This window comes from Hetaerina americana, unplaced genomic scaffold (assembly GCF_022747635.1).
Source record: "Hetaerina americana unplaced genomic scaffold, ioHetAmer1.1.p SCAF_13, whole genome shotgun sequence".
In the NCBI taxonomy this organism is placed as follows: Eukaryota; Metazoa; Arthropoda; class Insecta; order Odonata; family Calopterygidae; genus Hetaerina; species Hetaerina americana.
The window spans coordinates 11905311-12049489 of NW_027286403.1; the positions used below are offsets into that span (position 1 = coordinate 11905311).

The following is a 144179-nucleotide window of genomic DNA, read 5'->3' on the forward strand; positions in this document are numbered from 1 at the left end:
GACTGCAAGCTTACGAAGTTCAGGAACGTTCGTTTCAAACTTTAATTTTTCCAACAACGGAATCGCCAGGACAGCCCATGGTATGAAAATATTTCAGGAGTAAAGGCATTTTTGTGATCTGATAAACACTATTCCCGCTGTTTTCTTGTCAGGTTGGAAATGTTAAGAAAAGCCTAGTATTATACCACGAGACAAAGTTATAACTATTACTTATTTCAATGCAACAATTTCAGAGTGTAAAAATCATTCGCCTTGACTGGGATGCCAGTCAAGGCGAATGATTTTTACACTCTGAAATTGTTGCATTAAAATGCCCATTAGCGGATGACTCCGTTAAAAGTTACTGTTGCGGTATCTCCCGCAGTTTCTTTGGAATTACTTATTTCCTCAATACTGCAAAATAGAGGATGATAAAAAGTGGGCTTGGTAGGCGGGGTGAAAAAATAAGCCTATTGGATGGTATTCAGAAATACAGAATCTAACCCCGGATATGTTTATCTCTACCGTATGCTTCTAGCTTTGCGAGTAGTTTCCTAAGAGGTACTTTGTCGAAGGCTTTCTCAAAATCTAGAAAACACGTCCCTTGGAACATTGCGCTCATCCAAAATCTTTACCGGTAGTCTTAACATAAAAATAATAATAAGTCATTTGTGACTATTTCATTTGGACAAAAGATGTTCATTAATCTGATAAACATCTCACTGTAAATGCTTGCTCCTTCCTATCCCAGAGATGCTCCATCTCATATCTAAGTTCCTGTAGTCCAAGTATTGTCATGTCCATTTCTTGATTGTCCAATCTTACATTATTTTCACCAATAGAGTTACTTTCATCATCCAAACTTTCTATGTATATTTAAAAGGAAATAAAGGCATGTGTGCAGGGCATACTAGCTTTGCAGGACCAATGGCATGTGCAGTATTCCCATCTAATACTAATTGATACACTATCAGTCAGTTTGTAGCATTTTAAACATTGTTGCCAACAATATCAAAACCTAATAGTACCCTAGGTCAACTTCATCTATTCCAAACTAGTTCCCTTTGAAAGGACTAACTGAAGCAACAGCCAGCATATTATTCCAATAATCTATGACTAGGTGTATTTGGTATAATGCACCAAGATACTATTTTCAAGATATTTTTTTTAATTTGGCAATAATGATGAACTCTTCCCAAAGTAGTAGTTTTTATGACATCCAATTAGATGGGAAGGTCATCAAAGAATGCACACCTCTGCAATATTATCTTGAGAACAGCAGTTTTAATAGCCTTCATTTTTCAGGTTCAGTTACTATATATTATAGCTCTTCCTAATATAACAATAGCATTTCTAAATAATTCTCTCATAAAAAGACAAACTTAGACTTTATACTTTCTCTTGGTAATTCATCACTCAAGTAGGAATGAAAAGTTTAATTAGGACCCAACTAGAAATGAAATCCCAAGTAAAAACTCAATATCCTTTTTTTAGGATTATTCTTGCAGGTATTTGATGTACCCAGTCCTTACACACATCAAAATGTTTGGCAGAATGGTGACCATCACCCTGCAGAAGATCCTGGAGGAATTTCTGCACACAATATGCTGGGAGAGTACCAGATCATACCACCACCTTTCAATGGTATAAAATCAACATTTTAGTCCTGCTGCTTTTCATTCTTTTTAGATTCTATCAATAATGACCTAATAAATCTTCCAAGGAAATTTCTTCCACTGAACCACTATGAATGCACTCATAAAAAAACTCTTCCTCCCTTGCTTTCCTAACCTTAAGTAGGTCTGCAGTGGTGTCTTCTGCCTGCACAGCCTTCTTGGATTTTATTTCCTTTAATACATATCCTATTTCAAAGCGAAGTATTATTGGTCCTAATTATTCTCATTGATGTAGTCTCTTTCTATATATAAATTCTCTGGTCTATTATCTTCACAATAATTCCCCTATATACTCTTCCAATCTTTCCCAGAAACTCTTCTGCTTCTATCTACATTTTACCCATGGTGTAACCAATGAAGTAAATATTATTTCCTTTTATAAATCTTGACATTTAATAAACCTTTATTTAGCTGTCTCAGTTAACTTCCAATATCCTTACTCTCTCTCTCTCCAACAGGCATCATTTGCCCTATTAGTTTTTCATTACAATTTATTGATTATCTTTGCACTTTCTTCTCCCAAATTGCGATCACTTTCTTCCATTTCCTTCTCACATCTATCTCCCTAATCATATCTTCTGTCATCCATGGCTTCCTGACCCATTTTCTATAAACCTTTACTATTGTTTCATCCAACGGTTCCCCCAGTCTGAGATGTTACAATCTTCCTTCTCTTTTTCCATTCCCTTAATATCTATCAACTAACTCCTTGTACTTCGTTAGTTTTTTCAGGGGAAGCGACAGTCAGCTAAGGTCATACCATAGGGGATGGATGGGATAAGAGGAAGGGTGGAGATAAACCTTGCATCGGCATTGGCCTACTCTTAACGATACGCACCAAGGGGGTCCACAGTTTAAAGTTCCATCTGACAGACAGCATACATAAGTGCACTCCACGAAGCACCTCAAAGAGGTGTTGGGATATCACTGAAAAATATCTGCCACCTCCAGGATTCAAACCCGGGTCCTCTGGGTGGGAAGCCAGTGCATTGGCCACAACACCAATCCCCTCCTTGTACTTATTCCCCCTTTTTGTTCCAAATTAAATATTCTACATTTCATTTCCTTACTGTCCTTTCCTTTCTCATTCTCTTAATTTGAATGTTAAAAGTTCATGAGCACTAAATCACGATTCAGATCTACACTTATTACCAGCCAACTGTGTGAGTTGATCATGCTATTCCTGTATCTATGCCAAACCACTATATAATCTGATATCTCCTGGCATTTTCAATGTGAACCTATGTTTATTGAGGAGTTTCAATCAGACCTTATATATTATTAAGCTCTTTCTCATGAAAAACTCTATTGATTTCTTACTTAATTGTCATTATTTCCTCTTAAAACACAACTCTTCTAATTCACCCCCATCTCTTCCTTTGCCTACCACCACATTCCAATTCCTTATCACTATTGTTTACTTACAAGTACATTCACGATGTCTCGCTGATGATACACGTGATCTACTTTTTTCGTTTCTATTATTGCATGACAGTGTGTACTCCTAGATGATCACTAGGGTGACTGCATCTGCACATAATTCCAATAATAATAATCTGTCATTCACAAGCTCTATGCTCTCCATTGCCTTCTCCCCAATTTAGTACAATGGGTACCACAGATTGACTCTTCTCCTATACCTTTTAAATTACTCTGTAAATATCACTCCAAAAAAACCCCACTATCCTTTCATTTTACCTCATGCAGGTCTAACACATTTCCTCTCTAGATTTCTCACTTGATAGTTTTTTTTTAACTTCCCTGTCCTTAGCATTAATCAAACATTCCAAACCCTGTTCTCACTCTGGTGGCTCTTTTCAAATCCTGTCATCCCCTTATATGTGCAAATATTTCATACAAAGCAACCTCAGAGGCCTTGCTTCTCCTACTGTGTAGACATCCCGCAAGGCGTGCCCTTTCAACCAATTATCAAAATTTTTTCAATTGCATTTTCAAAATTTTTGAATTCACAAGGCGACTTAAATGGGAGAGTTGCCAATCTTAATAAATCCCTATATAGTACAACTACATACTTCTGAATATAAAAGTATATAATACAATCCTCCGTGATTATTGAATTGAGCCAAAGACATGGTTTAGGAAAGTGTTATTTATCCAAAATCTTCCTGAGCTAGAAATGTTATGGCACACACTACTCGCCCAACCAAAAAATTATTACTCATGCCCAAATATTTAAGTATCCATCCAAGTGGCTAAATATCAATATATTTTTGAACAATGAAGAAATCATTCAATTTATCAATCTAGAATTGTAACTTGATCTTTTGAACCAAGATCCAAAACAGATAACAGAGAAGATTAGGCAAGAAAAAGGGGGACCCAAAATGGAAATTCTACTTTGCTTTGAGCTAGGGCACTATAATAAAACCAACAAGTAAATAACACTTTTGCCGATTAAAAAAGTTTCAATTTATTATTCGGGGTAAATGTTACAAAACTAAATTTTATTGAAAGCAGCAACGTCAACAGATTGAACTAAGTCTTCAAATTCTTGTATTACATCTGTCAGGAGATCAATTGATATTTTCTCATCTTCAACGACACACATTATCTGCAGCTTGTTGATGCCATAAGCCAATGGAACTAATTTAGCTGAAAACCAGTAATTAGGAAAAATTAGAAAAGAAAATCAATGAGTCCATAAACACGCGATCTTATTCTTATAAGGATATAATTCACAAATGTTTAAAAGGTAATACTCACAGGCACCCCACACAAGGCCATCTTTGACAATAGACCTAACTTGCTTTTCCATTAGCTTCATATCAGTTTCATCATCCCAAGGTTTAACATCTAATAAAACACAAGACTTGGCAATAAGGGTAGGTTTCTTCGATTTCTTGGCAGCATACTCTTTTAGTCTTTCTTCCCTAAGCTTAGCTGCCTCTGCATCCTGTGATGAACAAATCCTAAAATTTAGTAGTGTTACAAAAGCATAATTGTCCATTTACTATTCAATTCAAAGCCTGAAGTCTTTACCAAGATCATTGGATATTAACAGACATTATTCACACTATTAATTTAAGTCCAAGGTAAAAACTAAGTTAGTACCCATGGCATCTTCTCTTTGGGGTATAGAAACATTCTAAACCTCCAAGGGAAATAAATATAACAAGTTGTTTTTACCTTGACTTGTTGGGGTTAAACCACAAAATTTAAGAAATACAAGGCAAGGTTCAGGTATCTACTTCTCCATAATTCAATGCTTCGTAGCTTAGAACTGCATCATTAAATTCAGTAAATTCAAAAGGTTTAATTGTTGACTTCAACAAGGGATTTTCTAAAATCTGATTTAAAGTCAAATACAGATTGGGCATGGACTCGAATCCACACCCCCTCATACTACCAGAGACAAAAAAGCTTTTAAACCAGCATATCTCAAGCATTCAATGAGGATATTATAAACCAGTGTTGACAAAAATAACAAACGCTTTACAATGATGGCATCTTGAATTATAATTATCAATGCATTTCATACCAAACAGTCGTGAATAGGTCACGTTGAAGGGTGTGTTAGGGAATCAGTAAACGGTTAAGTACTTAAAATGATTCATTCTGTGAATATTTTGGGATAAAAATTACCTAGGCAAATATTTGAATGCCAAGCTTTGTCTTTTTTATGACTTACTTGAAGATAAAAATAAATATTATGCAAATCCTGAGGGGCATGAAGTAAGCTTAGTAATTGCTTTAGACTGAAGGGTATTTATAGTTTTGTTTTAATCTAAGTGTTTATTTAGATTATTTAAGTTTAAAATAAGACAATTTGTCACACAACACACGATGAAAGCTTTGATGAAGGAACTCCATTAGTTAATGCCTGGCTTGATAGGAATTTATTTTTCTGACCTTCTATCAGAGGATTCACAGTGGCTCCGCTGACACCCCATCTTGAGTTGTGAGGAAATAGTTAACCTAAATTTCTAAAAACCACAAAGCAATCAACCACAATGTGCTCAGTAAATTTTAATTGTTTCACAGTTTTCCAGGTATGCAATTTTTTGCACAAATGCTACCATTTCTTAAGTAAATTACGAATACGCAAATGGCAAGGTCATGGGAAAGAGGGTGAAGAAATTACCCACATAAATTCGTTTAATGGAAATGAGAACATTTTAAATTCAAATGAAATTGCCTATCAACAGTAAGTATATGAAACTGTCTTCACTAAATCACCATTTACTGCCAATAAATATAATGATGATAAAAATAAACGAACTAAAAATTAAATTGAGCACCAACTAGTTCTGCTAAGGAATTGGAAAGAAAAAACTGAAGTGATCGCGCAACTCGCAAGGCACTATATCAACACAAAAATACACTAACAGTATAATCAGTAATGTCATCGCATCCGCATAAATTTAAAATCTTCATCGCGTTTAGCAATGATTTCGAGAAGCCTTTTCGATTTGAAACTCCATCACTTCCAAAACAGCTCCTCCTTTCTTTCTTACATTGCCTTTTGAGGCCTTCTAAGAACCCTAATCTGCGGTAAGATCCTCCTATAACCTATAATAAACATTTCGGAATGAATCAATGAATTATAGACCTCAGTAGTTCATAAATAGTACTCGGGCCAACCAACGAGATCTCATAAAACACAAATAAATTGGCATAAACGTCATTTATCCATGTTTACATGAAAGATGTTACAATTCCACAAGTATTTTACGTTACTAAACATCCTGGAACAACTAGGCAACATCTAAACAAACATCACCTCAAAAGACATGCCATACATTTTAATAACCTTCCTTTGAGGGCCATTCTCCGCCCTGAATCAGTTTGCACCAAATACTCAAAAGCTTGCTTACCTCCTCCTCGTCAGATCCAAACAAATCCAAGTCATCGTCGTCATCCTTTGCAGCTGGCTTCGGAGGTTCTTGTTTGCTTGGAGTATGTTTTCCTGCTGCCTTCTTCTCCCCAGGAAAATTTTTAATTTCATTTCCGAAGGATTTGATGTGATTGTACCATCTTAATGCATGTGGAGTTGCACTAGTTGGTGGCTTACTAATGGCTTCAAAATGGCTAGTGTCGGACTGAGACGGAACATACCTAATGAAAATGGATCTTTTAAGTCATTATACAGAAAAATTCTAACGCAAATTATTAAGTACACATTATTAGTTTTCGAGCAATTGAGATCATTTGGCATTTCTTAAACTGTGGTCACTGGGCACTCAATTAAATTTTTGAACTGTTACACTTTTCAATAAACTCATCCGGTATAGTCCCCAAATGATATCCAAAATAAGTCTCGACGGAAAAATAGTTAACTTTAGATGGAAATCGGACAAAGAAAATCTTTGGAAAAAGGAAAATCTTAGCAGCTAGAAAAATGAGAATAATACAAACTGCAGAAGCGCCAATTTTTTTCAATTGAAAGAGCAATAATTTTCAATGTGTGTACATTCAAGTTTTCTAACTTATGCAGACTCGTCACAGGAGTTTAAAACCACATTATTAGAAATTCAGCAGAAATAGAGAAATATTATCTTGTATTGGCCCATACTTCAATGTCAATACAAACTTATGTATATTTTCTAACGGCATGTTAGTTCACAAAACGCAAAATCCCTCAATCCATTACTGGTTAATATTGAAACAGTTAATCAAATTCACTAATAGTCAGTATGCTATTCACTTAAAATCTGGAACACTTTGTATCATTTATTTTTAGGGTGCATATTATGCACTAGGGATATTTAACCAGTCAATAATAAATAAAAAGTATAAATATCTAGGGCATTGGAGCGGAATAAACATATAAAAATTGTTAGCAAATATATTCTTCACGTCATTAAACATATCCAGATACCAAACAATATTTATCTGCGAAATGTTCAATGGTAACGGACTGTAGATGCATACACTAATATATGCACGAGGCACATCTAGGCAAACATAATTGCCTTACAAGTTAATAGCGGCGTGTTTTACAGTCCCGGTACATCCCCCAATGCCAACTTGACATTGGCGTTCGACACGTGGGGGGAAATAAACTATAAGTTTGAATTACGACTTACCCATCCATATAGCTGTGGTCAGCCAGGTATGAATTCAAAGATTTTAAATCACCTAGAATCATGACTGAAAAATAACCTGCCAGACACTAAATTGAACAAAACTGCTGCTACTCCAGGTTCACACTAGTTACTGGGGCACCAGGAAGACCGGAAAGAGGGATGGGAAGGAAGAGTATCATATCTTGGTGTTCGTACTGCCCAGTCCATTCAATTTATTAAATTTTCCTACCATATAAACCAAAATTAATAAAAATAAGTCGAATATATAAGCTTTTTTTCTTGGGCCATTATTACTAAGATTTTTATTGCAATTTAATAGCAATGAAATAGTTTATGCTCTAGTCATAAATACGTAGAGTTAGAAGGAATTCATTCCAGCGACACAAGACGTAACAATTACAGCGCCAAACGGAGCTCTGCAAACTAGATTCAAGAACAAAAGGTGGATTTCTCAGAGTAATCACAGTGAAAACGACAGACCCGCCAGAAACTTTTTTTTCACAGTTGCGCTAACTGACGGACGAATAAATCAAACTCCAACTTGATCAATTGAGGCAATTACTTCTATTTTAAAATTTCATATTCAAGTAGATTCCATTTTTAAAATGTTATATTATCATTATAATTATATTTATTTGGGCAATTCATTAATCAATAATTGCAGCTTTTTGTAAAGAACACATGCGACTTTAGTTCATTAATTACACATCAAGGCGCTAAAACCGCCCTTTATACACGAATCGACTTATGTTATAAATGTTTTAGAAATAGTTACTTGCTGCTTCACTGGTAGCGCTAGTATCTCTCTTTATCGCTCAGCTGATTTGGTCGAGTTTATTCTCTCACTCTTTAACAGTAGGCGAAGGAGGGGAGCAGTTACGGGCGAAGTATAGGATCGTATTAGGTAAGACTAAAAATTTGTTTTTATCCTGAAATATATTCGGCTACCGCTGTTACTTGTATTTCGCTAGGAAGCAGGTATGTGAAAAAATGCATTGTCGCGTCACGGAGATGTTAATGATTACTGTGGCTGGGACATATAATTAGCGCATTACAACTTGTGGCAATGTATCATACGTAAAATTATAAGTATAGTCTGGAATTTATTAATAGGACACTTGTGTAATTTATCTTTTGAAATCCTGCTACTCAACCGGTGATTTTAATTTCAGTCTTAAGTTGCGAAATGATCTTCTATGCGTGTGTGTTAGTAGTGAACCCCGAAAGTTATTGATTGTTGTTTGTTTAATACGCAGCAGAGAATGCAAGTTACCGGTGGCCCTTTTAAACAGTTGATGTACTTTGTCCCTACTCTTATAATTGAATTTTATTAACATGATAAGATAAACTTGTCTTAACCCCTTGATATCTCAGCCAAAATGTTGAGGGTCCCTTTGGCCAGGGCCCTTTGTTCGCCCGTTGCACGGGCAAATATCCCAGTTGCAGCAAGAGGAACTGCTGGGCAAGCTCACGATAAAGTTGAAGTGTTTATTGACGACAAGAGTGTTATGGTGGAGCCTGGCACTACTGTACTTCAGGTATGCATATACTTTGGGATTGCCAAAGAGCTTATAGAGTAAGAACTTCACCTGATAAATTCATGTTATTTCAGGCAGCTGCAATGGTTGGTGTGGAAATACCAAGATTTTGTTATCATGAACGTTTAGCTGTTGCAGGAAATTGCCGTATGTGCTTAGTGGAAGTGGAAAAAGTACCCAAGGTGAGCATGTTGTATTGATTTCTTTGCCAATGAGTAGCAGTAATGCCTTTGATATCGAATAGTAAGAGTTTTAAATGAATTGGAGATCAAAGTAGGTTAACGTAAAATAAATAGTCTAGACGTTTATCGGACCAATGTCCAAATATTAGTCTTAATATATTCGAGAGGAAATACATTATTTACAATGTCTAAGATATAAATTCATTCATTCAGGGTGTTTTAGCTATTATAGGTAAGTTTTGGATGGTCCATTATGACTTCTATGTGTCGTAGTGATGTTCATATTTTATGTGCCCTACATTATTTTCTTCTTCACAACGTTGAAACTTTTACTTATCTTCAAGCCATGTAAAAAGCCTATTATCTTCCTTCATTTACCCTGCTTATCAAAAATTCTCCCATTTGACACTACCTTGAACATCCCGCTACATTGCAATATTTTCTTCGCCCACTTTTTTTGCCTTTTTTTTATTTTTTATGGAAAATATGTTGCCCTGTACATTTCGAAAAAACTATCTTGCATGCATGTATGTTAGAAATCGTGGGATAGGTTAAGGAGCACCCAAACTAATTTCTTTAGCACACCCGCCACACTTACTCTCTTCTATTAGCAAGTTTTAGCAGATGTAGTGGATTTTCTTTGAAAACTTTCCAATTCTTGAAATAACGATTTGTTCCATGGGTCCCAAGTATTTGTTGTGTATCCAAATGTGAGCTAACTAAAGTGGGGGAGCGGGATGGTGCGATGGCTAATGATGGGACGTTAAGTTGCATATCACTTTCGTTAAGAGAAGGCTAATAATGCCAACCCCAGGTTTCTCTCCACTCTTCATCTTTCCCTGTCCATTATTAATGGCATAAATGGCCTCAGCTGTTGTTTGCCTTCCCTGTATCTTCTATTACTACCCAACTAAAGCAAAGTAACACCTCTAACCCAAGGCTATCGTCATACAGTCTCTACATACCATCACTTATTCTTTTTTGGATAGAGATCAAAATATCTAAGGAAATACTCTAGTAAAATTCCTTCCGCATAAATACTGCGTATTGATCCAAAGAACTTCTTCCTTCCATTTTCTCCCAAACCTTTTAGTAATTCTATAGGGATACTGTTTATTCCTACTATGGTACAGAAATATAGATAGATATGATAGTTGAAAAATTGAAATATTTAAAGTGCATTTGCTAAGTTGGTAGTGTCACATTAGGGAGTATTTAGATCTATGATTAAGAATGTTGCGGAGTTGATAACATGAGCTTCACCATTTGAACTGGTGCCTTGTAAATGTGGGGCGACCCACTAAAGCCCTAAGTTAATTTTTAGTGGCTAGTGAATTGCTATATTTTAAAATCAAACTGAGAAGAGGGGAGAATTATATGAAAAAATGCTGTTGTTTGGAGCAAATTGTGTAACCATGAATATATCCATGAAACTGCACTGTTATCAGTCCAACCTTCTAATCTTGTGTGTTGAAGTTTTATGAAATGTACATTAACCACCATGTCACCCTCTATGTATAGAGCCTCTGCTATAGGTAATTTGCAATACAAAGGAATGTTGATAAGCTAATATCTGTCTAATCTATCATTAGTGTATAACATAATGCAAATCCTTATTTTAGATCGTCATTGATGTAACTGATGAATAAGATGGGACTGATTAAGGTTCTGTTTCTGTACCTCTGAAATTACGTCGAATGCCATTGGTAGAAAGAGAGTTTATAAAATTGAATCATGTTTTTTTATTTGGGTTGCTATTTTTGTGTGGTGTACTAAGTCAATTGTAAAAAAATTAGCAGTACTGCATCCACTTGGAAGTCTGACTTTGGATTCTTTTCATGTTTACATCTCTGACTGATTACAAAGTGAATACCCTAAGTTCAGCTCCTTGTACTAAAAGCAATGAAAACTTGAGCAGTATATTGAAAAATGTACTTATTTTTTCCCTCTTCTACTTTTATTATGATGTGAATGTATATACTCAGTTCAGTTTCACAACAAGAATGACTCTTTTGAACACCACATTGTAGCCTAAGATTATGTAGGAAGGACATGACATAACGATTTCATGCATAAGAATGTTAGAAAAGGATTTTGCAATTTTGAAAGAATATAATGGCCCATGATTTCAAATAACTGTACAATTGTACTATTTTAGTGTGTCATATTAGTTATTTTCCCTTATACTTACACTACCTTTTGGTAGTCTTATTCACTATATGATCTAATAAGAAGCAAATTTTGAAATGAATCATTTAATGCTTTCTTGTAGTCCTGGGATATTGTTGGGCTTGTTAAACTACTGTTGGTAATTTGTCATTAACAATTATCATTCATCGTATAATTTACTATAAGGAGATTTTTCCTTCACTTTGCTCCTTTATTCTTACTCATGACTATCTCACTATTTCAGTTCCTAAATGGAGTTCAGTGTCTACCCTGTAAATCCTTTGTATGAGAGCAAAAGGATGTCATATAGTTAACTCACTATCAGTAGATTCAATAAAGCTAGAGCAGACCTGAAATTCTTTTGATTGCCTTTAGTATATGCTTAGGGATGATGTAGACTTGCATTGTATTAGCTTGAAACTAGGCTAGAACTTGTCAATTATGACATGAAGGCAGTTTGAAATCCAGTGAAAAGAACCTTCAAGTATTCTGTTCAAATTTCGTGTCATACTCTTTTTAGCTAGAAAAATTAAATGATGAACCATTTTCTAAATACCGCAATTCTTGCATCCCTGCTTGAGGTGCCTTGTGGAGAGAACTTTGAGTGAGTACGACGTCTATTGGATGGGACATTAAACTGCGGACCCCTTGGCGCCTTTCATTAACAGTAAACTAATGTCAATGTGGGGTTTCTCTCCACCCTTCCTTTCCCATCCATCCTTAATGGTGCAAATGACCTAGATGTCAGTCGCCTCCCCTAAAACTGCTACTTTGTTCCATCTGGTATTAAGTTAGACTTTATATTATGCCTTCTGTTTATAACCCTCTCCAGTGAGCTTTGTTTTCAGTTTTTTTGGCTGCCAAATATCCTAAACCTTAATCAATGCAGTAACATTTGGCTTATATAGCTAACTAGAACGGCAATAACAAAAATTTTTGAAAGCATGATGCATTGTTAAAAATGAAATGGTTGTATATAGGTAACATTTTTTGTAAATTCCATTTGAGTCTTGACTGAAGAATCATTATGCAGTAGATTGCTAAATTTATGTTCCTGGTTAAATAAGTAAATCTAGGGGTCGGGGAAAATTAGTGCATTCATCTGATGATGTGGTGGAACAGTAACTTGTCTTTAGTGCCTTTATCTATTTTTTTTTTAATGTGAATATAATTTCTCAGAAATATATTTGTTAATTATGTAAAAGTAAGTAATAGAAAAACTTGCCATTATCCAAATATTCCTCACATTCATAGTTCAGAGTTTACACAATAATGTATACACTGCTATCCCTAGTTTTTTTTGGCTAAGAGTTGATTAATCTCCAACCTCTTTGGCCCAATGGGTGGCAGGCTAATTGATTAGCATAGGTCATGATCGAATCTTACCTCAATTCAATGCCTGAATTTTCGAGTGTCATTTAATGAAGGTTATGATTTGAGTCTACAATACCCCATGGTGTCTACTCTTTAACAGCAGAGCCCATTAAAAACCCAATTAATGTTCCTGCTGATATATTATTTAAGTTCTAAAAATTAATATACTGAATAATGTTATCATCACTTAGTAGCTGTCAACTAATAATGTTTTTCCCTTCAGCCTGTTGCAGCTTGTGCCATGCCTGTTATGAAAGGCTGGAGAATCAAGACAAATTCTGAAATGACACGCAAAGCTCGTGAAGGTATAATGGAGTTCCTCTTAGTGAACCATCCCCTTGATTGTCCCATTTGTGACCAAGGAGGTGAATGTGATCTTCAGGACCAAAGTATGGCCTTTGGGAGTGATCGTTCCAGGTTCACTGACATCAATTTTTCTGGAAAGAGGTTTGTCTTCATTATTAATTAATCTCTATGTTTGTGGTGCATACATTTTAAGGGCTTCTAAAAGTGTGTTAGTCTACTAGCAGAGCAATCTTGGCAATTAGCTCATACTTAAAAATTCTAAACGGCAGACTTTTTTAGCTGTTATATTACCATCACTTGCACCAGATTAATTTTCGTAGCATATATTTGGTTAAATTATTGACAGTGTGTCACATGTGTCTATACGTTCACATATGAACATCATTTTAAGAAAACAATTTTTTCCCATGGCCAAGAAACATTAGGATTAATAATTTATATTTAGAAAGCAAGCCAACATATTATAAGTAGTAAAGACCTCATATGCAGTGCTATTAAATATCACAAGAACAACATGAGTCTTTGTGAATATTAAAATGAATGACTGAAATGTATTGGCGAAGCAGGGAAGGCATGCCCTGATAATTGAAAAGTCTTTTAATCATCTTATTAATAATCAGGAGTTTTTGTAATTGTGTATGGGTATCTCTTGTCTACTGCAGGGGTTACATTCCTGAAAAGACGTATTTTTGGCAAATGGCTGAGTAAATTGGTATTCTAGGGTTAGGTACAAATCACTATGGAACAGCTTTGCTTAGCTTTATGTTTACTCTCTTTAATATTCATGTAAATTATGGCAGAAATGTCCCTCCTATTCCACAGTAATATTGCCTTTAATAGCTAACGGCCATGTTGAAAAAGATGGAGATGGTTGAAATTTTGTTAATGAAGCCAGAGAGAAAACTCTTCATTTTGATTTCAAATTGTGCAATTTCATAAAACTTAATTATTTTAAGGAACATATATACCAAGCTAGTCATTTAAACTTTCAGTTAAGATTCTAAATTCTTGAGACACCTAGGACCACTTTGTGTGCTCTTAGTAATGAGTTAGTATGAGTTTTTCCCTCGCAAATATTGAGGAGATTTGGCAAAACATTATAATATGCATTTAATGTCTTTGGATGTGGTCTACTCTTAGGTCCACCCCCTTGCAGCCAGAATGTTCTTCTCTCTCTTAATAGCCAATGTACTTCTCTTAAGTAATTGTCCACAAACATGAAATTGGTCTATTATGAATGCTGGAGAAATACTTGAGGACATCCATTGATTAACCATAAAATTTGCACTCAGGGTGTTCTGTTGTTAATTGAAAACTATGATCAATTTTATTTATTGTGACCAACTGGGCATTATACATTGAAAATGTTTATGTGTTTACTGTAGATTATAAATGTTTCCCACATTTTTAAGGGCTGTGGAAGACAAGGATATTGGTCCATTGATCAAGACTATAATGACGAGATGCATTCACTGCACAAGGTGTATTCGTTTTGCATCTGAAGTAGCTGGCATAGATGATCTGGGAACCACTGGCCGTGGAAATGATATGCAGGTAATTAATAATTAAAATTTTGTCTGTAAGAAAATTAAATGATTTGTTTGCAGACCCCATGTGATTAGTTGATTAATATATATTCCAGATTTCTCATTATGCTTTCGCCTCATCCTAAAAACCTTTTTTAATCTAACATGATCCATCTCTTATAAAAGAACTTTGAACTAATAGATGAATGCAAATAAAAGTTATGGTTACACACTCAAGGCATGCTACTACCTCCTCTTTTAACTCTAGGATTTAAGTGTAAGGATAACCAAGGCAACCAAGAAAGTATTCCAAATTCCTTCTCCCATTTTCTTTGATCCTAAGAAAAAGTAAAATGTGGCATATGCAAAAATAATATTCTAATTACAATTAGCAGCCTTCAAACATAATTCCTACTTTATGCCATTAATGAAGAATATGAGTAATGTCAGATTCTCCAGGAATAAATCTTGTAACTTCATGTCCTATTTTATTGCTCCCTCCCTAGGTTGAGTATATTTTTTTACTAAAGAAACTTTGATTTTAAACTTTTTAAATCTGAATAATATATTTCTTTGGTTCATCTTCAGGTAGGAACATATGTAGAAAAGATGTTTCTATCAGAATTATCTGGGAACATCATTGATTTGTGTCCAGTTGGTGCTCTGACTTCCAAGCCATATGCTTTCACTGCACGTCCTTGGGAAACACGCAGGACTGATAGCGTAGATGTTCTTGATGCTGTGGGAAGCAACATTGTGGTCACCACTCGTACTGGAGAAGTCCTTCGCATTCTTCCTAGGTTAAATGAGGTAACTATTATGTTTGTGAAAAATGTCAACCCAGGTCTCATATTTAGAAATTATGAAGCAGCTACTGGTGTATTTATGTACAACTTATCATGAGCAAGAAACCCTTTGATAATGTATGCTCCAAACAGAATGGGTATACCTGTAAATGTTTTTAAAATAGGTAATAATTGTAAAAAAAAGTTGATTTTTCATGCATGAAATATTTATTTTAGAGTTGAATTTCACTTGTAGGAATGCGCTAGGAAATAGAAATCTTTATAAATGGACACAATAGTTTTTGCTGCTTAAATTTGTCTGGTACATTTATTAACATCCTTGAGCAATTGTTGAGTTTTAAATTACCTTTTCCAATTGATGTCTCGCATCTTATAAGTTCAAATGCAAATGTTTACCTTGTTAATGGTCAGCACCGAGCAAGTTACAGTAGATATCATTACGTAAATAATGTTAACCAACATGAAATTACAAGAAGTAAAATATTTTAGTGTGTTTGGACAAGAAGTGTCTCATGAGTTTTAGCTTTTTATATTCCAGCTTAATTAATTTTTCAATAAAAGGTGGATACATTATCTTTGAGAACTTTGAAAAGAGTGGAGGTGACTGGCGTAAAACATTCTACTCTCCATTCTTTCTTTACTATACTCCTTTCAAAATGTCTTCGAGTTCGGAGAGAAGTGGAGTACTTTCTCCCACATGATTCGCTGGGAAACAGTAGTACTCATACTAATGCAAGGCTAGATCTCTTTGGGCTCTCTTTTTTTTAGATATCCATCCAGTGCACTCTGCCCCCCTCGAGTGCCGTGTTGCCAAGTGTCACAATGCTTCTAGTGTACTATATATTAAGTGATTTGATAGTTTTAATTGTTATTCATGGGAAATTTTTGCAGGACGTGAATGAGGAGTGGCTCTCCGATAAGTCACGATTCGCCTGTGACGGGCTCAAGAGGCAAAGGTTAATAGCACCCCATTTGAAGAATTCCAAAGGAGAGTTGGTGCCAGTGGAATGGGAGGATGCCCTTGTGACTGTTGCAAAGGCGATCAAAAGTACACCAGGTGACAAAGTAGCAGCAATAGCTGGTGGCCTCGTTGATGCTGAGGTGAGGCAAGATGATGTGAACTTGAAAATGTTCCTCTTTTTGTACTTAAAGAAAGATATATGAATTAGTAAGTTGAACAGGTGTTGAAAAGATTAATTAAAGAATTCAAATCATCCAGGGATAGGATGCACATGATTAACAATGTTGTCCAATATGTTTGTACAGCCAAATTGTTTAATTTTTTAGTTTAAATTTAGATATAAAAATCAAAATGTCATTTGTAAGAGTTATATTCCTACACAAGCTTATTATAAAGGACAGTATACTCTATGAGTACAGCCACAGCTGTATGAATTCATCGCTGACAGAAGGGTGCTATACTTGCCTGCTAATGCAGAGGTCATGGGATCCATTCCTGTCTAGATGGATTTTCCTTCACATGGGTGTTGGGGAATTGTGATTGTTCTCCTTGTTTTCTTATGTTCATAATTGGTAAGAAGGCCAAAATTTTGCTGTTTTCAGAAAGTACTAAATAAAATGTGGGCATGATCCTGTGTAAAATCCTAATACCATAAAGTAAGAAAACATTCTGAAAAGGATTAGCTGTTGTTGGGAATGTTATTTTGTAGTTGGATGGCTCTAGTTAGGGTTATTTATTTATTGTTTTCAATTAGTTAAATATTGCTAAGAAAAATTGTTGGATTGTGAAGTAATTTATCTCTCTTGCCTTCCAGCAATTTTGATGATTTTCTTCTAATATTATTTAGTCAGATGTCAAAATGCTTGGTCAAGCATAGTGAACTTTGGTATCCTTTTTTTAATCCATTGATTTTATTTTTGTTTTCTCTGTTGTGGATTTGAGGTTGAATTTTCTCTTAATTCCTACAAATGAAATATCGTGGGTATTAAATTCTTATATAAACTTGCGTATCACTTAAGTAGAAATAGTTTATTATCTTGTCATCAACATGGGTTCATCAAACCGTGCTCATCCACCATTCAAGCCTCTTTTTAGGCCATAAGCCTCATTTTGATCTCTTCTGATAATTAGGAGGCCGTTGATCTAACTGAAACCTTTGATTCAATAGATAATGGCATTCTCATTAAAAAGTTGCTGTGTTATGGAATAAGAGGGGTACCGAGGCTATGGTTTCAGTCATGTTAAAAAGATCGTGAGGATAAAATCATTATAACAGGCAGTGCTTTTGAATCCATTACCAAAGGCGTCCAAATCCATAAGAGTGCATCAAGACTCCATCCCTGGTCCATTACTTTTTAAAATTTGTATTAATGACCTACCCTCAGTGTTGATGAAAGCATATACAATTAAAGCAATTTTTATATGCTGATTATACCAATATATTAGTTTTCACAACCTTCATGAATGAATTAACTTTGAAGAACATGAGGATTGCAGATGGTGGTACACTGGTAAAACAGAAATTTTATGAAACTGAACGATGAAGAGTCCCAGACTATACATTTTTCTCTCAACTAATCCAAACCTAGTCCCCGAGTAACAGTGAATAGTCAAAATGTAGAATATATTGTAACCACAAAATTTCATGGCATCCATTTGGATTCAAATTCGACAAACTGCCTTTAAGGAATATCAAGTTCAGTTTGTTTCCTCCTGAAAGCTTTGGTGAGTGAGCCAAGATATGCGATTAATACTTTACTATGGGCTTATCTACTTCCATATTACATATGGTATCATTTTTAAAGCTCATATCCTCCCTCCCGACTCATATTTAAAATGCTAAAGAAGGCTATTCGCATCTAAGCCACCAATTTCATCTGCCCATCCAATCTTTCAAGATCTTGTGCTCCTACCACTTCCATCCATATATATTCCTTTCCTAGTAACGTATATGAAACAACTTTTGTCAGACTTCCATGCAAAACTTACGACCATAGTTACCATACCGAAATCAAGTTAAAACTGCATATCATATATAATCGAACCAAAGTTTTAAGCCTATGACAAAAGTCAAAGAGACTAAACCAATGTAATAAATTACCACAGCAATACAAAAACCTAATTTGGTTTAAAAGACAAAACAAGTCTTGACTGAGAAAAATTATTGCACTACGTCTGAATTTATCAATGGCCAAATGTGACATGTATTTGTTTTTTAAATATAACCTATGTAGATACGACCTGTGTGTATGTAAATATGAAAAAATGTGTTTTTTCTCTGTGTATGAACGCCTCCCTGAAATCCTTCTGAATTCCTATTTTTTTAAGAAGGATTCTATGCTGCTGTTGTACCCCAATCGTTGGGCAAATAACATCATTATTATTACTTAAGTCTCTAAACTTGTTGCATTTATGTTACAGGCTCTAATATCCTTGAAGGACATGCTGAACAGAGTTGGTTCTGAATCTTTATGCACTGAAGAGGTATTTCCAATGGATGGTTCTGGCACCGACCTCAGATCCAGCTATCTCTTAAACAGCAAAATTGCAGGTATTGTATTATATCATAGACTTGTATGATGTCTTATTATACTTATTCAATGTGTTATATACATCATTCCAGCGAAGAGGATTTTTTTCTGTACTTAGGGCTGTGACTACGGTAATTTTCTGATGATGGCCTAGTGCAATTAATTAGAATCATGATTGATCTGGACTGTCATCAGATATCATCCGATGCAATCAAGCATCTGAAACTGTACATGTATCATGGCACTATTTTGGGCTTGTTCAAACCCCTTTAATCTAGCCAGAAGGTGCCTTGCCATGGGTTCTTTTTCTACCAAATTCAATGCAATTTTCTCCAATGCTTCATATTTTTGGCCTATTAGTTCCACATGCAAGGTGATAATATTATGTAGAATCAAAGGAGAGGTTCAAATATGAAAGTTGAAGATTTTTGATAGGTACAGCAGAAATATGGTTAAATGAGAAGCACGGATCTACTTCTTATTAAAATTCTCTTATAGCTACAAAATATTAATAACTGAGCAAAGCAGGTGAAACTGGCTTTCTTTGCAATTGAATATTGGTGGGGAATGCTAGAAAGCCACAATAGCTTACTTGTAGGCTTTACTTTTAATATTTGTTGGTGCTAAACATAGTTTCATTGTGAGTGTTCTCACAAAAATGTCAAAATTTATTTATGAATTTTGTGAGTATTCTAGTCAGATTATGCATGTAAGAATATGATATCACCTTTAAGATTTAACTTGTACATAATTGGCAGGCAGCATTTTGGCAACTACAATTCAAAGAATTCGGTCGTGTTATGGTGTGTGAATATTTATGGAAATTGGCTTTGTAAAAATGTTCCTCTTCACAGGTGTTGAAGAAGCAGATTTTATGCTTATCATTGGATCAAACCCTCGTTATGAAGCTCCTCTGTTCAACTCAAGAATTAGAAAGGCTTATCTACATAATGAACTGGAAGTGACATTGGTTGGTCCAAAACTAGACCTAACTTATTCATATGAGGTGAGTATTGCTTTTCAAACTTTGGCAGGAAAAATGATTATTTTTGTTTATTTTATATATTAGTGTGGTGATCCCCTTTGAGTCTTAGTACAGCTGAGCACTGATTATGTGGTACCCTATTATCCATTTGGCAATTTGTCTCCTGGTTGGGTCAAGCATTTTGGTTAATACATTCACATTATTTATCATTTTCAAATACTTATTTTGGAGTGAAGAACAGAAATTGGTGGCAACTTTTGTTGAAAAAAATAAATTAAGGTTATATTAAAATTTTATGCCATGTATCGTCTATATTATCCAGGAGAAATACTCAAAAGTTATGTGTATAACTTTTGGGACTCAGTAGTCCATTGGGTACAGTGCTGAGCTGCTGACCAGAGGGTCTGGGTTCGATTATGGGTGATACCACTGGGCACCCAAGCTTTATGATATTTCAGTTACTGGATCTTCTTGGAAAACTCAAGGCAGCACAGGTTAAGGAACTAGTCCCCTTACCCTGATGTGTGAATTTCACATACCAAATGACTTGGTAGTAAATGGTTGTTACTATCACATATCAAACCAATCTTGGGGTCAATAACCGTGATTATGTGCATAAGAAGGAAAAAATACATTTTTAACTCTAAAACATGTACACATATAAATTTGGTCGCTATATTAATTCCTGGAGGTATATGGTAGTCTAATGGGTAAAGCTTTGGACTACTGACCAGGCCAGGTTTCAATTCCCTGGGATGCCTCTGGGCACCCTCAGCTTCATTCAAGCCATGTGATTTTTTGGGTACCAGATCTTTCTTGGAAATTGTAGGTAGCCCTGGGAGAGAAACTGGCCCCCAACCCAGATAATTGGATTTCACACATCTTGGGGCTTAGTACTAATGCGCGCAGTACCATATTTTTTGTGTCATTAAAAAATTTTTCATTGTCTTGTAGCATATTGGTGACCAGCCTGATGTTCTTAAGCAATTGGCCGAGGGTAAACATCCAGTTGCAAAGAAATTAGCATCTGCTAAGAAACCAATGGTTGTCCTTGGTTCCGGGATGCTTCAACGAGCTGATGGCCCATACATACTTTCCCTTGTGCAGCGGATTGCTAAGTCAGCCTCTGGGGTAAGGATCACTCTTTCAGGATTTGAAAATGATGTCATTTTTGTTTAAGCATTTATTTTCAAACTTGTGGATGAATATGAAATTAATCCCCTAGGTGACACAATAATATTGGTAGTATCATTCAGAACTGATTTACATCCTTCAGCCATTGTGGCTGTAGGTCTTGAAACACATAATTTTCAGATTAAACATATTTCAATCAAAAGATAATTGAAGAGATTCCATGAGGTTTATTGCACTGCCCTGCACTTACTTTGTTTCCCTTGTTAATTATTAATGGGCCTGTACAGGTTTTTGTTTACAATTACAACACAACCGCAATTTTTAGTTTACAATACAAAAAGCCAAGAGGATATCAGCTTCATAGCTACTGCTCTGATTTCACATGCAGTGGGAAACTGTAATTTTTGTTTCTTATTGGTGGCCATATTGTTTCCATAATACTTTATATGTCTCTGTTTCGATTAATGCTCTCATTTTTCAATATTTAATGAGCTCAATAGTTCGGCACCCTTTATCAGATGCTATAATGATAGATGGTGCATGTGACAAATCTGAATGTGTAACAGAAGCCACCTTTAATGCTAGTCAGGAAATTTGTAATATTCCTTAAAGAACCCATCTCACTCTTTCCTCGTATAATTTACAGTATTTGGAGGTAATTGTGATATTAAATAAGGTAATGAATTTTACATTCTTAGGCACCAGCTGACTGGAAGGTATTAAATGTTTTACATCGGGTAGCTTCTCAAGTCGCTGCACTGGATTTGGGCTACAAGGCAGGTGTGGCTGCTATTCGAGACAATCCTCCCAAGCTATTATTTCTTTTGGGAGCAGATGAAAATGTTATAACAAGAGATGACCTACCCAAGGATTGCTTTGTTGTCTACCAAGGTAATAATTTGCATGATGACTGTGTTTCATGTTGATGTAATTCTCTTTTGTTATGGTGATGCATGAAATGGACTCTATAACATTGGTGCAGCATTTAAGAATCTGTATTTGGTTTGTGGATGACATGTTTGTAAATAATCTCACTCTGACACTCAGGCTCGACTTTGGTAACCAGGACTCGACCCTATTAGTACATAGGGTGTGTGGACAAGAACTGGCTTGGACCCAATGTTATCAGGGGGGTCGTAGCAAAAAGATTTTTGTGACTTCTACTAAAGTTTTACGCATTTGATTATTCTTTATTTTGAGTAAAAACATATTAATAGATGAAAGTCTTATTGTACACAAGTCAATTATTTATTTAAAAAGAGATTAGAATTTGATATATTGAGGGTGACACTGGACTGAGTTTTTCTATGGTCTAGTGAGTAAGTATTTCATTTTCATCCATAATATGGTAGTTAGAAATTTTTCCGCCCAGCATCTGTGCCCTTGCCTGAAGGAAGATTGAAATATTACCTTTCAACATCTCACAACATCTGTTATTTAAATCAGTAAAAGAGAAAACAAAGAATTAGTGAACCAATGCTCCTTGGGTTTAGTGGCTACCTGTATTTTCCCAAATTGCAGTTATGCAAAGTAAGTTTTATGATACCTGCTTTGAAACAATGTCTGTGAAACCATATTTCAAATATTTCTCTCTTACCATTCAGTGTGCCACTGGCAAGGTCAAAATGTACACAACAACCAGGCTCAATGTCGGTCTCAAAATTCATAATCTTTTGGTTAGCAAGTGTGTTTCCTGCTTAATGAACCTTGTTAACTTGATCAATTCTGGAAATCTATAGATGCTGGGCTTGATACTGACAATGGGTATTTTATTCAAGGTCAATTTACAAACTGATATTATACTAATGAAGTCCTAAGGCCAGTAGCTAAAGTTATTGTGAACAGGGTATTTCATCTTCATCATCATCTTAATTAAAGTCCATATTGTATGTAATAATGATAATTTTTTATGTACTCTCTTGGCAAGCTCACTCAACACGCAGGAATGTTCACCCCTGCTTGAATTTCTAAGTTAATATCCTCAGTTTACCCTCTTCTTGATATTACCCTCTCATTTTACCTTCTTATAACTTCAAAAAGTTCTTGAACAGACCTCTGGGGAAACTTCTCCTTTAGCCAATCCCACCATAGTAAATTTTATTAACGTTCTTAATCATGAAGGAAATAATAGTCCAGTGAATGTAGTGCTGGACTACTGACTCTAGGGTCGGTAATGTAGTCTTCAATGTTTTATGGGGTGGCATATGCAATTTTGTTTCCCTATTGAATCATTGGAATTGAACATTTCTTCACTCTAGGTCATCATGGAGATGCTGGTGCAGCAATGGCTGATGCTGTTTTTCCAGGAGCTGCTTATACAGAGAAGCAAGCAACATATGTAAATACCGAAGGTCGTGCACAACAAACGTTAACTGCAATTACCCCTCCTGGGATGGCTCGCGTTGATTGGAAGATTATTCGAGCTCTATCAGAGGTAAGATATTTCATGTGGTTACTAGCCTCATATTTTGTATTCTCCAAATCTGTTTTAAATTTTGAAAATTGTGTTCACTGGAAAAGTAAACTTCGTATTTTTTCATAAAACTTCATTGCGCTACTGCTGGCAGTGTAATAAAGTTTGTGTGGAAAAAAAATACCAAGTTTACTTATTCAGTGATGATGATGTTTTCATGAGTACATCCTGAAACCATTGAATTCATCATGAAAATTGTGTGATTGATTTTAAAATATTTTTATATGAATATGGCATATGTAAATACATTCATTCAATAGGTCAATATGTGCTTTGAGAAAATCAAGAGTTCAAGTGTTTGGTAATATTCATGAGTTATTTTCTCATTCAATGCATTTGCGAAGCACAATGGTAAATCCAGAAATGTTCCTAAACGAGGGTCCATTTTCCCAAGACGTTTAATTAACAACTGAAACTTTTGAATTATATTATCAAAATGAATGAGTTATTCAATTTTTTGTTTAACTTGCTTAACCTCTTCACTAATGTATGCAGTTCCTTCAAAATGATAGGTCTCTAACTCAAGGGCACAGCTGTGAGTGGTAGGCCAGCATGGCTGCCCAGCTAAAGGAAAATCTTTCATCAGTTTATCAAATGATAATAACAAACTCTTTTATTGTTACATTTTAATTCTTGAAGATGCATGTACAAACTTATTGAGGGCAGAGTCAGAAGAGGGTATATAGGAATGCCTCCCCTAATCATCCTCATGTCTGTGCCATTGGTGCAGCATTGAGTAATTCATCTAAATGAACTCACAAAGTGTTTCATACTGTATGAAGAAATAGGGCTCTGATTTCATTCATTTCTTTTGAAAGGGTATATACTCTTACTGGGAATACCTAGTACGCCATGATCTCAGAGTTATCACTCAAAAGACCCTTTTGTGTATTACTTATAGGTAATTGGCCATAGACTCCCATATGATACTTTGCAAGAAGTAAGACAGAGGCTGGAAGAGGTGTCGCCCAACCTCACGAGGTACGGGGAGGTAGAAGATGCTAACTACTTCAATGAAGCAAGTGAACTTTTCAAGGTAAGGATTTTAATGCATAAGTGGAATAGTGATGATTCAAAATGGAAGTTTCCTAGTATATTTTATTCTCCTGCCTTTTATTAAACTTTTAAAAATTACTTATCCATAAAATATTTCACATTACCTAAAATAGAGGAAGTTGAAGTCATTGTTGGTAATCAAAGACACTGGAAGTGCTACCACAGCAACTTTGATGGAGCCTCTCATTGGCAAGCATGCAGATTTAAGACATTAATGTAAAATCCAAGTGTTAGATAATGGCATGTAGGTAATTGAGACTCAATTGCACATATGTGTATTACCCATCGTGTCGTACGTTAATATACCCTATGTTATTGTGTATCTGAAATGGTCAGGGTCTAAACTGGAAGAGTTTAATAATATTTTTGGTGTTTTTTCTCAATTGAAAGAGAAATTTATTTTTAGTTTTGGAAGTGAGATAAAAAAAGGCAAAGGGGCATTATTTTTGCAAAGCAATGCTTCTTTGCATTAATATATTGCGTAGACTTTCAAATTGGTAAACAATACCTAAATTACCTTATTTTTTGCCGAGTGTGTTCTTTAATTATGAAATATTACATGCTACAGCAGTTGATGAAGCTAATGGGCGAGTAATTTTGAACTGTTACTGCTTTTCCTTCTTAAGAATCCTTATTTTAAAAGTATAAATGATATTATATCAAAATATATTCCACAGATCTTCCACTTTAAAAGTAGCTTGTGTCATAAATTTTGCCCTGACCATGGTAAAGAGAGATAATGAGTGCGGTAAACTTTTCAAATATAAACATATGTCTACATTCAGGAAAAGAGATAGGTAACACTCAGTGATCATCCTGTCTCTACCATTATTTATTCCTTCATTCCTGTGGAAAAAGATTTCACTGACCTCCATCAAGGGTTTTTAATATGCTTTTTAAGGCTTTTTTCTATTCGAAAAGTGACTATGAAGCATGTTATGCCAGAAGTCTTGCCATGTTACAGTTGTTATAGTAGATGTTTAGTAATCAATTATTAGAAAAATTTTATAGCTTTATCAATAGAAATATGGTTTTTGCTTTTGATTAAATTGATTGCTGCACAAGATGTAACCATTTTATTGGCATAGGTCACTTATATTTTAAATGAGACAATGTTGTTCCATGAGTAGATGAGAATTTTTCTGTGAATTTGTTTCTTTTCAGACAGTGGAAGGAAACCTTAGTTCATCACCAGTTGATGTAAAATACAAGGGCTTAGAAGATTTCTTCATGACTGATACTATAAGTAGAGCCTCTCCAACCATGGCTAAATGTGTCCAAGCAGTGAAGAAGCAGAAGGAATCTCCGTATTAATGGCCATTCAGTGATCATGCTGATCTGTACAGTGTAGAAAATATTACTTTTTAAGTAAAGAAAGATATGTGAAATCAATTGCCGTACTGGGTTTGATTTAGTCCCCATATGTATTTTTTTCCTTCAATTATAGACATATAATGTCCATCTGAACAATCTCTTTGATTTCAATTTTCATGCTGGTATTTTTTATTCATAAAAAGCTAATTCCAATTTATTGTAACTTAAATAAATTTTTAAAAAAGTGTTATTCTTCTAATGGTACCTATCAAAACTTCTTTTGGTCCATAGAGCAATAATGAATTTTCAGTATTATTGCAGGTCAAAGTAAACATGAAATGAGAACTGCAATAAAGATTTTTAGTTATATTTGTTTTTGATTATTATTTTATTATCAATCATCCCCTTTCTGAGAAGTGAATATGAATATATATGGAATATTTATACATATATGGTGTGTGCATTTTCTCCCTTGCAATTTGCACCTGAAATTTCTAATTTGACAGTGGAAGTGTATTATTTATTACTCTCTGTAATTAGAATGTTGAGCTGTAAAATGCCAGACTTAATCAATAATAGATCCGTTGTACTTGTGTTGTATGTAATGCTATTTAAATGAGACTACAGTAAATATGTAATGCATATAAATATAAATTAATGTATTTATATTTATGAGTATCGCAAGTATAATCTAAATGGTATTCCATTATATTCACCTTAAGTATATACTTGTGGGAATTAGAAGATCCTTTTTCAATGAACATCCAAAGCTAATGGTTAGGTATGTGGGTGTACACTATGTACATACAGGAATAAAGGAGAACTTGCTTCCTTGAATTTTTTTTAAATCCTATCTGTGGGTTCATATAGCAGCAATCCGAATCCACTCATAAAATTTAAAGCATTAGAAGCAAAACTGAAACAGTTGATCTCCTTAGTAACGTATGAACTCATATATACAGGAAAGTAGCGGAACATAACGACAGAGAGCCCTTGCTAATATAGACTGTTTGAGGTGGCGATTATGTGTGTTAGGTGACCTCTGGTTTTTTTTGGGTATGGTGACCTCGTGGAGCATTACTCCCTCTATTCTTGCACACCCTTAATTTTCAATGACTCCATATGATTTTTTTAAGCCCCAAACAGTGAGAAAGTCCCATTTAATATGAAATCAATGTGTTTAAATAAAATATTGTATTTCCTGGCCCATAAGACTCTTCCTCATTTTTCAGGTTAGAATTTACAAAAAATATTTTGATGAGACAATAGAATCAAAGTATTTTGGTGTCAACACTCAATACTAAGAAAATTTAGTTGTTACATTAAAAGAATAAGCAGCTACACATAGGTCGATGTTTACTCATCGTAGAATCCCAGGAATACATCAATGGACTAAAATGCCCTTAAGCTGCCTTGTTTCCATTTTCTGAAGCATAATTCATGATTTCAAGTTTAAATGCAATACTGAATGACTGTCTTTTCTCTTAAGATCCCATGCGGTTATTATCATTTTAACTTCTTATGTGATGCTTAGCTTCAGTATTGTTTTGATATAATTGAAATTCATATTAAAAGCCACCATTTTCTATGCCTTTACAGCACTCATATTATGTAAGGTAGCCTCAAAGAGTTTAGTGGGAGAGAAGCAATGTATTAGCAGAGTGGTGACATCCTTGTTAGCCCCATAATATTAAGTTAAATGGTAGCACCACATGTGAGATGAAACTAAATGCACTATACTGTATAAATTAATAATTCATTGGGAATTTTTTTAAAGATGATCTTTATGCAAAATATTAAAACTTGGTTGCTTACTAATGAATCAAAACAGTGAGATCGAAATTTGTGATAAAGGTAAACATTTTCTTTGCTTGATGCGGGAAAAAATACTTAATAATTTGCCGGTGAATCAGCTTGCACTGCAAAGTCGAAGTCGTACCTGTATACCCCAGCCCATTAGATGCAGGTTGATCTTAGAGCACACTTTGAAGTAAAAAAAGTGTGTCTTGTCGGCCGGAAAATAGGATATGAAGATTATCTCCACGGATTGTCTGAAGTATTTCATTGGTAGCTTTGAACAAAATAATGGTAATACATTTTTCATTTTATTATCCCATTTATTTAATCTATTCCATTATTAAGATAACTAATTGATCAATTAAATAACTAGAGCTTGGTAAGAAAATTGATAGTTTTCTATTTTAATTGCAAGTCATAATTGCCTAACACTTGTCCAGCACTTTTCTAGCAGGCGGAAATGTTATCATCTGCTATCTGAATATATGCTCACATCAATTGTCTATGATGCTATAATATTTAAGAATATTGCAGCTGACATTCTTTGATGTTGCAATTTGGTTACTGGCCCTTGAATTACATTAAATTTTAGTTAAGTTTCTACAAGTTTACCTGCAGTTGACCAATGAATATCACCATTACATTTGTTTGTATTTTACATGATGATATCATTTAGATGGAAATGATTAATTTGTGAGTCTCACTTGTTTCTGGTGCTTTTGATGAGTGCTTTTATTTCTTTCTGAAATGGCCAGAATATTTCATAACTTACTAAATTATTACATATGTACCCAGTTTACGGTAGTAGTCTTATGAATTTTTCAAATTCTTGTAGCAGGCCTATTTCATCTATCATAGATATGATATTGCTGCAAATCATAGTTCATCATTCCTCGTAAATGTTCTGTAAATGGTTCAACAGCATTGCTATCAGCATTCTTGATGCACCTTTATCATAAATGTTAAGCCTTCTCCTAAACTGCCATAGCTAACCACTATTTGCAGTGAAGTCCACTGCATGAAAGTATTTGGCATGTTTTTATGTCATATCCACTCATTTCTACTCCACATGATCATTTAGCACATCAACTGTTCAATGTTAAATGTTTCATTTGGTGGTAAAGTCAAAAGTTGCTTCCATTTTTGTGCCTGAATACGTCATATTTATTAATTACCCAGGATATGGAGAGTCACAAAATAGCAATCAAAGGCTCACCCACCTATTTCAAATGCATGTGTTGCATCTGCAAAATGAGAGATGCTTAAATGAACAGTTGAATAATGTTTTATGACACGATAGTTTATTCATAATTTTAGATGTACAGCTGGAGTATTGAAGCTTCATTGTAAAATGCAGGGTGCGGCAGCATAATTTGCTGTTTTTTATTCAAATCAGGAAGTCAAGCTGTCGTACTCGTTATAAGTATTGGCAACCACATTTTTATGAACTTCCAAGTAAAATGTTTGTTTTTCCATGGAGTGCAGCAGTGGTGCCTCTTGTGACCCCTTAATTTGTCACCTGCAGCCCAGATTAGCAAGGGTTTACTATACATGAAGAACCAACAAAAGTATTTTGTCTAATTGACCACATTAGGAGGGTGGTCCCAGAAGTACCCGACCCAACAAAGAAAACAAAAATTTTGGGAAAAAATGTATTTTTCAACATAATCTCCTTTCAGCTCCATACACCTTTCCCAGCGATGTTCAATAATTTCGATATCGTATTTATAATAACTGTCTTGCTCCTCAAAATAGCCATTAACTGCCGACATCACTTCATGGTTGGAAAATCTTTTACCACCGAGCCATTTTTACAAGTTTGCAAACAGAAAATAATCCAAGGGGGCTAAATCTGGTGAATAGGGTGCATGAGGTAGCAATTCAAACTTTAATTCATTATTTTGGCCATTGCAATAATGGATTTGTGAGCTGGTGCATTGTCTTGATGAAACAACACTTTCTTCTTAACCAAATGTGGCCGCTTTTGCTTGCTTTCTTTGCTAAAAGGTTGCAATAAGTTTGCATAATAGTTGCTAAAGATAGTTTTTCCTTTTTCAAGATAGTCAATGACATTATCCCACGCACATCCCAAAAAATCGATGCCATGCCCTTGCCTACAGATGAAACGGTTCTTCGCCTTTTTTGGAGCTGGTTCTCCCTTTCGAATCGATTGTTTTGATTGTTCTTTTGCCTCGGGTGTGAAGTAATGGACCCATGTTTCATCCATGGTTATGAAACGGTGCAAAAGTTCTGCTTTGTTGCTGTGAAACTTTGCTAAACACTGAATTGAAACATCTTCACGACACTGGTTTTGCTCGAGTGTAAGCAAACAAGGCACCTATCTTGCACACAGCTTTCTTATGTCCAAATTTTCAGTTAATATGCGGTGTACCGCACTTTTTGAAATACCTTTTATGTCTGCTAGCTCATGCAATTTCAGTGGATGATCATCCAGTACCAATTTGTGGATTTTTTTCTGGATTGTTTCTGGAGTCGTCACCTCATTTGGTCGACCAATTCAATGCTTGCCTTGACAGCTCATATGGCCTTGTTTAAACTCTGCTAACCAATATTTTACTGTTGTAAACAAAGGAGCAGACTCACCCAGAGTAGAATCCAGTTCAGGTTTTATAAGGGTTGGGCTGAGGCTTTTCAAATAAAAGTGTTGTATCAGATTTCGATTACCAATTTTCTCCATTTTCACAAATGCACTGAAAACGTTCACTATTGAAGGCTGCTAAACAAATACTAAAAAATTAGCATTTTTAAACTTGAAATATATGCTTTATAGATTGCATGCTTACTAATACAGTGATTTATTTCAAACAACTACTGCCATCTCTAGGTCAGGCCTTCATAGATTTCACTGTTCTCAATGGCCACATAAGATTTACCAAAATGTTCGGTCAGTTTATCCATCACTTACATGAATGACCTTCCCCTAGCTGGTTCCCACCCTATGGGTCTCATTTCCTGGAAGTAATTCCTTATCCCAACACCTACAAATATGTTCATGGTCATGAGTCTGTCTCTACACAACCCATGTAATCCTCTTCTGTGATATAAAGCTCTTTTTATTCCTTTCAAGCCTGGATTTTACACAATTCATCATTGATATTGTTCCATCCGTCGTTGGAGATTCCTGCCCATCTGTTGTGAGAAACACTTTTTGTCCCTGACCATGCCTCCCTTTCTAATGAATGCTGTATCTTAAGTCTATTCTAAATTGTTAAGAGGATGTGGCGACATGGGCAACAGAATATCAGAGGGTTGATATGATGTTATATTAACATATAAATTGAGGAAAAATATCACATAAAGTGGTCCGAGCTACAAACACTGGTTTGATTTCAACTTATACTGAACCACATTACATTAATGAAAGTGATTTGGTTCGAAATGAACAGCGTAATTTAAGGTAGGGTTCAGTATAGATTGAATTTAACTGACTAGGAGATTTAACTATTTCAGATTCTTGGTCGAAGCCATAAATATTATAAGAAAGTAATATAATAAAATATTTAAAACTATCAAGAGTGAATTATGAAATCCAGCTACAATAAAAGTGTACAACTATTGGTAATTGATGAAAATTAATAAAATCTGAATAATAATAGTAATATATTAAAGTAAATAAAATGCATTAATATGAAGTTTGCTTTCACAAGTAATTAGAGATAACAGAAGCTATCAAGAAATTTTAGATCTAGATTTCATCTGCATTAGCATCTAGGAATAGTGTTGATTGATACATTCACTGCTGTGGGGTTTCATCCTATCTTACTGACAGTCTGGTATGAAAAAGCTGGACAAAAGTTTTAAGGGAAGGCACTTTGAGTTATGAAGTGTGGCATTCTTCCATTTATAGACTTAATTGGTACTTACAACATTGCTTTAATTTTAATAATGCCATCAATGTAAACATTGTGATGTTACCACATATTGAAATCCAGTTTATACAGCTATATTTTAAGGCAAAAAAACATCTATAAGGAAAAAGCTGGCACTAATAATTTCTTTGTCAACTGTTAATTAAGTGAAATGGACTCTTGATTGCTATTGTTTTTGAATGTGGCTGGTCACATATTTTTCCTTTGATTTCTGTTCAACGACCATGAGAAATAGTCATAGCCTTATTTTTAAATTAGACATCATGGATATTGCATCATTGCAGTGATCTAGACTGCTTTGGCTGAAATAATTCTTAAATACATAATATTTTTATGCATAATTATAAAAATATTTTACTTGAGAAAGTTGGTCAACATTATTTTGATGAAGTTTTCTTAAGTCTTCCACCTGGTCATGGATTCCATATTGGCCGATGTGTGCCACTCTGCATATGGCTGTCTAATATACATGAGCCAACGGGTCAGGTGACTCGTGAATAGTCCGTGGTGGAGGAGCCTCCCAGTTGGTCACCTTGGCATTGTTCCTTCCTTTTCTAACCTTCATCAGCACCAGTTTCCATGCATTGCTGAGGGAATAGCTGGAGTCCCTGTTGAAATTACGTATCACCATTCTTATTTCAATTGCTTCTTTAACTATTTGGTCCCAGTAACCACCAGCACGGGCAAGTAACTTCGTCCCATCGAATTTAATGGAATGATCCATCTCAGTGCTGTGTTCAGCGATGGCTGATTTCTCCGACTGACCCAGCCATAGGTGTCTTTGGTGTTCCTGGTGTGGTGGTGGCTCTTTCCATTAAGGTACAGACCAGTGTGCATTGGCTTCCGATACACCCCATATCCAAGTGTGCCATTACTCTTCCGATGAATCAGGATATCGAAAAAAGGGAGTTTAGCATCAATTTCTAATTCCATTGTGAAGGAGATATTGCGGTGCTGGTAGTTCACGTGCAACAGGAATACATGTAGTGCATCCTTCCCATATGGCCAAACCACAGAAGTGTCCTCAGGTACGCACAACACAGGAAGAAAAAGAGACGCCAATAGCCAGAGCCTACTAGGTGTATGTCTCCTCGATTTCTGGGAAAATATCCACGATGCTGGCGAGGCAGTCCTCAAACTGCCAGTAAAAATTAGAAATTGTCTTGTCAGAGCCAAGGACCCAATTGCCATAAAGACCCCAGGCATTTACCAAGTCCTGTGTGCCTGCGGAGACATCTACATTGGAGAGACGGAGCCAGAAGGGGCTGACCATTGAGACCAGGCTAAAGGAACACCAAAGACACCTATGGCTGGGTCAGTCGGAGAAATCAGCCATCGCTGAACACAGCACTGAGATGGATCATTCCATTAAATTCGATGGGACGAAGTTACTTGCCCGTGCTGGTGGTTACTGGGACCAAATAATTAAAGAAGCAAGTGAAATAAGAATGGTGATACGTAATTTCAACAGGGACTCCGGCTATTCCCTCAGCAATGCATGGAAACTGGTGCTGATGAAGGTTAGAAAAGGAAGGAACACAACACAACGCCAAGGTGGCCAACTGGGAGGCTTCTCCACCACGGACTATTCACAAGTCACCTGACCCGTGAGCTCATGTATATTAGACAGCCATATGCAGAGTGGCACTCATCTGCCCTGAGGACGACGCACAAGTGGAACATTGAAACGTCGATCAATATGGAATCCCTGACCCGGTGGAAGACCTGAGAAAACTTAATCAAGCAAATATGCCAGGAAAACACCAGATCTTACTTGGTCAACATTGATTCAAAATAATAATAATTACAGTTGTCAAAATGGTCAGGAGATACAGTACTTGTAAAAAATTGTTCATTTATATTGACTCAAAAAAGATTTTTAAAAAATCAGTGTGCATGTCTAGCAGGTGTCCTGCCTGACATTGGGGGAGACAAGGCTTCCATCATGCAAATTCCTGGTAAAGCAGAATCAATTGTAGAAGCAAAAAAGAAGGCCTAGAAGAGAACAGCAACAATTGGAATAGGGACTTGGAATGTTACGACAAGGAAATGAGATGATTCAAAGTACGAGATAGAAAGAGGAAATACAGATGTCTAAGTGCATTGTGAGATGAGGTGGAAGAATAGGTGCAGTGATAGTTATCAGGTAATACACAGAAGGAAAAAAGAGAGCCAACAAGGGACAGCAGTAGTATGGGACAAAAAATGGTGAAGAGGTTTCCAAGGAATAGAGGAGAACAACATAAATATTAAAATTAAAGGGTATAAAGCATAGCAGGTAAAATATTTTACCTATCAAGAAGTATTTCGGAAAATGCTAGTCAAAGTAGAATGGACACAAGAATAAGGCAAAGAAGCTTTACGAGAGAAAGAAGTCAATGGCTGGGACATTGAATAAGGATGTAAAGAAAAGGTTAGCAAAAACATTGATATGGATTGCAGTTTTGTATTGAACAGAAGCTTGGCCATTGAGGCAAGGTGATAGGCATAGATTTGGAGGCTTTTATGATGGGAAGAATGGAAAAGGTAAAATGCACAGAAAGGAAAAAAAGTACTAGGATTGGTAGGGGAGGAGGGTTGTTAGAAGAAATCCAAAGGAGGCAAGACAAGTGGACGCAGAGTATCTTTATTGTTTATGGAATTTAGAAGACTGTGATAGAAGGGAGAATGCTAAGCAAGTGACTAGAGGGAGAGAACAGGCCGTAGTTATTTGCAATTAATAGGGTTTAATTTAGTGCCAACTTCTTGTATCATTCAAGGTGCTGGGTAGCATACTACGACGCGAAGTTTAGAAATGTTATGGTGGTTAGTCTGTGCGGTCATCACAAACAACCTTAAAATATAACTACCAAGAATAATAATATTTCATGGCTCATCATATAAAATTTTCCTTTGGGAAATCATATTTAAGGAGCAATTATATTTAATATTATCTATTTTTTCCCATCCAGCAACCCATTCTCCACCCTGGAATGCATACATACCTTATGGATAAGTGATGAACTTTATGTTGTATTCTTAATCAATCATTTGTTATTTTATTTCCCATGCAGTCAAATTCATTCACTTCTTAGATTATATCATTCCCCACTTGTTTTATTATCACTGCAAGCTAAAATCAAGGTCTTTTATTTTCCTTCATATTGTAGTCTTCCTCCTTTACTTTTTAATGGTACTAGTAACCCACCATAGTTTTTGTTAGCTTTCAGCAATCACAGCTGTCATCTAACCTATGCATAATTTTCCCTCTCTTCCTCCACGAGGTTTTTATCCCAATTCACACTATTTCTCTAACTCTATCAATAGCCTTGTGGGCACCTAAACTGAACAAGTGTAATGCAATGATACAACTTGTCACTCCATTTTTTAATACAGAGGTTCTTCCCACTGAACTGCTACCATGAATTTACCAAAGTATCATGTGTGTAAAACTTTTTCCTCTTCCATTACTCTCTATAACAGAGTCCAACATGGTACTTGATAAATAGATGTTCTCGTGTCATCGTCCACTAGTACTTTTCTAATCTGAACTAGTTCTATTAGTTCTCAAATCTCATCCTCATTTACAAATAAATCCGTTTTATTTACCTTAATACATACTACACAATAAGATATTCAAAAACTATTGCAACAGCAGTAAGTTCCCAAGACCTCTCTCCACTCCTTGTACAAGGCATATCAAGTCGATATATTTATATTTCATTTTCTATTTATGACCTCTAGGTTTCTAGATTGTGAAACTTGAAATTATGTATTGTGGAAATGGGCAAAGGAGTATAAATAAATCTAAAAGTATTCATAAGTAGTTCTTGTAGATCCATTTTGCCTCTTTTTTGATTTATTATTTCATTTATCAATTAATTTCTTTGGTTATCTATCCCTTTTAATTTTATTGCATTTATTTTCAACATCTGACCTTTTATCACCAGTTATTATCTCCGAGATTGAATTTCATACATGTACACCTAATGACTTAATTCATCTTTTAGTTTTGCCAATAACAGACCCAAAGCATAAAATTACTCTGTTATCATTACAATAGGTATAAAAAAATGTTTGCCTACGAAACTTAGATAAGAACATTTCTGCACAGAATTTTAGAGGATTTTTCTCTGGCAAGATGAAAATAAAATAATATGAAATGAAAATATAATATTCCTTTGAATAGTATGACTACAACAGCAAAATAGTTCAACAGAATAACATTCAAATAAAAATGCTCATGCAATACTATCCTTTTTCTGTACATTAACACTATACAAATTTTTAACAAAAGGAACACAACATATGTTACAAGGATGGTAGACAAAAGTGATGCTGTTTCCACTTTTGCAATACAATAAACAAAACTGACCTCTCAATTTTTTGTACATCTCATTTCAGGGTGAGTATTAAACGGCAGTGGTAAATTTGCATGTCCACCATACAAACAAACTCCACTAGATACAACCCAACTCCACTAATTACATTTATCCCTCTTGCAAATGTTTACACTCTGTTCCACATCCCTTGAGATAACTCAACGTTAATCTTGAATCATTTTCACTGACTATCAAGCCACCATTACTGCAATAAAAGTTTGGCCATCTGATTGGGTAAACATATTACCATTCAAATATAACCTCAACAGCAATTTTTTTGAGCCAAGGCAAAACTGCTGATTCAGGAGTTAAAAAATGAAAATTAATACTCTCATATATAAAATTGGTCTCATTGTAGAAATAAAGGCACTGCAACCCTGAATAATCTGGCACAAAGAAACTTCTGGGTTTTTTAACACAATTGTGTTGGAAAAATGCTATTCAGATGGTTTAAAATGTATATTAACTCAAAACATAAGTGGTAAACATTCAATAAAATCATAAAAGCAAAGTCACACTATTATAATAAGAGAGCAGCAGACTCTCAAACTACAGAAGTGGAACAGAGTGTAAAAAATAGGAAACAATTTGCACATGCCTTTTGTGCTTCTTCAGCAGAAATTGGTAACAATTTTTTGCAATTACATTTTGCATCAAATGAGACAATACTTACACACTATCAACAACAATTTATAAGTCTGAACAAAAGGTAAAATTCTTTAAAAATTATCAAAAGCAACTATCCTGTACAATGTTCTTTTGCAACTGCAAATAAAAATTCATTTGATCTCTTTTCTTAAAATATCACTCTACAGAAACAACATAACATTTGGGCCATATTTGCCAATGCAAAAAGAGGAGAGGCATAAGCATGAATGACTCAAGGGAACCTGATACTCAATAAACCCGCTTCAATAACCTGAAAAGCCACAAGTATTTACCAAAAAAGCTATACATGAACAAATAATTGATTCTAAAAAACCCAATGGTCAGCTATATGCAATAAAAAGCATTACCATCACTTATTAATAACCCAAAATAAACAAGAATGAAAACAGAGTAGTCTAATAAAAATATAATTTCTTGAGTATTAAATCCATTTTCATTTTCTTATCATTTATGGAATTTTCAAAAAACAATTCACATTAAGTAAAAAAATAATGCACAGAAAAATATATGAATATTCACTTACAGAAAATTTGAGGTAATCTATTGCATCATGTAAAAAAAGCCCTAGCATAGCGAATAACATAAAATAAGATTCAGGGACTTAAGGACGTTTACAAAGCTTGGCATGCCCAGAATAAAAAATAAACCTAAAAAGCAAGTGAATGACAACTGGTTGAGATGCATGATTGAGATACACGATGAAGCACCCACTTATCAAGGCAAAAAAAATAAGTGATAGCAATGAAATTTCTATGCTAAATGGTAATTTTATATTATGTTAAGTATTGTCACAACCCCTAAATTTTCCTACATGAAAATATTTTCAGCACCTATGATTCTCAGCATGCTCAGAAGCCACTTCCTTTCCCAGATGTGTCTCCTAAGATGCTATAACGATACCAAGAGTTCATTTGCTCTAAGAATATGAAGGTGAGGACAGTGTGAGGCCCTAATCTGGCATAATAAGGTGTAAATCCTTTCCAAAGAGCAAAGAACCCTTCTCTTCTAACCACTTTGATGAGTACATCACCAGCCCCAGTATATTCTGGTTTCCCATCAATCATTTTCATGTTCTGTACTCTGTTGAGAAAAATGTGAAATACGAAGTTTTACTCACAACAAAATATAAGTTTGTTTTAATTTTTACACAAAATATATAATCCATTAAATTGTAATTACCTAGTTTTTGCTATATCAACAGGCATGGATGCAGCTGTTGTTACCAGTCCTGATATCATACTTGCCACAAAATGACACATAACATTATTTTCAAAGTAACCTGTAATATTAAATGAGTTTTATTTCATTCTGTATAAGGGATTACATAAATATATAATACAAAACAGTTTTTCTTTATACTCTCAATTTAGGAAAACAAAATAAACTTAAACTACCAATTTTATAGAACATTATGCAAAATTACTTTCAAATATGAAATGTATAAGCTATGTATGTGTGTATGTTTGTGAGAGATAAATATACATATACATATACTACCTTGATCAAAAAGTTCCCGGAATAACCACCGTGTGGCGCTCCCATCGTTCCTATTTGAGTTCTGTTTTTTTGTTAAATTGGTACATCTGTTGTTGATATTCCCTTTAAATCTTAGTGTCATAACTTGACATTTGCAAAAGTTACGGTCGGTTTTCGGTATGTCCATCAGTGCTTCCTGCGATTTTTCCATTACTTCCTCTCGGCTGCTAAAACGCGTTCCCCGTAATGGTTTTTTTAACTCGATTGAACAGAAAGAAGTCACAGGGAGCCAAATCAGGTGAATTCGGTGGCTGTTGGATGGTATTTGTTGCATTTTTCGTCAAAAAATTACGAATAATGATAGCACTGTGCGACGGTGCGTTATCATGGTGCAAAATCCACGAGTTTTCTGCCCACATTTCTGGTCTCTTTCGGCAAATTGCTTCACGCAAACGTCTCATAACGCCCAAATAATACTCTTTGTTTACTGTCTGGCCTTCTGGCAAAAATTCATGATGCACTACACCGTTGTAATCCATGAAAACCGTCAGCATTGCCTTCTTTTTTGACTGAAAACGACGTGGTTTTTTTGGTCTCGGCTCATTTGGTGAACGCCATTCACTTGCCTGATGTCTGGATTGCGTGTCGTACTCATAAACCCACGTCTCGTCTCCAGTAATGATCCTTTTGATGAATGTGGGATCGGATTCAGCCTCGCAAATCATGTCTTTTGCGACGCCAACACGGTCTCTTTTTTGCATGAAATTGAGGTCTTTTGGCACCAACTTTGCTGCTACACGACGGAAACCCAAATCATTAACCACAATGTCTTGGGCGGATCCATAGGCAATGTTCAAGTCCTCCGCTATTTCTCTGATGGTTAATTTGCGGTTATTGACTAACATTTCTTTTACTTTATCAATTTTTTCACCGACTTTCGATGTCGATGGTCTGCCACTGCGTTCATCATCTTCGATTGACTCACGACCACTTCTGAACCGCTCGTGCCACTGGTAAACGACCGTTCTTTTTATAGAATCGTTGCCGAAACACTTTTCCAACATTTCCAACGTCCGTGCGCCACTAAATCCATTTTTTACGCAAAATTTAATACAAGTTCGTTGTTGCAAATTTAAATCCATTTCTGCAATTGTAAAAAATCGCCAACACACACAGAGATAGATGTACTCTTGGCTACGTAACTTTTGCAAATGTCAAGTTATGACACTAAGATTTAAAGGGAATATCAACAACAGATGTACCAATTTAACAAAAAAAAACAGAACTCAAATCGGAACGATGGGAGCGCCACACGGTGGTTATTCCGGGAACTTTTTGTTCAAGGTAGTAAATATATATATATATATATATATATATATATATATATATATATACACACACACACATATATACACACATATATATATAAAGTATATTGCTGTACTTTCTTTTCCATTTTGATCTTGGTGAATACATGTGTAGTCCTTACACGCGTAGTGTTGCTTCTGGGGCATTAACCTTAAATAGATAAATAAAATATAAATGTATCAACTCAGTAGGCCAAACCTGATTCTAGTAAAAGTTCCTTCGCTTGTGAATAAGATGCTAGTTGCGCTGCATTAACAACCATGGCACGCCCCATGGTTGGCACGGCCCCTCTCCATAATGTAAATATGCCTTCCTCTCTGGCAATCCTAACCAAGGCATTTCCAACATGCTTGTACCCCCTCCTTTCGTTGAGAGGCAACCGACCATCAGCTGTCATTCGTATTAAGGCAACCTATTAAATTGGATATAAATGTAATTTTAATTTCATAATCTAATTATGGTTTGAAATTTTCCTGTAAAACTTAGTCAGTTTTTATAATACCTCCTGAGAAATTTAATATAGAAAATCTGCAAAGTAAATATGAACTAACTACACATACAATGAATCTGAACATCCAACTAGACAATTTACAATGTCCAAAGAGAGCATTAACTAAACCAAACCTGAATTTGTTCATGAATTGCATACATTGGTTGAGATACACTGAGTGGTAGTGAAAGAGGGGCAGATGGCCCCAAATGTTGAGTGTAAAGGGGCACCTAAGGGTCACATTAGGAAGCAAGCAAGGCATTAAGAACATTTAAGGTCAAAATTGACCATTAATTTTCGTTTTTTACACATTTTCTGGTTTGTAAAACGCTCTTTCCACCCAACAATTTACTTTCATAAATCCCGAACTAAGCATAAAATTAGCATTTGCCCCCCTGGCACCTCTTTTAAGTTTCACTACTATACCTATGCATATGTGATCTTCAACCATTGTTGCCCTTACGTTTGTACTCTTCTGATATTCCCAGACTTCTGCCACTCCATGTACATCCATGAACTGATTAAGACAAACTGAACTAACCCCTGACATGACTAGAAGTAAAACTAACAGCAAATATTTAACTCTCAAAGCATACAAACATTTCTCTACAACTATATTTAATTTTGCCATAAAAAGTTCTCTGGCTGTTATGCATATTTAAGATAAAAAAGTTCAATCAAGGTGTTTGATACTCACTAGCACTTTTTTATCATATCATGCTACCCCTCCCTCAGAAAAGGAGTGAAAACAATGTTCTTTTCATGGGAAATTTAACATACTAGTAACACAGTTGTTTATCCATAATATTTACTGTGCTTAAGCTAGGGTTACTGTAGCTAGAATTATAAGAAAAAAATCCATATTATTAACTTAAAGAGAACAAGTGTATTGGCAAGTGAGTGCAAGAAAGATGTAGCTGGGATAAGTAAATGTGCTTCTTTTTTAAAGCTAACCTTGAAAGATTGATGAAGGTTTTAGGAGGAAGAATTTGGTATCAGGCATGAAACTTCATCAACATGAGTGGAAAATGCATTCAAAAGTTTTACCTCATACTCACCAAAGTCTTAAGTGAGAATATCAGGAATACTCATTTCACAGAATGAACCCTAACACATGTAAATGCAAATTATAAATTTACTTGAACACCATTGAAACCATGTAAAGGATACAAGTGAGAGAGAGAAAGGAAATGAAATCAAAATTCTCTAGTCTAGTTAAAATCTTGACATAGGAAGTTTACCCTGAGACTCTTTAATTTCAATGAAACTTTCAGGAGATGGCAAGAAAAAATGCAACCATAATTTAAAATTGTTTTTTGATAAAGCAATCTATTGCTCGGTTATATATGATGGCAGAAATTTCTTGAGTTACACCAATACTTGGGCCACACTGTCAGTCCTTTCATACCAAATACAATTAGTGTCTATCTAATAGACCGATCAATTAAATGGGAATGAAATCTCAAAATATTAATTTGAAAACTTGACTTTTTGAAAAATGTTAATGGCTTTTTAGCAGTGTGGCCAACCACTAATTTATCTTTGCAATAGAACAACAATCAAGACTTTCCCTGCCAGGGATAAAAATGAGGGAGACTAACAAGTAAAATCCAATTGGGCATGCATAATTACCATGCTTAAGATATAATCTAAACATGCTAATTCAATATAGAGTAATGATATGATTTAATGAGCACAGTATCACTGTTGTAAACAATCACAGAAAATGGGATTCATACAGGAAATCATGCTTTTGTTATAATTTAATTAAATATTCTCCATATATGATGCTTTCCTCATGTGTTCTTGTGGCATTTCTTTAAGTATCATAAGTTGATAAGTCAACACTCTTAAAACAACATACCCAGTAAGGAGTTTGTCCTAGTGATCAGGTATTATCAATTACAGTTACACCAGAGGTCAGCATATTATAATGTTGATGTGTATCTTGATGTGTTATTTTCTTTTTACAGTTTTCCTCTAGTTAACAAGTTTCTTTACAGCATTAAATACATTTTTCTTTAAATGATTCAATAAATGTTCATATCTTTCTCCACATTCCTATGGAATGCAATACTTGATTCAGTTATCTCCAGTATTTATGGATGCCATTGGTTCTTCAATTACCACATCATCTAAAAAAATTCAAACTGACACTTCATTAGTACATAACTATGGTCACCGTACTAAACCTTTGCTTCATAAATATGTACTCAATGTGGCAATCTTTTGCACTGAGACATCTTCCATGTATAGCTACCTGACAAATGGGTTTGAAGCAGTGAACGTTTTACAACCAATTCTATTGTTCACAAAACTCTGATAACCCTTTTCTTTCATTTTACTTCTGAAGTCATTACCTTCCTACTTTTTTCCTTCGTATCATTCTCCAGCAAAACATTCCAGCCTTCTGAGATTATTTAATGTTCCTCTCCCTTTAATTTAAAAAAAATTACTTTTCCAATTTCATCATAAACATCTACCATGTCATTATCATTTTACTCTGTTTTTAGAGTTAGTTTTAAGCCACTATTGTTTCTTTGGGTTCTATCGCCATTTATCATCACAACGTTTTCCAAGTAGGAAGCTAATTAAACTCTTAGTATGACTTTCTGCAGAATTATGTATCCTTTATTTTAAGAGGTGTTTCATGAATAGTCCTTTGGCTGGGCAAAGTTTCATTTTGAGTGCAGTTCCAAAGATGATGTGATATATGTACTACCAGTAAATTCCCAAATGGTTTTAATTCCTTGAGTAATTAAAGCATTCAAGAAGATAAGACACTCAAATACTATTATTTCAATGATTATTAAATGATGATTGTCACCTTATTGCTAGAAATATTAACCTAATTTCCAAAATAACGAATCTTTATTACCCCCAAGATTTCACACTTTTCGATGACGTACCACAGGTTTCAAGGATTGTGATAAACACTCACTAATATATATCCCTGATATTAAATGATTGAGGTAAGTTCAATAATCCATGTAAAAAATTGAAATTTGCAAATTACTCAAATTCTTATATGTGTAACAAAGTTAATAGCAAGAATTATCCTTTCTATCCACTTTCATAACTTAGAAGCAGGCAATTATTACAAGCTTCTTGAAAAAACATTTGTTTATGATTAGTGTTGGGCATACATTTCAAATTTAACTTAACCCCTTTTTCTCTGTAGAAAGAAAATGATTTGCAAAGGAGAAAATTATAGGACTTTTATAAAAATTAAACAAATGAGAGTGAGGCATAATAGTCAGCTTTACTTCTGTACTTTATTAATGCAAAAGGGTAAGACCAACAAAATCATATGAACTTCAAAAAGCATTATTCTTTAAGAGGTTTCCAATTCTTTAATGTTAAATAACACACAACATGAACTCACCTGCTTTATATTCACTACCCTTCACTTGATTTTCGAATTCAGTAATATGGTCACTATACAATGACTCTCCTTACCCCCATCCACACTATAAATTACATACTCTACACATATACATTATTGCCTCATTAATCCTAGCTGTGTCTCATCAAGGAGCTAAACCTGGCAAATAGAGGGCATGAGGTAGGTAGCAATAAATACGGCCGCTTTTGCTTGATTTCTTCGCTCAAATGTTGCAATAAGTTTGCATAATAGTCGCCAAAGATAGTTTTTCCTTTATCAAGATAGTCAATGACATTATCCCACGCGCATCCCAAAAAATCGATGCCATGCCCTTGCCTGCAGATGAAATGGTTCTTCGCCTTTTTTGGAGCTGGTTCTCCCTTTCGAATCGATTGTTTTGATTGTTCTTTTGCCTCGGGTGTGAAGTAATGGACCCATGTTTCATCCATGGTTATGAAACGGTGCAAAAATTCTGCTTTGTTGCTGTGAAACTTTGCTAAACACTGAATTGAAACATCTTCACGACACTGGTTTTGCTCGAGTGTAAGCAAACAAGGCACCTATCTTGCACACAGCTTTCTTATGTCCAAATTTTCAGTTAATATGCGGTGTACCGCACTTTTTGAAATGCCTTCTATGTCTGCTAGCTCATGCAATTTCAGTCTATGATCATCCAGTTCCAATTTGTGGATTTTTTTCACTGTTTCTAGATTCGTCACCTCATTTGGTCGACCAATTCAATGCTTGCCTTGACAGCTCGTATGGCCTTGTTTAAACTCTGCTACCCAATAATTTACTGCTGTAAACAAAGGAGCAGACTCACCCGGAGAAGAATCCAGTTCAGCTTTTATAAGGGTTGGGCTGAGGCCTTTTAAATAAAAGTGTTGTATCAGATATCGATGACCAATTTTCTCAATTTTCATAAATTCACCAAAACCGTTCACTATTGAAGGCTGCCAAACAAATACTTAACAACATAGAGTCTTCAAACTTGAAACATATGCTTTCTAGATTGCATAATTTAAAATACAGAGATATTTTTTGAACAACTACCGCCATCTCTAGGTCAGGTCAGGTACTTATGGGCCTTCCCATGTATCCACTTCCTTTTGCCACTTCTCTCCTGATGTTCCTTAACTTCCCTGTCCTTCACACCATCGTAACATTACATGAACCTATTCTAACAATGGCAATCCTCTTAAGTCTTATAGTAGTAGTTATATTTAGGGTACGTTGACAGCCAAGGTCCTTTGGCAACTTTAAGTCTTCTTTTCCACTGCTGTCAACCTGATTAAGAAAGGGTTTTGGGTGATGATGACTGCATAGACCTTGCCTTCCCCACTGGCAGGCTAGATAACTGGCATGGTCACCCAAGGCTCTAAGTTACCAGGATTCATTCTCCATTTAATACCATCCATATCTTTGTTGTAAGAAAACTCAATGAGGTGGTTTCCCATTGCTTTCCTTAATATGTTTTTAAAATGACACCAAACTTTAAGTCACTCCATTTGGATCAGATGCTTTGCAATGAGGAACAGAAATTGCATGGATTACATTTCACCTGGCTCTTACCCTACAACCTATCTGGCATAGATGGCCTTTACAAGAGCAATCATTTTTGCCCCTACCAGTACAGCTCTAGGGGTCATTAGAATTCACAACAGTCTTCCCACATATCAAGGCGAAAGTCCATGAGAAAAAGAAAAGAAATATTGTGATTCAATACCCATTAGAAAGTTGTTATATGCACAAAAGGAATGGATTGTTTTAAACCTGTGACATATATGGCAAGGACAAATGCTCCTTCTAAGAGATTTCCATAGTTATACAGCAAATGAATGAAATATAAACATGAATTGATCCATTGTAATTCAAGGTTCATCCCATGATATTACCTCTCATCTGCTGCTTTTCATATTTATCTGCACTGCCACCACTCAGACCATAGTTTTACCACTCATCTCAATAAAGGTTCCTGCACCATCAAAGTTCACAATGAAAAAAATTCCTCTATTTACTGAAAATATAGAAATGAAACTAATTTTATAAGCCCTAAGGATGGGTGTGGGAGGATAGAGAGTGATCAAAAAATAATTACGAGACAAAACTTTTTAAAAGGGAAAAGGTTCATTTTGTTTTTGATTGAATAAACCTTGTAGGTTTTTAATAATTAAGAAAAGTAGAAGTATTAAATTAACATTTGGTTCAGGTACTACTGCTTACAGCTCAGACACAATGATAGCATTACTTGGAGTAACATATGTATTTGATTTTCTTGCTTTACAGGAGAGGAAGAAATATGAAGAGCTAACAGTTGTGGGTCTTGAACATTCCTTCATCCTCCTACTCCCATATTACATTCCTGTTTTTGAAATGGAAATTCTGCTGGTACTGCGCTAACCACAATTGTTTTCATCCAAGATATCAAGTTTAAAAAAATATTCTTAGTAAAGTAATTGAATAAAAGCTCATCTGAATATTAATAAAATCATCCATAAAATCTAAAGCAGCAATTAGGACTATACAAATCCATTTTTTTAGTTTTTCAACCTGAAACTCCCAATTAAGCTCTAAGAGGCCAGAAAATACACTCCTGAAAGCATATAAAAAACTAAATAGGAGCCCATTTAAGATCAGTTATACAAACGAGTTTTTTCTAACTATGGGAACATCCTGTTAACTTATATGATTGAATTTTAACTTGGAATTGCCTGCATGTACACAGAAACATAACCAATTCAAGAATATTTTAAAATGACATAACATGTATTCACTAATGGTCTTGAATCTAATATTGCACCCGAGTCATTTTTATTATAATGATTGATAAATGTTCATGAATATACTTTCTCATTCTCTAAACTACCATCTGGATTGACAACTATGATAGGAGAACACTCCTATTCACTAGCAATGATTAACACTGGCTGAAAAATAAGCAGCAGTAAAGGAAAGGAAGGCCAATCAAACGAAATGACCTCAAGATATAACCTACAATTAAACTTTCATTTTTATAAAAACAGCCACATATAATAGACAAAGCATTCACCGAAAAATTCTTATGAAGCAGAAAAATGGAAGTGGAAAAGCATGAATTTACCTTAGTTTTAGGAACTTTAATTAATTTAACAGTGAAGGAGCTTACAGGAAGAATTGAGAAAGCAAAAATTAGGGATTGTATTTAGCAGAAAGATCACAATACTGTAGCAAAACTTGCCTCTCTTCTTGATAATATGTGCCTGGTTGCTACTAATAGTGTGAAGGCATGGTGAGAAGAACTGATTGTGGTGGCACTTCAAGCATTCTTGACTGGACGACATGATGCAAAATGGTGGAATAGAAGCCCACACAGCCAATGGGAGGAAGAAATGAGCAAGATTGTAGGGATGAAGTAGAAGAGAATGGTCCTGGAGAATGCTACTTCATAGAGAGGACTCTAATTAAAATGGACAGAAATATTCTGACGAAAATTACAATTCTCATTTAAAAAACAAGGAACAGCCAAATTCAAAGTTCCTCTTTATGCCCGTAACTATTAAGCATAACATATGTTTTTCATTTCTTAGTCAAAGATTCTTTATGCAAAGATATGCTCAAAATAAATTTCTCTCTACATAAAATTCAATCTAGCGCAAAGCATATATTTGGTTAGGTTAGACAAACCATACATTATTTTGAAATTTTGTAAAATGATGGTTTCAACAATTGTTAATGTTAATATACTTAAAAGTTACCATTAGTTTTGCCAAGCACCATTTCAAGACAAGACATTTAAAGTAGGGAAAGAAAATTAAGAATTCCTAATTCATACATTTTCCTCTCCCTTGGATTTACTATGTCAACTTTACCTTGTCAAAATTTATTCCTAATCATCTATCAGAAGTCTAAAGGCATACATTTCACATTTGTATTTTTATTCTGAAAAGAAGACCCAGTAGAAGTACTTCAAATTAGTTAAAATTCCATTATGAACAGATCTCTGAATATCCCAATGTGGAATCTAACATCATATACCTCCAACAAGGGAAAATACAGAAGAACTAATAATTTTTCACCAGTTGTACTTCACACTGAAGTAATATATTTCATTCCAGGGATAAGGTTTGAAATTATTACTCTCTGAAAAAAAACTGCATGAATTTAAAAGTCTGCATATAATACGAATACATCGACAAATGACTGAGATTATGCTTAAGGAACTACTATTAAGTAAGACTCATAAAATATACTTGCATGAGCGTAGGCTTTATAATAAACAAAAATAACACTTTTCCAATAGAAGCTGATTTAATCCACAACCGGTTTAAATGTACTATATCATTTTAGGTGCAAACTGCAGTCAAATGCAGTCTTATAAACATTTTTTTCATCAGGGAGGGAAATATGTGACAGGAGGAGGGAGGGGAAAGTGGCTTGGATGGAAGAAGGGAAGATAAGGAAAGGGTATGCAGATAATAGTGAAATACAACATAAAATACAATGCTAAACACAGTTAAAACATAAGAGAGTCTGGATCCCACTTCAGTGGTTAAGCAGTCATCTCAGTCTACCTCCCCACTCTACCAGTATGTGCTAAGTGTAGTAAACCTTTTCTCTCCCCACCACCCCTTGAGATCTTAATTCCCTGAGCCTGGTGACCACCATCTATCCCTGCTCTTCAGTTGCCATTTACTGCTGCGGATATTGTGCACTGAAATGACTGCTTGGTCACCAAAATGAAATCCAAACCTTCTCTTTTGTTTAACAGTCTTTAACGTTGTATTTCAGTGTATTTTATGTAGCATTTTGCTATCCTCGGCTAACCCTTTCCTTACCTTCCCTTCTTCCATTCAAACCACATTTCCCTCCTCTTCCTCCCAGGTTGAAAAAATGTATGTAAGGTGGCACTTGACTATATTTTCCATCTGAAGAGGATGCAGTACATCAAAACCAATTACGAATGAAATCAATGGCTAGCGGAAAAGAGCATTCATTATTATGTTTGAATTCCACCATATCACGCCTGAAACTATGCAATTTGTTCAGTGTAGGCTTTTTACAACAGTGTTCGACTATGAGGTAGCTTTATAGGTTCATTACCCAGTGAGCAGTTTGTGGTTCAACATTTCTCTCATTCTGTGTGCGCGCATTTTTGGACTCTAACTTCACTCATGAAGATGTTTACTGCAACACAAAATGAATGCAGAGCCTAAATGTGCTCCATATAGAACTAACCTTGAAAGCTACATCAGAATTATGCTAGTAATGTCAAATGATACTTTCAACAATTAGTTTTTAATTACGAAGAGCTTATTTTGCAAAGAAATTCTTGTTTTTCAATTGCTTAATTGACTGATTTCAAATATTTCTTCTTTATGAGGAACTAGTATCCTTGTGATTAAAATTTGATTAGATAGCTATCACAGAAGTTGCCTTTAATACAGGTCAAACATTAATGATTCCCAACTCAATTAAATAATTGTATCCAACTTCCTGTTCATCACCTCTGCTGGTGTTCCAACAAAAGCCCCAGTCATTCCTGCTGCCATGCCCATTATGGCCTTCATGAAGAATCCCGGGGGAGCTCCATCCTTCCTGCACATTTGAAACAGAGAACTGTAAGTGCTTATGACTACAGTGATAGGGCCAATTAATTTAGCTTTTTCACATAATTACTTACTAAGTCATTTCAACAATTAAAGTCATAACCTTTAACTACTTCTGAAATTAACACACCCAGGAAATGTCTCAAATAACCAAGTATATATTCCAAGTCTAGTAGTAGTATATGTAGCTTGACGTAGAAGACCAGCTGAAAGTCCATTGTAGAGGGCAAAAACACCTTCCTTCTGTATGATTCCTCTTAGAGCATGGAAGCTTGTTTTGTATTCTTTGACTTTGCCTCCTTCTCCACTCAACTGCATTCGATTTTTAATTAGGTCTAAAGGCTGAACAAAACATGTAGCTGCCATCCTGTAATTTTGGTAGAGAAACTCATTAAATTGTCAGTTCTCAAATTTTTGGTAAGAAATTAAAATTAATGATGTTTACGGTAAGCCCAATCACACTGTCATCTATCATTTTCCTGAAATTACGTATCATTTTTTAAGAATTAGCCCAGCTCTGGAAAAACCATGGCCCATTTCACAGCACTGAGAGTCATCAACATACCTGTAGAACACAGTTGAATTCAAATACCCAACTGTGAATTTTAAGTTCTAAAGAATATCAGAGCGTTGGTTACAACAGGTCACCATGTCATATGTGACCAAAATATACTGCATCAGGTTATTATATTCAATGAGAACAGTCAGCTGAGGTAGCAACAAAATGAATCACAAAAGCTATACCCAATTGAAATGAAAGCCCTGAGAATATTACTGGTAAAAATTATGAGTTGTATCAGGTGATATAGGGATACGTTCAGGACCCTAAAAAGCCTGAAGGATCACCTGCCATATTTGCATGGATAAGAATTCCTTAGACATATTCACCCTATGAATTTACGCAACAAAATTATGGATATCTTGGGCAATAATGCCTTCACAAGAAGACTGAAGGCAAAAAAATCATACCTTCAAATATTATATTAAAGAAGAATGCTATGCAACTAAAGATCACCACTGTGAATAGTCAATATGACATGTAGGATCATTATTAAAAGGTCAAAAGATGAAATTAACAATGCTTTTCTTACAGATTTACCAAGTAGAATAATAAATCTGTAAAGAGAAATATGCATTTCCCATTTCTTTACACGTTCCCAATTAAGTGAAATACATGCACTGTTTTCCATTCATTAACTCAGAAACCATCTGTGCCACTGGTATCGGCAATTGAAAAATATTATAAATGCACTGAAAACATATTGGACTAATGTGAAAACGTAATGGACTAAATAATTGGACATACAGAAGTGTGGGTACAAGTACAAAATTTCACCAGCTTCACATTTTGTCAAAAACAAAATTTGTGGCTAACCTAAATGGATAAAATCATTCACAGAATTGAGCACATGTAGTAAAAAAATAAAATCTTAAAACATTCATTTTAAAAAGTTGATTAAATTTTAAATAAACAAGAAAAAAACATGCAGGCTGAGTTAAATAAAAGCCTATGCCCTAAGTAATCTAATACTCTGAGCCCAAGTTCTTGTCATTAGAACATGGAGAGGGACGAAAAATGTGTAATGAAATGAGGGAGTTGAGCAAAAAAAATTTTATCGAGTGCTGTCAAATAATTTTCCTGTATTCAAAAGTACTTCGAAAGTGGGTGAAATTGATCATCTGGGGCAAAGCTGATTAAAAAGACTTTTGAAAATTACTAATGGCTTTCCATACTAAAAAGACTTTGTAATTGTCCATCGATTTTTATTGTAAGGTACAACACGTTTCGCCGACTTTTTTCCATTGCCAGGCCAGTTTCTTGGAAAGTCTTCGGGCTAGTTTTTCTGAGAAACTGTCCCGGAAATGGTTAAACTAATCCTTTAATGAACGTGATCGCCTTCACCCCTCTCAGCCCCTTCTTTCCCTCCCTGCCCCCATTCTGTCCTGAGCATTTATATTCTTGCACTGTTTGCTAAAAAAATTTGCACCTGATGATGCAACAAGTCAGTGAAACACCTTGTACCTTAAAATAAAAATCTGTGGATAAGTACAAAGTCTTTTTAGTATGGATAGTAAATACTTAGTGAAGCCTGAAACAGTACATTATTAATGGCTAATTCATCAATCACATTGAATTGGTGCAGTTTTGAGAATGTGCTCATTGTAGTCTTCTATGAATGTCATAAACATTAACTCAAGTAACAAACCACTAAAAAAATGGGGTACCCCTAAAAATCTCTCCCATACTAAGCTTGACATTGTGGTAAATGTAATCACGCCTCCCCTCACACTTTTCTCGAAAAAAATGAGAGGACTCGATTCATGTAAATGAAGCATGTCTAATGTGCAAACTGTAAGTAAAATGTAATTACGACTCAGTTTAGGTAACAATAATTCAAATATTTTGTGTTTTCAACAAACATATTTGAAATGTACGTTCCTTATCCTTGAAGAAACCTTAAGTTATTGATAATCAAAGAAGGTGTAGGCTAGCAATGACTTATTAAGTTTCCTATGCTGAGATTTACACTTGGCTGCAATACAGCAAGGTGAAATCAGTTTGTTATATCAATATATAAGAACCTAGTGGCCATCAGAAGACAATACTAATGAATTCTTCCTACTATTATACAAGTGCTATCTGTACAAATGAGGATTCTGAATGCAGAAAAATAACCTGCAATGGTTTTGATTCAAAGAGGGGGCAGTAGAAACTAGCTAGAATAATCTGCCTCCCATACATCCACAAATAACCATGCCAGTAGCCTTATTCCTATATAGAAATTCAGTGTTATTTAGAGTAAATGTGATTTGCTCACAGACTGAAAGCCAGCTGAAATAGGAGATGGACCCAATGAGTAGGGAAGGGAAGTTGTGATGGTGCATTTACACTTAAAATATTTCCTTCCACTCAATGACACAAACTTTTGCCTTGTCTGTTTTGAATGAGTTAAATGGTTCCAGAGGAGGCTGACATTAAGACTTCTTGCAACTTTTGTGACTACAGCAGACTAAGGTCGCTGACTAGCCATTCCGCTGTCACATTGGAGAAGACCTCAACTAGTTAGTTGATTGGACTTCTTCTAAGTTTACCAAAAGTTGAATGGTAACTTTTGAACTGAACATTGCATACATGCACTCTTTAAAATGCAATGCACATTTACTAAAATAAGCATCCCATTAATCAATTTTTAATTTCACAACAACAGCTTCACAGTGAAATCAATAATATTACTGAAACTGCAGAAATTTTCCCGGCTATCTATATTCCTATTCCCATATTTCATACAGCCATGATGAATCTCCTAATTCACATCATTTTTCAGATACATCATGTCTATAACAAGACAAAAACTATTCACATTTTCAGAAACATCTTTGAGCATTTTCTCAGTGTTGGTGTTGCTAAGGAGGGTTATTCAAGAGTATGGAGATAGTTGTAATCACATCTTGACATTCAATGCTATGCTCTTAGGATACACTAATGGTAATTTTGAATCCCCTGGTGTGTCCCTAATATTAAGTATACTTTGCACACAGGATTACTGATAGTGATTGGTTGCAGAGGGTGTTTCTGAGACACTTACTTCAAGATGTCTCATGGAATGCCCTCGATACTATGGCTTCAGATGACAACTCCATTTCAAATTAACTGTATTTTCTGTGATTTCCCAGTAAGCTGTGAGAACTTTTGCAGTTCCTTTAAGTCGTTATTTAAGTTTGTGTCATATGTGGGCCATAATATTTGATTTTATCATTACCACACTGAAATCCTACCTCAGCATTTCAGATTGTATGTACCCCTCCAGTCTACTCCAGAATTAAGTATTTTCACCTAGTTCCTATTTTCCTTAACAACCTATTATATTTCTCTTTATCAGAGTTGCTCCAATTCTTGTTAGATGCCATTAAATTAAAAACCATTTGCCCAAAATATGATACAATACAAATTAGAGGACAAATTTTCCTCAGCATTAGGCAATTTTCTTAGCTAATAAAAGAGGGTCATGTTAGGTGATGGAATGAGCTTGTTGGCTATAATGGGTTTTAGGAAGGTGCGAAATCAAAGCGATAGGAGTTTTAATCATGTTGCTGTTTTGTGTTGAAACCATTTTTGAAATCCACATGACAATTAATCCTTAAACAGCATTGCAGCACTTTGAATGATAATTGGGTATTTGGATCTCCGGCAATGAGTTATTTGATAAATTTCTAATAAAATTTTCCCAGTAAATTTCATCCTTATATTCCCTTTTTACAAACTCTAGTGCTGTATCTGATTTTTTCGGGCTGTGTATGCATTGTTCTTCGCCTGTCCATAGTGGTTACTGTGCATCTCCTTTTGCTTTAAATCACGTACACTGGCTGCATGAATATTTTGTTCCTCTCATTCTACAATTGGATTACATCGAAACGATGTTCTCTAGAAATCTTTGTTCTCAGCTACACAAACATTTCTTGCGAGCAGCCACAAACGAGGTAATACCTCGGAAAATAAAAAAATCATTACTAATATTAATACAACCAAACTTAAATTTCCCCAACTCATTGTTAAACGATACAGCAATTGCCACAACTATCGCTAATTCGTACCGCACGCTGCACTCAGAGCCAGAATGGACCGCACAAATAAGGTTCAATTCTCTGGGATAAAGTTACATCAACTCATTAAATCCTTCACTACCACAATTTTACCATCGAGGCCATGAAATGTTAGAGATCATTTATGACCGAATGGAACAATATAAAAGTCATTAAAAGGAGCTCGTTACAATTAGTATGACTATTTCAATTCCTTAAAAAAATGACCTTTTGGAGAGACAAAAAATAAAATAAATTATTCTATGAAGTGCGCACCACAGGTCACGAGAAATAGGAAAGATGATTAATCTCAACGGCAGGGACATTGGTTTATTTTCACCTCATAATAATTTTATATGCTTAAAAAATATATCCTCTTATTTTTTTTAGTTCACTGCTCATACAATTCTTAAGAGTAAAAAAATTAATTCACCTTGGCGAATTCACACATCCCAAAAAAAAGGAAACAGCTCCCTAATAAAGAGCACATAATAGTTTATAATTAAATCTATACTTACCCAGCACTACCACCAAATAAAAACTTGATGGGTTTTGGAATGACTTTAGCATTGTCAGTCATTATGAATTAATATTTTCGTATATTGTACGTGAAGTTTCTACCTCCTTACGAAACTGACCCCTTCGCCCGCTTTGTGAAACTTCAGTCAGCTGTTATCACTTATGAGCAGTACAAACTGACAACTAAAATTATTTCACTGAAGGATTAACATAGAACAATTAACACATATTAATTTTTAAAATATTTATTTACTTTAAAAAGATCCCAATTTTATGAGAAAAATTGGTTAAAAAATATTTATCAAAGCTAAATTGAGCTTGAATGTTCTCTTCGCGACCTTCTGCAAGGTGAGTGGAAGTGAAAATATTTGTAAGAGTAATTACCCTTAATTTTCGTTTGAAAATTGAATCGCTTTTCTGTGTCCTTGTTCTGTAATTTTTACCCCTCGTGTAGTTAGTTAAATTTTCAAAGTTGTAATTCAAGTTTTCTAAGAAGTTGTTACGTCCCAATAGTTGTTAGTGAAAGTGTTTTCGTAGCGGGATCAGCGGTAGCTTTTACAGTAATATACTAATTGTATTTGTCATTTATTTATAAGGCCTCGAAATAACTTGTAATTAGAGTGTTCGAAACTTTAGGTAGCGATTATATCCCATTTCGTGTGAGTTAATGTTTTAGTTTACCGGGTTATTGTAAATAGCACTTGCGGATCAGTTTTCTTCCCAAACTTCCATGTAGTTTTAGGGCAAGTTTCTGTTGCTTTAATGTGTCAGAACGCTAAGCACCATTGCGATAAGTGATCATAATTCAACCTTGGAAGAATATTCCTTCGTGATGTGATGTGCATTTTACGGACGATCTAAGCTCATGTCGCCAGTCTTATGCTTAAGTAACAATGTAATAACTTTCGAAATTGTGTGGATTAACACTCCTACGTGAAATTGAATATGCGACGACAAATATTTTAGTATTGAATGATTAAAATATTCATTTCTTATGTAAGTCTTATATGCCAGTACCTTCAAACCATATATCAAGGTGTGCGGCTGTGCAAACATTTAATAATTATCACTGCCCGAGATGGGTAGGAACACCGGCATTAAATGTTTTAACAGGGAAAATGTAAGTTTTATTATAAATAATAGCATGAAATCATTTGACCAAAGATAATCACGGGAAAGGAAAATTAACGCTTTCTTTGATTTTCGAACTTGCAACTTCTCATACGCCGGTTACTTTTATCGGTTACGTGACTTTTTGTAGCCATTTGCCCAGTCAACCATTTCCTACTACGATACAAGGCGATAGTTAGAACCAACATTATCGAGTGTGGACGAAAGAAACTTTGGACCAGCGTGCTGTGGATTGCTTAGATGCCAAGTCCCTTCCACCGTGACAATATTCCATTCGTGCGCTTATTTTAAATGTAAATTATTATTTAAACGTAACTCTCTGTAACTCCGTAGTGCATTTGCACCAAAGATATGCCGGTGCGAGGCAATGAGCTCGCGCGCATTGCCTCGCACCGGCATTCGTCGGATGGAATATTTTTAATTGTGAGCCCATTGGCATATGCTCCTTGCATTGCAAAGGGCTGGTGCTCTATCGTTTCCCGTTTTTCTTATATAACACTTTTTAAGCCAATGATAGCCGAAAAATATCGCGCCCTTGAAAATGTTACGAATTAGAAATAATACTCTCGCAGTCAGCAATACGAGAATATTTTTTTGTAGTTCCTGCGCTCTTACGTATCTCCTAATTTGTATGTACGGCTTGTACAATTTGAATATTATTATGATGGAATATATCTACGTAATGTGTGAGTGTGTGTGTGTGTATGTGTGTGTGTGTGTATATATATATATATATATATATATATATATATATATATATATATATATATATATATATATATATATATTTATATTTATATATATATATATATATATATATATATATATATATATATATATTAACCATGATCTTATCAATCGAAAGGCCGGTTTTGGGTAATGGTAGAGGTCACCTAAAACGAAGCCCAGCTGCGTGGAATTTCGCACGATCCTTTCCCCATAAAAATAGGAATACATGAGTACGGAGAGGGCGGGGGGAAGGTGAGGTCCGCTAGTTTTGCAGATGATCAAGTAACAGAGGGACAGACAGCCAGGGGATTGCGACTCTAATAGTTATTAAGGGGCAATGCTTTTGTTAAGGAATATAGATTAACCACAAGAAGACAAAATGAATGCGATTCTCGAGACTTATTAGAGCTAAGTTAAGCATTATAGTAGGAGGGTATAAAGTAGAAGTTCATGCATTTGGGCAGTATTTTAGAAGAAGGTAAGCGTGGTAGTGGGCATACATAATTGGAGAAGAGTTACGTCAACAAAAAGGGATCCACAGAAAGTTAATTGATGACTGATACACTGGGTAAAGACGTGGAGAAACGATTGATAAAGTCAATATATTGCGTAGAGCGATATGTATTTGGAACCTGGCCATAGAAGAAAGAGGACGAACATAGATTTTAGGATTTTTGAGGTAATGGAATGGATAATAATATAGAAAATAAGTTGGACAGATTTGAATCCCGGCGATGAAACAATATGGTGGAGAAATGACGAAGAAAGGAATATATGTGGAAACGAGGAAGTTCTCGTGAATGCCTAGAATGTAATTGGCGCGACGTGCCGCCAACAACATATCTTTAGCCAACATGAATGAATAATGCATTACCCTGTACCCAAGGGTTACCAAAACGGGGGACTCATTTTTATCGTAATAAAATGGATCTCTAATGGCGTGACTTCACTTTTACTGCGTTCACGCGGACTTCTACCGAGCTCCTAATAAAATGCCAGTGCGAAGAAACCTCAGTTGAAATTGCGTTTCCGTGGGCGTTAAGGAGCAGGTTAAATTCTTGGAAGTGATTATACAATGACATATAGTTGCTTTGTAGCCCTAAATTGGCTATCCATTATAAACTCGTTCGGTTGATTCTAAATCCGATGCACTACAAATAACTTGCCCCAAGCGTGATTGGAACGAGCCATCCAAGTTGGGCCAGTTCGATATCGCCCTAAGTGATCAAGGCTATTGACTAATAAATGTTCTTGTATTTGGGGAAATACATCAGGCATTATTTAACAAGAATATCCGTAGGAGTTTGATTAATACTTAGGCTTGAAGAATATTACTTGTATTAATTAAATGAAGAATACAATGTATCTTTCCACTGTCCAGACAGTGGAAAGATACATTGTATTCTTCATTTAATTAAAATGAATTTCCACAAGGTTGAGCTGGCAACAGTTGAATTACTTGTATTACCTAAGACCGACTACTTAATAAATGATACAGGCTGGTAAGGGCAGGGAAGAAAGGGAAAGTAAATCACTTTAAAACCTTGGTTCCTACAATGGTAGTTCATGATAATCAACGCGTTAGATCCCATTCCTGTGATAATCTGAGGAGGGAAAAATATTCATTGGACTGCATTTATTGATCTTTACTTATTTATGATCAATGTTTTTTAAAGATGAGCTATGACCGCCTATCTCCATCCCTCTTCAATCTTGATGCTTAAATTTTCTTAGCAGTATTCTCATGTGAAGAAACGAAATAAATCCATGTTCGCTTTCCATATGAAACTGATGATAGTCGTGTTAAGTTAACGGGCTCATTTCGATCGGCCTGCTTAGATCTCGTGACTCCCCGAGTCAAACGATTGTTCATAATATTGGACGACGGGTAAAAAATACTCTCAGGTATGCTGTTTTCGGTGGCCTGGGAATCTTTGAAAGTAGAACGTGATTTGACCTATCTGTAGGCATAGAAAGGTTTGGAACTTGGAATCGTTAGTTTTGCGGTCATAGAAACATGAAAGAACACTATTTTATTTTCTCTCGAATGAGACGAGGATTACAAATTGTTCCAGTTTTTATTCATCATTCAGGCTTGTATTTCTTTGGAGTAAAAATGATGGATGTAAGAACATGAAATATTGATCCAGTTCCCATAATTTCAAAAAATATCGTTATTTTGGGCTCCCTTCCGGTAGTGACGAAGAATGAAATTAATTTGGATATACGCCACCCGCATTTCAGTGTGTGGGTGGCCTACCTACTCTACCGTGTCCGGAATTTAATTGTGGTACCGACAGTGTGCGCGGTCGAGTCTGTCGTCAAAAATTAGAGAAAAATAATCACAAAATGTTATAATGCCTGTAGTCTCAGCCGTATTCAAATGTGTAGCATTATATTCCGAATCGTTTGAGCAGGCGGCATAATTTTCTGCTTGAATGCATGATATACGTGTATTGATAGTAGCTTCTGTAATTTTAGAACATTACTATTCAGTCTTAACTACCGTGATAGGTTTTCATGGTCTGAAATTTCTGATGGTTGAATATTTTGACCTTTGCCTTTTGAAGGTTAGAAAGTCCCTAGGTTGTAGAAGACATTTGATCAACGGAATGTCTCATCTTTAGCGCACCCAATAAAACTGATACTCGATGCTACTTAATTGTGCGTCGGTGGTAACTAATTTTCACCAAAGCTTTTGAAGTAATTAATGCAGGGTAGCGTAAAATGTGGATCTATCAATTTTAAAATGATAAATGCAAAATTATTATTTATATCGTTTAAGTAATTTTAAACTGCGAAATCATGGTCGCTTCTTACGTGTAAAAGCGTCTATCCTTGATAAGGACATGGCCCTCGACTCTCCTGGCTGAGACAGATATTTGGCACCGGGGGACAAGGTCAAAGGGTCACCTTCGGATATCTGTGGTTCCACTCACGAGTGCGAGCATGTTAAAGGACCTATTTATACTTCGTAACATGGATAATTTTCATAGAAGAGTTCACGAAATTATATGGCTTTTATAGCCGTTTATGTAACCTGGAAGTCACATAGTTGGGTTCTTCCCGCGTTTCTATCCATAAGAATCATTTAATTGATAGTGAGTGAGGAAAAGACACTCAATAATCAGTGAAAATATGCGGCGTATTTTATCTAATGTATGTTTTAGCTTAGGTTTACGATTGCATCTGTTAAATGAAAAATTGCAAAAGTGCAGAGACCTCGTACATTAATTTTTTTGCAACTCCTTGCAGGAATTTCTCGGGAATTGTTGAAACGCTTAGGCCAGTGCCACAGAGGTTAAACAAATAATAGGATCCCAAAAAATAATTCGCGAAGGTTCTTCACGAGACTTCCAATGATGTCATCTTATTCAGGAAGAATATTTGCCTCCATGAAAATTGTTCTATCATGTACTGATATGAGCCAACATGTCGTGATTAATTCTTAATTAACCCGAAAAAATAGAACATCTAATACCCTAGCACGGTACTTCAATGCAAAATATCCTTTAAAAATTGACAAATAATTAACATTACGGAAGTTACATGGAGTGTATCATCATCCGTGGAAGCGCATCCTTTGCTATGCTATTGCTATGAGCCAATTATACATAAATGAACAGGATATTTAATGCTATTTATCTTCATGCCTCTATATCAACGTATAGAATTTTTTAAGCGCTAAAGCGGCTTTTGTATATTGGGGCACGTGAGTCGATAACCTTAGGAAACTCGTCCGCGCATGACGTCGATAGGAGGGGCGGGGGTTATGGTGACGTCTCGCCGCTAGGGGCTCCTCCTTCACTAGTATGCCCTTCAAGTGACACAGCCGAGGGACCGTCACTGCTTCGCGGGAAACCGAGCAGGGAAGACTTGTAGTGACATCAGTCCACATCTTTACTCTATAGTAAGTTTCAACTGTTTGAAGTTTTTTGGATTCCTGGCAGTTTTCATATTATTTGTTTTTATGTAGTTCGATTATAACGGAAAATTAAATAGCCGCGTTAGCGAATTTCGGTAGTTTCGTGTACATTTGAAATATGTATTCCCTGTTAACACATTTTATCATGCGGAGAGTCTAACTTTTCACGTTCGTGTAGCGTCTCCGGCGAATAATAATTATCCTACGTGAGGGAGTCATCGTACTGGTTACCGCTTGACCTTGACCGACCTTCATCTATCAGCTGTGTTATCGTACTCCAAATTAAAATTACTAAACATAAGGCCAGCATATATGGTTTTAAAATAATTTTATCACCATTTTTTTCCGCAGGAGTTAATCTGTTATCCTTAAAACCACCTAAAAACCATGTCTGGAGTCGGAATCAACGGTTTCGGCCGTATCGGTCGCCTTGTCCTCCGTGCTGCTATTAGCAAGAAATGCAAAGTAAGGTCATTTTTATTTTTATATTCGTGAAATGAGAATATCTTTTGTGTGACTCGTAATGATATACTTGAATTTCCCAGGTTTTGGCGGTGAATGATCCATTCATCACACCAGACTACATGGTGTACCTATTTACTCATGACTCGACCCATGGAAAGTTTGAAGGAGAGGTTACATATGATGATAAATCCATTACCGTCAATGGTGAGTTTCATTAAAAAAACATATCCCCTGTTAAATCGAGTAATTAATCAATTTTGTAGTTCTAGAAGGCAATGTTACACTGCGAGTAATATTAGTAGGACTTTCAATTCAAATGTTCATATACCTATCCAGCAAGGAATCTTGACTTGGTCCTTTAATGTGGATGGGTAACATGATTTATTGTTGGTCTTGCTAGGCACTCATCATCAGTGAGGCCTGTCTGTAGCCAAGACTTATTCCTTGTTCAGATGAAATAGTTCCATACTCAATATGATTTCGTAGAGCTATTTTTATTGATCAACTAAGTTTGAATACTACACAGACATCAATGAGGTAATTTAAGAATTCACTGTACCATTTATTGATTGACCTTTGAAAGGTCATACTTGCTGCCATATTTTTTCATTAGGGGTGTGGGCTCTTTGTAGTGTTGGTTTTCTAGCTGCAACTTTTTCAGGAAGAATTTTGATCTCATGGATGCATTCAGTACAATTTTCATATGCATTGTTTTTGATATTTTTCGGATTGGCCTTGTGGTTCTGTTAATTTATGGCAGTATTTCCTGTTAATTGTTAGACCTAAAATCGCCACCACTGAATCATCTCAATGTTCCTTCCATTTAATTAGCTTGCATATGGAGCTTAGGGATATTAGCATTACCTAAGTTGGGGGGGTTGTTGAATTTTGGTCAACAATAGGAATATTAAGTTCAATCTGGATTTGTTAGAAAGCATCTTACATGAATGTGTTATTGTTAATGTATTATTAACCGAATCATACTACAGTAGGTGAGGTCATGTTAGAGATGTTCAGTGTAGAACTGATAGATTTAAGATTCCATTTTTTTCCACAAAAGATAAGGGATCAGAATAAGTCTGACTGTGGTAGGGTTAAAATTATTCGGGTCGAAATTAGTTTGGTTTGTATTCACCCCCTGCTATCTCTCTTGCGGTGGCTTGCAGGGTACTAAAAAACATTGTTTATTAGGGATTGACTGATTGAAACTGATCTTAAGATTCACTCGAACTACTTGTTGTTTATCTTGATCCATAATTATTCCACAGAATGTGTTCATTATCTCGCCACTTTTTGAAGCACAGTGCATTGTGCTAGTATTTTGTGCAGCCAGTACCTACTTGAATAGGGTTTATCCATTTTGGTGAAACAAGCATAAAGTTTTATTTCTGATAATGCCCAAGCTTTTCTCTAATGAGAAGGAACTCTGGGAGTCCAGTGGCAAGCATGGAAGTTGATTGTTGAAGGGGTGCGATGGAAAATAAATTTGGGCGGTTGGAAATTTTTCGGAAAATGAACAGATTTCAAATTTCAGTTTTCACTCAAATTTAAACACACAGAAGGTAGCCTGGTATCATTTCTTCTAGCAGCCTATATGAAACTTGGTTAATTTTCCGGGATTTTAAAATGTACCGCCTAGTCAACAATATTAGCGAGATGGTATGGTGGCTTAAAATTGATCAAGGAATAAGCTCCAAAATGAAAGTGAAATACAAAGATATTGCCTCAGTTTCTTTTCATTTTTAAATTCCAATCTGCAAATGAGATTTAAATGGATAATATATGGTATAATATTTAGCATGGCTAATAATATCAGCATTATGAAAGTGGAGTCCAGGCTTTTACAAAATTTGAAAAGGGTCTGCTTTGGAAACAATTTCTGTTGGTAGTACCCTACTAGTTTACCGTAAAACTATTTTTGCTCACTCTTGAGAACAACTGCTAATATATGCCAAGCTAGCTCGAACTGTAAATTGCCATACAAAAATGATAGGTGAGACCATAAATTTCCTGTTCAGTTTTTGCTTTTCAATTATTGTCCAGTAGTTTAGTAGTAGTGAGTTTATTTCTAGTACCCGTTTGTTTCTATTACCTTAAGAGTTTATTTTCTGTAGTTGGAAATTTGAAGTAGTTTTCCTCTAGTGGACTTTTTATTTATATAAAGTATCTTATATTTACACATTATCGGTTTTATTATTTATTCCTTTGAAAGATAATTCAATGGTTTAATTTTTTTTATTTACACCAGTTTTGCAAACTCCGAAACAAGTTTTATGACTAATTTTTTTGTTATATGGAAGTCATTTTAGTGGCATTGAGGAAGCAATCCTCAAGTTTTACCTCAATGAGATTCTTAAATAGTTCACTGTTAAAAAGTGGAATTTCTTTGGTTTTGATTCATTTACAATAATTTTATTCAGGCATGGTTATCAAAGTATTCATGGAGCGTGATCCAAAGAACATTCCATGGGGCTCTGCTGGTGTCGAGTATGTGGTTGAGTCAACTGGTGTGTTCACTACCATTGAGAAGGCTTCTGTAAGTGAAATCTGTATACTTATTGATTAGATAATATGAAATCAAAGATGTTAGTCGAAGTTTTACTTGTGTAGTTGAAGATGGGTAATGTTGAATGTTCTATAAGGACTTCCATTGTTTAAATAATGTGTGCATTTGTGTGTAAGTTACACTTTAAATCCTGATTTTGGAAAAAAATTAGTGAATTAGAATCTTAATTCTTGTTGAAGGTAGTCACGTTAACCTGGTAGGTAATGCACTTCATCTGCCAACCTAATGGTTGCAATGTTGAATCATGCATTGGTGAACTCTTTATGGTTTGTCCTTGGAGAAACCCAATGATAATGCCAAAGTTGGCTACTCTGTATCTCAGTGGTGAATGGATAGCAAGGGATATGAATGGAAAAAGAATCTTTTTATTTATAGTTGTTCACTTTATAAATTAGTATATAATAGCACAGGTTGTTTTTTTAATTTAATGCTCACTGAAACCTCATGCTTGTGTTTTACAATAGTTTTTGTATGGCCACTGTAATTAATTTGTAACTGAAATTTCAGGCTAAGTTCCTAGCTAAATAATTTGAAGCTGTCTATATTTGTCAACTATTTGCAGTATTACCTGAGCGATTAAAATTTTTTTATAAAAATGTTTGAAGTTAACCCTAGTTTGGTTTGGTAAATCTCACTTGGATTGTTACTGATAATTTTGATAGTTTTCATTTATATTGTGGCATTTAAATTTTTTTCAGTGAAGCCAACCTACCTCTTTAATTTTTTAGAAAAATTGTGGGCTACAAGCAAAATGCAGCAGTTTTAGGGTATGATGAAAGTTGTGTAAATGTGGAATAACTATGAAATAAAATTTATTAAAGTCTTCTCCTTTTCTGCACTACTAGTTGTACGATTTAATTTTCAAAATACTCGCTGCTTCCAAGTTCACTATTAAAGTACTCTGGAGAGAGGGGCAGCTTTGCATTGACCACTATTACAGTAGAGTAAATACCATATTAATAGGTTAAGCAGACTCTCTCACCTGAAAGTTTTGAGCATTTTCTGGGAAAAGTAATTTTGTTGATTTTATCCTGAAGTGTTCTTGGTACCCATGCACACTCCAGAATGCATAAAACATTGCAATTGTATTAGAATTGAGTGAAAAATAATGGTAAAAATAAATTTAGCTTTCCATTAACTAATGGTAGTCGTCCAAACTAGTAGGAGTCTGTCGATGCTCTTAGCTGATCCATTTTCATCATTATTGCAATGGAGTACCCTATGGGCCACTGAACTTCTCCTGGTCTAGGAACTACTGTCTTTTGAGGAGTGAATTCTTTTTCAGAAGTGATTCAAAGGCAGGTGGGCTAGCCTGTCTGATGAGTATGACTGGTGCTCTACAGTTTTCCATTGCCGTCTTGAATTTAATCAAGCAGTATTATTCAACCTTCTAAACCAAGTCTTATGGTACTGTTACATAATTAAAATAATGCATAACTTCTTTTCCCATTTCATTGGCATTTCACATTTTATTCTATGCTGGGAATCAGTTCCTTACGTCACATGTAATACAGGCAATTGCTTAGTAATGGATTTTCTCTTTCCAAAGGAGTTTTCTAATAACTTTTCAATAACCCCTCCAACTATAAATTTTTCACCTGGGTAATATTTTTTTCTCACCATTTGAGTTGCAGGTACATAATCTCTCAAACTACTGATGCATCATTTTATTATTTTATCAGAAATAGTAAAACTTCAAAATATTATTTATATCATTTAATCTGAATTTCATTTGGAATTGTTTTTGTTTGCATGTTTGTGCGATTTTAATAGTTCATGTGAATTGGTGAGAACTTTTTAAAAGTTGGCATCGGAATAAACTTAATGGAAACTTCTTTTGACTGCAATTAAAATAGTACAAATCACACTTCTCTAAGGTGTATTGTATAACCCAGAGATATGGAGTTAGTTCTGGAACTCAAATTTAACCTGATAGGTGATTTATTTTCATTGCAAAATACAGCAAGGTATTGGCTTATAGCATTAGCTCATTAGCCAATATAGTATTCTTGTATGCAAGCAGACAACTGTTTTTGCCGGATATTTTGCATTTTAATCCTGTTTGGCACCCAAGGAATCTGTATTATTATTCTTATTTAAAACTTAGTTGCTTTCTTTTAAGATTAAAATTCCTCTCCTTGTGCTGTGAACAATTGTAATGCAGGCCTGAAGTGAGCAGGATTGAGAAATAAAATGGCAGCCCAAGGGACTGACACATTTGGGATATTTAATTCCTTGGACAAGAGTTCGGTTGCCCGTCATTTTTTGTACTCTATCTGATGTGAGGAAGTGTTGCACAAAAACTTTAGTAACTGAAATGGACCGAAATGTGCAACTTGATTAATACTGGTTTATTGTATGATAGTGAAAATAAGGAAAACTAACTTGTTAGTTTTTTGCGCAATGTTGGAAATTTTTATTTTTCAGAGAGACTTCAGATATTTTCATGGAAATTAACTGGCAAAAAAGACTTCACTATTTCATTTTTTATTGAAAATATCCAATGCAATGTCCCACTCTAGGTTGACAATAAATTTCTTAAAGCTTTATTATTAATAAGTTATCTCTCTTCCTCTCTAGGGTCATTTTCAGGGTGGTGCCAAGAAGGTGGTCATCTCTGCCCCAAGTGCTGATGCCCCCATGTTCGTGCTTGGTGTAAACCATGAAACATACCAGTCATCAATGAATGTTGTGTCTAATGCATCTTGCACCACCAACTGCCTTGCTCCTCTTGCAAAGGTTATCCATGATGTCTTTGGAATTGTGGAAGGTCTTATGACCACTGTTCATGCCATGACAGCTACCCAGAAGGTGGTTGATGGACCCTCTGGAAAGGTGAGATTCTTAAAACCCTTGTAGTACGTCCATGAAGTAAGCATGGTAGTGTCGCTTGTGACAAACTGTAATAGAATTATATCCCCTGGAAAGAAGGCTTTCAGTATCCTGATAGAATAATGGTATTTCATATTTTAGTTTCCCCTAGAGGTAGTTAAACCAATTCCAAAAGCTGGAAATTTAAAAAACAATTCTGCTTGGAGGTGCTTGCATGATGGTTTGTTTCACAAATTTACTATTCCACATCTATGGGCTCGATCCCCAAATTGGGTTGAACTGTGTTAAACAAGTTTAAAATGTTGGATGGAGAACCAATGCTGAAAGAGATCAGGATGGTGTGGTGGTTAATGTACTGGCTTCCCAATGGGAGGGCCCTGGTTTGAATTCTGATGGTGGCCAAATTTTTTTTGGGGCCCTGATCCCTACTTCGGGTGCTATGTGGAGAACAATTTAAGCGAGTACCCCATCCATCCGATACGATGTTCAATTGTGTACCCCTTGTAACATTTTATTAAGGGTAGGTTAATGTCGACTTCTGGTTTCTCTCTACCCTCCCTCCATCCAACACAAATTATGCATCCAACCTCTACCAGATTATCCACTTATCCCTTCTGGCACAGATGACCTCTGATGCTGATTGCCTCCCTTAGTAACTACTAGTATTAATGCTGAAACATGAAGCTTCCAAGCCACTTTTCTATCCATAAGTTCTAAGTTTTAAATGTGAAAATATTTTCTCAATGGCACTATAATTTTATACCACCCACTTCATTCTTTAATTTATACAAATGATTTTCTGCTGTTTGGGAAATTGGAAAATTATTTTTCAATCCAGCCACTTAAAGATAATTTTAACTCCATGAAAACATCCTTATATGACTTATAAATGTTCTTCTACAGTTGTGGCGTGATGGCCGTGGAGCAGCACAAAACATCATTCCTGCTAGCACTGGTGCTGCCAAAGCTGTAGGAAAAGTTATCCCAGCATTGAATGGAAAGTTAACAGGCATGGCTTTCCGTGTTCCAGTGCACAATGTATCAGTGGTTGACCTCACTGTCAGGTGTGTGAGCATCTCATTAAGATTATGGAATTGTGGGATGAATGTACTTCAAAATCTTGTAGTACTTGTCTTCTGATGATGTTCATGTTAAACTTTTTTCTTTCATTTTAAGGCTGGAAAAAGAAGCAACATATGATGAAATTAAGGCCAAGGTAAAGGAAGCAGCAAATGGACCTCTTCAGGGCATTTTGGCCTATTCAGAAGATGACTTAGTTTCATCTGACTTAATTGGAAACCAGCACTCATCCATATTTGATGCTAAGGCTGGAATTGCCCTCAACAGTCGCTTCGTGAAACTCATTACTTGGTAAGTGATATTGTTGGTATGATCATGATTGAAGTTATCTTTTGTCCAATGGAATTTTGCATTAATTCTAAATTTGTTTCCATTCATAGGTATGACAATGAGTATGGCTACTCCCAGCGTGTCATAGATCTTCTAGCTTACATGCAGAAGGTTGACCATGCTGCTTAAATTCAGTTCATCATTACAAACCTAATGTATTTTACGCAAAAATGGTTAAAATTATTGGAGTTGCAGTTTCTAACTTGGCATGTTTGAAAAAATCCTATTCAGCTTGTGTAACCCTACAAAATTGATGTCTTGTAGTGTAAAATGAGTAAAGATGAGTCTTTCCGTGTTAATAGTTTCTTTTATTGTTTGATATCATTACGTAAACGTAAACCCAAAATAGTGTGTTTTTAGTCACGCTCCAAACATAATAACAAGGTGGAATGATGTGGAGGTGGACATACATGGTTCTGCAGACTGGTTTGCTACATTTCCTTGTCTTGCCAACATCTATAACTTCTCCTTCATGGAAGTATTTCTTCTTAACAACAAAGTGTTATGACTTTTCAACTCTGTACTGGTCAGTGGAATACTTCTTAATATAACACTCGTTCATGCCTGTACAAAAGCTTAAATCATCTAGTTGATCATTTTCATTTACAAAAAAGTAATCTATCCATTGGTTTCAAACAAAATACATTCTGAAGGTAATGGTTTAGGATATTCCATAACTTTAAAATGTCAACTCTTTATGTATATGGCCCTTGCCCTAGATATTGGTAGAATTTTGGCTGTGTTATCCTACTTAGTGTTCTGAAAACTTCCATTACCTTGTTTACTAATGCATTTATGAATAGTTGCCAATGTTTAAAAGATCAAACGTACAAATATGGCCATAGGTATTACTGTAAGATCTAGTGTGTTCACTTTTTTGGGCAAATGGTAATTCAAGTAGCTTGGAGGGCTAAATAAATCTGCACAATTTATGAAAAGCAAAGTACCTATTTGGTCTCGTGTCTGCTCCTATATTGTAAATCTACAGAGGGCATGATTTTTTGCAGATTGTCCGTCGAAATTGTGAAAAATGGTACTTAATCAAATATTTCAATTAGTTTTTAGATATTACTGAATTAGGGATGCTCTCTGAGAAACTTGTACTATTAAAGAACATTAAAATTATGCCAATTTCTAGTGTTAATGCTATCAAAAAGTTTTCATTGAAGCTTTTTCCTATCATCCCATTGCTTGTCATGTGACTATGTCATGAGAGAGAAGTATTTTGAGGAAGGATAGTTATTCTGGCTACACTTCACTGGCTTACTGTGGCTCTTGTTCCGTTTTCGTCAGTTCCAAATATTTACCCTGCAAATAGGGTAAAAATTTGTTCGTATATATGTAAAATTAACAATGGCTTTGTTTAGTTATCTTGTCTTTTTAAAAATGTCTTGTATAATGTTCATTTAAGTCTCGACACACATTGTCTAATGCCATATAGCAGTCTATAATATAAGCATAATTAGCATAATAGAAGAACTGATGTTGCCTTTACACCAGACAGTCCAATTTTACTTCATTTATATTTCGTCCCTTCTGCTTAGTATTTATATAGTCTCTTCACTTTCATGCATTGTTTCATATATGCTCTTCTGTTCCCTAGACAAAATATTGCTTATGGTGAGAATCTCACGGGCCAAAATCACCAATCACCTGCTCTCTTTCCTGTCTCAACATAAATCGTTCAAGTCATCTATAAAACTTGTATGATTCATTAAAGTGTAGTAATGGCTAAGGTGATGCCTATTTAGCTCAAGTAACTATCAGCTTAACATAAAGGGATCTGGTTTTGAATCCCAGTTGAGGCCAATGTTTGTTTCACTGAAATTCCTGCACTTAGGTGGGCATCAGCAGGTGGCTGAGAAGTAAATGTTATCATATTTTCTGCAGTTTTTTTGTGCCTGATGAATTCCATGGGAAAAATGCAGCATCTGCCTCCCTCTCATCTGCACACTGCTGTTTTTCCCCTCGCAGGCTTCAGATTGAAAGGGATGAGGCAAGGAGTATTAGCAAAAGTATTAAGCCCCAAAAACAGCATAGCACACCTCGGCAGCCAGCATCCCATGCGCTCTGTAATTTCACTGACACAGTGTGTTGCTTCATATAGCAGTGGTCTAGGAAGGAATGTAATTCCATGACTGGTGAATGTTCAGCTGTGCTGAGCAGATACAGGAAGTTGTGCTCCAAGCATAGCATCCAAAATCTTGGATGTGCAATGTACTGTCCTATTGATCTGGAACCTTTCCCTCTTTGTTACATCTATCTATGGGTGACTCATTCTTGTTCCTGCGTACAGCAGAAAAAGATGCTCTTAAGTCATTGTGAAGATAAAAGTTTTCAAAGTTTTGTTTGCAAAGCATGCTTGATTTCCCCCCCCCCCCCCCGCTATGTGATAGTTTTGCCAGTGTTTTGCCAAAATCTTAATAGGTTAAAGTTATATTTGCAGTGGGCTTATGGATTAAATTAATTTCTGTTTGTTAATAATTTGCTTTGATCAAGCTTCTTCAGTACTGATCTGAATACTTAGTTCAATTCAGTAATTGGCAAATTTAAAGAATAAATTCTCGTTATGCTTTGCAGAAGGCCCTCAATGATTACAGTTGATTTATAATTCAAAAACAGTAATGATCATCACCCTTCATTTTCATGGCAGGTAGTCGAAAAAGACTGATTTTGATTTGGTTCCGTTTTGTTAATTTTGATGGCGTGGTGGTGCAATAAAGTGGTGCCATCTCTCACTTCATACAGACTTCTCAAACTACCCTCGTACTTGACTGCTACCAATGTATCTAAGTCACATCCTTCAGAAAATGCTCATTTGCTAACCTATCTCTCCTATTTTTGCTACAAACACACCCAAAGTACTTGCCACAATGAGGTGGCATATATGCTTTTCCTTGTATACTGAAGTTCCACTTTCATATAACGACATCAGATGGGGTAAACTTTTCTACAATGCAGTTTGCATGCAGTATTTTTCGGCTTTCAGTTATGTACCTACTCTACATGATACCAACAACCTTTTGCAGGGAAGTTGCAGTCCTTTCTCTATCTTTATCCTAATTTTTTTCACTAATATCCTACCGCTATTATTATTACTTTTACTATTTCTATTGTTTAAATTTATGCACTCACTATTTAGCAATTCTTCCCAAATCACCTTATCAAACAATGACTTTAATTTTGAATGCATTTACCCTCAATTTCATTCTCCATTCTCCTTAACTGAAGCCCTCTGGGGCTCTCCTTGTTTGCCTCAGCAATATTGTTTCATTAACACACAGGATGGTTATATTTAAAATCATTGCACTGGGTTATCCATACATATCACACAATTGAACATAAATTGAACAGTCTTGGTGATATTTTTGGCACTGTTACCATTTCAGTACTAGTATCATAGATGGTTTTTGTAGCATTCAATGAATTCACATTCGCTACGTATTCTCTCAAAACCATCCTCAATATTCTTTCTTACAGCCAATTTCATGCAGTCTCCTAATTGACATTTTCAATTTTTTCCCTCAGTTCCACAAATTTCTCAATTTGTTCCTGAAATGCAAAGGGATGGTCTTTATTTCTCCTTCCAGGTATAGGACCACATTGCGTTCTCCAAGATTTTGCCCAATGCATACTTCCATACTCTTTCAGTCCAGACTTGGCTAAACACTTTTCCCAGGATACTCAACAATTTCAATTACTCTAAATTTCATTTATTTTACTACCTTTATGTAAATTATTGTATTCTTCGCATTCATCTCCATCACCTAATGCATTTGGCTTCCTTTCCAATCCAGCGCCACTTGTCTAAATCCTCATAATTCTTCTTTTAACAGTCTCATTCACACATTTGCAGAGTTAACTGCCTTGACTTCTGATATTTTCAGGTACTTAACGACCAATCCCTCCCCAAGGACTACAATATTGACTTGGTGGAGGGGCTTGTCTGTGACCCATGGAGCTGTGCTGATAAGAGCAATGACAATTACTCCAAGTAGGGCCCATGGCATATAGGTCGAAGGGTAAGAGCCAGACCAAAGGTATTCCACATAGCATATGTTCTTCAGTGAGGTGGCTGCAAATGCATCTGACACCATTGGGGTGGCCATATGAGTGATGGTGTCATGTAAAAACATCACTGAGGAATGCAATGAGAAATCACCTCAATTACATTTACCAAGAAATAATGATGAACCTGATATCAGAAGGATTCCGGGCAACTATGAGACTAAGTCCACGGAGCCAAGTATCTTGCCTAGCAATGGAGAAGGCAAGGTCTCTGTGGTCATCATCACATGCATTCCTTGCAGATTTGGGCAGCTGACACCAGAAAAAAACGGAAGAATTCGGTATTGAGAATTGGGTCTTGCAATGCTAGGACGATGCTGCGAGCAGAGAAGTTAGAAAACATCAAACAATAGATGGAGGGAGTAAATATAAGCATTTTAAGCCTATGTGAGGTGGGATGGAAAGATAATGGGGATTATTGGAGCGATAGTCATGTTTATGCATACTGGCGGGGTGAAGATATAACATGATGTAGCCATAGTACTGAATAGCAAACTGGGGAGAAGGGTAGTGAACTTGGAATAGGTCAATGACATGATGTATTTGACGAAATAAGGGCAGACCCTGTCAATCCAGTAGTAATCCAGGAGTACACATTGACAAGCAATTATAGGGAGGAATAAGAAGGTAATGTTTAGGATTAGATAGATGAAATGATTGTAAATGGAGCTGGAAGAAAAACTTTATTGATGATTGGGGACTGGGATGCGGTAGGCGAGGGAAGAGATGGTAGAGCTCTGCCTGATGGGTGACTTTGGTCATGTGCACACTCCTCTGCAAATTGAAATTTTGTAGAAAAATAACATAAATGCTACAAGTCAGCTATTTATTCCCGCCCTTTATAACATTTTCAGGTTCACTGGCAGATCAGCCTTTTCTTTTGCAATAGTTACTGTACAATACAATTAGGAACTCAGTTGAAACTCAGGTATTCTTGAGACAAGTGTACAAAGCTTCAGTTGACATCTCATCCCCTTAAGTCATTGAAGAGAAAATGATCTTACAATGTTGCTAGTTTGTTCATACCCAGATTATAAGAGTTATGAAATTATTCTAAAAATGCCCAGGCACTATCAGAAAGCCTGTGGTAGGTGTCAATAGTGAAGGAATGATGAACATTGTCTTAAAGAAGCATTAGATGTAGTCAAGAGTAAGAAAATGACAATCCAAAGAGCAGCAGAGCAGTACCAGGTTCCAAAGAGCATGCAGGAAGTTCTCAGAAAAATATCTGAATGTCAAACTGAAATATCTGAAAAATATCCAAATGTCAAACAGTGCTTCATTATTTTACTAGGTGAAATAAGGTTAAACATGTAGAAGGGCTCTTAAAGTGCACTAAGTGTGAGTTTCCATTTAGTGTTTATGATGTGCTTGTCTCTGCATTTCCAGGTTCTCCATCCACGTCAGTTGTCTTTGGGCAATGACAGTTTTGCTGGCCACCCTGCCAGCATTTTCAGAGAGTTTTAAAGCTTCTAAAAATACCTTTGACCTGAAGACGCAGGCAGGATGGCCAGCAAAACTACAATCACCCGAAGACAACTAACGCGAATGGAAAACCCGGAAATGCAGAGACAAGCAGTTCAACGCCACAGAAACCTTCGTATGAATTTTAGTGTTCATGTTCTCCAAATTTTAGTGCAGACCTATTTAATCTGTATAAAAGAAAGTGTTAAGTCGGCTGTCAACATTAGTTCAGGTTTATTGATTCATCAGGAGGTATAAAACACTGACTCTTAGGTTTGGTGAAAATGCAAAAAGGGTTTGAGCAGCAGTGAATAGAAGTTTGGTGCAACATTATTGCTCATTAGATGGGGGTCCCCCAGAAATTTTTTTTTCAATATTTACAAAACTAATATTGTTAAAGATCCTGGAAAAACACAAGTTAGAATTAAAAGGGGAATACAGCATCCAGAAGTTGTGAAAACACTTCAAAAGTGTCAGTCTGAATTTGGGTAAGTGCAGTATTTTTGCTCCCATACAAGAAAACATCTACCCTATTTAAAGGGTTAATACATAATCGATACTCATAGTAGGTGACTTGTTTTGATTGAAAGACAGTAGTATAGCCTTTAAGGTTAAGTTTCATACTATTAGTGTAGCACCAATTGCTGAGACTTTTAAAACACTGTATCACATCAATATAGTAATTCCCAGAGTTTAAAAAAACCATTAACACAGTAATCAACCCGAAGGTCGGTTTAGTAGGTGATGGTAGAGATCACCCAGTACTAAGCCCTATATGGCGTGTGAAAATTTACACATCAGGGTAGGGGGGCCAGTTCTTTTCCCTGTGCCGGTTATGGTTTCCCAGGAAGACCTGGTACCCAAAAAATCACTTTAGCTTGGGTGGAGCTGCAGGTGCCGAGAGTGCCTTGCCCGAGATTCAAACGCGGAACCCTCAGGTCAGCAGTCCAACGCTCTACCCACTGGACTATCGCGACCCTCCCAAAGTTTATCACAATAAAAAATCAAAGGGATAACAGTATATAAGAATAGATTTTATTTGTTGGATGTATTTACTGATATAAATTTTTAACTTCATCACAACCTGCCAGCCCTAGTGGAGACATGATTATATCCTTGCCTGCCAACCCATAGATTGCTGGTATAATTACCGCAGAGATGGATTTACCTCCTCCTAGGGCTTGGGTGTTTGTACTTGACTTTACTGTTTACATGGGTTAGATGGAAGCAGGGACTAAGTCTCAATCTCACCCCAATAAAAGTCTTCAAATAAATAACCCTGACAGGTGGTTAGGTAGCTTATCAGCCCCATGAATGTTTTAAATATCCCTGTAGCTTCAATAATAACACAGTATGGTTCACTGTGTCAAAAGCCTTGAGTAAAATCTACAAAAACAAAATTAACCTGCTTGATAAATTTAACAGTTTTAGGCTTAACTTTGTGGAATTCCTTCATGATGAGGGTAAAAAATATCTGATTATGATGCGCAGCATCGAAACCATGGTCGTAGGACATTATAAGTGTGCGGAAGTGAAAAGTTTCTGTTATTTTTTACCCTCATTAACCTACTTGTTCATGTCAAGACCAAAAACTTTGATTCTGAAAGTCACTTAAGGTCGACATTCTTACTTCTATTTAATGTTTCTCATATCAAAAAGAATATCGTTTTGTGTTGAGGATAGCTTATCAACCACTATACTTTGGAATACTGTAATTAATGTGGATTGCATAGTTTGGCCAACAATTTCATATATTACCTTTTTCCACTTTTATATAAAGGGATTACAGGGCTAGTTTTCAAATTTTAGGGAAAATACCAAATAGGAAGGATTTATGTACCATATATCCAGATAATAAGAAGAAAAAAATCGTTCAACTTCATCAATTTGTGTGCAATTGTTGAATACGCCTCAATGTCCACATATCCGAAATTTCCATGGAGAACACTAACATCTATTGTCTTTTGTGTTGGCAGTGGTGTGGGGCATTTTTAGGGGAAATACAATTTAAACCAATAAATATATTTTCAAATAGCTACAATGGTATCATTATTTTTAACTTGGCAGGACCCAGATATAATTTTTATATCAGACTAGTATCATGTTCCATAAATGTAAGATATTAGGTTAACCAACCTCACGGAACTACATTTTTCAAGGAAGTATTGAGCATTTGAGAAAAGAATTTAATGATTGCCCAGTTGCAGACCAAAATGGAACATTGAATAAAAAATAATACTTATCTTTCGCTCCAAAAATATACTGAATTCACCTAATACAACATTGCTACAAGCCAAATTCAGTTTCTATGGCACACTAAATATGATGTAAAGTTTGGAAATACTAATGCTAAACTGTTAACCATCTACCTGGAATTCATTCATCAGGCTTGGTGGCACCAATTCAATCACAAGTTCTATATAAAAAACTGGGTTGAATGAAAATTCCATTTAAGTTGGAATGAGATGAATGGATAATTGATGTATGTTCAAATAAGATGAAGGGAGAAAGCACACTCAAATGATGAAGACGGTAGAAGCTTCAAAAAGATTTTTTATGATGATTAGCTGTTCATTTAAAAATGATTAAAATACTTCACTTCCACATCAAATCATTAACCTCCTATTGCTTTTTATACTAAGATTGCCAAGTTTAGGAAAATCCGGGTGGTCCCTTGGATAAATAAATCCAAATGGCCCTCCATGTTAACTTTCTTTTCACTAGTACCAATGCAAGCGTCATCAATGGCATATTAAGCACCAGGACTTAAAGTACAAAGAGAATGCCATATACTTCCAAGAACGGATAAATACATTCTAACAATGCCACTCTCTCAACGAATCAGTATTTGATAAACGGATCTTTTAGTTTTTATTTTTAAGGAATCCGTACTTGTTCAATAACTATCTATGCTCCAAGGAGGAATATATTCTTGCTATATTTCGGTATCCTTCCTCTTGGGTATAACATTCTCTGCTTTCGAAGTGGTTTCATAACTTCGTCACTGTACCACCTGGATTCTAAGTGTGCCCTACTACTGGCCATTGCCGATAGTACTTGCGACACAAGAAAAGGGTACAGGTTGAACTTAAGGCACAAATTACTAGTATTCGCAAGATGAGTGGCTTCTTCAATGAGGGGTAAAAATATGGACTATTACTTCCTCAAATAATATAAATAAAACCGTTACACTCTTAACACGGCAAGCCACTTAGGTTATATGAAACACATGGAACCGCATTCTATGGACACTAGTAGAAGGTGCTTATTATTAGCCGTCAAGACAGCCTGAATGACAGACGTCTCTTTTTCTTACCCACAAAAACTAGTTTTACTTTTGTTCATCGATTTTCATATAAAAAGAGTCACTGAAAATACTACCTATCTCCTGACAGCTCTCTTGCACTTGAGTCAAATAACTACATAACCTTAGTTAACATTTCTCTTTATGTTTTACCGAAATTACTGTGGCTAACTTAAAAAGTATTTCTTCTAATGAGATTAAACAGTTAAACTACAACGAAGTGTGGACTATTGATTACACACGAACTGTGAGTGCGCACTCTATCATTACGTTACTCAGCTACTTTCCAAAACGCTATCCCTGCCATCTTTCCCTGCCTATTTGAAATACAATACTTATTTCACCTTCGTCCGCCGTCACATTCAGTTGGAGCGGTTGGAGCATAGCTGTCGGCCGAGACTGAGGTCAACGAAGTGTTTTGTAGCTTGCCAAAACCGGCGGTTCTAGAAGAAGAATTATCACAGAAGATTGCAATGAAAGATACTTGCCGTATTTTGAGCCTAAGTAAGTCTCTTTTCCTGTGTTTTTCATTTATGCTTCCTTGAAGACTGAATTTAGATAGAATATCGTCTGCTATCGACTACCTCTAGGTAGGTCGGGTATCACGTTAAGGGTATTAATGATTTATGAGTTAAGTTGGGGAAATACATGGATCATTTTTAATTCTGAAGGGTATATGCTACTTAAAATACATTTATCGCCGTTGTCCAAGGCTGCATCCCCCTGCTATACATAAAACAAATCAGGTACTTTGTAGAAGGTACCTCCATTATTTTGGTAGTTTTTAGGCTACGCATTTGGCTGAATTCAAAATATTTTGGACTTGCCTGAGGTCGGAATACTTTGCAGAATTTTGATTTAGTTTTAGGACAAAGCTCTCTCTTCATCCCGTATTTTTTGATAACCCTGTGTTGAGAACTAACCGTGTTGCGTTGCATAGCTTGAGAGAATTACCCTTTACTTTCTATCCTCGATTCAGCAATTTTAATAAGTAAGGTAAAGCTTATTTTTGGAATTTTATTAATATTTCATTAACATAGAATGAAAATTTGTCTTGCAGAACAAATTTAGCGGGAAGAGTTGGGTACGACTTATTGAAACGGTTACTTTCAGCTATTAACTCAGTGTATTCGGCAGTTTTGGCTCAATATCATCAAAAAGAAGTTAAAGGTTGAATAATTTATTGTGTATTTACCAATATAATTTGTAAGATTAGGCGTAAATGTATAGTTTGTGATTTCACAATTCAAATATCACATCGTTATCGATTGTAGCGACAGTAGGTAAGTTCAAATAATTATGGTGGTTAATTCAAGTTGCATTGAACGTGTGCTATTACGATTTAAGGTTTTTGTTTATGTCACCATTTGAAAAAAGTTGCTCGAGTCTAGGAAATAAAGAATAGAAAAAAGGGCAAGACTATAAAGATATATGGTTGACATTGAACACTAAACTGGTATGGTGAAGTAAGGACTACATGTAAATATGCATGTTTAAGTTTTCTGCTCTCGTTTGGCAGCATAATTTCAGATTTCAGCGTTTTCTACAGTAAGTGATATTTTTATTTATCCCCTTTAACTCTCTTCTTAGTAACTGACTGCGTACATTTTTCTGTGTTATCATCGTTATCCTGAAATTATGTTAAAAAAGGATTCTTCTTGTTATTGAAGTTTTATGGGAATATTATCGTATATTGTCGATATTAGTATTCATCACCAAATCCCTAATTATCTTAATGAAGTTTGAGTTGGGAGACCGAAATGTGTTGCAGAAGCCCGCTCAGTTGTCCTGGGGGTAGTAACGCTCTCGCCGACTATCCCGGTGATCGCGGATTCGATTCCCGCTTCGAAATTTATTGATGTTTTCGTGGTGTGTTTTTTTGAGTTTCAGTGAGATGCTACCTTAGTTTTCGGGACACCTTTGTCACAGTTACTACTGCCAAATTAAAATCTTTCTTCCTCAGAAAACCGCACGGATTCGGGTCTTTCAAGATATCTTCCACTGCTATTAAAGTGGTCGGCTCGAGCCGTAGTTCAGAACACGAAACAGCTGATCATGCAAGAGGTGGCCTTCCTTATTCTCTTCCGCGATTTTGTACGCGTGGCAATAGCCGTGGTTTTTGTGCTCTTCTTTACGTTTATAGGAGTACGTGTGCAATGCTAATGTAATTTATTCGTGTGATGTATTCGAAATTAGCTGGGTTATTTTAAAAAGTCTTGGCATTAGAGGAAGGTGATTAAGTTGACGATCATTAAATATCCACTACTGTGATAGTTTTCAACGTTTCCACCATTGTAGAATTACGATAAAAAATAAGAGTTTTCAAATCACGGGTAAAAATGTCTTATAAATATCCTATTATCTGTAAATAAAATATTATTGACGTTTCCGCCATCCTCAATCCAAATAAAACAGGGGCCCTGGAAAGAGTTTTTGCACGATTCCTTAGAAAACCATCCAACCCCAAGAAATCGATCGTCGTATTGATCTGAAATGATACCACCTGGAAGCAGTAACTTTCTTTGGCTTTGGGGGAGGCGAGGTTGTCGGGGACGATGAGGTGGGGGAGAAAATGGTAAAAGATTTTGAGGCCCAGGTTGGAGAGAAACATGAGTCTAAGTTATTAATTCCTTGCTCACCCTCTCTTCAACCAGCTTCTTTTGTTCCCCCTGTTCCCTTGAATGCTTCTACTACTACATTCCTATCCCACACACTCCCCTACCATCTTCCCATCCCTGAGACCCACGTCTCCCGCGGCGTCTCCCCCACCCACCCGAAAACCAAGCGATGAGGGGGTGCGCATCCGCCCAAGAGGTTAAGCTGGCGTGACTAACTACCTCCAGATCACGACGTCACAGACCCTTTGAGGACAGTGACGCGTGTGTATATGGGAATTCATTTACGCAACAAGGGTTATCTGCCCCTCGAAAGTGCGATTTCTATAAGGGTGAGGAGCACTTAGGTCGCCACTCCTCAAACGCCTACACTGCCATCCAAAATTCCAATCCACTCACGCTAGTCCATTGCGCTGCGGATCGAAGTCTATTTACTCGAGCGAAGGAAGTTGTTTCGCTCCTCGAGTACATGGTCGAGACGTTTCGTTCAATGCTATTTTCCTCGTGTGCCCATATTTAATGAGGTAAATGGTCGCTGGCATGTAAGAGCTTCCGAAATAGATGATTACGACGTGGCATTCGACGTCGGAAAACTCCGGCACAAGAGGCTGGGAAGGTTTGTGGACTTAAAGGAGTGTAGAGTTAAGAGCTTTGCTCAGTTGATCGCTGAAACCGAAGGCACATATCCTGAAGAGTGATATGAATGTCTTTTAGTGTTGGCTTTGGCTGTTGAAAAAGTTTCGTAGCGTGTTCCGGCTGTGAGAGGGTGGTAGCATAGGTACATAACGTAGATTCGCAAACACTCAGTTCGTCAAAACTTTAATATGAAGCATGGTGTTCTCCTGATCAGAGACGTGGAGCATTGGAAAAGAGGACTAGCGAAGAATGAAAGCATTTGAAACATGGTGCTGGAGGAGAACGCTGAAGATTAAATAGACAGGCAAATTGAGGGATGAGGAAGCATAAGAAAAGGAAAGACCTAATGCAGAGATCCATGGCATAGAGGAACCAGAATGATTGGACACATCTTGAGGCACTATGACTTAACTAGAAACATTATAGGAGGGAGACGCAATGGTTTACCTGGAAACATCATAGATGGGAAAATCAAAGGGAAGATCTCGCAAGTAAATCTAACAGACAAGTACGTAGGACAAATTAAGGATGTTAAACGAAGACGTTATCAGGAGGCGAGGGAATCAGGACTAAATAGTAAAGAATATGGAGGGCTGAAGTAAACCAATCTTAAGATAGAAATACTGATATAGTGCATGTGTGTGTGTATATACACATATATGTATGTATATACACACACACACACACATATATATATATATATATATATATATATATATAATTATATATATATATATATATATAATTATATATATATATATATATATATATATATATATATATATATATATATATATATATATATCGATTATACGGAAACACTCACACGAGCAGTATAATAATGGGACGGCACAATAGAGCACAAATAAAATAGTAACATTTAAAAGGGCACTCACACGGTAAAATGTTTGAGCTTTCGGCTTTCTCAGTGGCCTTCTTCAAGTAACTCTCTTGCGTGCGCATTTCGAATTTTCGGTGGCCAGACCACCTACCTTTATGGAGACAAGAAACTGTCCGTCTCTCCCTAGAGGAAGGTGGTTTGGCCACCGAAAATTCGGAATACGTGTGGATGACGCCAATTTGTGTGTATTTCCTTGTGTTTAAAAAAACGGGGCATAATTTAAATATATATATATATATATATATATATATATATATATATATATATATATATATATATTATATATATATATATATATATATTATTATTATTAGGTAATCTACCGGTTAAGGTAGGTTTTTGGATGGACACAGCTACTAAATAAATATTTTGTGACTCCTAACAATACACATCCAGCATCCTACTCTACATCAGGTCCCTCTTCATCTTTGAGTATTCCCTTCCCCCCTTCATCCCGTCTAACATCCCTATCCTGTTCCCTCCCTTTCCTCGTTTGTGAAACATTCTACCCTCTATTACAATCTTCAACATCCCACTGCCGGTCAACACCCCCTTCATCCAATTTTCCTGCCTCCATAGGATTTCTCCCAACAAACCCCTCTCTTCGCCCACCATACCAAGTACTTCCTCATTTGTTTTCTTCTCGGTCCATTTCACCTTCTCCATTCTTTGCAACAATTTCAGAGCGTAAAAATCATTCGCCTTGACTGGGACTCGAACCCAGATCCCTCAATATCCGGTCGAGTGCTTTAGCCACTTAAGCTACCGAGGCGTCCTCTTAAACTCTGAAATTTTGGGGCTTTTAAAGGAACTAGATGTTATGACGAAATACCGTACATACAATGTCACATGCATTCGTAGTCGTGCGCGAGGCGCCACTGTCCACGAGGTTAAAGCCAACTTTAAACACTTATGGTGTTTTCCCTTTGACAAATTCCAAAGAAACTGCGGGAGATGCCGCAACAGTAACTTTTAACGGAGTCATCCGCTAATGTGCATTTCAATGCAACAATTTCAGAGCGTAAAAATCCCAGTCAAGGCGAATGATTTTTACGCTCTGAAATTGTTGCATTGAAATGCACATTAGCGGATGACTCCGTTAAAAGTTACTGTTGCGGCATCTCCCGCAGTTTCTTTGGAATTCTCCATTCTTCTCCACACCCACATTTCAAAACCCTCCAATCTACGTCTATCCTCCTGCCTCAATGACCACGTTTCCGCACCGTACATAGCTACGCTCTATATCAAAGTTTTTACGAGTCTTTTCTTAATAACCATACTCAACGTCACTGTCATCAACTCCCTCCTCCTTGTGAAAGCATCTTTGCCTGGCGCAATTCTTCTCCTTAGGTCCCTACTACTTTGATCGTGTTGGTCGAAAACACTTTCGAGATACGTAAACTGTTCTACCTGCTCCAGTTTTTGCCCTCCTATTTTAATGTTTAGCTTAGCTTTTTTCTTTCTAAAAAATCGCATAACCTTTGCGTTATTAATATTGATTCTCATCCCATACCTGTCGCACTGAATTTCCAATTCACTCAGCAATGCTTGCAACCCCTTGGCTGACTGACAAAGCTTGGTCATCAGCAAACCTAACTGATTGTGTGTGTGTGTGTATATATATATATATATATATATATATATATATATATATATATATATATATATATCTCGATGGTACAGCTGACATTTTTAACGGAAGGGACAAGTCGCGCTGCCATATGGTGAAGAAGGTGGTTCTGTTGCTGAAATACTCAGAAAGCAAAATTGCGTTTGTTTTTAGCTATCGTCACCCTCGTGTGACTACACTTGTATTCATTTTCCTGAGCATTTTCGCTACAGCCTTAATGTAACTAAATTGAAGCCCTTTTAAACAGGAACAAGTTTTTCAAAAAAATGTATCAATTTACGGGTTCTGCAAGAATATCGCAGGTATACAACAGCACAATTCAGGATGCTGATCGTCCAAAATATAGATTTTCCAGATCGTCGAGTAGTATGATGTGATTGAACGAATTGTCGGATAATCATATCTGGAGTAATAGCTTACCTTTAAGGTTTCAGAAATGAGATGTAGAGTTAAAAATCTGCAAGCCTGATACAGATGGCCCCGTGTTCGTTTTACGGGGTGCGTTCCGAAAGTAATGCAATTGAATTTCCTGCGCCGCTTCTTTTGTTCGGAGAGGGATCAAACAACTTGTAGTAGGTCGGATGGGGGGCGCTAAGCTCTGCCGCGAAACCGTCTCAGTGGTATCCAAGCTATGGAAGCGGTAGAACGCCAGTTATTGTAAACCTCTACGCGCCGACCGTGTCAAGAAAAAAATGGAATCGACGATCAAGCAAACGTTACGCGATCACTAAATTTTGTGCTATAGTGAAGAAATCTCTTCACGGGACTGACAAAATGAATTGCGAGGCTTACGGGGACTCGACCCTGTCCTACTCACAAGTTTCGAGGTGGTTAAAGGCCTTAAAGGAGGGCCGGGAAGAGGTTGACGACGAACAACGCTCTGAGCGGCTGCCAACCAGCGAAACCGACAACGTGGCTCGTGTTCGACAATTGTTGGACTCTGACCGTCGATTGAGTATCAAGATGGTTGCCAATGAATTGCACTTGTCGTCTACTGTTGTGTTTCGCATTGTTACCGAAGATTTAGCCATGAGAAAAGTGTGCGCCAAGCTCGTGCCAAAGGTGTTGTCAGATGACCAAAGGACAAACGGATTGGGTGGTCAAGTGACCTTTTGCAAGGTATTGAAAATGAGCCTGATTATTTAAACAACGTCATCACTGGTGATGAAACCTGGGTTTTTAAGTACGACCCAGAAACAAAACGCCAAAGCTCTGAGTGGCACACCGAGCATTCCCCCAAGCCCAAAAAGGCTAGAATGAGCAAATCAAAAGTGAAAACAATGCGCATTGTCTTTTTCAACAGTAAAGAAGTGGTCCATAAGGAGTTTGTTTCACAAAGGCAGACAGTTGACACGCTGCCTACTACGTGGATCTGCTGGAAAGACTCCGAAAAAGGGTCATCAAGACGAGAAAAGACATCTCCACTACCTGGCAACTCCATCACGACAACGCGCTACGAGTCCGCGAGTTCCTGGTCGAACACCAGGTGCCAACACTGCCCCGCCTCCCCTTATAGTCCTGACGTCGCCCCAGCAGACTTCCTTTTGTTCCCTCGGATTAAGATAACCCTGAAAGGAACCCGTTTTCCGTCCATAGAAGAGATCCATTCATCCGTGACGAAGGCCTTACGAGAGGTCCTCGCAGACGCCTTCCAGGGAGCGCACCGGTCATGGCAGTCTCTGGAAAAAATGTGTAGAGGTCCAATGACAGTTCTTCGAAGAATTTTAAGGGTTTATGCAAATCTGTTCAATAAATTACTTTTGGAACGTACCCTGTATGACCCTCGAAGACTAAAAACCAGCGTTTACAATTTTTCCCTTACACCAGGCTAAGAAAAGACTATCTTTTAAAATGTTACTGCCGCAATGCGCGGTTTTTTGCAATTTTTTTTAAGAGACAAGCAGTAATACGACATGTCGACAACGGTAACGCCTTCTTCGAGACCCATTACTGAAGAAAACGTTCAATACGACTCGAGCTTATGGAAAGGAAATAATGGGACTACATTTCTTGTTGGCATTATCTGAATGACTTCTAGACATTATTCATTTCAAAACTCAATTTTTTTGTTAGTCTTACAGAATCCATTTTGATGAAAGATATGTAATATTTATCGTGGACATTTATTCTGGTGATATTTTCCCAAAAATTGTCTGCAAACGTCTTTATTTGGGTATATTTGCGTGTTGTACATATTAAAAATGTAATGTGAGATAATGGTTGAAACTCCTGTTTAGCCGAAGCATTGAAGAGTAGATATTAATATTTGAGGTGGTGGTTCTTATGTTGGGTTTGGTGGTCGGGTGCAGCATGACTCGACTATATTCTATGCATAGTTGTACTCATAATTCTCTACACGTCATTGATAACGATGCCTTATCTTTGCGCTTGCTGCTTGAAAACTGTGGCCGCCTTTTGAAATTTAATTGACCATTCGGAAATTGTCATATTGTTTAGTCAACATTGAAAATTGAAACTTCAGTGTAAGCCTTCAGTGTGTCTCCTCGCCTTAAATGGATGTGGATAAATATCATTCGCTCAGGAGTCTTTATTTTTGCATATTCAGTTCTGAGGACCCCTTACGCGAAAAATTCCAAATGTAGCGCAATACTTCCAAGGGGTGTATCTTAGCCGAGGAGTTGGATAGTTTTCTACTGAAGTAATCTAGTTTTCTCGTCATCGGTCACGTTTGAACTTTTAAAATTACTTCGAAATGTCTCCATGCTCATACCGAAATTTTGTACCATGTCGTGTGTTCATAATTTTACTCGGACAGCATTGTGTGGTCGGAAAGGGTATTTTCATGTTTTATTCTCTTGGCTGACCTAACTTCGTGACTGAGATTCTCATGAGCTTCCAAGTAACGGTAATTAATGTTTTCGGCACCAGGAACGGTTTAAATACACATGCTTCCACGTATATTTTGATACATCGATATAACCCGTAATTTAATTTCAATGGCCTTTTATTATGGGTAATCTTTCTGCGGAAAACGTTAAGCTTCCCGAGAGTCCTTCGGAGTTTTGTGTGTGGCTATATTTTCAATCTTTTTCGAAGAGTTTCTTTTTCCCGGGATTTCAATGGGTGAACATTGGCCTGTGACGTATTTTGTCTCTAAAAAGCAAGTCCTTCTTTTCAGAAAATATTGCTCTAGTCGCAATATTTTAGTTCGACGAATCTGAACGCTTCTGGAATGGTAAGCGTGCTGCGAGTTTCAGTTTTCATGATGCAAAATCAATATTTGGGTCAATGGCACATATTCCCAGTGGACTCAATTTAATTCAACAATAAGAAACATTTGTATAATTTAATTATTATTTATTTTTAGCGAAGGTATTTCATGAAGAAATTGGGGAATTAATCATTTATGAATAGCTTTTTAAGCACCCAGTATGGTGAGCTACACTTTTATGCGGAAATGTGGGTTGCCTTGAAATTTATTCTAAATCCAGGACAATATGCATGGGCATTTTTTGCCAATTTTGGACCCCTTAATCCCGCAGTATAGGAATAAAATTATTGAACATCGTTTTCCTATTCTGTCCAATATTTCTTATCTTGAATTATTAATTACATCTCCTCCGTTCCCCTTTTGCCGCATCTGAAAACGCTTCTTCACGCAACGCAAAAATTGTGAAGGGGACGTAATCAACAATCACGATGTGCGTATTTTGTTGAGATGTATATCTTAAAAGATATTGCATTTTCCTCCTTCCATCTCGATTTGCTCGAATTTAACTTAAGTAATTTATTGAAGATAGTTACGCTTCAATGTAAGGGTAAAGTAGGAACTATGTTGTTCAGATGCCCTTAAAAATATAGCAATATTAGTAATTGAAACAAATACGTGAGAAGGTAATGTGTTATGCCGTATAAAATGAGTTATTTAAAATCTATCTCGTCATCGGACGTGGTATGAATATAATTTTCTACACGGTTTAAAAAACTTAGTTTCGATGTTACACAAAATTAGTCAAGATTATGTGAAAATAAATTGGTTATTATCTTAGAGTGGAGCTTGTGAGACCGAGGGAGTTCGTGGTTGTGCAATGTAAAACGAAAGAACCTGATTAAATCAAAGTACAGGTTCAGGGAGCTCGATAATGTGTTGGAATGAATGGCATTATTTATTACTTAAAGGATGCATTATGCATCAGCACGCTCGCACCTGATACGTAACTTATATTCATTAGAGAACAGATTAAATAGTTCTTTGTTGAAAAATGTTACAGCATAGTTATACGTCCATAATAGCTGTGAAGAAAAAAGCCTTAGAATTTATTTCATGATTCGAGTAAGGCAGTATACGAATATATGTTATGTCTTAAGTCGCCGGAAAACTTAAACACATCACTAACTGCTATACTTATATTTGTGTCAGGCATCTCATTGGTATTTATTTTCAGGTAAAACGTTATTTAGAAGAATATTTAAAATCTATTACTTTAGTTTCTCATGTAACTCCGAAGGGCGCATATTTAATTATCATGTTTTTCAATCATTGCTAGAGCTTAAAAGTTCAAAAAGACGAATTAAAATGTCCTATAACAATATTCTGGCCAAATAATACTTGGTATTGGCTAGAGAATACGTAGCGATGTTCGCAATTGAACAGAATCGAAATTTAATTTTTGGATTTGTGAAATTCGTGCGACAGTCTCCCGCCCTGAAATCAGGAGCCAATAAACAAGATTAAAACCGTTGACCGATGATAAGTAGAAGACCTGTAATTAAGTGGACACATCCATCCTGCTCGACCGGACGCTTTGCGACTTGATTTGCGTCATCATGACTACGTATGAAAAAAATGGGTACACACTTGCGGTTATTTCTGGAGATAAATATTCGGTCTCTTGCTATGTCTTCGCGTTTCTCAAATTTCTGTCATTTTTTTGCCAAAAATTACAATGCGGCAAAATTATTAAAACGTGAAGTCTTAGAAAAAACCATTGATTTTGAAAAATCGAAAAAACAGATATGGTTATCATTGTTTCCTTTAGTATCATGTAAATTTATGTAACATGTGCTTGACAGATACTTTTTCTATTTGTTCCCTAACCCAAAGTAAAGTGCGGGATTTTCGGCAACGGAATGCTGACATGGTGAAGAAAGTAGTCCAGCCTTTTTTGCCATTCCTTTGGTGGTGCTGCTCATACCTACGTCACGAGGACAGGGAAACGCTTTACTTTCTCTGTCGTATGGGAAGAAACGTAAATCAAATTTAATCCGCCTTTCCGATTCAAGAATCGTGAGAAAAGAACCGAGATGACTATCATGAGCGTATGCAAGGAGGTTGGGAGAGGAAATGGTTGAAATGTTCCATGATATTCATGCTCTATTGTGTAATGTAGGTGGCCAAGCAGTGGTTATCCCATCACCGTCCTGAAGTGACAATTTATCACTTTCATTGTGGATGGCCATTTTAGTGATCCACTGCGCTTGAGACTACGATACCCGATGATTTTTCGCATGGAAAAAAATAAAATAATAATAATATACCATCAGCTTCTAGTCGCTACAGAAATTGCACTGAATCGTAAAATGGTGAAACCGAGCGCTCGATGAAAGCAAAACAAAGGATATAACCAGTTGAAATAGATGAAGAAAAGACTCGTAAGCTAATTCATCATTTATTAATTTACTTCACTCAGCGAAAACATTGCACGCGAAAATATTGTCTTAGCTCGTATACAAAATTTACTGTAATCTAGAGATTTTATATATCCGAGTAAAACAAACGCAATATCTGGGAAAAGCATATTCTAGTTAGTTTCTATGTTACAATGTACTGTGTTTATTTCATTTTTGAAATGATAGGTTGTGAAAATATACGAGATGAGCTGCCAATTTCTTTTTATAATTATCAATAGATTGTTATATTTTTTCTGAAAGTTAATGGTAATTTTTACAAGCGATCTCAAAACTAACAAGCTTCATCTGTGTTCAATACATCTGGTGATTATACCTTGCACTATTTGCTTCTTCGCCTAAATTCTCTTCCTCCCTGTTATTCATTCATTGCCAGCGATTTGTCTAATTGTCTGCCGATGAGTTCACATTCAGAGAACTTGGTGGAAGGGAACATTCTTGGGACGGGGGTCTCCCTCTCTCACATAGTCTGGGAAGAGAGATTGGTCAGGATCTATTCCCCCCATAGTTCTGACTTCCTTTTAGCAGTGAACATAATATATGCATGCGTAATCCTGGCTACGAGGTCACTCGGTAGACTCGACAGATGATGACTCGTCCCCACGAGCCAGTAAAACGACTGTAGGAGGGCGGTAGGTGCTTTTTGCATGAGAAACTTGCCTGAGCGAAAAGTTCTGGGTCGTAGCCAGACGCGTAGGGCTTAATTAATGCAATGAGGGATTAATCATCTCCACAGTCTCTTGCCGTCTCTATTTGAACCAGTCGGGGTAGTTAATTTGTTGCCAGTGTACCAGTCGAAGACGTTCGGAATGCAGTATTAAAAAGTTGTCCCGTCGAGGATTCCGTCGTCATTTTGGTCTTCCTCATCCTCTGTGTGTGAGGGAGTGATGCTCAAAGGGCCGCGGCGGTGAACGTTCGGGTCGTTAGGAATTGAGATACCGGAGGAGTGGGCGGCCGTCGTGTGGGTTCGCGGTCCGAACAAGTTAAATAATAAATAGAGACGGATAACAAATACAGAAAAAAACCATTGTGGAAGTGCTAGGGAGTGGAAAGTTTGCAGAGGAAGGGTGAAGTTGGTGCAATGTACAAGAAGGCTAAAAACCTTTCCGAAAGTAAGGAGGGAAGATATGTATTAAAAGTTAGAAATAGGTCGGGTAAGATAATAATTGAAACAGAAACGATCCAAGAGAGTTGGAAGGAATATATAGAAGCACTGTATGGTAAAGAACTTAGGCCAAAAGGGTTAGACATAGAAAGAAAACATGACGTAGATGAAGATAGCTTAGGTCCAGGCATACTAGACAATGAGATAGATAGGGCATTAAGGGAGATGAAACTAAATAAGGCCGTGGGGGTGGATAACATTCCCGCGGAACTATTGAAATGTTTAGGAAAATGTGGGAGGAAGAGGCTATATGGGCTGATTCGTAGTATTTATGAGGAAGGAATCTGGCCGGAAGACTTTGTGAGATCAGTTTTAGTTCCTATTCCGAAAAGGTAAAGGCTACATCATTTGAGGACTACAGGACGATAAGTTTGATATCCCACGCAGCTAAAGTTGTTCTCAGGATCATAAACAAAAGGATTGAGAGTAGGGCAAATGATTATTCAGGGGCTGATCAAATTGGGTTTAGGAAGGGGAGAGGTACGCGTGATGCCATTGCAGTAATGAGATTATTAATCGTGAGGAATATAGAACACAACCAGGAGGTATTTTCCTGTTTCGTAGATTTCGAAAAAGCGTTTGATAGAGTGAATTGGGAAAAACTAATGAGTATATTGCAGAAAATAGGAATAGATTGGAGGGAAAGGAGGCTAATCCGCAACCTGTACATGTCTCAGACTGCTCAGGTGCGATTAGGCGATGGAGGGTTCGAATGGGCAGTGTGAGGTTGAGGTTGTAGGCAGGGTTGCCCATTATCATCGGTGCTGCTCAACGTATATGTAAAGGAAGTAATTCAAGATTATGGGAAGAACATGAGATAGTAATGAAAGTCAGAAGTGAATTCGTAAAATCAGTTATGTTTGGGAAGACCAAGCTCTAGTTTGTCAGTTATCCAAGGGGTTGCAAGCATTGCTGAGTGAATCGGCAATTCAGTGCGATGAATATGGGATAAGATTTAATATAAATAAAACAAAGGTTATGTGGTTTTCCGAAAAAGGAAAGGATAATCCTAACATTAAAATAAGAGGGAAAAAACTAGAGCAGGTGGAACATTTACGTATCTCGGAAGTGTTTTGGACCAAAACAGTCAAATTAGTAGGGACGTAAGGAGAAAAATTGTACTAGGCAAAGAGGCTTTCGAAATGAGGCGGTAATTGATGACAGGGACACGTAGTAATGATGTTAAGAAAAGCCTCATCAAAACTTTGATATGGAGCGTAGTTATTTACGGCGCCGAGACATGGTCACTGAAGCATAGTGGTAGACTTAGATTGTAGGCTCTTGAAATGTGGATGTGGGGAAGGATGGAGAAGTTTAAGTGGACAGAAAAGAAAACAAATGGGGAAGTGCTATGTGTTTCTATGGTGGGGGAGTGGTGGGAATTGTTGGGAGAAATCATAAGGAAGTGGGAACAATGGATGAAAAGCATATTGATCGGCAGAGGGATGTTGGAGACTGTGATAGAGGGAAGAACGTCAGGAAAACGAGGAAGGAGCAGGAATAGAATAGGGATGTTGGATGGAATGAAGGGTGGAAGGAAATATACGGAGATAAATGGGGACCCTGTTGTAGAGTATGATGTTGAATTGTGTGACTATCGGAGGAAAAGAGAGTGGTGAAAGTAAGAAGGGTTCTCAGTGTTTATTGTGTGGTAAACGCGGTTATGTAGTATGAGAAATGAAATTCGATTATGCCAAGATATCCCTTACTCATAGAGAGTTTGTTTAGTTGAAAGTTAGAAGAGCCAAAAGAGTGCTTTCTAATCCCTATATGTTAAGCAGTCACACATGAGTAGCTAATTCGTAAACACGGAGGCGTAATCCACCTTGAAAAAAGTACTAAATTTCATTATCATGAATTAATAGTCAGTTCGTTTTTATCAACGGCGAAATTATAACCTTTAGGTTCTTTTTCACATTCGGCTATTCGAAAACTCGGCCTCAGCCCGCGACATATGAATTAACATGCGAGAACTTTGGATACCAGGTTGATTCGGCCGTCGGACTGAGTTGCAGTTCATGCATTACCTCTGAACTGAATATAGTTGTCTGTGTCTCTGGGCAAGATCTAAGGAACCATACTTAATTTATGGAGCCATTTATAGTTTCGATTTGTAGTGATTAGTGCATGCATGTATCCTTCATTTTTAGGAATGATTTAGGTTGAAAGGTCTCTTTCGAATTAAGTTTAGCTGAAAATGATCTTAGAATTAGGAAATAAAAGGAGAGTCCGAATTAACATTTGTACAAACAGAAACCTCACGGATGTCTCCATATTTTAAATGAATTCTAGGCCAAGCTTAGGATCCCGAAAAAAATGGGCACTCTGCTTGAGGTAGAGCAAAGAAAGGTCTAAAAAGAGTTTCCATGAGAGTATTGAACATTTAGAAGGATTGGAAAAAAGGAGCTAGAGCGGGAACGGACGATTAATATTCTGAACTGATTTGAGCATTTGATAGGATCTTAACTGCCACGGAGAAGAATTACTAACAAAGTAACATTTACAATAATGTACGTATTCGGCAGGTTTCCCTATGCACAAGGAACGATCCGCACTCCGCGATGGCTGGGAGCCAACTACCACCGGCCTCCAGCCTTCCCTGAGACTCCCCTCCCTCGAAGGAGAAACAGCCGCCCGTCCGTCCGTCTTTACAGGAAAAAATAGTCTTACTACCTTTGGCACAGACCTTGTATTGGAATTGCTGAAATGTGATGAGCAATGTGCAAAGCGAACGGTAACTACGGCCGTATGAATATAATGGGAAGAGTCAACCCCTGCCGCACTCTTATAAATGGGCAAAGGATGGGTGAGGGAAATTACAGAAGATATAAGCAGTAAATCAGTAAAAATTGTAAAAATAAATCAATAACTGAAAATAAAACCAATAATAAATATAATAACAAACTAAAAACAGCCGCATCATTGGCGTGAAAAGGTGAGGTCACGCGTATGGAAACTTTGAAAAGAGAATAACTATTTATTGACACGGATAAATGAGTTTGGAGAATCTATTAACATTATTAACTTAGTATCATTTCCCGGAGCCTGTAGGTAGTCACCGGAGTTCCGAGATTCTGGAAAAGTTCTAAATATTTGTTGTGCTGGCATTCAATGGCTTGCAGCACGACTGCCTGCCAGCCATTGAATGTAGACATGCGTAGCAAATATTTTCTTTCCCTAACTGTCCCCAACTCTCGGCCCGCTTACTATAACTGGGTGATGACTTTTTGAATTGATAGTGGATACATTTACACAAAGGTAGGAATCATGGTATTGAGGGTTTGGCGGTGAATTTTAAGGGATCATCCGCGGAAAAGGTCGAGGCGGAGTCTTTAAAGGGAGCACATACTTGAACGTATATTACGGTATTGATGTTTACCCCGTCTTGGTCGTGTGGTTGTAAATCGTTCATGGGAAAAGCGGATCCCTGTGCGTTTTCGGCAATCTCTCAAATGTTGTCACCATTGCCCATCTAACTTGCTGATGTTATGCTGGGGTTTGGTTATTTTTTTCGTCAAATTGAACGCAAACTTTATTTTTACGTTCAAGTCTGAATGTTTTTCCCCTCGCCCGGCGATAAGCCTACTGGCGATGTAGCCGTGACCCGTGGAATACGTGTCCCATCGCGTGAGCTAAATACTGCAATTAGCACGCATTTTTCCTATCGCGTTTGCCAAGAGCACGAAAGGGAAAAAAGAGTTGACCAATCCATAGCATGCTGAGGGATAGGGTAATTGCTCCAAGCACGAGTGCATGACATTCACCAGTCTCAGTCATTCCAATGAAAAGGCAAGCGTGCACGGGAGGCAATGATAGAGTCTTGCGGTCGATTGGTGTCAATTTATTTACCTCTCGGTGAGCGATTCTCATCTGTAGCTCCTCAGAAAATAATGGATCAGTTTGGAATTGTCAGTGACATAATGTGGGTATCGTTAGGGAAGAACTTAAAACTCCGGGAGTCGGGTATTAGCAATGCATAATATATTTTGCTAACGTTGTGAAATTTGGAAGTGATCCTCATCAACATAAGGTGAGGATAAAGTTGACATTATCGGTGGAAGTGATATTCTCCGGCTCAACGTTGTCAAAACGCGACCTCATTTTATGGGAATGCTATGTGCTCGTATAAATTTCGCAGTAGTTGTCACTATGGTCCTTTTACTCAAGTAGCGACTAACTATGTATCTACTGTTGTTGAACATTAATATGTTAAAAATGTTGAAAAAATTAATTCGTTTTATTTTCAAACAGAATTGAAAATAGCATTCACGTGGATATAGATATCAGGAAACGGGATAGGAATACTAATAATTATTTATAATATAATAAATTTAAACGGTGAAGCAAGATAGCGCTAGGGAACAAAAACATAGAGAAACACATAAAAATAAAAATCAAGCGTATTCCGAATTTTCGGTGACCAAACCACGTTCCTCTGAGGAAAGGAGGAACTGAGGAGAAGGTTTCAAGATATAAGGACAAGGACGCCCCTGTAATCAAAGAAAACTCTAAGCAAAACGTTTACATTCGACCGAACTTGGCGCGCTTTTTTCCGCCTTGGCTCGTGCTTCAGCTTCCATTGGGAAGATTGAGCTTTAGTTTCCACGTCATAACCATAAGTCCATGATTCGTCACCAGTTATGACCCTCTGGAGAAAATTTGGGTCGTTGCGGACAAAGTCATTAGCTATATTAATGTGTTGCTGTTTTTGGTCGAAATTGAGTACCTATGGTACGAATTTCGCGGCGACCCGTGTCATTGGTAAAAATCGAATGGCATGAGCCAATCGATATGTTTAGGTCCTCGGCAGCTTCTCTAACGGTGATTCGACGATTGGCCAATCCTATTTTCTTCACTTCATCAATGTTTTCGTCTGTTTTTGACATGCTCGGGCTTCCGGCAGGCTCTTCGTCGTTCACATCTTCTCGGCCCTCTAAGAACATTTTGTACCACCGATAAATGTTGCTTCGGTCCAAGTTAGCTTCTCCATATGTCATTGTCAACATTAGGAATGCGTCCGCGCACTTAATTTCGTTTTTCACACAAAACTTGATACAGATTCTTAGATCCATTTTTTGGAACGCAAAAATCGAAGACAAGCCCAAACACATCCAAGCAAAACAGCTGTCAACTATGAAGTGCACATTCAAAATGGCCGAACTTTTCGGCATATGTGAGAGACATAATTACCAACATAACGCGACAAAAAATCGAAAATCAAATATACGTAACCCGCGAAAATTCAAAATTCGCGATACTTTTTGAACAGACCTCGTACGTTCTTCAGACCAAAATGCGCCCTCCGATAGTCAAGTCTTAACACCAACTACTTCCTAGCATTCACAACATCCGTCTGATTCTAAAGGAAAGTTACCCTATACTAAATGGTAATGATTCTACATTCCTCCACTTTCCAATATGCTCCTCCGTCCCCCTCAACCGCCTCAAAAATTTGTGTGGCATATTAAAGCCAACAAGGCCCTAAATTCGCTATGCTCCACCTCCTCCCCCGCACAAATGTTCATTGACTACCCAAGCGGGCAAGTATAAACCGTCCCGGTGAGTGAAGTCCCACCTTTACCGGTCATTGTACATAAGAAACACATGGCATTGAAGAAAGAAACATGGCTGAGGTGGAAGTGTGGTTTGCGAGAAAGTGAAACTTAAAACTAGGAATAAAATATGAATTCTTAATCTAACAAGAAAGGAAAGCCGACAGGGAACGGCTTTTTACAAAAGAAAAAAAGTACGTCACTAACAGCACTAACTGCCCACCGGCATACTCTTGAGCATAGAGCGGTACAAAAAGGAAGCGGAGGCGAGGGTCGCCCATTTCCCACAGCGGGAAATTACACTTGGGCAAGAGGAAGTGGGTGACAGCAAGACCGTGAAGCGGATAAAATGGTTCTAAAATAACTTAGAGGACGTAGGAAGAGATCCGTCCGGCCGTGGAGCGGCTTATTACTATGAAGAAAATTTAAAATTAAAAGACAGAAAAGACTCATAGGCGAGTAATATCTTTAGGCAGTGTATAAGTGTGTTTCTCTCCGGGATCATAGTCCCAGATGGTTTGTAGCAGCGGATTTCCAGACGGTGCGAGGCGGGATTTGAAAGACGCGACTTGCGAGCGAATAAACTCCGCGACGGATGGGAGTTTATGCGCCGCTCGCACGTCGGCCATCCTAGTGAAACGACTCACTTGGAGTAACGACCGGACAGCCTTGTTTTGGATGGTTTCAAGGTGACGCCAGAGCGTTTTTCGGATGGCAAACACGGGGCAAGCGTACAGAAACTGCGGGCGAATGATCGACCTGTAAAGTCGCATCCTGTCAGCGTGACCCAGAGGAGAAATCACGGAGGAAAGGCAGCCGCGACGGCTCCTTGCGACCATTGCCTTCTGACGGCAAAAGTCGAGGTGCGGCTGAAAAGTGAGCTGGTTGTCTAGAATGACACCAAGAAATCGGTGCGAAGAAGCCCTCGGTATAATGTGTTGGTGGAAGAAAAGAGGAACGTGGGGTGTGCGTTTTCGTCTGCGGGAAAAGTGAATGTGTGTTTTTTCAGGTATTCTGACCCTGCAACGCCTAAGGAGTAAATTCTGCCCTCTTTTCCGCTCCACAGTTTGTTCTCCCAAGAAAACGTCAGTGACTACTTGCGCTTCGCAAAATGTCATATACCACATCTCCTTTAGCTTCTGCCCAAATTTTTACATTGACGATATTGCTCTACTACTCTCTGTATCCGTATCAACAATCCCCGCTACTCCACAAAATCTCCGTTATTCCTCAACCATTCCATCCAAATATATATTGCTTCCGATGATTAATTATTTAATACCCACTTAACCGCACTGTTATGAAAGTCCTCTCAGAATCAACAGACAGCATTGAGATGAGAACAAGGGAGTTATCACATAATTGGCTGCAAAAAGCTTTTGAATCGTCCGTGGTAAACCAGTCACAATAGCATCCAATAGGCACAATTCCCCTCCCTTCACCTCTCTTCTTCTAACCCTATCAACCCCAGAGCAACTCCCTCTCGCCTACATTCCGAGAACATTATTCATCTTCCTTCGATGACGAAACGTGAAACTTGTATATTCATCATTTTTGAGTCAATGATGTACTATGCACTATATATATATATATATATATATATATATATATATATATATATATATATATATATACATATATATACAAATATCTGTTATCCTAGTCATTTTGTAGCAACCCTCGTGCATCCATGGTGTCTTTAACTTCCGTTTTCCAGTTTCTTGGTTGCCTAATGCCTTTCTTTTTTCCTGAACGGTTTTCCACCTCACCTCCCCTTTTTGGCTTTTTGTTACCCTGCATACTTTTTTGATGTACTTATCTTATATATCGATTTTGTTAATTGTGTGTTTTATACGAGTATTTTTTCTACTTTAATTAATTATTTTCTTATCTTTTTAATTCCATGCATACTCCTTTCTTGGTATCCAGGCGATTTTTCACCAGAAGTCCCATTTGCAGTCCATTTCCTTGTCTCTCATTCTTATTCCCGAATTTTCTGATCCAAAAGAGTAAAAAGCCATAGTTTTCTATATGCACCATTTTGTGTTATTTGTTCTTGAGTTACTCCAAAGGACAGAATTAAGCTGCGTTAATTCATTTTTGCCTTTCCCAATTTAAAAGCAAATAATCCTTGTCACTTTCCTCATCTGGAAGACTTGAAAGAAGGGCAATTATTTGTGTTATTTGCTTAAGCACCCAGATCAGATGTTTCATTAGCTTCCACTATCATATATTTCGGTCTTCCTAGTTTTCGTCTTCCTTATTGCTTCTCTCAACTTTCGTTATTATTCTATTAACACCTGGAGTATGTAGCTGGAATCATCGCCGTCAAAAGCAAAAAGGTCCTGGTCGTCAGTGTAATTTAAAGTGCATATTATTTCTTAGTTAACGGGTGATTTTATTAGGATGTTTTATAATCTAAAATCCTTTTTGGGAAAGGAGTTCAGGTAGAACTTTAATTTAATTTTTAATGAATAAGAAACCAAGAAGATGGCAGTAATGAATAGACATTTCCTCTCGAAGTGTTGCTTTGGATGCCAGTTTAGCATCGTCTCCTCAGTTAAAAGACTAAGAAAACTAAGGTTTCTCAAAAGAAAAGGGCTAGACAGTTCATAGTGCTAGATAAGGGGTATTAATTCAAGAATATTGTTCCCGAGTTAAAGAAAAACTCGTCAAAATGAATTTACGTTGGCTCGACTACCGATTAACCATATGCTATTTTATCCATTGTAACTAATGATAAATATCTTCTCGTTTGTTTGAGTTAGTCAGCTTCATTTTGTTAATTTTTTTTGAAATGTCTTATTAACTAATCGGGGACATCATAATGTTACTGCTAAAGATATGTCAGTGGAAATCTCTTTAGAAACCCCTAGTAATTGGATTTTATTTATTATAACTGTAGATGTTGTAGGTACTTTGAAAACCGAGTGAGAAGTATGAGAATGCCCAATTGCATAAATGGCAAACAAGATAATAATTACGTTACCAGGTCAGTGTTTACTTTTTATTGGCAAAACTGAGATGAAATATTTGGAGGGGTAATGCACACATCTTCATAGAAAACATGATCTAGACATTCCCCTCCGCTGTAAAGATAAGGGCAATTTTTTAGATGAACAGTTATTTTTCAAGGGATCTTCAATTTTTGGTAAACATATTTCCCGGTGGTCTGACACTCAGAATTTACTAAAAATAACGAAAGTTTGTTGAATGTGATGTCCTCTGATGTTAGGGCTATTCAAAACGCACTGCTTCGCTCGGGAGGAATTCTACCATATTCCAAATCTCGTTGTATTTGTTTTTCAGAACTTGTTTACAAATCTCTAAATTGTTTACAAACTTTAAATAAAAGAGTTTTATTTGCGAGTAGTGATTTATCATTCAAGCGGCGAATCCAAATGGAGGTTTACGATAATGACATCGGACGTTGCAAAGGGTCCGCTGAATGCACACGATGCACTGAGGCACAAAAGTGGGATTAAAGTTTGAGAGGAGCCAATCGGAATGAAAGTACAACGGGCAGATATAGGAAGAAAACAAAGAAATATATAAGCGAAAATGTTGAAAACGAAAGACGAAATCAATGATGGAAAAGAAAAACACGAAAACGTCTGTCTCGTCCTAGTCCACAAATACGAGGGTCATCCGGAAAGTAGTACCCGTTCGTGAAATAAAGACACAAAAGTAAATATTAACAAACATAAAAAATTTTATTTGAAAGAGGATACTTTAAACTACTTCTCAACATAATCTCCAAGCAAATTAAGGCATTTGTCATAACGTGTGACAAGTTTCTGTATTCCTGCTGCATAGTCCTTCGCCGCCAGCTCATTGAGATACGTGAGGGACCCATCTTGCACAAATTTTTGCATAATGCAGATGGTGTTTAACAATTTCATGAACAATTGTTCGAGAAACATTGGGAAAATGCTCACAGATGTCATCAATTGTGACGCGCCGATCGTTCCTCACGAATTCGTCAACTGAGCTCACCAGTTGGTCTGTAATGACAGACGGTGTCCCCGAACGCTCATCGTCGTGTGTGTTCCCCCTCCCCATGTTGAAGTTGCGACACCACCGCCGAACAGACGACTCGTCCATTACATTGTCTCCATACACCTCCTTTAATTGGCGATGAATATCACATGGGCGAACGTTTCTTGCATTGAGGAATTTAATCACTGCCCTCACTTCACAACTGGCGGCGTTCTCAATTTTTTTAAACATTGTAAACAATCACAGAAACAACACAGGCAATGCTAGCGTCACGCAACTTGGCTCAGAGAAGGCAGACAAGCCACTGAAGCTATCTGACCTCGTCCAGCGGCTACTCGCGTCGTCAGCACTTCATGCGGCACGAACGGGTACTACTTTCCGGATGACCCTCGTATTTTAAATGGAAGACATGGCCGTATTATCCGATGTAATGTGCAGATTACGGTTGAAGAACCTCTTTGCTCAATGTTTACGCCTGGTATCCGATAAAAGTGGCCGTAGTGAACACGGTCATTGAGAAGGGAAGGGAAAATGGGGCAAAATCCAATTCTCCAAATTAAATTTGTAGATATAGTCTTCTAAAGCCAGGAAATGTCTCGAACTAGTACATGGGTTGCGATTTTTCGAAAGATAACAAATCTACCGTTTGGAGCTGCGTTTTTTCACATAATAAGATTATGTGCACTCGTACGATAAATAATCATTGCAAAATCACTCACAGTCAATCCTACTTTTACTAAATTGAAAAAGCAAAATTTAAAGGTTTTACTCAAAAACATTCATTATTGCATAATCTAATCTAGGCATGTGTGTGCGTGTGCTAATATATGTGCAAGTATGTATTTATACGAATGAATATTTTTGCATAAAAGGTCGGTGTCCTAACACCACCAACACACGCCCTTGCGGCAGCTTTCTGGGTATTGGATAGTTGTGAGAGAGAGAAAGAGAGAGATCTCGTGGACGTGTGAAGGCGAGAAGGTGGCTTGGCCTCCCTCGCCACCGAGGATTGCACACTTCCTGGTCGGCTGAGTCATACTGTCGTTTGGATTCATTGCGCTATTGTTTGTGTCCATCATGGTTTCACGGGAAGGTAATCGGCGCGGGTCCTTTAAATAGGCGTGACGCCATCGCTTAAATGGCCGCTCCCCTTCAGTAAGTTGCCTTTGCAGCAGCCTCAGTTTGAAACACCGCATAGACTACCTTTCGTCTGGTCTCAGACCTTTGATCTATTTGGCTGGGTGATATTACTATGAGTAAACTATAATGTTAGCTATCGGTAACAATTATAGTGTTTAATATTCGAATTTAGGAGTCAATTGGAACGCTGAAGCCCTTTCCCCGCTATCAGGCTACAGACCATGGTGAAGGGTATTAAAAAATGTGTGAACTTAAATTTTCTCTTTTGGTACCAAGTATTGAAAATATAATTGCTATTTAAGCTATTGTACGGAGAATGTTAACTATGAAGAGGTCGGGAGTGAAAATGGATTGGATAAAATCCTCATAGGCGACACTCGGAGGTTATATGAGTGTTATTTGATAAGCTAGACCTTCCAAGTGATTTTAGGCAAGTAGATGATGCAATGACCAGCAGATTGGGCGCTGCAAAAAATATAACTTCACGTATCCAAAGGGAACACTGCATATGCTTGAGGCTATAAATCTGTTCAACGGTTCTCGTTTAACTATAAACGTGGTAATATTTCATTTAAAGTCTGATGACGAAGATAGCCACATCATTATTGCATGTGAAGTATCACCTCAATACATTTTCTTTAATGTTACCAACAAAAGATAAAGTCGTCTTTATTTTGGGGCGTAATTGAGAATATGGAGTCTCTTCTGCCACCTAACCCCTCGTCACATATTTACAAGATTAAACTTATTGAAAAATTTCACAAAGTTGACATAAATGGCAATAAAATTAATGCATACAATATCTTAGGAATAACATACAGGAACGTAATATATCAGTTGCCCAGTTCAATTTCCAACGATAGCACAATAGTGTATAGAGCATACAAACGCACAATAGTCGTAATGGTGTCTTTTCGAGTAAGATATTCCGGAGGTAACCAAGATACGGATCTCCGAACCGAGACCACGCGAGTAATTCGAGTGTATTAACTAATAATAATTTAAGATTGGGACCTGAAACGCTGGAATGCCTTGGATTTTGAAAATAACGAGGAGCTGAAATGGGGAATGAGGATAAATACGGACATATTGGTAATTAGTGAAGTACGATAAAAGTCCCAAACTAGTTAGGACTTTAGGAGCGGCTGGTATAGAATCTTCGGACTGTGACTGCATGTGCGTGAGCTAGAATAATGCTGCGGAAATGTCTTCGTGAGAGTGTAACATCTCAAGTGTTTACAGTGGATCGTCATGAGTGTCATAACAACGAAGCACATGGGGACCCCATAGTGGCCGAGAAGGTGATGGATGAAGGATGAGAAGTCTACGAATATATCGCGGAAGAAATAAAATATATATGAGAAGATGACAATCTGATAATCTTATGGGGTTGGAAAGCCATCACCGGAGAATGCTAATAAGGACATACTATTCCAAAATTGAATTGGAAAAATGGGTCGAAAGAGGAGAATGGCTAATGGAATTCTGCACGCAATATGAATTAGCAGTGGGAATCATCCTTTGATAGCCACTGCTAATACCACACCCCCGGGAAAGATATAGACATGGCAAATGGTAGTTGATAAAAGAAGATTCCAATCAGGCAGCGTTCTGTAGAGACAGAAAATTCGGTAACCAAGAAAAATACGAGCATAAGTACTTAGTATTTTCAACGCTACCCAGGTGACAGTTTACCCACTGGCCACAGATTTCGTAATTTTCTGTTGATCAAAAACTAACTAAAATATATGAAACTAGAAGAGGGAATGAACATTGCCATAAGAGAAACTAAGTAGACACGAAAACACGAAGAGAAATTTCTGGTTCGTAAAGGACGGAATATAACTCACATAAAAGGGAAAGAGGTGAAAGGTCTTGAGAGTTTAAGGACAACTCTTCTGTAAAATATAAGAAATGAAATTAACCTGGATGTGAGAAAAGCAAGGGAAAGTTGAATGAAGAATTATAAGGGATAAAACCTTACACTTATAAATCTGGAAGTACCTTGTGAGAAGCTATTACAACACGAGTAAAGTGAGAAATACCTCGTGGTGTGGTATGAGAGTGCTAAAATTCTGCTTGAAAATGAAAACGGAAAAATATCTGGAAAATTAAAAATTATTAAAATGAATTTCAACTTTCAAACGTTAGGCAAAGTGGTATAAAAACATTCGAATATGGAAATTACGTTGGTTAAGTCAATTTAAAGGGCACAGTGCTGGTGACATAATTCGGTTCCACAGGTAACGATCTATACTTAAAGAAGATTACCGAAATAACGACTGTCTGATTACAAGAGCTTAGTGAATATGTTTTCGGAAACAATTGAACCATGTTGACGACATTATCTGTTGAACAAGTTCTAGTGTATCAATACGAATGCATGGGAACCTTCAGCTTCATCCAATATGTGTGCTTGTTCGGGTACCAGATCATTCTGGGAAACCGCAGGTGGCGTGTGGGAAGAAACGGGCCTCACTACCCTTTTATATGAATTTCATATGCCGTGTAGGGCTTAGTATTAGCTGAGTTCTATTATCGCCTATCTAGTCAACTGGATTGAATACTATGGTTGACGGAAAGTAGTATGTATTGGAATATACTCCCCAAAAGAGGAGAGCAGGTAAAAGTGAACAGTTTCTGATCACAGATCTGACGGTGCAGCGTGCAGGGACGGTGCATCGAGGATTTTGAAAAAAATCGTACTCAGGGCAGTGACGCATGAAATAGGGCCTGTGTATCCGTTCCCTGAGAATGGCTTTATAATCTCTCGTGGGTGACCCGTTAAAAATTCAAGTTTCTCTCGGATGGGAGTAGTTATATAATAACAATTCTTAATTGGAATTTTTTCTGCTAGCCTCTCGATACGGGCATTTTTAGTTGATGGATAAGATTCAACAACTAACAATTCATTGTATTCATTCCCTGGATAGAGAGTCGTACGAGATTAGCTTTGGAGAGGAGAGAATAGGACCACCAGAATCCGGATTGAAGTATTTCAGATTTGGGGTGGAATCATTTCACTAATTGATTGAAACGAATGACGATATACTTTGCCATTATGTGTGGCCAATTAGATGAAATTGGAAATGAGTGAAAAATAAACACCCAGGAGAGATCCAAAGATTTTCATTCCTCCTTAATTTTCTTTGTGAGTCTGAAGATTTTGTTGCGAAAATCTATTTTTATTATATCATTGAAGGGAAGGGTGTATGGAGATTTTTTTTGGTGGTGCCCTGTGAATTAAAGTCAAAGCAGAAGACTGCCATTTTTTGTTGAGCGCGTATTTGGTGCACTTCCGTAGGTGCCATTTTTCTAAATTTTCGCACTTTTAGGAATACTGCTAGAGTTTTGACACTGACGGGGATAGCGACCGCGATGAGTATAATCGTCTTATATTACTTCTTTATATTTGAGTCCGTTATGTGGCGGCTTACGGTGATTCTATCCACCGAGGCGCGGTTTGTGGGTTTTCGGAGCATGTGCCATCGAGGCGAAAAAAGTGTTCTATGCGAATAGAAAATATAGCAAGACAGACCACCATGGAAAAAATACGGGAGTCATCAAGTCATCGTTTACAGATGAAGTGGATCATTTCCATGCTGAGAACTCAGCCAAGAACTTTGAGATTTTTATTTTCCGGTTCTTTTACAGATGAAAATGGAAAATCAGGGTTCAAGGGTTTTATCCAAGTTTTTTTTTCTCAACACATCGTCTATTCCGGGGTTGTATTCGCACTCGCAAACTTCTGTACAGCCGTTGAATGCGTTATGCACCGAGCTAACTGGGTCGACCAGGCTAGCTAATGCCAAAGGGCACGCGGAAGATGTCAAATGTGTGGAGATGATCGTGAAATAATTAATGCCGATTAGAGCGAAGATCAATGCTCAGAACCATGCATTGATTGATCTCTCTGGTGAGGAGGAAAACCGGGCCCACATTGCCTGCTCCACCCTGGAACGGGAAATTACCCCCAGACGGAGTGTTTCATGCCAGTCAAAATCTTATACCTTTAAAGTATCATTTTGTTAAGATTTGATGTATATTCAGGGAAAACTGTATTATTAACTGATAGTTATCGAGCCAACCGTGAAAGCGAGCTCAGTAAAACGTTCGTTCATTTGAGGATTCAGTAATTGCGAAACGGAGGAAATTTTCTAAATTTCGGGTTAATGGAAATTCCGATTCAGTGTATTTTGGGGTATTAAAAGATGTTGAAGCATTTTTTTGTGTTTCTATCAGCCAATAGGTTTCCATTGATGCAAAAAAGGAGAAATTATTTCAAGACTCATTTAATAGTATTTAAAATCTTCGGAGAATATGACGATCCCGGTGGCGGCGGGGTAACGTCCTTGTTTGCCATTTCAAGGGTCGTGGGTTCGGTTCCCGCTTCCCGCCTTGGTGGGTTTTCCTCCAACTAGAGCTTGGGTGTTTGTAAATGTGACCGTTGTTATCATTGATAATAGTTCGATGTAAAGCCCAAATTGTGCTGTTTTCGAACTAATGCTAAATAAATATGCTTGAAAGCGTTGAAATTAGGTATGTAATGAGAGTCATTATTTACGATGGCACATTTGGCCATAATAATATTCATTTACATTTTTTACCATATTCCAATTGCCAAATGCCAATTGGCTATAAAAAGGCGGCCTTGCCACTTTTCGTTTCGTTGAAGGTGAAGCCTTAAGGAATGGTAGTTTGTGATAAGGACGGTGATTTAGAAGGCCCATTTTAAAATATTAATATTTGACATGACAGGCTACGCCTAACGGAACATTAATGTGTAAGATATACAATTTAATTCAATAGATAAATAAAATATGAGAAAGAATTAACAACGACCGCGTTAACGCGGCCGTTCTTTTTCATAAATTCAGGGTGAATGAAATATGCATATAGACGACAATGTTTTAAAAATCGTCAACGGGAGGCCAAGTTTCTAAAAGAGGGCAAGCATTAATGATGAAATGAGGTTTTATCTAATTAGTTCATTAAATATGTAAACTTTGACAAAGTATTGCAGGAAGTTTATCTATTCCACTTTATGTTGCTGAAAATCTTTAGTCAGGACGAATTTTGAGGGTACCCCATTTATTTTTTCTCTAAGCACGAATAAGTCGCATGTTTTTAATTGGCAGCAGACCTACATACGTACAAATAAATCGTCTCTTTTCATTGTTTGTCACCTCACTGTCGTAATAAATATCCACAGTATCAAAAACGATTATATGAAGATAAATTAAACAATTAAAAATTAATGTTGGAATATTTCTAGTCAGCATTTGTTGCGTGAACTACTTCACGGTTATCGACCCTCTTTCGGTTGCGCCTCTAAATCCATAACGGAAAAAATTTCACTCGATCCCCTGCCTCGGAACAAAGCGTGGTAAGCTGTGCCTCATGATGAACTGTATTTTGCTCAATAGGAGAATAAAATAATAAGTATTTCGTTAAGTTTCCGTCCTAGATAATGTTAAAATGGACCACCTTTATTTCAGTTTTTGCGTGGCTTGTAAATGAGATTTAGGTTTTCATGATCCGCAGTTAAGCAAGCAGAAAAATTCTAAATTCCTTGAGTATAAAATCCCTTCCCCCATTCACGGCGATAATGATGTATCTTTTTCCTTTCGCAGTGGAAAGTGTAATTGACACAAAGTTTACGCTTTTAAAATGATTCAGCGAGAGGAATAATCTTGCACGAGCCAGAGAGGGTACCTTTATGTGAATACATTTTCTCCTACTTACCAAGGAAAAAGTTTCAAAAATGGAATGCATTACATGAGAAAGGGACTTGTTTTCCGAGTTACGGATAGCTAAAAAATATATATTCAGATATTAATTTGAAATTTTAAAATATTAAACTGTCTTTGTACCAGTAGTTGAAAATAATTTTGTGAGTCAAGAAATGATCCGTCCACAATACGAGTACTCGTACGATGCGCGAGTAGTTGCTGAAGCTAACTCGTTTGGGCTCGTATGTTTTTATTTGTCTGTGCAATTTTATTATTTTGCGAAAGGAATGCATGGCACGCAATTGACTCGTTAGCCGCAGATTCGTTTGAACTAAATTCATTAACGAGGATTGACTAGGGAAAATATCGATTAAATTTATTTCAAGATACCTTAAGTAAATTCACTACACTTATTCACTGCAATGCTTCGTATGAGCATGTTAACCATAATTTTGCCCGTTATGCGTTTTTGAAACGAGGAGACGTCGTACAAATATTCCTATCAGTGAATGCATTTCGAAAATACACCCACAAGTTTTATGCTTTATCATATTCGACCTTTTGTCCCGGAGGAATTGAAAGGAAAAGCCAATGGCCAAACGTACTGCTGTAGTTGCCACTGCTGGAGCCATGTCTTCGCACAATTTACTTTGATCATTTATGGGCCCTGTTGAAACGTCGTATCTCATCCATTTTACCTAAAGATAGGGCTGTATTTGTTTTTCTAGCGTTTATGAAAAATATTTACACAGAGTCGGGAGTTTCTCTTTCCCCATGGGGGCGCCGAGAAGTTGTCGCTCGGAGCTGGATCTCTATGGCAAGCGACATTTTTTTACCCCATTACCCACAGTCGGGGAAGCTTCAAATGAATCCCAGTGTAATCGTTTCGCTTTGTAACTGCGGTCATAACATCTTAATTTGGTGCAATTATTCCGGCATTCGTCCAACTTTGTACCCCACGTATGTCTTGAATGACATGACTGTCCAATTGCATCGGTATTTTTCTCATTCGACTAATTAATTATCTGTGAGAGCGTGCAAAGGTATTAGTTCGTTTGTTATCATCCATTCAAATTTGTACAGCTTCATGCAAAAAAAATCTGTGCCGTTCGTGGCATTGATTGTTTCGCAAGCCAGAGCGGCATGTATTGCTAATAATTTGAGAGATGTCTCGGGCTATACATCCTCCGCGTGCTGTATTCTATTTTGGAGCGCTTTTCGGTGCCTGGCACAGGGTTCCAGGTAACCGTGTCCCTTGATTGTCCCTTTGTCATCAGCTCACGCAGCTCGGCCATATTTCCTGCCTCTTCCTTTTATCCGTCCGCACTCTCAGCGTCGCAACAAAGGGCGGAATATCCATCGCCTGGGCAACAATACATTAGGACTGCATTTGTTTCTCGATGGCGAGGAAATCGCGGATCAGTTTTCGCGGTGTGACACATCGGAAATGACCTGAGAAGTGTACTGTGAACATTTTTGAATTGGATGCCCGCTTGGTCTTGTTAACTGAGCGGTTGAGAGGTTGGATAGGGAGAGGGAGAGAGAGGAATAGGGTTGGTCGACCAATGGTGGGCGGGATTCCCTGCAAGTGACAGACGCGTAACGTTACTTTCAACGTGTCAGAATGTCCACGCGGTGAAAAGATTTTCTATTCACGCTATCCAAGGGGAACGGAAATAATTGGGGCCACGGGTTCTTTTCGCGGTGCTCCAAAATGAGCCACGAGTCGCATGAGTGAGGTCGTGATCCATGATGAACTTTTTTCATTTGATTCTTATAAAGTGGATCAGGGGCTTATACCAAAAACTGGCTTTATTTTGTTGCCATGTGAAGGGCGAAACGAACAATTGGGAATACCTTAAGCGATGGATATTTGATGGCTACAGAATCGTGTCGATAGGGGAAGCGTGACAGCGTAAGAAGAAATTTATGCGCAATGTATAAAGAATTCATTCCAGGATTTTTTATAAATTATTGTTTAGCTTAGCCTTTGAACTCCCTCCCCCCCGACCACAATTTCTAACCACACCAAATTTTGGTTTTTATAGTCATTTATTCGGATGATCAATGTTTGGAAAATGTTATCCTGTCATTTGTAATTTCAATTAAAAATTAAGGTCTACATACTCTAGTAATTTATTCTCGTCCTTAGGTTATAGGATTATCTTCAAACTGCAAAAATCTTAGACGTTGAAATTGCTCCATTTTAATACATTTTTGCAAATGACTTAGTTTACGGGGCTATCGTGGCTTCTGCCGCAGTTTTTAATGAATTTATGACATTAAAGTAAGCATTGCCTTCCTAATATGTAGTTGAATCATGTACCTGAAATATTTAAGGTTGATATTTAATGGTAAAGTAACCCTGTCGTTAATCGTTGTGGAGTAACTTTTGCCAGGAATACAAAAGTTCCGTGCGTATTTTTACGCATCTGGACGTGCTTTTAAAATCCGCAGGATTAGAAAGCCCAGTCGCAATATCAATTATCCTAATGGGTTTCAGATTTGCGCTTATGAGGTATTACTTTCAGATTCCTTTCCAGGAAGTCAATCAATACACGCTTGCAAAACACAAGAACCGTTGCAGCTGTCAACCGAACTCGGAGGTCGAAGTGGACTTGAATCATGACGATTGGGCACAAACCCTTTACATTATAACTCAATTTATTTATAAAAAAATACCATTTTCATGCGAAATCTCAATTTTTTCCTTCGGTATTTTTGAGCTGTAATGTGGAAGACATTTTTTTTAAATCTGCCGTAATCCAAACGAAATGCTGGCGTGTAATATAAAACTTTTTTGTTTGTTTATTTTTTATATTAAATGCTGCCTCATCAAAAGGCAAATATTGCTAACTTCTTTTGAAAGGTGGGAATGCAGATGTGAGTGAAGTATGATATGCATTACATGGGCATTAACGTTATGGTTTAGCGAAGAGGAATCAATGAATTGGATAATAATTATTGTTGGTGTTCGGGTGATTAGGCATCAATGCAACCATACGTATTCGGAGAACTAGAAAATACAAGGGGGAATGCTTTTATTTGACAGTTAATAAAAAAAACTAAGTTCTTCATATATTTAGTTAATTTTTACTATGTAGTTCCAAATGATTGCTTGAGACTTGTAATTATTGAGTACAATTTCGTGATTAATGTAATTTAGCGTACCAAATTTTGTTGAGCAAATAATATGGTACTGCTGGTATAATATATATTATTCTTTGCGAGAAACCATATTCTTTGCGATTGTCTCTCGGACGTAACATTTCAGTATGATAAAATGTATTTTAATCGTTTTAATTAGGCCAAAAGCGAATATCGTTGCGTCGCTGTACAAGAAAAGTATAACATAGTACTTCATTTATTTTTTCCGTCATTATTTTCCTAGACCTAGTTAATAGATAACCGTAAAATATGAAGAAAATAGATTTATCTGAACTGATCTGAGAAAGGAATCAAATTATTCTGAGAAGCAGTTCTGAGGTTTGAAAAACATAATTTTTACCCAATACCCTCCGAAGTACACTTAATCATGATTTGTGTGGCGTATTCTGGGTTAGTTGATATTAAATATAATAAATCTTGCTTGGCTCATTGCAGCTCTATAATATAAATTAACCCTACTCGATAATATAAAACGTATTGGTAATGTATAATGTTGAATTCTTACACTGAATCAAAACTATAATTAATATGGGTTCCGTGGTTAATTTTTCGGCCCTCTACGGGTACAAATACATTTTATGAATTCCCCCTCGAGGTATACCCGTTCAAGAGGATGGATCAAACCTGTAGCTTAAAGAGGAGAAATATTACAGCGTGCTCTAAAATGTATTCATTTACATTCTTATTCGTAGGAGCCTTCCTTTCATCAATAATGATGGGAAATAGCAGAAATATTCTGACGAATGTGATTATTTACTGCTTTATGTCAGCGTTGTCTCCACAAATTTTACAATTTGAGGCAACGGAAATTTAATGTAAGAAATTAAGTTGAAAGAACAAAAACGAAAATTACTCGCAAACCTTCCACCGACTGGTATTGTTTCTTTCTTCTTTTAGTTGAGCGAATTTTCTGAAGTGTTTTTGATGTGTTGTTTTGAATTACTACTCATGAAATTGCATGTGTAAAGTGAGCTCCAGCCTGGTAACGTCAACGCAAGTTAATATTATCATTTGCGAAATGATATATGTCTCTTTCAGCCATGAAGGTCAATAATAAAAGAATGAGTTTAATATTCACACGAGAACAAATACTTCTGTTCGTCCTTACTCCTTCTCCGACTCAACAAAAGTTCTTAGCACTTCCATTTCTTCTAGTCAGAGAGTAAATGATACCGCTAGTCTGAATTGGCATTTGGGCCAATTTCTTAAATGATGTGTTGTAGAAGTATAGAAGCGTAATAGCTTTTAATGCGCATGGATTAGACAAATTTTAAAATCTATTGACAGTGAAAAAACTCAGTTTAATGGCATTGACCACAAAATGGTCGCAAATTCTTTCGGTAAACAAAGACCATTTCTAGGAATTGATAATCCTACAACGGGTTGTATTTGTTTAATTTGCTATATGGTTTCTCGGTGACAGAATACCTTTATCCATTTGACAAAGTTTACGCTTATGAAAGACGTATAAGGTCTGTCCCAAAAGTAGTAGAACTGAATTTATTAAAAATATTTATTGCCAGAATTGATACATTTACTCAAAGGTCTTCGAAGTAGCACCCTTGTGCGTCCACACACCGCTGCCAGCGGGTTTCCACGCCTCGTACGGCTTTGGGGCGGGGGAAGAGGAAGAATTCTGGTGGGGAAACATCAGGGCTGTAGGGTGGCTGAGGCATGGTCCAGAAGCTCTTGGTAGATCCGCTAGCGGGTTTCCTTTTGTTCGCCATAGAGTACTCGCGGCACCAACTTCGCAAACACTCATGCCCATATTTTCGGTCTCGAGCCGATGCACATTACCTTTAGGGATGCCAAGTTCATCAGACACCATGCGGACACCTAATTTAGGATGCCTGTCCAACAAAGTCTTCCCTCTTGCCCGAGTTTCGTCAATTTTTGAGGTAGAACGTTCGGCATCTTCTCTATCCTCCCGAAACAACTTGGGCCACTCAAAAACAACCGATATACTAAAGGCGTTATCACCATAATCTGCCTGTCAGAAAATGCCATGACTCTCGTTCCCAGTTTTGCCTAGTTTCATGCGAAACTCGATAACGTAGCGCTGTTCCAATAACTTTTTCATGGGGGAGCGTAACGATGTCACGTTAAAGAGGTTTCGCAAACGAACGATCATCACTCAACAAAGGTAAGTTACCAACTCGCACCGGCCTCCAGCCTTTCCTGGGGCTCGCTTCCCTCGAACTCAGCCTACCGTAGGTCCGTCTATCCGTGAAAAAATAAGTCATATTACTTTTGCGACAGACTTAATACATACTGCTTTGTACTTTTCGAAGGCTATATCTATCTAAGCTACCCTTTGATTAACTATAAACGCCATAATTTTTCAATTATCCCATTCAAAATTTGAGTAAATATTTTTCTCTCTGTCTTAATCAGATGTCATATTTGAGAGTTTCTTACTAGTTGGGGATCGGAATGTGCGGTAGCTAACGCGCTGGCCTCCTATCCAGAGGGCCTAGGTTCGAAACCTGCAGAAAACAGATATTTTTCAGTGGTATCCTAATCCCTACTTGAGGTCCTTTGTGGAGAGCACTTTGAGTGAGTTCGCCGTCCGTCGGATGGGACGTTAAGCTGCGGACCCCTTGGCGCCTTTCGTTAAGAGTAGGCTAATGTCGACGCCGGTTTTTCTCCACCCTTAATCCTTTCCTGTCCATTCCTAATGACGCAAATGACCTCAGCTTTTGGTCGCCTCCCATAAACTACTACTACTATATCGTCGGTCTTAGGCCTCAAGATGTCTCCTGTCTCATTTTCGCCAACAATGTTTTCTTCTTCCTGCATTCTTTTGAGACTCGCTTTTTCTCCATTATTATTCTTTGAATTCCCTTTCCATCTCTTCGCTTAATCGTCGTCTTTAATGAAAATGTCACTAGTGCTATCCCGAATAACATTGATGCTTGTTCTGCATTCAATGAAACGCTATTTCATGGTTTTGTGTGCTGATTCAACTTTTCCCTTGTCAAGGTTACGCTGCACCTGACGTACGGCCGCATCAATTCTTCTTTAGCTCGTCTCGCTGTTATGCTAATTCATTTCTCTAACATATCCGTTCTTCCTCAGTAATCGAGTTTTAGTATTCTTCTATGCCCAGTAATTTGTCACTTTCATTGTTTGATTTTCATAGGTCTCCGTCGGTCTATTGTTTCCCTCTTGGCTATTTAACTTCAGTCTTCATTTCCTGTAATAATTCATCAATCGATCCTGCATTGTTCCGTTTTCTATTTCAATTTCCAATTTCTGCCTAAACTCCAACCGTGGCTCAGATTCATTCAATTTTTCCAACTTTCACCGTATTTGTGTTCAATGCTTTTGCTTTTTGAATTTTAGATGGCTCTTCACTCGTACTGAATTGTGGTCGCCCCTGTCGATATGTATGTAGATTTTGCAGGCCTTCATTTGATTCCTAAATCTTTGTTTCTTAACATTTATTTGGTAAATATATTGTCTTTATATGTGAAATGGCATTAACACGTGTATATTCTTCATAGATTATTCAGAAAATAGGTTTGACACCGCTCAATTGTATTATTCGGAGTCTTGTAGTAGTAGTAGTATTTAGGGCAGACGACCGACAGCTGAGGTCATTTGCGCCATAGGAGATGGATAGGAAAGGATTAAGGGTGGAGAGAAACCCGGCGTCGGCATTAGCCTACTCTTAACGAAAGGCGCCAAGGGGTCCGCAGTTTAACGTCCCATCCGACGGACGGCGTACTCACTCAAAGTACCCTCCACAAAGCACCTCAAGTAGGGATCGAGATACCTCTGAAAAATATTCAGCACCGCCGGGATTTGAACCCGAGGCCTGTGGGTGGGAAGCCAGTACGATAGCCACCGCATCATCTCGATCTCCTTCGGAGTATTCCAAAGCCTTTCTCATAATCTTTCAGTTCACTTTCCTAGACCATATTTTTTACCATATTTTTCTTTCCTGAGCTTCTCATATGATTACAATCCATTCTTTAAGTATAAATCGACTTTCCTTTCTCTTTTCTTTTTTTTTGTTACTTCCGTGAAATCGTCATGCATATCCTCCATTTCGTCATCATCTTAGTATGTCGTTAGCACGTAAAGGTGTACCGTTGAGTTCAAGGGAGTATGTCTCTCGGCGTTTCTAAACATTTTTTTCTCACTTGGCTTTTACAGCTAAGCCGACGGCTGTTTATAAAACTATACCTATGACGCTGCATATTCGAACTGGTCACTCGTGTAACCGCTACATAGTATTGATTTTCCATTCCTTTTAATCAGTTACGATCTTTAGCCAATTTCTTTCAGATTAATTTTTCGACATTGTGAAGTAACTTCGGTCGGTTATTTGGTTCACATTAAGATCTGTTAAATAAAGTAAAAAAAGGTCATAACGTTTACCATGTTATGACGTAATATGTATGAATATTATATGTACATATATAATAGATAGGATAGACGCACACACACACACATATATGTGTGTCTGTGTGTGTGTGTGTGTGTCATGTGTGTATGATCAGTTAGAGGACATAATCGCGTGTGTTCCTCCAGGGAAACATTTGATAGTGATGGGGGATTGGAATGCGACGGTAGGCGAAGGAAGATATGGTGATGAGGTGGGGGACTACGGTTTAGGCACGAGGAATGACCACGGGGAAAAAGCAGTTGAGTTCTGCAGAAGACAGGTGTTAGTCATCAGCAACACTTGGTTTAGACACCACAAAAGACGCAGGTATGCATGGAAAATGCCAGGTGACTCAGAGAGGTATCCGCTAGATTATATTCTGGTTAGACACAGGTTTAGGAACAGTGTGATAAATTCGTACAGCTTCCCGGGAGCGGATGCGGACTCTAACCACAATTTAGTTGTTATGAAATGTGGCGTCCGTTTCAAATAGATAAGGCAGGGGCGGCGGGTTACAAAATGGAATGTAGAAGCATTAAATGGGTTGAAAATGAAGGAATACAAAAAGGTGGTAGAGGAAACCATGGAAGATGGTAAAGAGCCAAGTACTATCGAAGAAAAATGGGAAAGTATCAAGAAAGGGTTATCGAAAGCCGCAAAAGACACTATTGGAACCGTTAACGCTAAAAGGACTAGGAAACCATGGATCACGGATGATATGATTACAAAGATGGATGAGCGGAGAAAATGGAAGAATTTAAACACATAGTTAGGCAAAATGAAGTACAAAGAGTCAAACGATAAATTGAGGCGGGCAACAAATAAAGCAAAATAAGCATGGTGGAAGACGCACTGTGAGGATATGGAGAGTTTGCAGAGGATTGGGGAAATTGGTGCGCTGTACAGCAAAGTTAAATCTTTATCGGGAAGTAAGAAACGGAGATCTATGCTAACAGTTAGAGATAAGGCGGGTAAGGTAATAGTTGACACAAGAAAGATCCAAGAGAGATGGAGGAATATACAGAATAATTTATATTAAAGAAGTTAGACCAACAAAGTTAGACATTGAAAAAGAATATGACGTAGAGGAAGGTAGCTTAGGTCCAGGCATACTAGACGATGAGATAGAAAGGGCATTAAGGAAGATGAAACTAATTAAGGCCGTGGGGGTGGATAACATCCCCGTGGAACTATTGAAATGTTTAGGCAAATGTGGGAGGAAGAGGCTATATGGGCTGATTCGTAGTATTTATGAGGAAGGAATCTGGCCGGAAGACTTTGTGAAATCAGTTTTAGTTCCTATTCCGAATAAGGTGAAGGCTACATCATGTGAGGACTACGGGACGATAAGTTTGATATCCCACGCAGCTAAAGTTGTTCTCAGGATCATAAACAAAAGGATTGAGAGTAGGGCAAATGATTATTCAGGGGCTGATCAAATTGGGTTTAGGAAAGGGAGAGGTACGCGTGATGCCATTCCGGTAATGAGACTATTAATCGAGAAGAATATAGAATACAACCAGGAGGTATTTGCCTGTTTCGTAGATTTCGAAAAAGCGTTTGATAGAGTGAATTGGGAAAAACTAATGAGTATATTGAAGAAAATAGGAATAGATTGGAGAGAAAGGAGGCTAATCCGCAACCTGTACATGTCTCAGACTGCTCAGGCGCGGGTGGGGAACGGAGAGTCCGGATGGGCGGTGTTATTACAGTTAGTTATTAGTTAGGAGTTACACAGGTTGAGCTTAGTTATTGACGGAGGCTTTATCAAATACGCATGTTTTCAGCACCGAATAATTTAGTAATCGGAGGTTCAAAACGAAATTAAATTTTATTACGGTCTCGACTCTCCGGGCATGTTCAACATCTTACAGACGCTATAATATTATTATACGAGGGTGGTCCCAGAAGTACCAGACCCAACAAAGAAAAAACAAACATTTGGAAAAATGTATTTATTTTTCAACATAATCTCCTTTCAGCTCCGTACACATTTCCCAGCAATGTTCAATAAGTTCGATACCATTTTTATAATAAGAACTTCTTCAAATGAATGAATGAAGAATGCTCTTCGAAAAATAACCATTAACTGCCGGCATGACTTCTTCACGGTTGTAAAATCTTTGACCACCGAGCCAGTTTTTCAAGTTTGCAAACAGAAAATAATCCGAAGGGGCTAAATCTGTTGAATAGGGCGCATGACGTATAAATTCAAACTTTAATTCAATAATTTTAGCCTTTGCAATAACGGATTTGTGAGCCGGTGCTTTTTGTTGATGAAACAACACTTTCTTCTTAGACAAATGCGGCCGCATTTGCTTGATTCCTTTGCTCAGACGTTGCAATAAGGTCGCATAATACTCGCCGTTGATAGTTTTTCCTTTTTCAAGGTAGTCAATGAAAATTATCCCCCGCGCATCCCAAAAAAACGACGCCATGACCTCGCCTGCAGATGATACGGTCTCAGCCTTCTTTGGAGTCGATTCTCCCTTTCGAATCCATTGTTTTGATTGTTCTTTTGTCTCGGGTGTGAAGTAATGGACCCATGTTTCATCCATGTTTATGAAACGGTGCAAAAATTATTCTGCTTTATTGTTGTGAAACTTTGCTAACTTCTTGAAAAATCTTCACGACGCCGGTTTTGCTCGAGTATGAACAAACGCGGCACCCATCTTGCACACAGCTTTCTCATGTCCAAATTTTCAGTTAATATGCGATATACCGCACTTTTTGAAATGCCGTCTATGTCTTGTGCATTTACTCGAAAATAGAAAACACGTAAAAGGATATCGTTAAGATGGTTAGTGCTTTCGGCCTTCTCTTAGGCCTCCTTCAGGTCAGATGTTTAACTATGGGGTGCTTATACGAAACGGTGTATTTAATGAAAACAATACTTGTATCTAGAAGCTCTTGAAGGTACTATATTTTGTCCTGCGCGGTTAAAATATTTTTTTACCGTATAAGTAAGGATGTCATATTTTGTCTGTCGTAAAATGATGGTGATGATAAAGTGATGCTTTTGGCTGGCCGACTATTTTTCAACCTTTAATCTCAATTTTTTCGGATTCCGCTATTATTAAAATCCCAGCGCATCAAAAATCCGATACAAATAGCCCTTTGCGTAATACACCAGATTATATGGAGCGCGATTCAATGTTAACTTTTATTTGGAACACACACAAATAAATGGTGGCCGTCCCTCCACTTGCTCGAATTAAGGGTTGGAAGCAACTCAACAAGGTACTAATATCCTTTCCAAACCCAAGAAAATTATAGAGCTCTTCGAAATTTGGGGAGTAAATTTTCCCTTCCCGTAGCCCTTCCCCTCCCAGCCTATGTGCCAGTTAATCCCAGGCACCACCGTAAACACGTTGCGTCAATGCATTGCTTTTCTAGGGTGACTGTTTGGTTCTTGTCGTATTTATGTGGCTAAATCGTCCTTGCGTTAGCATAGGTTGGAAAATAAGGAAAAAATAGTATTCATCGTCTAAATTGCCACGACAAGTCAATGGTATCCTAAGTTTGCGTCTTGAAAACACTCTTTGACGAGCACAGTCATCGACCAAACATTTGCTTATCCTTTAGCGTCGTGCCCATACGCGAGGTATGTGGTTAGTGGAGGAAGTGACTCGGAGTAGATATTCATTTTTGAGAACATCCTTGCCGCGTAGGTGAAATATGCGAAGTGACTCTTGCCCTAAATAAAACTTCCTGGCGAGGATTGTATAGGATATATATATATATATATATATATATATATATATATATATATATATATATATATATATACATATATATATACATATATATATACATATATATATAATATACACAGTAATCTGTGTACTGTGTATATACCATATACACAGTAATCAACCCTGGAAGGTCGGTTTGGTAGGTGGTGGTAGACTTCACCTTATACTAAGCCCTATTCGGCGTGTGAAATTCACACATCATCTTTTCCTGTCCATCCCTAATGGCGCAAATGACCTTAGCTCTCCGTCGCCTCCCCGAAATACTACTACATGCATAAAACCTAAGCGAAGGAGCGAGATATCGCTAAATATACGATATAGTAGAAATCGCTATCAATAGTTTGTGAGTATATCTAAATTCGGCTAAGATAGCACTGGCGAACAAAAACAGAGAAGAACACTAAAAAGAAACTCACACAAATTCTGAATTTTCGGCGGCGATACAACCTTGCTCAAGGGAGGGAAGGAACTGAACCTTCCCGAACAAAACCTTCTCTCCCTTGAGAAAGGTGGTATCGCCGCCAAAAATTCAGAATTCGTGTAAGTTTCTTTTTAGTGTTCTTCTGTGTTTTTGTTCTTTAGTGCTATCTTTGTGCACATTATTACATACATCCGTGAGACTTTCCCACAATTTATGTATAAAAAACCATAAACATAGTAATCAACCCGAAGGTCGGTTTGGTAGGTGATGGTAGAGTTCAACCCACATAAACCCGACGGCGTGTGAAATTCACACATCAGGGTAGGGGGGCCAGTTCCTTTCCCTGTGCCGGTTATGGTTTCCCAGGAAGATTTGGTACCCGAAAAATCACATATCTTGGGTGGAGCTGGAGGTTCCCAGAGTGCATTGCCTGGGAATCGTACCCGGGACACTCCGGTACATATATATATATATATATATATATATATATATATATATATATATATATATATATATATATATATATACATTATAAATAAGAGCACCGAATACGTCATAGTAATGAGATTAAAAAACAAACTTCCATCAGTTTTCTTTCCTTTGTTGCTCAAGTTTATGACGTAGTCGGTGCTCTTATAATTCCTAAGTTTCCATTTGGCTTCCTTTATGCCTGCTGCAATTTAATTAGACTGCGATGTTGCTTTAATGGTATATTTTTCACTCGAAATTGCAGGAGGGATAAATGTATTGGGAGACGTGACATAATGGATTTCATGCTCGTCTCAATGCACTCCTCGCTAATGAATATCCACGCATTGAAATGGCCTCTCTCTTGATTAGTTGAATGGATGCCGGTGGTGATCTCTTTCAAATGTATCATCGAGGGGCGGCGGCATCAACTATTCTCTCGACACCTCCGCGAATGAGGGAGATGGCAAAATGAATATATTGTACCGCGCTCACATCGTTCAGAGAGGCTTGCTTTTTTATCGTTCCATTATTATCCGTAATACTTTAGTTGTCAAGGGGGTATGCAAACCTCTCTCGCTCCAAACTTATGACGGGATGTAAATGCGTTTTCTCCGCCGGCGCTCTCCGGGGATCCGGTCGTACAAGTGCCACTTCCGTGTAAATGGTGACGAATACTTTTGAATAACATTCGTTCAATATGTGCAGGAGCGCTGATTTGTTCGCAGGGGTTAGTGGCAGCTAGAGTTCTGCGATTAATTCGTTCCTCCATAATTCATGCGAGGGTTATTCTATGAAGACTCATCATAATTTTCCTTTTCGAATGATTTATGGTGCAAAGATTTTATTGTATTTAATATTGTTAGCTTAATTTGTTTTTCGTATCTGTGGTTTAGGTTTCATTGATTTGACTCCAGTTTTGCTTCATTCGACTTCAGTTTTTGCAATCTTTGAAATTTGGAACTAGTACAGTGTTCCAATGCCTTCTTCTGACGATTATGAACGCTTTAAACGAAGGTGTTTCTTCACATTGGGGGAGAGAAAAAGAGTCACATCGGATTAGTTATTGAGAATAGTGATGATGAGGAACACACTCTACTTTGATGTTTCCGCCATAATCGCGACTTCGAGATAGTTTTTGCGGAACCCTCCGCGCACAAACATGTGGGTGGTGCCCAATGAAATTTTCATTATTTCTGTTACGGCTCGAAATTATTTGTCTTTTGACGGTCTTCTCACACAATGGCAGCCACGGTGTAAATGTTTATTTCCGCACGAGTAGATACAGAAGCTCTGATTCCACTTTGAAATTGTCTCCCCTCTTTAAACATTCAAAAATCCCCTTCTATCTGTGCTTTAGGTATGAATAGACTCTCTATAAGCCTTATGTGGCATTGCAAAGGCCTTGGACGATGATTTATTCGGGCGAAAGCAAAATTTCAAAGCAGAGTATTGCTCGTCACGTGATACCAGCATCGTTCACGGAGTTGAATTTAATATTTTTCAACTTGAAACAGCTCCTGCTGACGCAATACTAAAGTGAAATCTATGAATTTATGCCTAATATACATAAAATATTATGCTAACAATGTAAAAAATTAATGTTTACAGTAATGTTTTAATGTAAAACATTAAATGTTGCCATTACCTGTATATACGCATGCGTATACATATTTACATTTATCTACCTGGACACCTTATAAATACATATATTGTATAATGAACTTTTATTTTAAGGATAATCGATAGATGAAATAACCTTCAAGATACGAGCTGGATATTATGTCGTTAATTTAGTGCTATGTGTGTGTTGAATGACGGTAGTGGCTTAAACGCGGAGAGAGGGACGGTGGAAGACAGAGGTGAGGAAGGGAGGGAATGGCAGGAGATAGAGGAGGGATTAAGGGAGTGGGAAGATAGAGGGAGAGGGGGGAAGAGAGTGGGACACAGGGAGGTTTGAGGTAGAGAGGTTGGGGGAGAGATAGAGAGGGAGAAGAGGAGGAGAAGAGGGTGGAGAAGGAGAGAGGGTGGAAGAAGAGGGAGGAAGAAGGGGAGAAGGGAGAGAGAGGGTGGAAGAGGAGGGACGCCGAGGAGGAGAGAGAGAGGAAGGAGGAGGTGAGAGAAGGTGGAAGAGGAGGGACGTAGAGGAGGAGGCAGAGAGAAGGTGGAAGAGGAGGGACGCAGAGGCGGAGGGAGAGCGAAAGGAGAAGGGAGAGAGAAAGGAGAAGGGAGAGAGTAGGAAGAGTAGAGAGAGAGAGAGAGAGAAAGAAGAGTAGGGAGAGGGGAGGAGGGAGGGAGAGGGGGGAGGGTGATACGGGGGGTGGGGGAGGGGAGGGAGAGAGAGGGGGGAGGGAGAGAGAGGGGGGGAGGGAGAGAGATGGGGGAGGGAGAGAGATGGGGGGAGGGAGAGAGATGGGGGAGGGAGAGAGATGGGGGAGGGAGAGAGATGGGGGGAGGGAGAGAGAGGGGGGTAGGGAGAGAGAGGGGGGAGGGAGAGGGGGGAGGAGAGAGAGAGGGGAGGGAGAGAGAGAGGGGAGGGAGAGAGAGAGGGGAGGGAGAGAGAGAGGGAAGGGAGAGAGAGGGGGGAGGAGAGAGAGGGGGGAGGAGAGAGAGGGGAGTGAGAGAGAGAGGGGAGGGAGAGAGAGAGGGAGGGAGGAGTAAGGAGTGAGAGTAGATGATCCAGGCGATATTCCCGGAGAGGCAAAAGCGTAGGGCTCGTGCGGGTCTTGTTTTGACCTTGCTGAGCTCATTTCACTTGGACCTCCGTCGAGCTCACATTGTCTTTTCGAGCTCTGTGTTGCCAAGCGTTTCGTTGGTTTTGCAACTCTGATTTTCGTTCTGTGTTCCGGCCCTAAACATCCGAGTTATGAGTGGGTATTATTCATTGGGTAACTTAAGAGGTAGGATTCTCCCGGGCGAGCACATCTCTCCACCCCCTCGAAGGGTGCCTTGAAGACCAGTTTTGACAACTTCCTAACAGCCAGCCCAAATGCCTTTTGGAAAAGAGCATAGAGCATTTGGCTTTGCTAATTCCAGGTCATTTATCCTTCAGCTATTCCATTTCAATCTGAAAGATGGCAATATTTCGATTTAATTTTTTCATATCCCATTAAACTCGAAATAACTAATAATACAAATAATTATTGGTTGAAATATTGACTCTTCTTATTATCATTGTAATTATTATTGCTTTGGTGCTCATATACTGTTGTTTTTTATCGTGCAACGGATCGTATATGACGGAACAAGTCTCATGATTTTAATTCACTATGAATCTCCTCACTCTTACGGCTGTTGTGGAGATGGCTGCTTAATGTATGTCTCCGATGATATATGTTTTAATATCTAATTCTTTGGTGTAGTTAATTGTCTTTTTTACTGGCTTTATTAAATGATTTGTCAAATTATGTTATGTTAGACGTATTTCGTATTATTGGTTTATCAGTACGTATTATTCTGTTCCAATATAGTCTGGATTACTCATTGAATAGGTAAATTTTTTATGCTTTCACAAAATCTTTATTACACTACTACCGGTTTCGACACAGGCGACATTATCAGGTACCTGTTGATGTCACATATGCGTCGAAATTGGTAATAGTGAAATAAGTTTTTTTGAAAAAATACACTGCTTTCATAGCCAGTGATCATGAAATTTTACAAAGTGGAGCCTGTCATTATTGATTTCTGCATTACTCATTTCTAGGCTGTTCTCGGAAGTGTACATTTAGATGGAGATCGTTTGATATGGAGTTGACGTTTGGCTGTCCTTTCTTAATGTATTACGTGTATCCTCACCGCTGGGCTTTGTTTCTTTTCATTATTGTTAGTTTACTATTTTTGTAGCTAGTCTATCCTTCCTCTTCGGTGACCACATTTTCAAAGCCAAAAGTGAACTCTTATCCTCTTTCCTCAATGTCTAAATATTTTCATTATAACGCTACTCGTAATACCGAAATTTTACTCAGATTTATTTAGGCATTTATCTATAGAACCCAGGCCATCAATTCCTCATCAATCTCCCTGCTGTAAGTCCACTAAAAAAGTCAATCATTATTTTAATACCTTTATCAGTGCATGTACTCATTTTGTCCAAAATACTTGGCAAGTGCCTGTAGCAATTCGCCTACTCTAATTCGCATTTTTCAGTAATATTATTTAGATTGGTTTATTCTTCTTGAGAATAGCGGCACTTCGGATTTAGTTTTATTTACCTTCTTCCATTGCACCTCACGTTGACCTTCGATGCCCTCAATCGTAGATACTGTTATTCCTTGGCAGTCTAACTTAAACCCAATGTATCGCAAATTCAGCTGGCATAAGCCGCCCTCCTGTATTTATTTATTTCCTCGAGTCCTTCCCACGAGCGAACCTTACATTTCCCTGCATTACAAGTTTAAATGTTGGTAACCGAAAACCCCCTCTTACTCGCTTGCCTGTTGATACCAAACCGATTCTCCAAATGTCACCCTTAATTTTTCAGTCTGCATCTTATCATGGTCTCAAATTAAGTCACTAATTTCATCAGTATATTTTCTAATTTCAGCAAGCCTCGTGGCTAATGAGGAAAAAACGTTCGCGGTTATCCTCATTAACTTTCACGTTCACTCTACTATGTTGAGCGTTTTCTCCAAATCCTTCAAGTAATCGAAGTTGCTCCGATAAGGTTATGAATTCTTTTCTAATCATACTCTAGTTAACGCCCTGGCGTCGCGAACTTCGCTGCCTGATTTTCACCTAAGCTGTTTTCTCCCTGTTATGTAATAGTCTGTTAATTATACTTATCGTATTTACTTCCTGTTCTACGTGTGAAATTAAACATATTTGCTTATAGGCTTTACCTTCAACTGCTCTCATTCTTTCTGCGATGAGGATTAAACCCAACGACGGCTTCTGACCAAACTTATTCGTAAATGCTACATCTCTTAACTCGAAAACTTATCATTTTCCCTTAAATATTGAGTGATTATTCTGAGATATTATCGATTCTAGCTGCTAGATTTTTCGCCCTAACTTTCCCTAAACCTAATCCTATAGGTTATCCTTGGATCAGAGCCATTCTTATCCACATCGCATTCCCCGTATGTATCTACACACTATGTAGGAATTTATTCCATGCAATTGGTCAAACGTCTCTGAGATAGTTGAAGTTCGTTTTATCTAAATGCCTGATTCAGCAATTAGGAATCTTCTGTACGATAAAAAATTCCTTCCGAAACTTTAAGTAGTGGGCTTTACGCTTTTCTCACCGTCTCTGAAATTTTCTGTATCCTCCCGCCATATTTTCATGCTCCCGTCATATTTCCTATTTCTACTCTCGCCATATTTTCATTGTCCTTCTTGTTTGTTCCCATTGCCAATTATTGAAGTTAATTCCTCTTCTCAAATTCGTGCCTAATCTTCTTAAATTTCTTTTCTCGTCTAACTATTTTTTATTTCTCTCCCAATCCATGACATCTTCATTCTTTTCATGTTAATCGGCCTTATCACTTCTTCTACTCCTCCTATTACTTTTTATCATAGGTAATGAGTTCACTAATAAACTGGGATCACATATAAAATACACGTAACCAAAATCTAACTAGGAGGTAATTTAGATATGCTCATTGGGAACAAGGTTTTGTGGGTTTCCCTCTTGTGGTGAGGGCAGGGTACTCGAATAACTAACCGTTCACCCGCCAATATAAATGCAACAAACGACTCGTTCTGCGTAACACGAATCAATTCCATGACAAGTAGAGACGCGTATAAACGGTAAACGCATTTATGTTCAATTATAACTCATTCGTTGTTTCTGTCTCGTTTTCCGATTCGAATACGTAACGTATTTTCTAAATAACGTAGGTAGCGAAAAAAACTGTTTCGTTCCCATGATGGTTTATTACACCGATTATGGCTTAAACTAAGGAGTACCAGTAGCGAGGTGTTCTATGTAGATTACCGAACTCTTATTCACGACTTTTGCTTGCCGAAATGGAGGAGAGGAGAAAGATTTTGAAAAAAGATTGGGAGTTGAATCTTAGAGTATTGTGCGACCATGCTTATATTATATATATGTATATATATATATATATATATGTATATATATATATATATATATATATATATATATATATATAAACCATAAACACAGTAATCAACCCGAAGGTCGGTTTGGTAGGTGATAGCAGAGTTCACCCAATACTAAGCTCGACGGCGTGTGAAATTCACACATCAGGGCAGAGGGACCAGTTCCTTTCCCTGTGCCGTCAAAACGTCAAAACTACATATGTGAGTGTCCTTTCTTTGTGTTTCTATGTTTTAAAAATCTACATTTGTGTTTTTATATATTTGTGCGTCGTCTAAGAGCGTTCCATTCCGAAGAAATCTATATATATATATATATATATATATATATATATACATATATATATATATATATACACACACACACACACACACGAGGGTCATCCGGAAAGTAGTACCCGTTCGTGCCGCGGACGAGGTCAGATAGCTTCAGTGGCTTGTCTGCCTTCTCTGAGCCAAGTTGCGTGACGCTAGCATTGCCTGTGTTGTTTCTGTGATTGTTTACAATGTTTAAAAAAATTGAGAACGCCGCCAGTTGTGAAGTGAGGGCAGTGATTAAATTCCTCAATGCAAGAAACGTTCGCCCATGTGATATTCATCGCCAATTAAAGGAGGTGTATGGAGACAATGTAATGGACGAGTCGTCTGTTCGGCGGTGGTGTCGCAACTTCAACATGGGGAGGGGGAACACACACGACGATGAGCGTTCGGAGAGACCGTCTGTCATTACAGACCAACTGGTGAGCTCAGTTGACGAATTCGTGAGGAACGATCGGCGCGTCACAATTGATGACATCTGTGAGCATTTTCCCAATGTTTCTCGAACAATTGTTCATGAAATTGTTAAACACCATCTGCATTATGCAAAAATTTGTGCAAGATGGGTCCCTCGCGTATCTCAATGAGCTGGCGGCGAAGGACTATGCAGCAGGAATACAGAAACTTGTCACACGTTATGACAAATGCCTTAATTTGCTTGGAGATTATGTTGAGAAGTAGTTTAAAGTATCCTCTTTCAAATAAAATTTTTTATGTTTGTTAATATTTACTTTTGTGTCTTTATTTCACGAACGGGTACTACTTTCCGGATGACCCTCGTGTGTGTGTGTGTGTGTGTGTCTATATATATATATATATATATATATATATATATATATATATATATATATATATATATATATATATATATATATATATATATATATATATATATATACATAAACCAACCACAGTAATCAACCCGAAGGTCGGTTTAGTAGGTGATGGTACTAAGTACACTACACTACACCCAGTACTAAGCCCTATACAGCGTGTGAAAATTCACACCTCAGGCTAGGGGGGCCAGTTCCTTTCCCTGTGCCGGTTATGGTTTCCCAGGAAGACCTGGTACCTGAAAAATCACATAGCTTGGGTGGAGCTGCAGGTGCCCAGAGTGCCTTGCCCGGGAATCGAACCCGGGACCCTCTGATCAGCAGTCCAACGCTCTACCCACTGGACTACCGCGACCCACGTATATATAACACTTTTTGAAAGTCTCACGGACGTGAATAATAATGTATAACACTTAGCACTAGTGGACACAGACAAAAACACAGAAACACACAAAAAAGATACTCACTATTTTTCGAATTTTCGGTGGTCGTTACCACCTTTATCAAGGAAGAGAGGGACAGAACTGAAGGGAATACGAGGGCTGGAGCGATGGATGGAAGGGTAGGTGGGGAGAGAATTCCGAAGGGACGGGTTTGGAGGGGCAGCGTTAGAAGGGTGGGGAAAATGTAAAAGGTGATGGGGGTGGAAGGGGGATGAAAATATGGTTGGAGCAGGGTAATTAATGCCTAATATTGATTCCTGGCCAGTTCCAGGACTCCAAGAGCCAGATGAAGGATTGCTCTAATGTTTTCAGTTTCAGAGGAGGATCAGAGGGTGGGAGGGATGCTATGATGGATACACTATAGCATTTATCAAAGGGAGTGTTGTGTTCGGAGGCGTGTTTGGGGATAGGGAGCATATCAATTAAGGAAGAGTTTTTGCATGAGGCTCGGTGGTTGTTGATTCTGATATTGAGGGGTGTGGTGCACTGCCCAATATAATAGGCAGGGCAAAGTTGGCACTTCAGAAGGTACACTACATTGCTAGATGTGCAAGTAGAGGAGGGAATTGGTGGGAGAGAGTTAAAAAGCGGGTGGGAGAGGGATGGGATTTTGGTTTTGGAAATAGGGAATGTTTTGCATCTGGGTTTATTGCATGGCGTTGGAGTGGTTTTAGGACGGGTTGGGGATTTAAGGAGTGGATTTGTTGATTTGAGGAGATCGGATAGGTTGGCGGGGCGTTTGAAAGTAACTGAGGGGCTTTTGGGAAAAAGGTTGGCGGTGGCATTATGATTTTTTAGGATGGGGTAGAGGTCTTTTAGGATTGAATTGAATTTAGGGTTGAATTGAATTTAGGATTGAATTGAATGACCCTGATTCCCTTGATTATTTCCTTTCAAGTCTACACTGTTCCCTCCTCAAAAGAGGTTATCCCGAATCCCTCCTGAACAAAAGAATCCGAAAACATGCGTACACTCCCAAACCTTCCTCCACCGCGGAACCCCACCCTCTCTCAATTTGCACAACATACTTCCCGGGCTTAGAATCTCTATGATCAATATATATATATAGACAGATTATATATATATATATATATATATATATATATGCACATATATATATATACATATATATGTATATATATACATGCATATATATAAATAATCTGTCTATATCATATAATGTTCGGGGATATATATCTTCAGAAAGCAACGCTCTTAAGCCACGACATAAATGAATAAAAACTTTAAATAAAATATTTATACCTAGCAACACAGAGAAAGGTTACTCACATCAGATTCTGATGATGACGGCCGTGTCGTCCAAACGTCAATTAGATATGAGAGTGTCCTTTCTTTGTGTAAGCAAACATATATTATATAAATAATTAATAATAATATAATAGCTCCATAATTAGTATATAAATAACCATAAAGCAAGTCATCAACCCGAAGGTCGGTTTTGCTAGTTCACCGAGTACTAAGCCCGACGGCTTAGGGTATCAGGGTAGGGGGGCCAGTGCCTTTCCCTGTGCCGGTTAGGGTTTCCCAGGAAGATCTGGTACCCGAAAAAACACATAACTTGGGTGGAGCTGCAGGTGCCCCTCCGGTCAGTAGTCCAACGCTCTACCCCCTGGACTACCGCGACCCAACGGATTAGTATATATGTATGCAATATTACATGTTTGGAATATAACTTAATCTTGATATTCTCAATTAATTTTAATCCAATTAGTGCTTAATTAATCCTCATTATCCCTCTCCCATTACGTATGTATCGTATCAGGCGAAGTTTTTCTGCAGACACGTCTAAGCTACGTTCTGCTCTAGAATCTACGAAAGCCGAGTGTTCTCAATCACTCTCTCTCTCTCTCTTTCTCCCCCCGTCTCTCTTTCTTTTTCTCCCTCTCTCTCTCTCAATATCTCATATGATCCATCCGTTGCAATTGCACTCCATGTACGAGACTCGAATCTAAACGATCAAATGCTCGCAGGGTCGTCCTACGCGCATTCCATGGCGTTTCTGAGTGTAATTGGGAGGCTACTGCGCATGAAACACGCGTGAAAATAGGAGTGAGTGTATGTGTGGCTTATTGCTTGAGAAGACCTGGCGCTGCATATCAAGAGAATTTTTCCAATTTTTCTCTACCTAGTGTACCCTCCCCCAAACCAAACTGCATTGGTACTTGCTACAGCGTTACTCATTCTAACGGAAGGAAATTGGCAGGGAGTACTTAAATTGAGAGGATTTGAGCAGCGGCGGTCTGTGAACCACAGTACTTGGGTTATTCAAGGCCTCGAGATTAGTCCTGTGAGAGTAAGCTCGGAGATCGTGTTAGCGCTGTATAGCACAGTTCATTGGGGAAATCAAGAGCGAATTGATGCGTCCTTGGTGTAGTGGTTTCTCTATTCATCCAAATCTGCATTATACCTTGCAAGTCGCTCCAGGCGCGTGTGTCGAGGGTGGTATGACACGAGCATGGAGTGATGCTGTGTTTTTCAGTGAATATGGTGCGTTCGTAATAAGAAAGCGGATTGCAGTTATGTTCTATGGCCATATTTTTGAGGGTCATGGTTTTTATATGAATTATAAAATGCATGAGGTGTATTTACATTTGCACGTGCCAGGGTTTTATTCCTCTGATTTAATCCTGAACTTAAATAAATGAGTGTCTCTCTTGTTTTCTTCGTATATTTGAAAGACTCCCGTCCTAGTTTCCTCTGTTAACCCTCACAAATGAGGTGAAACGGAATCCTCACAGCCGGACGTTGAGTGTAGTCCAGTACTCGCGAGAGGCCCTTTTTTTAGTCCCTGAGTAATTTTAATTACCAACTCATCCCCAACTACATACACGAAACGCCTTAACGGTCGCTCGACTACCGCGATGGTAGACGGTGTGAAAGCTTAAGAAACCCGGGATGGTACACCAAAATTGCCGTGATTAACGCAATCCAAAATGACGCTTGAGAAATGTCGCCATCCAAGTCTCTCTTCCATTATTTAACTTCTTACTTGACCATGCTGCTTTGCGTTATTCATTTTTATATCGGACGGTGATATGGAATAAATATCGTGGTAGGGAAAAGAACTCGAAGTGTTTATAATTACGGAGTTTATGGCAAATTATAAACGTTAAAGTTAGGGAGCATGCAGGGGTTAAGTGATAGAAGAGACTCCATAGTCTCACTCTCGCCCCAAAATAAATATGGCTATATATCTATCTATGTACCATAAACTAGAACAGGTAGAAAAGCTCAGCTATTTCGCGCATGTTTTAGGAGAAGGAAGAAGTCAACCGACTGCTGGGAAGAGTGTTCTTTTGTTCCAGGATCTCAGCCGTAGACTCATGACTCTTCTCAAGTTATGACATTTTTTTAGAAAACCTGGGTCATCATTTGCGGCTTGGAGCAAGTCCCCTGCAACTGCAGCACGAAATTCGTGATCTTGACGAGGAAGAAGAGAATGCGACGAGGCAGCTAAAGTACATGCCAAAAAAAAAGACGGCCGATTGTACTTAAAAGTGGAAGGAACACTAGGATAAGTGTGTGAGGTTCCAAGGGTAGTGCTTATTAGGGGACAAAGACCTCATTTTTCTATGTTGGCTATTTCTCTCAAAATATTGCATGGCTCGATACTTTCCGAACAGACCTCGTATTTGTTCAGTTTCTTGTGATAAGATGCGAATCTAAATCATAATTTAGTGCTTATGAAGTGTGACGTCAGATTCAAGAGGATAAAATTGTGAAGATGTTAGAGGTAATGGAGCATAGAGGCATTGACCAAGACAATTAGAAAAGAGGCAGGCTGGGAAGAAAATTATGAGTAAGGAAAATGAGGTGGGTACAAATGAAGAAAAATGGGAACTTGCCAAAAAAATGGATGTTGAAACTAGCAAATGGAACTATCGGAAAAGTAAAGAGGGAAAGGATAAAAAAGCCATGGAGTACAGACGATATGATTAGAAAGATAAACGAGACAAGGAAATATAAGAATGCAACCTCAGAGAAAGGAAGAGAGAAGTACAAAATTTTTTAAAATACACTGAGATGGGAAATAAATAGAGCAAATGAAGCATGGTCGGAGACTCAGTGCCAGGATATGGAAATTTTACGAAGGAAATGTAACATTAGTGCGCTATACGGGAAGATGAAAGCACTGTCAGGAAGTAAGAATTGAGAAACGGTGCAGACAAAAAAATAAGTCATGAAATTATTAAATGAACCTGGGAAGAATCAAGAAAATTATAGCAAAATTTAGAGGAACCATAATCAAAAGACATTAGAACAGTCAGTGTAGAGTGCATATAGTACGTAGAAAGAGAATATGACATCAATTCGCATAGCCTAGGTTCAGGGTTATTCGATGACGAGATATAGAGGGTGTTAAGAGAATTGAATTCAAATCTGGCCGTGAGGGTAGACAACATTCTCGTGGAACTACTTAAATGTTTCGTACAACGTGGGAAGAAAAGTTTTCATTGATTAATTCCTATAATTTATGAGGGAAGAATTTAGCCGTATGATTTCGTTAGATCAGGGTAAGATTCTGTTCCAGAAAAGGGAAAGTTAGCCACATGTGATGACTACAGAATAAGAAGTTTGATTTCGTACGAAGCTCAAGTAGTTTTCAGGACCATCCAAAAGAGGATGCAGTGGAGGGCATAAAACTAATGGGGATGATCATTTTGGTTACAGAATAAGGAGAAGCGCGAATGATGCCGTTGCAGTAATGAGGTCTCTAATGGAGAGGATAATAAAATGCAATCAGATTATATTTTTTTGTTTTTTTTATTGCTCCGTCCGTTGATGTTATTTTCTGTACATGTATACTTGTTTCGTTGATTTCGGAGTCGTCCTATTGACTCAATTGGGTAGATTAATGAATATATTGCAGAAAATAGGAGTAGACTGGCGGGATTGGAGACTTATCTGCAACCTGTACATGTCACAGACTGTTCATATGCGAGTTGCAGATGGGAAGTCAGGATGGGCAGTGTTAGTAAGGTGGTTAAGACAAGAATGTTCATTATCACATATGCTTTTTAAAGAATATGTGGAGAGAATGATTGAAGAGGCATGTGAAGCACTGACGATAGGAATCAAAGTTGGTGGACAATTCACAAAATCCGTTGGGTACGCGGATGATCAAACTTTAATTTTCCAGTTTTATAGCATTCCTGATCACACTGGAAAGTGAGTTCCTTTATTCAAGGAAGGAGAATAAATGTAAAATAAACAAAAGTTATGCTGTTCCAGAGAAAGAGAAAAGCTAAGTTAATATTAAAATAGGAGCCCGCAAATGTGAGCAGATGGAACAGGTTATTTATCTCGGAAGTGTTTTAGGCCAAAATGGTCGAAGAAGTAGAACATAAGAAAAAGATTTGCTGTGTGCAATGAAGATTTTACCAGGCGTGAATGGATGGCAGGAACGTAAGAGTTAGGATGTCAAGAAACGGCTCGTCAAAACTTTGATATGGAGCGTGGTTTTGCCTATGACGGAAATATGGTCGTTGGAGCAAGCTGATAGATTTAGGTTGGAGGCTTTGAAATGTGGGAATGAAGTAGAATGCATAGGTGAAATGGACAGTAATAAACAAACAAGGAAGTGTCAGCATTGTGGGAGAAGAGAGGGAATTTTTAGGAGAAATCCAAAGGAGGCAGGAAAGATGGCTGGATGCTGAGTATTTTGATTGGCAATGGGAGACCGTGATAGAGGGGAGAACTTTAGGCAAACGATGAAGGGGTATAAATAGGATAGGCATATTGGACGGGATGAAGGGTGGAGTGACGTAGGCGGGATTGAAGAGGGACTTATCGTAGTGTGGGATAACAGATAGTGTTTTGTAAGGAGAGGCAAAGAAATATACCGTTCTGCTATTTTGGCTGTGTCCATGCCGACGCCGGTGTGTGGGTATTGAAGTCCGTTTAACTTGTAGCCATACATGACCTACCTTGACCGGTAGAATATTAATATTACAGCCTGTACATCACCCAGTTAATATAAATAGTTTATGAATAGGAAAAAATTCAAGCTAATTGTTATACGTATTTTTTCAAGTATTTGTTTCGAGTTTTTTCATTAATAAAAATCCAGTTCCGAAAAAGCTCACCAATTTTCGTCATGTCTGCGTAGTTACCGCAGTCAATGCCTTCCACATCGTCATGTCAAAAGTATTGGATTCCTAAATTCACTCATATTGTATATTGACTGTTATATCTATGTCGTCATGTTGATAATAATTATTGGCCCTTGATTTAGCGTCTCCTTTAACTTATCCGCATCGACCCGTTGAATTTGAAAAAAAATATCGGGATTTTGTCAATATATCTTAATATCGCATGGCCCCGGCCTGTCCTCATTCACAAGTTCACGACCGGGTTTTCAATGAGCCCCAATAGATCTAGGCGCCGACTTCCCCTCTCTCCTTCCTTTTTATATCCAATTAACACGGAAAGCGGATAAATGTCGATCTTCGCAAGAAAGAAGGGGGGAGCGGGCGTTCTTCCACCGAAACGGTCCCAGGAAGACGGCGTCAGTTGAAGCGTGATGCCTGTTGATTGTCCTTCTGTTTGTTGGGGCGCTATTTGTCTGATCTTCCCCCTCCGGTTTGCCAGAGAGGGAAAGAGAGAGAGAGTGAGAGAGAGAGAGCATGCTCGCTTCGCGTCTTCCTCGGACCAATCGTCAGGTCACCGTGAAATCGAGGAAAGAAAGGCCGAGAAGTATTTGGCGTAAAATATAAGTGAAATGATCCCAGTGCTCGTACTCCTTCATCCGACGGATATTCACGGGGATGTCTCTCTTACGGCATTATTCCAACTGACAACCGTATTGTAGTTTGCTTACAAATAGCTTTTCAGTGGCAATAACCGTGTTCTAGCACCTATAATATTTACATTTCACGGTGTGAGGGTATTGAAGTCCGTTTAAATTGCTTTTAGGAACTTAAGTAGTAGTATTTAGGGGAGGCGACCGACAGCCGAGGTCATTTGCCGTAGGGGATGGACAGGAGAGGGTGAAGGGTGGAGAGAAACCCGGCGTCGGCATTAGCCTACTCTTTACGAAAGGCGCCAAGGGGTCTGCAGCTTAACGTCCCATCTGGCGGACGGCGTACTCACTCAAAGTGCCATCCAAAAAGCACCTCAAGTAGGGATCGAGTATTAGTAGTAGTATTTAGGGGAGGCGACCGACAGCTGAGGTCATTTGCGCCACAGGGGATGGACGGGAAAGGATGAAGGGTGGAGAGAAACCCGGCGTCGGCATTAGCCTACTCTTTACGAAAGGCGCCAAGGGGTCTGCAGCTTAACGTCCCATCTGGCGGACGGCGTACTCACTCAAAGTGCCATCCACAAAGCACCTCAAGATCGAGATACCTCTGAAAAATATTCAGCACCGCCGGGATTTGAACCCGAGCCCTGTGGGTGGGACGCCAGTACGTTAGCCCCCGCATCATCTCGATCACCAGGGATCGAGATACCTCTGATAAATATTCAACACCGCCGGGATTTGAACCCGAGTCCCCTGGGTGGGAAGCCAGTACGATAGCCACCGCACCATTCCCGATCCCCTTTTGGGAACTTAAAACACTCTTTCTAGCTATAAGACAAGGTTCTGTTTTGACTGTTGAATTGAGGGATCGGGTCAGTCGGAGCTGAAATAAAAATTCCAGTTGTAGATGAATATCATGACGAAATACGTTAGTGGAATCTGAGTATAAATGTTACTTGTCTCTATATGTAAGAACACGATTTAAAAAAATAGTCGGAGGCTACGCGACAATATGGTGTAGTTTTTTTGCAAAAATTGTATATATGACAAGATGCGATATGAACGCAAGAAATATCTCAGTTAGAGAGAGAGAAAAAATTTTTCTGACAGTATTTTCTTCAAAAGGATCAAAGTTTTTGGCGCAATTAGGTAAATTAACTGGTAGTTATTGTGGTGATATGTGCTCTCTCATCCATTTTATCTATGTCTACGGACCGTTATTGATTTTGAAGAGTGCAAACAGTTGTGGCAAATGAAGGTGGTTCATTTATGGGAAATACACTTTCAAGGAAGAATCAGTTTTGCTAATAACACGAGAGAATTTGTATGGATATTGACGGAAAATGTTTTGAGGGTCATAAACAAAGTTGAGAACGGCTATAAAAATGGAAGAGCTTGAGGAAGCTTCCTTATCTTAGTGTCGATGTAGTATCAAGATATTTCTGAAGAAGAATGAAGGCAGGAAACACTGCAACTTCCCTGCAATAAAAGGACACGTGCTTTCTGAATGGTGGAAAGTAGATGCCCGGAGAAGTGAATTAATCACCCGACGAAAAAAATTCATCTCAGGAACTTCTTTACGAAACGCAGGAAAAGCAATTTTTCCTACTCTGTGCATGCCTTCGCTCGACTGGAAAACTAGAAAAACCTGGAAAACTCGAGTACGTTCGTTCTTCCAGGTGACTAAAATATGCTCAGGAAATTTTGCAGATGCTCGGGGAGAAATAGTAGTTTCTCATTTATGGAAGAAACTCCCCTTTAATTTATTGAGTATCAGTTCACTAAGAATCCTCCAGACGGCAAAGAGGCATTCCCACAAATTAGCAGCAGGAAGGTGTTGATTATAAGAAGCGTGTAAAATAAGTATATAAGGGTATTTGGGTTTATATATAAATATATACGAGGGTCATCCGGAAAGTAGTACCCGTTCGTGCCGCATGAAGTGCTGACGACGCGAGTAGCCGCTGGACGAGGTCAGATAGCTTCAGTGGCTTGTCTGCCTTCTCTGAGCCAAGTTGCGTGACGCTAGCATTGCCTGTGTTGTTTCTGTGATTGTTTACAATGTTTAAAAAAATTGAGAACGCCGCCAGTTGTGAAGTGAGGGCAGTGATTAAATTCCTCAATGCAAGAAACGTTCGCCCATGTGATATTCATCGCCAATTAAATCGCGGTGGTGTCGCAACTTCAACATGGGGAGGGGGAACACACACGACGATGAGCGTTCGGGGAGACCGTCTGTCATTACAGACCAACTGGTGAGCTCAGTTGACGAATTCGTGAGGAACGATCGGCGCGTCACAATTGATGACATCTGTGAGCATTTTCCCAATGTTTCTCGAACAATTGTTCATGAAATTGTTAAACACCATCTGCATTATGCAAAAATTTGTGCAAGATGGGTCCCTCGCGTATCTCAATGAGCTGGCGGCGAAGGACTATGCAGCAGGAATACAGAAACTTGTCACACGTTATGACAAATGCCTTAATTTGCTTGGAGATTATGTTGAGAAGTAGTTTAAAGTATCCTCTTTCAAATAAAATTTTTTATGTTTGTTAATATTTACTTTTGTGTCTTTATTTCACGAACGGGTACTACTTTCCGGATGACCCTCGTATATATTTAGTGTTATTTATTTTATTTGTGTTCTATTGTGCCGTCGAAATGTTATATTGCTCTTGTGAGTGCTTCAACATCATCATATTCCTGCATATATATATATATATATATATATATATATATATGTATATATATATATATATATATATATTTATATATATATACTCATTTATATAGAAACAGATATAAGGAAAAGGGATAGGAACACACACGAAGGACCAACACAGGAGAGGTGGGGAAGGTGGAATCCAGCAGATCACGAATATATATATATTTATTTATTTATATTTATATGTATGTATATATGTTTTTGTATTATTGTTTGTATTCTATCATATAATATAGGTTTCATAGACTACAACGCTACAACTATCCATTTACAAGCCTCCCCTAAAAAAACAAAACCCATCATCGCACAGTATACGAGGGTAGTCTAAAAAGTATCATTTACAAGTTTAGAATAGTTCGCCTACCTCACTATTCTACCTATACGAGGATAGTATGAAATATTTCTGACCGAAAAAATTAACAAGACATTTTTATCTTACAGAAACTTCAAGTCAGTTTTTTTTCGACGTAGTTTCCTTTTAAGACGATGCACTTTTTCCAGTGATGTTCTAACTTTATTAACTCTTCCAAATAGTAGTTGAAGTCTTTCTCCGCAAGCTAGAAAATATGTAAGCGATAACCTCCTCGTCCGGTGAAAATATTTATCCTCCAAGAGAAACTTCAAGGTAAGGAAACAGGAAAAAGTTCCTGGGAGCCAAATCTAGTGAATACGGTGGGTGGTCAATCAAGTCGAAGTGCAATTCGTTAATTTTAGCTATAGAGGCCACCGAAGTGAGAGCAGGTGCGTTGTCCTTGTGGAAAAGCACTTTCTTCTTCTTCTTCAAATGCAATTTTTTTTCTGTTTCTGCTCTCAACTTGTCTAGCAATGATGCCTAATGCTATCTCGTTATTAGCTCAATTCCGTGATTATCCCATAAAGATATCGCCATCACCTTCTGTCCGAACCGTCTTCGCTTTTTCGGAACAGGTTCACCCTTTGCAGTCCACTGTTTTGGCTGTTTTTACGTCTCAGTAGTGCAGTGGTGGATCCAAGTTTTGTCTTAAGTTATGAATCGACGCAAAAAATCTGACTTGCTTCGCTTAAATCGCTCCAGCAAGGCCTTGGAAATGTTCATTCGAATGCGTTTTTTGACCAAAGTGAGAAAACGCGGCACCCAACCCGCAGATAGCTTAGGCATGTCCAATTATTCAGTCAGTATATGAAAAACGCGCTCTTTCGATATGCCCATATCCTCTGCCGTCTCTTTTAATTTTTGATGTTATCGGTGGTTGTCGCAGTTCTGGCCGTCCTAAACGCTTATCATCAGCCAAGTCTAGTACGGCCACGTTTAAATTCGACTACCCAAAATTTCACCCTCGTAAATGATGCAACAAAATCCCCATACACAGCGACCAACTCCTTTTTGATTTGCTTAAGCGTATTACCTCTCGATAAAAATACGTACAAGTATTTATTGACCGCTCGATCCTGAAATGTTTTTCATTTTCATATAAAGCCTCACAAATACTCCCTAAAACGATTGTCAAGCAACAACTGTGTGCCCGAAAATACTGAAATTTTGGTGAGTACCTTTCAGCGCATGCTCAAATAATTTCTCCACCTATTGTAGAAGAGTGCTGCTATCTTCATTTTTAGGTCGCAAAATATTCATAAGGCTCGTGCATTCCTCTATATCTGTAGTAGCCTTGCCCACTCTACACAATCGAATGCCTTCTTAAACTAAAGTGTTGTCTCACCCCTTTCTAAAACCAAGTTGATGTACTTCTAGTAAATTAGGCATGTTGATAATTCTTAGAAGTACCTTTGCTGTACATTTAACTGAACTTATGCATTGCCGTATAGTTCCCACATGAAGTTTGTTAATAGTTTTTCCGGAAGAGATAGAAATTGGCCTAGTAACTCCTCTGGCTATATTCCTTCCCCATTGATAAGTTCATATAAGTTCAAAGAGTTCTATGCGTACATTTCTCCTAAACTGTCTAGTAATTCTACGTGGATTTTGTGGATTCATACTGCCTTGCTCGACTCCTTCTCCTTTTTCTAGTGCGCTATCTAATATTTCTGGACCCAGGATATCCTCGTCTACGTCGCGTTCACTTTCCATTTCTAAACTAGCTCGTCGAAAATCTTTACCGCAAAGCTCTTAATCTTTCCACCGCCCTTTAATCTTATCTGGCTGTATTCTCTGTAACTTCCCTGCCAATGGTAGGCATATATTTTGCCGTTGTTACATTCTGATAAATTTTCTTTCTTACCTCGCATAATTCTAATTAACAGCACAAAAATAGTTTAGCTCCCTAACAACAATGAGCGAAGAACCAAATTCTAAGCTGAACACCCTGTTACAAACACATGGTACGTGTATTATGTATACGCGTATTTAACCAAATTTACGTGTGGCCTATGGTCCAGTGGCGGATTACGTGAATTATGATGGCTGGATGTAGCTGTTCAGTCGTCTTTAAGTGGTGATGGGATCCATTATGTAATATAGTCGAACGAATCCTTCATTCATTTGAGCAATTCTCCCTCACCACTGTGCCATGGGTATCTGTCTTCTTCAATTTTAAGTAGGAAAATGACAGAGTATGGTAACAATATATTTTACCTATGACTTATACATGGGCTTAGTTGAGAGGATATTGATGTGCATGCATGGGAAAGGAAGGAAAATATCAGCTAGATATAGAGAAAGACGCAAGAGACTAAATTGAAAATATGCCGGAAGAAACGGTGAAGATGCCTGGTGGAACTCGAAAGAGGTAGAATAAGTGGAACGAACTGAAAAAGGGAAGTGTTGTAATTAGTAATTAAGGCTAAAGAAAGTACGTAAACTTATGTAATAGTGAAGTACCTTCGAAAACATTTAATAGGCTCACAACCTGCGATGACACAATTTGGATCTGGGGAGTAACTTATAAATTTTCATGACGAAATTGTTGCAGGCACAAATGTGTAGATTCCGCATCGAACGCCACCTGTTTAACTTCCATACTTAAGAAAATGATATAGCGCAATGTCTATTTTTCATGTAGCGTTTATGGCATCGCCATCAATGACGCTATGAATTGAATGTACATATGTGTCCGTATGCTGCTTGCCATTTTTTGCTCCTTCTTGCCATTTTCGTTAATGTACAAATAGTTCGGAAAATTTAACTGTCATTAAATAGGCTCCAGGAATGCTCAATCAATGCCGGGTTTATATTCTCAAAGGAGGAATATTAACGAATGCACTTAGTTGGGCACCACTGTGCATTCCCTCACCTGCCCTTACGCTTAATAGTAGAAGTCTGTTATGTAAGATTATTTAAACCTTCTTTTCTGAAAATTCTGGTTTGAGGTGATTGCCATCCAAAGACCCTTGGAATATCATCAATCATTCATAATAATAAGCGTAGTTCTATTGGCCCCGAATATAGGAGCTCCATGTAATCTGTGCTTTCAGTCGAACACATTCTATTCTCCTCGTCGCCTGCTTAGTTTGGAAACGAATGGAAATGAGATTAACATTGACGGGGCACCTGGACATGTTGAAATTTACGGGAATCAGAAAAAAAGCGAAATATTCTCTTGATGAACCATGCTCGGTTGCCGGGCGCGTAACTCTTGATAATCAATTGCAATAAAATGATAACACAAGTCAATATTCACACTTTTTTTAATATACCAAGAATGGTTTCAGCACAGTATGTTATTATTAGTAATAGAAATCTAATATTTTTACTTAGTGACGCCCGGGACAATATCTTCTCGGTAATATTCCCAGAATCCCATGTTAGAGACCTCTACGTCTTAAGGAGTGGAAACATGACGGTCGCTGAACGGAAATAAATTACGGGCAATAAAAAATGAATTGAGTTTTGGCCTCCTTCTATTGGGACCATTCGCGGGGACGAGGAAACGATTGGATACACGTATGCCGGGGTCAGGAAGAGCGTGGTGTCCATTCTCTTTCATGGCTCTTCATGGAAGATAATGAAATCTCCACGAGGTGAGGAATGTGACAGCATCCTCACGCCACCTCCTGATGGAATGCCGCCGCGCAAAACATTCTCCCTCGAAGGTTGGGTATCCGAGGTATCTGGTGGTGTGCTTCATGGAGCGTTAGCAGACCACTAGATTTTATGAACACCTCGTTTTTGACTCGCCTTTAAATGGGTAATTTTCAGACATCATTACGAACTTCGAAAGGTGTCAAAAGATTTCTCGATTTCGATGTATCCCAAACTTCCATCACCATAAATTAATATTTACGCATGCTGTTGATAAAAAAGTTGGAAAGCCAGCGACATGAACCTGATAGATATGAATGTGAAGAATTATTTTTAGTTAGTATTTTTATTTCAAATAATGGCTGCCATGAAATTTTATTTTTCATCTGCACTATTTTTAGGCTGAGGCAAAGGTGAATCTAATTTCTCGCTAATGCAGGTGTAGCAAATATTTCACTCGGTTGTAAGCCTATTCATCCGCCACTCCGATTGTTTAAGATGAATAGACTTTCCATTTCCGAGCAATATTATTTTCCTTATTTCTAACGCTTGGCGAGGTCGGCTGCTGCTTGCGTCTACTTGTCTCGTTATCCGACTTCCTATTCGGACGATTCCCGTGACGTAAGTTTTAGCTAGCCATCTGCAGACAGTCCGCTCTTGAAGCGATTCCCATACATTTCTTTACCTGCTCGGAAAGCGTAAAGGTTGGCTTATGACATTTTCACAAGTCTTGGTGTTTCGTTAATGATATTTCACGTCCAAAGACCCCACTTTTCTTTTCGCCGCAATGGTGAAAATGTCAGCGAAGTTCTCCAATGTTTCTTGCAAATATTAAATTCTCTTGCCGCCTCCCACGTAGGTAAGGCAACGCCGTTTATTCCCCAGTTGGAGTCTGTCAGGAGAGCGGTAGCGATTGAAATCATTTTTATGAGTGTCTAAGATTTCTGTGCATGAGGCTAAGAGGAGACACGCGATTTTTTGTGTGATATCGCCTATTTGGTGTGCTTTCATCATTTCCTCCTTCGTCAGCTAAAGAGGAATATTCCGTGAACTTGCATCTCAAGGGCGAATCTTTCACGATTTATTTCCCCTCTTTGTTCATTTGGTCTTGATCTATCCATTGTTCAACGAACATATTTTCCTATTCTCTTCTCTTTTTTACGTGCTCTTACCTCATCACTCCTCAGCACTGACTGTAAGCTAAAACCCATTTGTGAGGAACTCAATATTATCGTCAGCGAAAGAAAGTATTTGATTACCAGTGACATCATTAATATTATCTCTTGAAATTTAATAAACTTTATGGATTCCTTCATTCTGGATCTGATTCCTTCAGATCATATCGAAGAGAAACTCGCACTAATGAATACGAAATTGTACAAGGTTGTGTTGTTCCTTCTGTTATGACGGAAATTGAGTTTATTTTATTTTAATTGGCATCATATTTCTATTTCATACACTTCAAATTGAGCTCATTGTAGTATTCTCATAAATTAATGATTAATTTAGTTTAAAAATAACATGCGAAGAATCGTAATATGTACACCTGTAGCTGACGATCGAGAAACTTTTATTTTTTGAGTAATGAATATCAGTAGTTGAATGAATGTGTACGGAGAATTTTCAAATGGAGTTATGATAGGTTTCACCAATGCTCATTAAAAAAAATCATCGATCCAATTTAATGATTGAAGTATGACTCACTCACTTAATGGAATTCATTAAATATTCCTCGTTTTCTCTTTAACATGTAATGCCATACCATGAGGTTTCATAGTCCCACACGGAATGACGGCGGAAAAAGGGAAATAAATAATGTGGACATGAAGTTTTTTCGTAGTCCCAATTTTCCATTGCCAACTACATTAATCGACCCGAAGGTTTTTTTGACGTGAGAGGTTAAAGTTCATCTCGTATGAAGCCCTAAAATGTGTGAAATTCAAACATTGTGTGAGCGGGCCACTTCATTTCCTTGTACCACCTGTGGTTCCCCAGGACGATCTTTTATCCGAAAACATAGGGCTTCATCGAAACAGTGTGATTTTTACAGTCCGATTTCCAACCGGATTTAGTAGCGGAATGCCCTACCCACCACACCATCTAATTTGTCAACAAATGATATAAAATTTTATCTTCACTGAACCTTCTCTGGTATTGTCAATAGTATTAAGCACGTTGGTGGGCCACCTGCGCTCTTTGTTCCAGCCTTCCGAACAAAGGGTATACTTGTAAACCACCTGGCATTCCTCACGCTCTATTTATTTCACTCTTCCATCTAACATCATACTTTCCCTAGCTCTTCCTTAAGTCTAACCTTCGCCTCGCCTCATCTCTCCACCCTCCTAACCCACGAGCGATTTCTCGGAGCATTACCTTACCCAACACGGCGTGAAGCATCTCTTGTTAAAGTTGTGAAAGATCATAAAGCACCTATCCGTGGTGACAACATGTTGGAATATAATTTATCATGCATAGCAACTGGTTTTCAGATGAATTTATTAAAAATACTTCCCTCGATCAACGTTATTAATTATCCATACACCCGAATGCATCCCTCATTGTTCTCAACTTGGGTTCACATCCTTCCTAAGCTCTCGAATTAGATCTCTTCTTTTTTCTGATTTGTTAATATAAAACGCCATCTGAAGTAGATATCTTAAAGTCACTATCAAATCTCTATTACTTATTTCTTCTATCCGCCACATCGGGAAAATAAATATATGAATAATATGGCCCTAGACTTTGGGACTAATCCTTAGGCTGAGCGTAAATTTTAAAAAAATGTGTGAGCATCGATTTTAACGTATTTTGGAGTATTATCAGAGATTTTATTTGGCGCACGATTTTTAAAATGCCGAATCGAATAGTCTAAGGGATATCGTAGCCGCAATCAAGCTCGAGATGGCGGCCCTGTCAACCGTAAGTATGTAAACCACCATTGTTTCTGTTCCACGTCGGCGAAACTGGTGTGTCCATACGCTTACGACGCATCCAACGGTAATATTCCTAAATAAATTTTATTGACTTGGAAATTTTGCGACGCAGTTGCCTGAAAGGTTACGACGTGCCCTTTGGGCGTGTGTACAAGGTCAAATGTGTGATGAATATGCACGAGCCCCATGACCTTGGACAATGAATTACGCAAATATTGTATGGGGAGTAGGGTGACGATTCGAAACGATGCGAGGAGCAGTTCTCATCTTGCCACAAGATCACACACGTTTCCTTGGCTATTCCTCTCCCGTGTCCCGTTCACATCTCCATTCTAATCCTCCTTTCAGCTCAGCTGCTGATTTTGTACGATAAGGTTTGGACTCTTCTTCGGCGTGATATTCATGACGTACTCCCGCATCGTCCTTTGCCTTGATCGCACGTTGTCCATCAAGGCTGGACAGAAAAGTGTATTTCGTCTTTTTAAATGTCGATGAGAATATAATAATATTTGAATACATCGTCAGGTTTTACAATTAGGATTGAATTCGTATCAAACCGTTCCCTTTCTTGAATAGCGAGAGCATTTAAAAATTTCCAACCCTTTTAGAAAACGTCGGAGTGTCTTACTTGATTGATTGCCAAGTGATCCCAAGCTTTTCACTCGGGTTTGGCAAAACATTTTTTTTAAAACATTAATGCTAGCCATTTTCTATAACATTAATATGCCATAGAAGTCTTATTATGTGTCGCATTAAATTGATACCTATCTTTTTAGGTGATATATTTCTCGAATCAGCTCAAATCAATTTCTTTGAATTCATTAACTCACGAGTTTTCTCTCGGAAGATAAGGAAAAAAATAACAGGATTAATGCCGATCAGTCCATGCATATTTTTGTGGAGTAGAACCTCATTTCAACCTCATCAACCTCACTATCTCATTTATTGTAAACTTTTGTTCTGGAGTGTTGGATGGACATCAATGAAGATATCAAAGGATTTTAAAGTAGCAACTTGGAAGAATTACAATGGAGTCCACCTAGCATTAAGCCAAATAACACTCACCAGGGGAATGGTCGTTAATATGCCAGCCATGCCTCTCTTGGAACAAAATGTTAAATTTGATAGTGAGAGCTGCGAAACTGTGTATCAAGATGACAGATGATTAGGATATTTCTTTAAAGTATTATATAAGTTCCAAAGAATCCACGGAGTCCACTGAATTGTAGCTGAGGAGAATGCGATACCGTGTATTTGAGTGAGGAGTTAGTTAATAAGTGCGGGTTTGAAAGTAAGCATGATACGGAATTGCTCTCAGGCATAATTAAATGTTAATATTTACAGTTTGACATTATTTTCGGTCACAAAAAGCGCGCGGCCCAACTCTCCTGGCACCGAGATCGTTTGAAGTTAATTTCAAACATATTTCGTATATAAAATGGTTAGCGTAAAAATACCACATAAAGAACCCAAAATTATTATTTTGTTATTAGCTCACAGGACCTTGGATAAATTAAGAAAATAATTTGTTCCAGTTGTCTTTCATTCATAGAGGTAATGTAGTTATTAGAAATGTTTTTAAAGCAACATCTTTTTCCATCAGATATGGCTAAGAAAGTCTTTGCTGAGGAGAATCAGTGGCCAAATGATGAAGAACATGGGAATTTTATATCAGAAGTTATTCAAAAAGTTTCCTCGCAGCTCTAAATTTCTATTTTAAGTCTAAAACATATTTTAAACCTTAATAATTTTCATAAATATATGTTAAAGCGAATGCTACTCGAATATCCTTTAGAATAACGTCATACAGTGAAACTTAGCTGGAAGAAATTTCGTTTTTTTTAGCATTTCGTAGTTCCTCATGCCATTCCAGGCAACCTTTAATCCACCCTTTTCTGAATTTCATACGAAAGGACCGAAAATATAGTTTTGTCAAGATAGGTTAGCAACCACCCCAACGGGCGCGAAGTTGACAGTACTAAATAACTCCTAAAGGTCTGGTTAGCTTCAAACTAGGTAATTTTTAATGTCAATCGTTCGCAAACTTTTTTCTTTCGCTGCCTCTGGTATATGTAGAAGTCCACGACGTGATCAAAATCACAATGCAGAGCCTTTTCTCTCCGTTGGCTTGTAATTGGTGGAATTCTCATCTGATGAATTCCTTGAAAGAGATAAACTTATTACGAACGTCGAAAAATACTAACTCTGGCACGTCCTATCGCTTATCAGTGCCCTCGGAAGCCTTTCAGGCTAGCGGGCAGATTAAGATACTCTTTTCCTCAAACAATTCGCATTCACAGCAAAAACAGGGTTAATTAGCCCAAAATCAACGTTCAAAGAGTCTGATTGTGCACTGAAATGCCTAAAATGGACCTTTTACAACTATCTGAATTTACGTGGTAAAGAATGTTATCATAACACATGCTACCACAGACTCGCGTGGCAGCTCGCGGGGAGTAAGGTGGCTCTTCGAACCTGTTTTGGCATTGGTGGCAGCCGTGGTGGCTGTGTGGAAGTCAAAATTCTTGTCTTCTATCAATATCCTCTGGTTGATCAGAAGCTATCTCCAAAATCCTCATCTCCGTGGATTTAATTTCCCCAAAACACAATTCCGGATAATCGGCAAATTCTTGCCTCGCCGGAAACCGTCCCAAACCCGCTTATCCGAGCTCGCTGCTCTCGCGTAGGTTGGCTGCCGGATTGGAAAATATATTTTTCGGTTGGAGATGGCAAGGAGGAGGATCCCTTGAATCGGCTTGCGGCGCGGAAGTCAGCGCCTGCCACACACCTCTGTGAGAATTCCCAATCGCATTCCGGGGAAAACGTAATGCGCAGGGAGGGGCCGG

General features: G+C 37.6%; 4 protein-coding genes across 4 annotated transcripts; 2 read left to right on the forward strand and 2 right to left on the reverse strand.

Moving 5' to 3' along the window:
* Positions 1-4051: 4051 nt before the first annotated feature.
* Positions 4052-7893, reverse strand: LOC139686159 (elongation factor 1-beta'-like). Its single transcript, XM_071583343.1, has 4 exons — positions 7703-7893; positions 6491-6731; positions 4380-4569; positions 4052-4268 (listed from the first exon to the last, which is right to left on the reverse strand). The coding sequence occupies exons 1-4, from the start codon at positions 7762-7764 to the stop codon at positions 4114-4116; spliced, it is 648 nt and encodes a 215-aa protein (XP_071439444.1). The 5' UTR covers positions 7765-7893; the 3' UTR covers positions 4052-4113.
* A 586-nt stretch (positions 7894-8479) lies between these two features.
* On the forward strand, positions 8480-26426 carry ND-75 (NADH dehydrogenase (ubiquinone) 75 kDa subunit). The gene is made up of 14 exons (XM_071583248.1): positions 8480-8606; positions 9077-9240; positions 9315-9422; positions 13189-13412; positions 14684-14825; positions 15386-15607; positions 16495-16704; positions 18986-19115; positions 19950-20101; positions 21035-21211; positions 21913-22105; positions 23473-23648; positions 24589-24723; positions 25908-26426. Exons 2-14 carry the CDS (start codon positions 9082-9084, stop codon positions 26055-26057), a joined length of 2178 nt encoding a protein of 725 aa, XP_071439349.1. The 5' UTR covers positions 8480-8606; positions 9077-9081; the 3' UTR covers positions 26058-26426.
* An 8876-nt stretch (positions 26427-35302) lies between these two features.
* LOC139686089 (mitochondrial 2-oxoglutarate/malate carrier protein-like) lies at positions 35303-54307 on the reverse strand. Its single transcript, XM_071583250.1, has 6 exons — positions 54178-54307; positions 49209-49445; positions 48977-49067; positions 39817-40030; positions 37954-38053; positions 35303-37854 (listed from the first exon to the last, which is right to left on the reverse strand). The coding sequence occupies exons 1-6, from the start codon at positions 54237-54239 to the stop codon at positions 37623-37625; spliced, it is 936 nt and encodes a 311-aa protein (XP_071439351.1). The 5' UTR covers positions 54240-54307; the 3' UTR covers positions 35303-37622.
* Positions 54308-59823: 5516 nt separating this feature from the next.
* On the forward strand, positions 59824-67535 carry LOC139686090 (glyceraldehyde-3-phosphate dehydrogenase-like). Its single transcript, XM_071583251.1, has 8 exons — positions 59824-59948; positions 60315-60428; positions 60509-60632; positions 62849-62964; positions 65575-65829; positions 66730-66890; positions 67003-67197; positions 67287-67535. The coding sequence occupies exons 2-8, from the start codon at positions 60351-60353 to the stop codon at positions 67363-67365; spliced, it is 1008 nt and encodes a 335-aa protein (XP_071439352.1). The 5' UTR covers positions 59824-59948; positions 60315-60350; the 3' UTR covers positions 67366-67535.
* Positions 67536-144179: the final 76644 nt, after the last annotated feature.

Coding starts and splice junctions, on each gene's coding strand:
- LOC139686159 (XM_071583343.1), bottom strand. CDS start 7,764: ATGATTCTAGGTGATTTAAAATCTTTGAATTCATACCTGGCTGACCAC. Junction 6,732..7,702: donor GACCACAGCTATATGGATGG/GTAAGTCGTAAT, acceptor CATTTTCATTAG/GTATGTTCCGTCTCAGTCCG. Junction 4,570..6,490: donor TTGGATCTGACGAGGAGGAG/GTAAGCAAGCTT, acceptor TGTTCATCACAG/GATGCAGAGGCAGCTAAGCT.
- ND-75 (XM_071583248.1), top strand. CDS start 9,082: ATGTTGAGGGTCCCTTTGGCCAGGGCCCTTTGTTCGCCCGTTGCACGG. Junction 13,413..14,683: donor ATCAATTTTTCTGGAAAGAG/GTTTGTCTTCAT, acceptor CACATTTTTAAG/GGCTGTGGAAGACAAGGATA. Junction 24,724..25,907: donor AAGCAAGTGAACTTTTCAAG/GTAAGGATTTTA, acceptor GTTTCTTTTCAG/ACAGTGGAAGGAAACCTTAG.
- LOC139686089 (XM_071583250.1), bottom strand. CDS start 54,239: ATGACTGACAATGCTAAAGTCATTCCAAAACCCATCAAGTTTTTATTT. Junction 49,446..54,177: donor TTATTTGGTGGTAGTGCTGG/GTAAGTATAGAT, acceptor CCAAAATTACAG/GATGGCAGCTACATGTTTTG. Junction 38,054..39,816: donor GGAACTTTTACTAGAATCAG/GTTTGGCCTACT, acceptor TTAATATTACAG/GTTACTTTGAAAATAATGTT.
- LOC139686090 (XM_071583251.1), top strand. CDS start 60,351: ATGTCTGGAGTCGGAATCAACGGTTTCGGCCGTATCGGTCGCCTTGTC. Junction 62,965..65,574: donor CTACCATTGAGAAGGCTTCT/GTAAGTGAAATC, acceptor CTTCCTCTCTAG/GGTCATTTTCAGGGTGGTGC. Junction 66,891..67,002: donor GTGGTTGACCTCACTGTCAG/GTGTGTGAGCAT, acceptor TTTCATTTTAAG/GCTGGAAAAAGAAGCAACAT.